The sequence below is a fragment of the Ambystoma mexicanum genome, chromosome 2p (assembly GCF_040938575.1).
Source record: "Ambystoma mexicanum isolate Mex_15411 chromosome 2p, UKY_AmexF1_1, whole genome shotgun sequence".
NCBI classification, from domain to species: domain Eukaryota; kingdom Metazoa; phylum Chordata; class Amphibia; order Caudata; family Ambystomatidae; genus Ambystoma; species Ambystoma mexicanum.
Window position 1 is genome coordinate 1,415,116,162 of NC_090923.1, and position 144,179 is coordinate 1,415,260,340.

Here is a 144,179-nt window from a genome sequence, read left to right on the forward strand (position 1 = left end):
CACCCAATGTATGCAGAGGGGTTGTGTGCATTGTGAGTGCCCATCCGCTGTCTCCGTTCTCTGTGTTACTCACAGCCAGGTGGAGTATGCATCACCCCCCTGCTTTCTGCCAGGTGGAGTATGCATCACCCCCCCCCCTTTCTGCCAGGTGGAGTATGCATCATCCCCCCCCCCTTTCTGCCAGGTGGAGTATGCATCATCCCCCCCCCTTTCTGCCAGGTGGAGTATGCATCACCCCCCCCCCTTTCTGCCAGGTGGAGTATGCATCATCCCCCCCCTTTCTGCCAGGTGGAGTATGCATCATCCCCCCCCCCTTTCTGCCAGGTGGAGTATGCATCGGTACGTCATTCACCTGCCCACTTCCATGACATTGGACTCACCGAGTAGCCAGGATCTTGGGCCTGCATGTCGCTCCATGTAGCGTGGTATTGTGGAGTTCCTCAGGACCATTGAATCATGGGTTGATCCGGGGAATCGGGCACAACAATGTGTGATGATCTTGTTGGAGTCACAGACCATTTGCACGTTGATTGAGTGGAACTGTTTCCGGTTGCGGTAAGGTACCTCCATGGCACGTGGAACCACCAATTCCACATGGGTGCAGTCGATGGCACCAATGCAACCGGGTATGCCGGCTAGTGCATGGAAACCCACTTTGGTGTTTGCAATCTCCTGGGCAGTCCGTGGTAATGAGATGTGGTCGTCTGTGTGCTTGAGGAGGGCATCGAGCACTTGGATGAGTGTTCGTGAGAATAATGTGTGTGAAATGCCATGCAGGTGCCCCACTGTGTGCTGGTAGGTGCCTGTGGCCAGGAAGTGGAGTACAGACACTACCTTCAGTAGGGGGGGGGGGATGGCGGTTGGACTTTCTATCATGCTGACGATGTCGTTGTGTGTCATGTCTACGATGGCGGTGATGGTGTCCCGGTCCAAACGGTACAGGGTGTGGATCTGCTCAGCAGTGAGGTTGAATGGATTGGCTCTGATGCGTGGGATTGGGGGCTGCCTGCGTGGTGGCACTGGCTGTGCTGGTGGGGCTTGCTGGGCCTGCCTTGCCCTCCTTCTCCTCCTGCGTCTCCTCTGTGCTGCTTGTTGTTGTTGTTGTTGTAGCACATGCATTGCTATCAGGTCCTCCAGCCCCAACATTGCTAGTCGTATTGGCATCATTGTGGAGTGTGACTGGGTGTGGGTAGGGGTGGGGTGTGCTCTTTTTGTGCTTCCCTGAGTCTGTATTGCCTTCACCTGTGCTGTTTCTGTGCACCTGTGGCAGCTGCATTCACTTAACATGGCCCTTTACGGTTGGTTCGCGATGGCGTTATTTGCACCATGGCGGTAAGGTACTTAACGGGCTGGGTGATGGCGTTAGGTGCATGTCCGCTTGGGTCGGCATTTGCGTACCTTTCCGCCATGGCGTTAAGTACGGTGTGGCCGGTCGCGTGCGCGCACCCTTGGCGCAGTTAGCGCCAGCGTTAACTACGATGCCGCTAATGGCATCGTAGTTAACGGTCACGGGTCATGATCGGACCTGGCGGAAAACGATGGCGGTAACCATTTACCGCCATCGTTTTTCACTTAGCGCCAGGGTCGTAATGAGGCCCAATGACAGTACCTTATCAGAGGGGAAGGCTAAATGTCCCTAACAACGAGGTAAACACCTGGGTCTATATCCACTGGTACCAACCTCCTCCAACACCTCAACCTATTAAACAATACACAATTCTCACTTTGCCACATGCCCTGGAGACTGTTCCTACCATTAGCGGTGCACATAACTAGACCCCATTGAAAACACAAGATGGGCGCCCATGAAGCTGCATAGGAAATGCCACCCGTCTCCATCACATGCGCCACTACTCTCATTAGACAACACAGCGGAGATCCTGTTGATTGAAGATAAAGGCATAAAGCGTGAGCTATGCGGGGGAGGGTACCTTAGATAAATTCCTTGAACATATGTTCACCTCTATGACTGATACACTACTTTTGCGCATGCATGAAAGGAGGAACTGAAGGCTAAATACCCCTGTATTCCAGAGGAGCCTATATGTAGCCCCATTATGAGATACTTAAAGATGGCAGGTACCAGATTCAAGCCTATCACCTCACTGTATGGGTTGGCCATGTCCCCCCTAAACATTGACAACACATTACCCAAAACAGGGTGGGAACTGGCGCTAAGTAGCACAGCTGAAGAGGAGAATTGGGACAAGATATGTTGGCAAACATGGTTAATGTTCATCTTAATGTTAAAGGTATTTATACCGTGCACCGTCACCAATGGAATTGGTCCTTAGGCGGATCTGCAAACAAGAAGGCGGGTTGGGTTAGTCGGTGAAGAGGGAGTAGGAGAATGAGAGAAGTGGTGTGCTGTTGGCAGCTTCAGTTCGGTTTTCACTGTACGCTAAGCTTTGGTGTGAGTATCTGACCGATGCGAGACCATGTGTGCTGTTGGTGCGGTTTATGTGTTGTTTGCTTGTTGTTGCGGTGTGGTGAAGTGCGTGCGGTTTGCTGAGCGAGAAAATGGTTGTGTGGATTTTCAGGTGAGTTAGGTATGCAGAAATGTGAGCATTGGGTTAGTGGGTTAATCTCTCTTAACTACAAACACTGAGCACTACAATATCGCGTTCTACACCAAACACATACACTTCTGAAGGTAAAGAAATTCGATCCTGCAGCATCTGTGGCCTGCCCCAAATACAAGCAACTCGAGGCCGACTTGATGCATATGGCATGGTCCTGCTCCTGGAGTGTACCATTATGGACTGATGTTGCTAGTATGAATGCGGCCATCACTTCTACAGAGGCCACAGAATGGCCTTCAACATGTCTCCTAGGTCTCCCTCCACCTCAGCTGATGCTAATCGGGAAATGAATTGTGCTCGCGCTGCTCCTGGCCACGTAAATGCATAGCTCACTCCATCAGCTAACGGTTACCATTGGAACCTTATACCTTGCAGTTATCATCTCGGCGGTTGGGCGAACATTGTCGCTGTTTATTGTCAGAAACGGCAGAGGTGTGCAGTCATCACTCGCTGAGTAGAGTTGATCGCAGTTGTATTTTACTATATGTGCGAGACATGCGTGCAAAGGGGCACTGTCATTCTGCAGCTGGGTGGCATATCTTTTTGCTTTAGTGACGGCACGTTGAATATATATATATATATATATATATATATATATATATATATATATATATATATATATATATATATATTTTAAAGAAGACAAATCCATAAATCACGAAACCTATGTAATGGTCTTTACCTGGATCATAATGTCTAAATTAACAATCTCACTTGGGTGAAATGCTTGTAAATTGCGTCAATGCGAAAAGTCTAGAAAAAAAACAGGCTGTAGCCACTATGTTGTGTTCATATTTGTGCCTGGGATACAGAAGAGTAGTCTTTGGCAGCAGGCCTAAAAAGTGCCTGTGTTTGCCTGAGGGGGATCTCTATTTCAAAACAGTCTTGTTTGCTCCAATGATTTTGATCCCAAGGGATTCCAAAGGTTAATGTGTAACTTATCTAAAAAAGACACAGTTAAAAAGACAGTCATCCAGATTTGCAGCCATTGTATATGGGCAGCAAAGATGGAGAAACTGTTCCTAGCCCTCTGGCTAGCCATGCTAGCGGTCACAAGCGGAGAAGGTGGCCCATTTGGACTCTCGGAGCTGCAGAAGAAAACCGTGGACTCCATTGTGAATGACTTCAACAGCAACCCTAAACAGCAGCATGCCCACAAAATGGCGTCTGTACGCAGCAAGGAAGAACACGTATGTACGATTCGAGGGGACGTTGAGAGGGGACTAACGAGGGGAGGGGTTGCAGCAGGTACTGGAGGGCTTGTGCCTGTGGGGAATTAATTTGGTCAGGCACTTGTTTGAGAATAATGCCAAAGAGTTCAGAAGTGTGTGAAGAAAAAACACCACCATGTAATTAAGCAAACTTGGTCCCAGACATGTTAGCCATCCAGGAACAGAATTGCTGTTTACAGTGAGGCTCTCTGGCCTACTGGGAAATTAACAGAATACCAGGCAGGTGGGTGCCTCTATAGAGCCCGTAGGTCTTTACAAATTAGTGAGATGTAAAGGACGCTAGAGAGCTAGCATGACACCCCTGAGAGAAAGAGAGTGAAAGCAGGTGTGTGTGTGTGAGAGAGAGAGAAACCTGAGGAGAAAAGACAGGAACAGGAAAGAGGAAGGTGGATATTTTGTGATTGTCGATTCCAAATGTTAGGAAAATGATCATTTCCAAAGCAGACTGCCCTGTTAAAAAATCAGGAGGTTTCCTCAATAACCCAGTACCTGCAATTACAGCTTAATAGCCCCTCCTGGAAATCCTTTTTTCTTTATCTGTGCCTGCCTTTATACCTGATTTCAAGTGTTGCTCAGAGAGGCATGCATTAGATGGTGATTTACCCCACTCATTACAGTCTTCAAGGGCTGAATTGTTCATTGTGTTAAGTAGGGTAGGGGTCAGTGGAACTAAAAAGTAGAGGAAGACAGAATACAAAAGGGGGGAAAACGCAGCCCACCCTTTTAGAGTGTTCTCAGAAAGCCAGGAGGTGATGGGATAGTGTCAGTCATAGTAGGTGCAGTCCAGTTGAAACTCGGTGTGTTAGGCCGGTGGTCCCTTTGCAAGATCAGTGGTGGCACAAACATCCACATACAGGGCTTGGACCTCCAGAAGGTCAAAAGCCGGGATGCACAACCAGACATGCATTAGGACTTTGATTCTTGGAGTCCAGTTTCGTAAGTCTGCGTCAAATGCCATATTGGCAGGGACGTCATTTAGGGGTCGCCAGGGGTCGTAAATGCGACCCCTGAGGTCTCCCTTGCTACCCCTAAAAAAAAAGTTACACATTTTTTTTTACATTTTTTGTGGAAGCTCCTGGGCTGTGACCAGCCCCATGTGGCTCTTTGCTTCTGAAGTGGATGGCTTTCTTGTTCTGGTATCTTAAAAAAAGAAAAAAAAAGAACAGGGGTTGCACAAGTCTAACACTTTCCGCAGTGACCCTAAATAAGAAAGAATAGGAATACCAAATAATGTGTCTTTCTGGAATTCTATACAATAATTGCCAGACTCATTAAAGGTTTATTTCAAGCACACTTCAGGGGGTGAGTCATTGATTTAGTCTGTTCTTAAACACCTCAACTCAGCCTTTCATCCTTCTGAGGTCGATAAATGAGTACCAACACAGGTTGGGTAATATTGTATGTATATTTTTTCTATATAAAGCGTTTAAGCTTAAGTGCTATAATCACACATCATTATCATTTGGACATGGACGTCTGCTTGCATTCACAATCATTTGGTAATATGGGCCTATACACACTGATTTTAACGACACATATGGCGATCCATTCTTGTAAGAAATGTATATCACATTATAGTGATATCGTAACCATATTTTTCATAGTGTACTTAGGAATAATGCTATGTGATGCCACTTCCTGTTTTATCAAGGGGTGAAAGGTCATGTTCCATCACTTCCCGCGATTACACTTCGGAGTGAGGTCAAATGACATCACTTCCTGTGATGTCATCAGAGGTCATGGGTCGTGTTATGTCACTTCCACTACCCCAGGCATTTTGGTGAAATGACGTCCCTGCATATTGGGATTGTGGTACATTACAGTCATGACAGAAGGGTAGGCTTTGACTTGAGACTGAGGACCTGAAAAGTGTCTGGGAAGGTTAGGCCCGGGGTATTTTTTGGGCATGATGGGGATGGGTTGGAGTGAGTCTAGCAATGAGTCATTGCCTTAGAGAAGTTGGTGGGGCTGGTGAATTGTCAGTTGGATGCCCGTGAACGGCACTGACAATTTTCTGGAGCAAAGGGCTTGCATTTGAGCTAATTTGCATACCCAAAATAGCTTGCTGATGTGGCTCTGTACTGGAGGTGAACTTCCAGTGATTGTTACTGGGTGGCGCTGTGGCATGTGTGATTTTTCTTTTCAAGCCTTTTTAAACCCACCATAACTTTGCTGGTGTTTGATATATTTATATATGGTCCATTTCTGATAAGATCCATAAAACTACATACAACACAACTTAAATACAATGATCAAATATATAAATATATATTCACTGAAAAAACTTTGTTAAAGGGATGCTTTGGTTAAGTTGCACTAATAGAAACCTATGACATCTATTTAAAAAACATTGTTAAAGGGACATTATTGTTGCAAGGTAAAATCGAAAAATCCAAGAAATTTGTTGGTTATGGTAAGCTATGAAACCGTAACTCGTGCCACCGCCGTGCACTGCTAAGACTAACACCCAGGAGATCAAAGATGACATCACAAATGGCATAATCAATTACATCACAAATGGCATAATCAATGACATCAATGATGGCATCACATATCCGGCCGGTTGTTTTTGTTCAGTGACAGTAAGAATTTTAAGCAGAGGTCTTGATCTAGTCTAGGCATACTGCATTGAAAACGTTCTACACATACTCTAAAAGTGCTTTATATGTAGACCTTAACTTTATAAAACACAGACAGATTTGCAAACGCATGCTTTCAGGTCCTTGCTGATGTTCCTCATGCAGGTTTGCTGCATATCCGTCCAGCAGTTTGGGCTGTAGCTGCAAGCAAAATATTTTTCCATTCGTGTCTATCTGGATTTTAAAAGTGTCGGTACCCCCCTAAAACCTTCCCTGCTTTTATGAAACTTCACTAAACTTTGCAAAATAAGTTTTGTGCAAATTTGTAGGAGGGCGCCAAAGTTATAAGCCCCCCAAAACGGCTCTTCCTATGGGAAGTGCAACTTAACCATAACTACAGGGTCGCTACCACAGACCATGTAATATACACATATCTATTGTGAGGGTGCAGAGGTAGGGCTTGGACACGATGGTGGCATTTTTTGGGCAGAAACCCTTATTATATGAAAAAGAGTTGGAAAAATGCCTCTGTGTCCGTAAAACTAAGAGGGGGTTTCCATGCCTCCAATAAAACTAAGGACATTGTCAGAATGTCCAAGTTATCAAATCTGTCCCCATCGTGCCTCAAAATGCCTACTTCTGTCCCTAACACTAACAAGTTAACCCAAGTGTGCAAGGATGATATCCTCCTAAGAAAAGTGTTCTTTGTAGATCAGAACAACAGAAATGTTCCCAGACTCTCTGGTAATCCCAATGGGCAAAAATTAAGAAATGTTCAAAACTGTAGAACTCCATTGTTAGGATCGAAATCCTTTCCTCTTGATTCCTTTTTAGAATATGTCTCTCCTTTTGGGGCCTAACGGGCCTGTACTTGCTTAAACAAATGTCAATAGGCAGTTCACAAGAACACACTCTTTATGCTTCTCCTATTTATCCTGCCAACTTGGCACACTCCTGTTGCCAAGCGTAGGATTTGATTTAGTATATTTTCTTTTGTTTGCAAAGGTAGCGGGCGCCCCTCTCTCGACAGAACAAGGCCTGATAACCTGTTCAGTGGTTGTTAACCACATGAGAGTTCGCAGCCACTGCTTTTACTCACTGTGCCTTTCACAGATGGGAAATATCCATTTGCACATCAGTCTTTGTCCTGCCAAGGGGCAGTCCAGCACCGAAATGCAATGGCAATTCCAACCTGAACGGAAGTGCCACCAGCAACCCCATACACGTGTTTCACCCTTGTTGGGGATCATCAGTGAGGTGAAGCTGATGCCTCTCTAAGCACAGTGAGAGGGAGACCACGTCTGGTTGCCCCCAGGAAACCTAGGGTTACCAATCCCAGGTTCCTTGAAATTTAGTTTGCAAAGGTAGCGGGCGCCCCTCTCTCGACAGAACAAGGCCTGATAACCTGTTCAGTGGTTATTAACCACTTGAGAGATCGCAGCCACTGCTTTTACTCACTGTGCCTTTCACAGATGGGAAATATCCATTTGCACATCAGTCTTTGTCCTGCCAAGGGGCAGTCCAGCACCGAAATGCAATGTCAATTCCAACCTGAACGAGAGTACCACCAGCAACCCCATACACGTGTTTCACCCTTGTTGGGGATCATCAGTGAGGTGAAGCTGATGCCTCTCTAAGCACAGTGAGAGGGAGACCACGTCTGGTTGCCCCCAGGAAACCTAGGGTTACAAATCCCAGGTTCCTTGAAATTTAGTTTGCAAAGGTAGCGGGCGCCCCTCTCTCGACAGAACAAGGCCTGATAACCTGTTCAGTGGTTATTAACCACTTGAGAGTTCGCAGCCACTGCTTTTACTCACTGTGCCTTTCACAGATGGGAAATATCCATTTGCACATCAGTCTTTGTCCTGCCAAGGGGCAGTCCAGCACCGAAATGCAATGGCAATTCCAACCTGAACGAGAGTACCACCAGCAACCCCATACACGTGTTTCACCCTTGTTGGGGATCATCAGTGAGGTGAAGCTGATGCCTCTCTAAGCACAGTGAGAGGGAGACCACGTCTGGTTGCCCCCAGGAAACCTAGGGTTACCAATCCCAGGTTCCTTGAAATTTAGTTTGCAAAGGTAGCGGGCGCCCCTCTCTCGACAGAACAAGGCCTGATAACCTGTTCAGTGGTTATTAACCACTTGAGAGATCGCAGCCACTGCTTTTACTCACTGTGCCTTTCACAGATGGGAAATATCCATTTGCACATCAGTCTTTGTCCTGCCAAGGGGCAGTCCAGCACCGAAATGCAATGTCAATTCCAACCTGAACGAGAGTACCACCAGCAACCCCATACACGTGTTTCACCCTTGTTGGGGATCATCAGTGAGGTGAAGCTGATGCCTCTCTAAGCACAGTGAGAGGGAGACCACGTCTGGTTGCCCCCAGGAAACCTAGGGTTACCAATCCCAGGTTCCTTGAAATTTAGTTTGCAAAGGTAGCGGGCGCCCCTCTCTCGACAGAACAAGGCCTGATAACCTGTTCAGTGGTTATTAACCACTTGAGAGATCGCAGCCACTGCTTTTACTCACTGTGCCTTTCACAGATGGGAAATATCCATTTGCACATCAGTCTTTGTCCTGCCAAGGGGCAGTCCAGCACCGAAATGCAATGGCAATTCCAACCTGAACGAGAGTACCACCAGCAACCCCATACACATGTTTCACCCTTGTTGGGGATCATCAGTGAGGCGAAGCTGATGCCTCTCTAAGCACAGTGAGAGGGAGACCATGTCTGGTTGCCCCCAGGAAACCTAGGGTTACCAATCCCAGGTTCCTTGAAATTTAGTTTGTAAAGGTAGCGGGCGCCCCTCTCTCGACAGAACAAGGCCTGATAACCTGTTCAGTGGTTATTAACCACTTGAGAGTTCGCAGCCACTGCTTTTACTCACTGTGCCTTTCACAGATGGGAAATATCCATTTGCACATCAGTCTTTGTCCTGCCAAGGGGCAGTCCAGCACCGAAATGCAATGGCAATTCCAACCTGAACGAGAGTACCACCAGCAACCCCATACACGTGTTTCACCCTTGTTGGGGATCATCAGTGAGGTGAAGCTGATGTCTCTCTAAGCACAGTGAGAGGGAGACCACGTCTGGTTGCCCCCAGGAAACCTAGGGTTACAAATCCCAGGTTCCTTGAAATTTAGTTTGCAAAGGTAGCGGGCGCCCCTCTCTCGACAGAACAAGGCCTGATAACCTGTTCAGTGGTTATTAACCACTTGAGAGTTCGCAGCCACTGCTTTTACTCACTGTGCCTTTCACAGATGGGAAATATCCATTTGCACATCAGTCTTTGTCCTGCCAAGGGGCAGTCCAGCACCGAAATGCAATGGCAATTCCAACCTGAACGAGAGTACCACCAGCAACCCCATACACGTGTTTCACCCTTGTTGGGGATCATCAGTGAGGTGAAGCTGATGCCTCTCTAAGCACAGTGAGAGGGAGACCACGTCTGGTTGCCCCCAGGAAACCTAGGGTTACCAATCCCAGGTTCCTTGAAATTTAGTTTGCAAAGGTAGCGGGCGCCCCTCTCTCGACAGAACAAGGCCTGATAACCTGTTCAGTGGTTATTAACCACTTGAGAGATCGCAGCCACTGCTTTTACTCACTGTGCCTTTCACAGATGGGAAATATCCATTTGCACATCAGTCTTTGTCCTGCCAAGGGGCAGTCCAGCACCGAAATGCAATGTCAATTCCAACCTGAACGAGAGTACCACCAGCAACCCCATACACGTGTTTCACCCTTGTTGGGGATCATCAGTGAGGTGAAGCTGATGCCTCTCTAAGCACAGTGAGAGGGAGACCACGTCTGGTTGCCCCCAGGAAACCTAGGGTTACCAATCCCAGGTTCCTTGAAATTTAGTTTGCAAAGGTAGCGGGCGCCCCTCTCTCGACAGAACAAGGCCTGATAACCTGTTCAGTGGTTATTAACCACATGAGAGTTCGCAGCCACTGCTTTTACTCACTGTGCCTTTCACAGATGGGAAATATCCATTTGCACATCAGTCTTTGTCCTGCCAAGGGGCAGTCCAGCACCGAAATGCAATGGCAATTCCAACCTGAACGAGAGTACCACCAGCAACCCCATACACATGTTTCACCCTTGTTGGGGATCATCAGTGAGGCGAAGCTGATGCCTCTCTAAGCACAGTGAGAGGGAGACCATGTCTGGTTGCCCCCAGGAAACCTAGGGTTACCAATCCCAGGTTCCTTGAAATTTAGTTTGTAAAGGTAGCGGGCGCCCCTCTCTCGACAGAACAAGGCCTGATAACCTGTTCAGTGGTTATTAACCACTTGAGAGTTCGCAGCCACTGCTTTTACTCACTGTGCCTTTCACAGATGGGAAATATCCATTTGCACATCAGTCTTTGTCCTGCCAAGGGGCAGTCCAGCACCGAAATGCAATGGCAATTCCAACCTGAACGAGAGTACCACCAGCAACCCCATACACGTGTTTCACCCTTGTTGGGGATCATCAGTGAGGTGAAGCTGATGCCTCTCTAAGCACAGTGAGAGGGAGACCACGTCTGGTTGCCCCCAGGAAACCTAGGGTTACAAATCCCAGGTTCCTTGAAATTTAGTTTGCAAAGGTAGCGGGCGCCCCTCTCTCGACAGAACAAGGCCTGATAACCTGTTCAGTGGTTATTAACCACTTGAGAGTTCGCAGCCACTGCTTTTACTCACTGTGCCTTTCACAGATGGGAAATATCCATTTGCACATCAGTCTTTGTCCTGCCAAGGGGCAGTCCAGCACCGAAATGCAATGGCAATTCCAACCTGAACGAGAGTACCACCAGCAACCCCATACACTTGTTTCACCCTTGTTGGGGATCATCAGTGAGGTGAAGCTGATGCCTCTCTAAGCACAGTGAGAGGGCGATCACGTCTGGTTGCCCCCAGGAAACCTAGGGTTACCAATCCCAGTTTCCTTGAAGTTTAGTTTGCAAAGGTAGCGGGCGCCCCTCTCTCGACAGAACAAGGCCTGATAACCTGTTCAGTGGTTATTAACCACTTGAGAGTTCGCAGCCACTGCTTTTACTCACTGTGCCTTTCACAGATGGGAAATATCCATTTGCACATCAGTCTTTGTCCTGCCAAGGGGCAGTCCAGCACCGAAATGCAATGGCAATTCCAACCTGAACGAGAGTACCACCAGCAACCCCATACACGTGTTTCACCCTTGTTGGGGATCATCAGTGAGGTGAAGCTGATGTCTCTCTAAGCACAGTGAGAGGGAGACCACGTCTGGTTGCCCCCAGGAAACGTAGGGTTACCAATCCCAGGTTCCTTGAAATTTAGTTTGCAAAGGTAGCGGGCGCCCCTCTCTCGACAGAACAAGGCCTGATAACCTGTTCAGTGGTTATTAACCACTTGAGAGTTCGCAGCCACTGCTTTTACTCACTGTGCCTTTCACAGATGGGAAATATCCATTTGCACATCAGTCTTTGTCCTGCCAAGGGGCAGTCCAGCACCGAAATGCAATGGCAATTCCAACCTGAACGAGAGTACCACCAGCAACCCCATACACGTGTTTCACCCTTGTTGGGGATCATCAGTGAGGTGAAGCTGATGCCTCTCTAAGCACAGTGAGAGGGAGACCACGTCTGGTTGCCCCCAGGAAACCTAGGGTTACCAATCCCAGGTTCCTTGAAATTTAGTTTGCAAAGGTAGCGGGCGCCCCTCTCTCGACAGAACAAGGCCTGATAACCTGTTCAGTGGTTATTAACCACTTTAAAGTTCGCAGCCACTGCTTTTACTCACTGTGCCTTTCACAGATGGGAAATATCCATTTGCACATCAGTCTTTGTCCTGCCAAGGGGCAGTCCAGCACCGAAATGCAATGGCAATTCCAACCTGAACGAGAGTACCACCAGCAACCCCATACACGTGTTTCACCCTTGTTGGGGATCATCAGTGAGGTGAAGTTGATGCCTCTCTAAGCACAGTGAGAGGGAGACCACGTCTGGTTGCCCCCAGGAAACCTAGGGTTACCAATCCCAGGTTCCTTGAAATTTAGTTTGCAAAGGTAGCGGGCGCCCCTCTCTCGACAGAACAAGGCCTGATAACCTGTTCAGTGGTTATTAACCACTTGAGAGTTCGCAGCCACTGCTTTTACTCACTGTGCCTTCCATAGATGGGAAATATCCATTTGCACATCAGTCTTTGTCCTGCCAAGGGGCAGTCCAGCACCGAAATGCAATGGCAATTCCAACCTGAACGAGAGTACCACCAGCAACCCCATACTCGTGTTTCACCCTTGTTGGGGATCATCAGTGAGGTGAAGCTGATGCCTCTCTAAGCACAGTGAGAGGGAGACCACGTCTGGTTGCCCCCAGGAAACCTAGGGTTACCAATCCCAGGTTCCTTGAAATTTAGTTTGCAAAGGTAGCGGGCGCCCCTCTCTCGACAGAACAAGGCCTGATAACCTGTTCAGTGGTTATTAACCACTTGAGAGTTCGCAGCCACTGCTTTTACTCACTGTGCCTTTCACAGATGGGAAATATCCATTTGCACATCAGTCTTTGTCCTGCCAAGGGGCAGTCCAGCACTGAAATGCAATGGCAATTCCAACCTGAACGAGAGTACCATCAGCAACCCCATACACGTGTTTCACCCTTGTTGGGGATCATCAGTGAGGTGAAGCTGATGCCTCTCTAAGCACAGTGAGAGGGAGACCACGTCTGGTTGCCCCCAGGAAACCTAGGGTTACCAATCCCAGGTTCCTTGAAATTTAGTTTGCAAAGGTAGCGGGCGCCCCTCTCTCGACAGAACAAGGCCTGATAACCTGTTCAGTGCTTATTAACCACTTGAGAGTTCGCAGCCACTGCTTTTACTCACTGTGCCTTTCACAGATGGGAAATATCCATTTGCACATCAGTCTTTGTCCTGCCAAGGGGCAGTCCAGCACCGAAATGCAATGGCAATTCCAACCTGAACGAGAGTACCACCAGCAACCCCATACACGTGTTTCACCCTTGTTGGGGATCATCAGTGAGGTGAAGATGATGCCTCTCTAAGCACAGTGAGAGAGAGACCACGTCTGGTTGCCCCCAGGAAACCTAAGGTTACCAATCCCAGGTTCCTTGAAATTTAGTTTGCAAAGGTAGCGGGCGCCCCTCTCTCGACAGAACAAGGCCTGATAACCTGTTCAGTGGTTATTAACCACTTGAGAGTTCACAGCCACTGCTTTTACTCACTGTGCCTTTCACAGATGGGAAATAACCATTTGCACATCAGTCTTTGTCCTGCCAAGGGGCAGTCCAGCACCGAAATGCAATGGCAATTCCAACCTGAACGAGAGTACCACCAGCAACCCCATACACGTGTTTCACCCTTGTTGGGGATCATCAGTGAGGTGAAGCTGATGCCTCTCTAAGCACAGTGAGAGGGAGACCACGTCTGGTTGCCCCCAGGAAACGTAGGGTTACCAATCCCAGGTTCCTTGAAATTTAGTTTGCAAAGGTAGCGGGCGCCCCTCTCTCGACAGAACAAGGCCTGATAACCTGTTCAGTGGTTATTAACCACTTGAGAGTTCGCAGCCACTGCTTTTACTCACTGTGCCTTTCACAGATGGGAAATATCCATTTGCACATCAGTCTTTGTCCTGCCAAGGGGCAGTCCAGCACCGAAATGCAATGGCAATTCCAACCTGAACGAGAGTACCACCAGCAACCCCATACACGTGTTTCACCCTTGTTGGGGATCATCAGTGAGGTGAAGCTGATGCCTCTCTAAGCACAGTGAGAGGGAGACCACGTCTGGTTGCCCCCAGGAAACCTAGGGTTACCAATCCCAGGTTCCTTGAAATTTAGTTTGCAAAGGTAGCGGGCGCCCCTCTCTCGACAGAACAAGGCCTGATAACCTGTTCAGTGGTTATTAACCACTTGAAAGTTCGCAGCCACTGCTTTTACTCACTGTGCCTTTCACAGATGGGAAATATCCATTTGCACATCAGTCTTTGTCCTGCCAAGGGGCAGTCCAGCACCGAAATGCAATGGCAATTCCAACCTGAACGAGAGTACCACCAGCAACCCCATACACGTGTTTCACCCTTGTTGGGGATCATCAGTGAGGTGAAGTTGATGCCTCTCTAAGCACAGTGAGAGGGAGACCACGTCTGGTTGCCCCCAGGAAACCTAGGGTTACCAATCCCAGGTTCCTTGAAATTTAGTTTGCAAAGGTAGCGGGCGCCCCTCTCTCGACAGAACAAGGCCTGATAACCTGTTCAGTGGTTATTAACCACTTGAGAGTTCGCAGCCACTGCTTTTACTCACTGTGCCTTCCACAGATGGGAAATATCCATTTGCACATCAGTCTTTGTCCTGCCAAGGGGCAGTCCAGCACCGAAATGCAATGGCAATTCCAACCTGAACGAGAGTACCACCAGCAACCCCATACACGTGTTTCACCCTTGTTGGGGATCATCAGTGAGGTGAAGCTGATGCCTCTCTAAGCACAGTGAGAGGGAGACCACGTCTGGTTGCCCCCAGGAAACCTAGGGTTACCAATCCCAGGTTCCTTGAAATTTAGTTTGCAAAGGTAGCGGGCGCCCCTCTCTCGACAGAACAAGGCCTGATAACCTGTTCAGTGGTTATTAACCACTTGAGAGTTCGCAGCCACTGCTTTTACTCACTGTGCCTTTCACAGATGGGAAATATCCATTTGCACATCAGTCTTTGTCCTGCCAAGGGGCAGTCCAGCACTGAAATGCAATGGCAATTCCAACCTGAACGAGAGTACCACCAGCAACCCCATACAAGTGTTTCACCCTTGTTGGGGATCATCAGTGAGGTGAAGCTGATGCCTCTCTAAGCACAGTGAGAGAGAGACCACGTCTGGTTGCCCCCAGGAAACCTAGGGTTACCAATCCCAGGTTCCTTGAAATTTAGTTTGCAAAGGTAGCGGGCGCCCCTCTCTCGACAGAACAAGGCCTGATAACCTGTTCAGTGGTTATTAACCACTTGAGAGTTCGCAGCCACTGCTTTTACTCACTGTGCCTTTCACAGATGGGAAATATCCATTTGCACATCAGTCTTTGTCCTGCCAAGGGGCAGTCCAGCACCGAAATGCAATGGCAATTCCAACCTGAACGAGAGTACCACCAGCAACCCCATACACGTGTTTCACCCTTGTTGGGGATCATCAGTGAGGTGAAGCTGATGCCTCTCTAAGCACAGTGAGAGGGAGACCACGTCTGGTTGCCCCCAGGAAACCTAGGGTTACCAATCCCAGGTTCCTTGAAATTTAGTTTGCAAAGGTAGCGGGCGCCCCTCTCTCGACAGAACAAGGCCTGATAACCTGTTCAGTGGTTATTAATCACTTGAGAGTTCGCAGCCACTGCTTTTACTCACTGTGCCTTTCACAGATGGGAAATATCCATTTGCACATCAGTCTTTGTCCTGCCAAGGGGCAGTCCAGCACCGAAATGCAATGGCAATTCCAACCTGAACGAGAGTACCATCAGCAACCCCATACACGTGTTTCACCCTTGTTGGGGATCATCAGTGAGGTGAAGCTGATGCCTCTCTAAGCACAGTGAGAGGGAGACCACGTCTGGTTGCCCCCAGGAAACCTAGGGTTACCAATCCCAGGTTCCTTGAAATTTAGTTTGCAAAGGTAGCGGGCGCCCCTCTCTCGACAGAACAAGGCCTGATAACCTGTTCAGTGGTTATTAACCACTTGAGAGTTCGCAGCCACTGCTTTTACTCACTGTGCCTTTCACAGATGGGAAATATCCATTTGCACATCAGTCTTTGTCCTGCCAAGGGGCAGTCCAGCACCGAAATGCAATGGCAATTCCAACCTGAACGAGAGTACCACCAGCAACTCCATACACGTGTTTCACCCTTGTTGGGGATCATCAGTGAGGTGAAGCTGATGCCTCTCTAAGCACAGTGAGAGGGAGACCACGTCTGGTTGCCCCCAGGAAACCTAGGGTTACCAATCCCAGGTTCCTTGACATTTAGTTTGCAAAGGTAGCGGGCGCCCCTCTCTCGACAGAACAAGGCCTGATAACCTGTTCAGTGGTTATTAACCACTTGAGAGTTCGCAGCCACTGCTTTTACTCACTGTGCCTTTCACAGATGGGAAATATCCATTTGCACATCAGTCTTTGTCCTGCCAAGGGGCAGTCCAGCACCGAAATGCAATGGCAATTCCAACCTGAACTAGAGTACCACCAGCAACCACATACACGTGTTTCACCCTTGTTGGGGATCATCAGTGAGATGAAGCTGATGCCTCTCTAAGCACAGTGAGAGGGAGACCATGTCTGGCTGCCCCCAGGAAACCTAAGGTTACCAATCCCAGGTTCCTTGAAATTTAGTTTGCAAAGGTAGCGGGCACCCCTCTCTCGACAGAACAAGGCCTGATAACCTGTTCAGTGGTTATTAACCACTTGAGAGTTCGCAGCCACTGCTTTTACTCACTGTGCCTTTCACAGATGGGAAATATCCATTTGCACATCAGTCTTTGTCCTGCCAAGGGGCAGTCCAGCACCGAAATGCAATGGCAATTCCAACCTGAACGAGAGTACCACCAGCAACTCCATACACGTGTTTCACCCTTGTTGGGGATCATCAGTGAGGTGAAGCTGATGCCTCTCTAAGCACAGTGAGAGGGAGACCACGTCTGGTTGCCCCCAGGAAACCTAGGGTTACCAATCCCAGGTTCCTTGAAATTTAGTTTGCAAAGGTAGCGGGCGCCCCTCTCTCGACAGAACAAGGCCTGATATCCTGTTCAGTGGTTATTAACCACTTGAGAGTTCGCAGCCACTGCTTTTACTCACTGTGCCTTTCACAGATGGGAAATATCCATTTGCACATCAGGCCTTGTTTTTTTGCAGAGTACGATTATGTAATCACATATCGACCGGAGTTAAAAATGGCAAAGCAGATGCCCTTTCTCGCATGGGCACTGAGGAAATGGCACATGTACCTCCTAACCCCGTGGCCATTATCCATGGTGACAGAATCCTAGGCATCACCACCACCATGACCCAGGACGAGTTCTTATACGAAGTCCGGCAAGTGCTAACTCAAGAGCAACTACAAGAATGGGGTTCCAGAGGTGAACACTATTGTGTTAAAGACCAACTACCTTACTACAGGGACCGGCTGCTCGTGCCAGTGAAGGAACTGCAAGAACAAGTCATCTCAGAGTATCATGACTCTCTCATAGAAGGGCACCCGGGAATTGCAAAGACCTTGGCTAAAGTGAAGAGGAGTTACTGGTGGCCAACGTGGCGCAAAGATGTAATCGAATTCACCACTTCTTGAGGCATCTGTGCCCAGAACAAGTCCTCCAAGCAAAGGCCCTCAGAGCTCCAGCTACCTTTGGACGTTCCACTGGCCCCGTGGCACACGCTGTCCCTAGACTTTGTTACTGATCTCCCTTCTTGTCAAGGTTACGACACCATCCTGATAGTCGTGGACTTATTCTCCAAAATGGCTCACTTCTTTCCATTCAAGGGTCTGCCTAACGCCTCCGGCCTCGCCCGGATCTTCCTCGAGCACGTAGTGCGCCTGCACGGATTCCCTTCGGTCCTAATATCGGATCGAGGGACTCAGTTTGTGTCCAACTTCTGGAGAAAATGCTGCTCTATAGCCCAGATAGACATCCGACTGTCCACTAGCCACCACCCCCAAACAGACGGTCAAACGGAGAGAACGAATCAGACCCTCGAGCAGTACTTACGCTGCATGCTCCACCAGGCGGAAGGGGATTGGAAGGATCTCTTATGGATCGCCGAATACGCCTACAATAACTCACTGCACAGCAGCACTGGACAAACACCGTTCTCTACGGTTTACGGAAGATATCCGCGCACTTCCGAGCTAGACATCCCGACGACTCTAGAAATGCCAGCTGTCACAACCCTCCACAAAACGATCTCAGAGGCTTTCAAAAGAGCTCAAGAACATCTGCAACTAGCCAAGGCGCACCAGCAAAAATACATGGACCAGCATCGCACCAAGGCCCCGGACTACCAAGTAGGTGATCGGGTGTGGCTAGCCTCGAAACACATACCTATAAAAATGGAAGCAGACATTTCGCCCAAGGTTTCTGGGACCATACCCTGTGGAATCCATTATTAATTCAGCTGCTGTAAGGCTGTCATTACCAGCCCACATGAGAATACACCTTGCGTATCACGCGTCTCTTCTAAAGCCGGTGAAGCCGGGAACTCGTTTTACTACTCCACCGGGGCCCGTAATCATTCATGGAGAACCTGAGTATGAAGTAAAGGACATCCTGGCCTCTAAATAAGTGAGGACAAAACTTTACTATTTGGTGGGCTGGAAGAGCTATGGTCCACAGGACAGAACATGGGAGCCAAGTGAGTACATCGATGCCCTGCGCCTGCTTCAACATTTTCATCGAGAGGACCCTGACAACCCAGGACCGGACAGGAGGGTCTACGTGAGAGGGGCCTTGGGGGGGAGTGCTGTCATGACCTTGATCCCAGACTATAGGACTCGGGCGCCATGGACCCCGCCTCAGTACTTTAACAAGGCTGGAAAGGCCCACTTCAGCCTGTTGCGGGTGCCTTGGACGCAATCCTTGCGCCGTTGGCATCAGGCACACTTGGGAAGCATGGGTTCCGATGGACAATGGGTGAACATGGCTGCCCCCACAAGGATTGTCGGGGAACTGCAACAAGCAGTCTAGCTTCAGGGTGGGGTCTGCCCCAAAGGCACCTGGGATACCTGATGGGTATTTAAACCACGCCCGATCCGAGGCACGCGCTTCGCGTTATTCTGCTTTTGCAGCGTGACGTTCACCGGGTCCTGCTCAGCATCCTGGCCTACTCGGGCAAGAAACTTTAAAGAACATCGCTATCCTTACCTGTTCAGCTCCAGCTCCTTCATCCTGTCGGAGCCTTCGGGAACGTTTCCATCGTTCTCCTGCTACATCTCTAGGACAATAGAGGCAAGAATCAGAAGCTACTTACCAGCTCTCCTGTAAGGCCTCCACCACGCTGAACATCATCCTCAGCGTTTGGTCCCTATACATCGCTGCTTCCAGGAATTCTCCGCGACCTGTGAAGAACAACAGCACAGGTCAGTCGACTTGCAAGGACGCTTTCAGCGCCGCATCTAGCGCATCCTTACCTTCTCAAACTCAGCAGTCAGCCTCGGCTCTCTCCATCAGCCTCTGCAAGACAAGAGAAGAAGGTAATTGGAGCATTCATCGATATAGACACTACTCAAAACAAACACTAAAAGACTTACCTGAAAGGTGGAGTCGCAGCCGGTCTGGACTCCAGGCTATCGCCAGTGAAGTAACTCGGCGGATCAAGCTAACAACGACGCACCACTGCCCAGCACGGCAGGACAGAGAGCTCAATATTCCGAAAATCAAGGTGAGCGAAGTCCCAAGGGGAAACCGCAAGGGGAACGCAGTTGGTGGGTCTCTCGAGGGAAGGAGAAGTCGCTAAAATCCACCTCCTTTCTTCTAGAACTGATTCCTGGCAGAACGAAACACGGGGAAGGTGCAGTGAACCCAGAAGTGTCCCAGACCAGTCGAGTGGCGCCCCTGTGGATCCCAGGTGATCGTTACACTAACTCTACAAAAATATTTAGGTCTAAGGAAGGTGGAGCTGTACGCAGTTTTCATAGATTTGAAAACTGATTTTGTTGATATCCCGAGAGGGTTGCTCTGGCAAGCTCTAATGCATAATAGCATTCCGGCCCACTTATTGGAACTTGCTCGACTTCTATACTCCGAGAATGAAGCAGTGATTCTCTGGGGTCTCTCTGCAGAAGTTACTGACCCTTTTAAGGCGGCAAGGTGAGTCAGACGGGGATGCGTTTTAGCCCCCCTGTTATTTAGTGTTTATATTAATGACATTGTTAGCGAGGTGCTAAAGTGCGGTCAAGATCCCCACGATTAGGTCATGACAAGTTCCCCACTTTGCTCTATGCAGACTACTGCATCCTGTTTTCAACGTCCCCGATGGGCCTTAAAACCACCCTGAACAGCTTTGTTAAAAATGTAATTAATTAAATCTTTAAATTAATGTAAGCAAAACTAAGGTTATGGTCTTCAGGCCCAGATCTACCAAGCATTGTGAGCTTAGTATTTGAATCGATGGCCACAAGCTAGAGCAAGTACCATGGTATGATTATCTAGGAATTTGATTTGCAGACACCTACTGGTGGTCTTCACAACGCACCAAGGCTTATGCGATCTTACAAAAGAACATAGGGGCAGTAAAGAAATATTTTTTCCAGCACGGGCTGCGGAGAGAGCGGTGACCTTCCTGGCGCTGGAAATTGACAAGCTTCAATCTGAGTCATCTGCTTTATACAGCGCTGATTTACAGGGGGATATTAACATCAAGAGTTTGGTAGTCACAGAAAACACAACGCCTCCTACTGCTCCCTGCTAGTTCCCCCAGCTCACCAATGCATATGGGGCGTGATCTTAAACCCACTGACGATGAGGGAAGTCTGAGGCCTGTGGTTTATTAGGTATGGATTTGGAGTACTCCCGTCCTCCATAAATACTGTGTGGCCTTGATACACATTATGTCACTAGTGGGGTCGAGCCATAGGGGTGTACTTGTATTAACCCATGCCGCCATAAGAAAACACAACTTTGACCAAACGTGTGGGTCGGCGGCGGGAAGAAAAGAGGGTGACCGGATGGGCCCAGCCCCTTAAATACTGCCCCACCGGATGCCAGGTAGATTGACCCCACCCCTCCTTCTAGCCAACGAGCCCTGCCCTACAGTCCTTCCCAGCAGCCCACAGATACCGGTACTGGACCCGCGCCATGGCGCCTCTCCTGGAGGGCCATGGTGGCACCTTCATTCCCTGGTTTAGTCTCGTAAAGAACTGGCTTTTACTATTAGACCTTCAACATCACTGGGAAGCCCCAGAGCTCCTCAATTGGGAATCCAAAGTAAAATTGAAAGAGGCCGCACTTCTGTTCTCGAGAAGGGAGATGGTAAACGCATGTGCAGCCTTAACCCTTGGTTGCCAGCACTTGCTCTCAGAACCAGATTTTGCCTTTGAATTATATTTAGACCGTATCACACCAGCATATGCACACACACTTTTTGTTGAATTTAGCTTAAACTGCTTGCAAGTGGGCACATTTACTAAGTCATGGAAGGGCGCAAGGAGTGGCCCAGATGAGGAATCAAGTGTGCACTTCATGTTACTATACAAACGCTTAAAACCTTTACGACTTAAGTATCTTAAGCCTCTTTTTGTTGCCGACGCTATCTACTCTACAGCCTAGGCAATACACCTCTGTAAAGATACTGGCAGTATTGGTATGGTATTTTATGTGGCAAAATACATACACCGCGCCTGGTTGAGAAGAGGTTTTTTAATTAAGGCTCTCGTAAATAATTAGTGACAGACCGACTGATAGTGTGACAATGGCATTTTAACCCCTTTTATGCAGATGACTCTTTTTGTGTGTGATGGGAGGAGGGGAAGGATGGCATGATGCCAGGCATTCCCTTCTGAGGTGACTGGAGGGGCTACAGGCCACAAGAGGGAGGTGGGGAAGGGTAGCTGGAGGCTAGGCATGTGTTTCCATGTTGTGTGTTGGGGAGGGTGTGGGAAGTAAACATGGAGGGCGGTATGACGGCAGGTACTTTTCTACCTATATGGGATGGAGAGGCAGAATTTGCTATTATACGTAACCCCCCCCCCCCCTTTTCCTCCTATCTCCACCCTCGGTACACCTGGTTCATTCAAACAGAGCATGGACTGGCAAGGGGGCACAGCCAGGGCATTCAAAACAGAAAATGAAATTACAAATGGGGTTCTGAGCTTTGCTCTCATTCCCTATCAGATGTCACCCAGAACCCTTTGGTGGAATATATACCTGTAGTTCATAGCTACCCATCTATCATCCTATATATGATACATAAATAGGATAAAAAAGCTGAGGTTTGTCCTTTCAGTGAGAAATAAAAATTAACACGCTTTGAAGTTTAGTAGAATGAAGTAATTGCCCCAACCAACAGCCGCGATCTCGCAATCTTCACTGTGTAGCACACTTTGCCAACCAGTTAAATATATTGATAGCTAAAGTTACCCAGTATAGTTAATGCATACCCATGATAAGTGCCACTTGTAGTGGATTAAATATACTGTACCATCTACATTTCATTTTCTACACCAACATTTCGAGGCATCAAACATATGCCAATGATTATAAACTTGCAGCCTTTCCTCCCAACTGCCAATTGCTACCTAAACCTTTTCAAATTCTCTCTCTTCCAAGACCTTCCAAAGTAAAGGACCTGGATAGGTATATGCTCTAATATATATATATATATATATATATATATATATATATATATATATATATATATATATATATATATATATATATATATATATATATATATTACATGGCCTGCGGTAGCGGCCATCTAGTTATGGTTAAGTTGCTAAACCCATAGGAAGAGCACTTTTTGGGCGGCTTATACCTCGCTCCCCCGGACGAATCATCACCAAACTTTGCAAAAAAAGTATATGGCCCACTCTGAATTGTTTGGCAAAGTTTGGTGAGGTTTGATCAAGGGCGTGCAAAGTTATAGGGGGGGGGTCCCAAAATGTATTTTTTTAACATAGACCCAATGGGAAAAAACTTTGCTCACGCCTACAGCCCAAACCGCTGGATGGATTTTCACCAAATGTGTGGCAGGAGCGGTGGCTTGGTCCCGAAAGCGTGCTTTTGTTAATTTGGTGTAAATCCGTCCAGTAGTTTTTTTTTAAACGACCAAAATGTAAGTAAAAAAAATGTGTGATATCTATGTCTGCTCCGCGGACACACTTCCCTGTTCGCTCTGCAGACAGGACACCGATTGGCTAATCGGCTTGCATCATGTCCGCGGACACGCAACGTGTTCTCTGATTGGCTGGGATGAGGCGTGAGGTGTGTCAGGTTTTTTGAAACGCCCGCCACCTTGGATTCGCGGACATCAGTCGGTGTCCGCGGACATCGCAGTAAAAACATATTAAAAAACACAACATTGCACTTGTCAAACTTATCAAATAATCCCTGGGGAGGTGAGGGGTGATGAGGATGGGATGGAATATGTCTCCAAGAAGCAAAGAAACAGGTGTTTTTTTCCGCGAAAGTCTGCGAACAGTTCGGATGTTCGCGAACAGTCCTGAGAAGTTCGGGGTCATTTCAGATTTTTGGGGGCAGTTTTTGGATGGCATATAACTTTGGCACCACTCAATGAAACGGCATGAAATTTTGCAATTATATTTCCGTCCTGATTCCGAATGTATTTGCAAAGTTTGGTGGGATTCTGTCAAGAGGGGGCAAAATTATAGGGGGATTCTCAAAATAATGTAAAGGCTTATAAATTAGGTGCCATTTGACAAATGTACACTTCATTTGGCAAACTGCTAATAGAACTAGATATTAATGTTTTGCAAAGTTTGGTGGGATTTTGTCAAGGGGGCAAAATTAGAGGGGGTCCCAAAATATTGTGATGTCATCAATCATATTTGTGATGTCATCTTTGATGTCATGGGTGTTATTCTTAGCAGTGCACGGTGGTGGCGCGAATTATGGTTGCTTAGCTTACCATAACTGGCGAATTTCAGGCGGTTTTCTGTTTTACTTGTAACCATAATGTCCCTTAAATAACGTTTTTTCATTGAATATATAATATATAATATATATACAGTCCCGTTGAAGCTCTGCATGTCAGGCCAGTCCCTTTACAAGATCGGGGGAGTAATTGATCTTCAAAGATCACATCTACTTTTTGTTTGCAAAATATCAGCCAAATCCGTCCTGCAAGTCAAAAGTTATTCGCAATTCAATTTGCAGTTTTCCTATGGAACTAGATACACACCTTAACTATATTGCAGCGCACTATATATTCAGTGAAAAGGTTTTGTTGGAATTCAGCGTATGTGGGAAGTTATGACCATCTTCACTCAGTGAGCCCCCACAGATATTCCCCATGATGTAATTGTGTATGTCACTGTGATTCCCTTTTGTTATATTATGTATGCGCTCATGGGCTTTGCAACGGGGGATGCCGTCATCACTTCCCACATTCAGTGAATTTCAAGGGGTTTGTTATACTATAGTTTCTTCACAGTCTTAATGACAAACGTTTTTATTGGCAAATGTCATCCAAATTCGTCCAGCCAGTCAAAATTTATAAGCAATAGACATTTGGGAAAGCCTATGTAGACAGGCTTCACCTTAACTATACGGCAGCTACCACTGCCTTAAAATAAATATATAGAGTGACGAATCTGAGTATGTCGTCCCTTCCGCCCAAGGGGAGACCTTTCCCATGGGGCCAGGGTGGTGCCTCCACAGTACAATAGTTCCCCTTGGGGTGGTGCACCGAGAGAGGATCACATGGGGGAGGAACCCCCTTATGCGATTAGGGACGACCATGTTCAGAGAACGCGGTACTCCCCCGCGTTAGAACATCTAAACACTTCTTGAATGTTAAATTCTCCCCTCCCTTCTTTTGATAGGGCCAATATCTGTTATTGTCAAGTTAGTCAAACTAATATATTTGACGAGATTCCAACCTCAGAGAATGCCAAATATATTACATCTGATTCTATGTCATGTACTGAGAAGAAGAAGATGACCAGGAGACTGAGGATCAATATGGAGAAACAGAATGAGCACTCTAGCTTCTCAGCAACTGAGAAGAAGAAGATGATCAGGAATCCAAGGATCACGTTGGAGAAGCAGAGTAAGCGTATCTAGCTTCTCAACTAATGTGATTGGCCCAAAGCACTGTCATTTGCCAACACAGTTACTTAAGCACCCCATAGCTGAGATGCACAGGGCAAACTATCCTCCTAGGAAGAATCCGGCAAGGCGTATAGTGGCGGAAGGGACGAGAGCATACTGGAGGGAAGCCGAGAGTGGAGGTGGAGACCGCAAGCGAGGTCCACGAAGCAAGGACCGCTCGGGTTGCTGCCATGTGGAACCGCTGGGCATCCAGAGCACTGGCGAAGCGTCCAGGAGAGAGGACTCACCGCCGTGGAGGAACAGACATCAAGATAACTGCTGCCGACCACGACGAAGCCCTGAACGTGACTACAGCCTCCAGGGAAGCCGCAGCCGCTCAGGAAATGCTGGTACCTACCAGAGGGAGGCAAACGGGTACACGGGTTACCCGAATGGTGCAGGAGGTCTGAGGGGTCAAGAGGGTGAAGGCCAAAGCCGGAGTAAGAGGGTCTGGGACTCTGGGAATGAAGTGCAAGTCTAGGACATGCACCCATATGAGAAACTGAAACAAAGCCAATCTGAATATTATGAGTCTGGGACCCGCACTCAAAGAGAGATAGCACACGCTGGGACTATTGCTTGGCAGGAGAGTGAACCAAGCAACTGTGAATATTATGAGTCTGCTACTCGCACCCAAAGAGGGACAGTTTATGCGTGGACGAAGGCTTGGCAGGAGAGAATACCAAGCCAATTTTTTATATTGCAAGCCTGGGACCCGCACCCAAATGAGAAGTTCATGAAAGGATAACTGCTTGGCAGGAGAGTGAACCAAGCAGTTATATTGCGAGTTAGGGACCTGCACCCAAAAGAGGAACAGTCCATCAGAGGACATTTGCGTGGCAGGGAAGCAAACCAAGCCAATCTGAATATTGCAAGTCTGGGGCTCGCACCCAAAATAAGTGAAGAAAATATACTAGTTTGCAAAGGTAGCGGGCGCCCCTCTCTCGACAGAACAAGGCCTGATAACCTGTTCAGTGGTTGTTAACCACTTGAGAGTTCGCAGCCACTGCTTTTACTCACTGTGCCTTTCACAGATGGGAAATATCCATTTGCATATCAGTCTTTGTCCTGCCCAGGGGCAGTCCAGCACCGAAATGCAATGGCAATTCCAACCTGAACGAGAGTACCACCAGCAACACCATACACGTGTTTCACCCTTGTTGGGGATCATCAGTGAGGTGAAGCTGATGCCTCTCTAAGCACAGTGAGAGGGAGACCACGTCTGGTTGCCCCCAGGAGACCTAGGGTTACCAATCCCAGGTTCCTTGAAATTTAGTTTGCAAAGGTAGCGGGCGCCCCTCTCTCGACAGAACAAGGCCTGATAACCTGTTCAGTGGTTGTTAACCACTTGAGAGTTCGCAGCCACTGCTTTTACTCACTGTGCCTTTCACAGATGGGAAATATCCATTTGCACATCAGGCCTTGTTCTGTCGAGAGAGGGGAGCCCGCTACCTTTGCAAACTAAATTTCAAGGAACCTGGGATTGGTAACCCTAGGTCTCCTGGGGGCAACCAGACGTGGTCTCCCTCTCACTGTGCTTAGAGAGGCATCAGCTTCACCTCACTGATGATCCCCAACAAGGGTGAAACACGGTTATGGGGTTGCTGGTGGTACTCTCGTTCAGGTTGGAATTGCCATTGCATTTCGGTGCTGGACTGCCCCTGGGCAGGACAAAGACTGATATGCAAATGGATATTTCCCATCTGTGAAAGGCACAGTGAGTAAAAGCAGTGGCTGCGAACTCTCAAGTGGTTAACAGCCACTGAACAGGTTATCAGGCCTTGTTCTGTCGAGAGAGGGGCGCCCGCTACCTTTGCAAACTAAATTTCAAGGAACCTGGGATTGGTAACCCTAGGTCTCCTGGGGGCAACCAGACGTGGTCTCGCTCTCACTGTGCTTAGAGAGGCATTAGCTTCACCTCACTGATGATCCCCAACAAGGGTGAAACACGTGTATGGGGTTGCTGGTGGTACTCTCGTTCAGGTTGGAATTGCCATTGCATTTCGGTGCTGGACTGCCCCTGGGCAGGACAAAGACTGATATGCAAATGGATATTTCCCATCTGTGAAAGGCACAGTGAGTAAAAGCAGTGGCTGTGAACTCTCAAGTGGTTAACAACCATTGAACAGGTTATCAGGCCTTGTTCTGTCGAGAGAGGGGCGCCCGCTACCTTTGCAAACTAAATTTCAAGGAACTTGGGATTGGTAACTCTAGGTCTCCTGGGGGCAACCAGACGTGGTCTCCCTCTCACTGTGCTTAGAGAGGCATCAGCTTCACCTCACTGATGATCCCCAACAAGGGTGAAACACGTGTATGGGGTTGCTGGTGGTACTCTCGTTCAGGTTGGAATTACCATTGCATTTCGGTGCTGGACTGCCCCTGGGCAGGACAAAGACTGATATGCAAATGGATATTTCCCATCTGTGAAAGGCACAGTGAGTAAAAGCAGTGGCTGCGAACTCTCAAGTGGTTAACAACCACTGAACAGGTTATCAGGCCTTGTTCTGTCGAGAGAGGGGCGCCCGCTACCTTTGCAAACTAAATTTCAAGGAACCTGGGATTGGTAACCCTAGGTCTCCTGGGGGCAACCAGACGTGGTCTCCCTCTCACTGTGCTTAGAGAGGCATCAGCTTCACCTCACTGATGATCCCCAACAAGGGTGAAACACATGCATGGGGTTGCTGGTGGTACTCTCGTTCAGGTTGGAATTGCCATTGCATTTCGGTGCTGGACTGCCCCTGGGCAGGACAAAGACTGATATGCAAATGGATATTTCCCATCTGTGAAAGGCACAGTGAGTAAAAGCAGTGGCTGCGAACTCTCAAGTGGTTAACAACCACTGAACAGGTTATCAGGCCTTGTTCTGTCGAGAGAGGGGCGCCCGCTACCTTTGCAAACTAAATTTCAAGGAACCTGGGATTGGTAACCCTAGGTCTCCTGGGGGCAACCAGACGTGGTCTCCCTCTCACTGTGCTTAGAGAGGCATCAGCTTCACCTCACTGATGATCCCCAACAAGGGTGAAACACGTGTATGGGGTTGCTGGTGGTACTCTCGTTCAGGTTGGAATTGCCATTGCATTTCGGTGCTGGACTGCCCCTGGGCAGGACAAAGACTGATATGCAAATGGATATTTCCCATCTGTGAAAGGCACAGTGAGTAAAAGCAGTGGCTGCAAACTCTCAAGTGGTTAACAACCACTGAACAGGTTATCAGGCCTTGTTCTGTCGAGAGAGGGGCGCCCGCTACCTTTGCAAACTAAATTTCAAGGAACCTGGGATTGGTAACCCTAGGTCTCCTGGGGGCAACCAGACGTGGTCTCCCTCTCACTGTGCTTAGAGAGGCATCAGCTTCACCTCACTGATGATCCCCAACAAGGGTGAAACACGTGTATGGGGTTGCTGGTGGTACTCTCGTTCAGGTTGGAATTGCCATTGCATTTCGGTGCTGGACTGCCCCTGGGCAGGACAAAGACTGATATGCAAATGGATATTTCCCATCTGTGAAAGGCACAGTGAGTAAAAGCAGTGGCTGCGAACTCTCAAGTGGTTAACAACCACTGAACAGGTTATCAGGCCTTGTTCTGTCGAGAGAGGGGCGCCCGCTACCTTTGCAAACTAGTATATTTTCTTCACTTATTTTGGGTGCGAGCCCCAGACTTGCAATATTCAGATTGGCTTGGTTTGCTTCCCTGCCAAGCAAATGTCCTCTGATGGACTGTTCCTCTTTTGGGTGCAGGTCCCTAACTCGCAATATAACTGCTTGGTTCACTCTCCTGCCAAGCAGTTATCCTTTCATGAACTTCTCATTTGGGTGCGGGTCCCAGGCTTGCAATATAAAAAATTGGCTTGGTATTCTCTCCTGCCAAGCCTTCGTCCACGCATAAACTGTCCCTCTTTGGGTGCGAGTAGCAGACTCATAATATTCACAGTTGCTTGGTTCACTCTCCTGCCAAGCAATAGTCCCAGCGTGTGCTATCTCTCTTTGAGTGTGGGTCCCAGACTCATAATATTCAGATTGGCTTTGTTTCAGTTTCTCATATGGTTGCATGTCCTAGACTTGCACTTCATTCCCAGAGTCCCAGACCCTCTTACTCCGGCTTTGGCCTTCACCCTCTTGACCCCTCAGACCTCCTGCACCATTCGGGTAACCCGTGTACCCGTTTGCCTCCCTCTGGTAGGTACCAGCATTTCCTGAGCGGCTGCGGCTTCCCTGGAGGCTGTAGTCACGTTCAGGGCTTCGTCGTGGTCGGCAGCAGTTATCTTGATGTCTGTTCCTCCACGGCGGTGAGTCCTCTCTCCTGGACGCTTCGCCAGTGCTCTGGATGCCCAGCGGTTCCACATGGCAGCAACCCGAGCGGTCCTTGCTTCGTGGACCTCGCTTGCGGTCTCCACCTCCACTCTCGGCTTCCCTCAGTATGCTCTTGTCCCTTCCGCCACTATACGCCTTGCCGGATTCATCCTAGGAGGATAGTTTGCCCTGTGCATCTCAGCTATGGGGTGCTTAAGTAACTGTGTTGGCAAATGACAGTGCTTTGGGCCAATCACATTAGTTGAGAAGCTAGATACGCTTACTCTGCTTCTCCAACGTGATCCTTGGATTCCTGATAATCTTCTTCTTCTCAGTTGCTGAGAAGCTAGAGTGCTCATTCTGTTTCTCCATATTGATCCTCAGTCTCCTGGTCATCTTCTTCTTCTCAGTACATGACATAGAATCAGATGTAATATATTTGGCATTCTCTGAGGTTGGAATCTCGTCAAATATATTAGTTTGACTAAATTGACAATAACAGATATTGGCCCTATCAAAAGAAGGGAGGGGAGAATTGAACATTCAAGAAGTGTTTAGATGTTCTAACGCGGGGGAGTACCGCGTTCTCTGAACATGGTCGTCCCTAATCGCATAAGGGGGTTCCTCCCCCATGTGATCCTCTCTCGGTGCACCACCCCAAGGGGAACTATTGTACTGTGGAGGCACCACCCTGGCCCCATGGGAAAGGTCTCCCCTTGGGCGGAAGGGACGACATACTCAGATTCGTCACTCTATATATTTATTTTAAGGCAGTGGTAGCTGCCGTATAGTTAAGGTGAAGCCTGTCTACATAGACTTTCCCAAATGTCTATTGCTTATAAATTTTGACTGGCTGGACGGATTTGGATGACATTTGCCAATAAAAACGTTTGTCATTAAGACTGTGAAGAAACTATAGTATAACAAACCCCTTGAAATTCACTGAATGTGGGAAGTGATGACGGCATCCCCCGTTGCAAAGCCCATGAGCGCATACATAATATAACAAAAGGGAATCACAGTGACATACACAATTACATCATGGGGAATATCTGTGGGGGCTCACTGAGTGAAGATGGTCATAACTTCCCACATACGCTGAATTCCAACAAAACCTTTTCACTGAATATATCGTGCGGTCGCTGCAATATAGTTAAGGTGTGTATCTAGTTCCATAGGAAAACTGCAAATTGAATTGCGAATAACTTTTGACTTGCAGGACGGATTTGGCTGATATTTTGCAAACAAAAAGTAGATGTGATCTTTGAAGATCAATTACTCCCCCGATCTTGTAAAGGGACTGGCCTGACATACCGAGCTCCAACGGGACTGTATATATATTATATATTATATATTCAATGAAAAAACGTTATTTAAGGGACATTATGGTTACAAGTAAAACAGAAAACCGCCTGAAATTCGCCAGTTATGGTAAGCTAAGCAACCATAATTCGCGCCACCACCGTGCACTGCTAAGAATAACACCCATGACATCAAAGATGACATCACAAATATGATTGATGACATCACAATATTTTGGGACCCCCTCTAATTTTGCCCCCTTGACAAAATCCCACCAAACTTCACAAAACATTAATATCTAGTTCTATTAGCAGTTTGCCAAATGAAGTGTACATTTGTCAAATGGCACCTAATTTATAAGCCTTTACATTATTTTGAGAATCCCCCTATAATTTTGCCCCCTCTTGACAGAATCCCACCAAACTTTGCAAATACATTCGGAATCAGGACGGAAATATAATTGCAAAATTTCATGCCGTTTCATTGAGTGGTGCCAAAGTTATATGCCATCCAAAAACTGCCCCCAAAAATCTGAAATGACCCCGAACTTCTCAGGACTGTTCGCGAACATCCGAACTGTTCGCAGACTTTCGCGGAAAAAAACACCCGTTTCTTTGCTTCTTGGAGACATATTCCATCCCATCCTCATCACCCCTCACCTCCCCAGGGATTATTTGATAAGTTTGACAAGTGCAATGTTGTGTTTTTTAATATGTTTTTACCGCGATGTCCCCGGACACCGGCTGATGTCCGCGAATCCAAGATGGCGGGCGTTTCTAAAAACCTGACACACCTCACGCCTCATCCCAGCCAATCAGAGAACACGTTGCGTGTCCGTGGACATGATGCAAGCCGATTAGCCAATCGGTGTCCTGTCTGCAGAGCGAACAGGGAAGTGTGTCCGCGGAGCAGACATAGATATCACACATTTTTTTTACTTACATTTTGGTCGTTTAAAAAAAAACTACTGGACGGATTTACACCAAATTAACAAAAGCACGCTTTCGGGACCAAGCCACCGCTCCTGCCACACATTTGGTGAAAATCCATCCAGCGGTTTGGGCTGTAGGCATGAGCAAAGTTTTTTCCCATTAGGTCTATGTTAAAAAAATACATTTTGGGACCCCCCCCTATAACTTTGCACGCCCTTGATCAAACCTCACCAATCTTTGCCAAACAATTCAGAGTGGGCCATATACTTTTTTTGCAAAGTTTGGTGATGATTCGTCCGGGGGAGCGAGGTATAAGCCGCCCAAAAAGTGCTCTTCCTATGGGTTTAGCAACTTAACCATAACTAGATGGTCGCTACTGCAGGCCATGTAATATATATATATATATATATATATATATATATATATATATATATATATATATATATATATATATATATATATATATATGAGAGCATATACCTATCCAGGTCCTTTACTTTGGAAGGTCTTGGAAGAGAGAGAATTTGAAAAGGTTTAGGTAGCAATTGGCAGTTGGGAGGAAAGGCTGCAAGTTTATAATCATTGGCATATGTTTGATGCCTCGAAATGTTGGTGTAGAAAATGAAATGTAGATGGTACAGTATATTTAATCCACTACAAGTGGCACTTATCATGGGTATACATTAACTATACTGGGTAACTTTAGCTATCAATATATTTAACTGGTTGGCAAAGTGTGCTACACAGTGAAGATTGCGAGATCGCGGCTGTTGGTTGGGACAATTACTTCATTCTACTAAACTTCAAAGCGTGTTAATTTTTATTTCTCACTGAAAGGACAAACCTCAGCTTTTTTATCCTATTTATGTATCATATATAGGATGATAGATGGGTAGCTATGAACTACAGGTATATATTCCACCAAAGGGTTCTGGGTGACATCTGATAGGGAATGAGAGCAAAGCTCAGAACCCCATTTGTAATTTCATTTTCTGTTTTGAATGCCCTGGCTGTGCCCCCTTGCCAGTCCATGCTCTGTTTGAATGAACCAGGTGTACCGAGGGTGGAGATAGGAGGAAAGGGGGGGGGGGTTACGTATAATAGCAAATTCTGCCTCTCCATCCCATATAGGTAGAAAAGTACCTGCCGTCATACCGCCCTCCATGTTTACTTCCCACACCCTCCCCAACACACAACATGGAAACACATACCTAGCCTCCAGCCACCCTTCCCCTCCTCCCTCTTGTGGCCTGTAGCCCCTCCAGTCACCTCAGAAGGGAATGCCTGGCATCATGCCATCCTTCCCCTCCTCCCATCACACACAAAAAGAGTCATCTGCATAAAAGGGGTTAAAATGCCATTGTCACACTATCAGTCGGTCTGTCACTAATTATTTACGAGAGCCTTAATTAAAAAACCTCTTCTCAACCAGGCGCGGTGTATGTATTTTGCCACATAAAATACCATACCAATACTGCCAGTATCTTTACAGAGGTGTATTGCCTAGGCTGTAGAGTAGATAGCGTCGGCAACAAAAAGAGGCTTAAGATACTTAAGTCGTAAAGGTTTTAAGCGTTTGTATAGTAACATGAAGTGCACACTTGATTCCTCCTCTGGGCCACTCCTTGCGCCCTTCCATGACTTAGTAAATGTGCCCACTTGCAAGCAGTTTAAGCTAAATTCAACAAAAAGTGTGTGTGCATATGCTGGTGTGATACGGTCTAAATATAATTCAAAGGCAAAATCTGGTTCTGAGAGCAAGTGCTGGCAACCAAGGGTTAAGGCTGCACATGCGTTTACCATCTCCCTTCTCGAGAACAGAAGTGCGGCCTCTTTCAATTTTACTTTGGATTCCCAATTGAGGAGCTCTGGGGCTTCCCAGTGATGTTGAAGGTCTAATAGTAAAAGCCAGTTCTTTACGAGACTAAACCAGGGAATGAAGGTGCCACCATGGCCCTCCAGGAGAGGCGCCATGGCGCGGGTCCAGTACGGGTATCTGTGGGCTGCTGGGAAGGACTGTAGGGCAGGGCTCGTTGGCTAGAAGGAGGGGTGGGGTCAATCTACCTGGCATCCGGTGGGGCAGTATTTAAGGGGCTGGGCCCATCCGGTCACCCTCTTTTCTTCCCGCTGCCGACCCACACGTTTGGTCAAAGTTGTGTTTTCTTATGGCGGCATGGGTTAATACAAGTACACCCCTATGGCTCGACCCCACTAGTGACATAATGTGTATCAAGGCCACACAGTATTTATGGAGGACGGGAGTACTCCAAATCCATACCTAATAAACCACAGGCATCAGACTTCCCTCATCGTCATTGGGTTTAAGATCACACCCCATATGCATTGGTGAGCTGGGGGAACTAGCAGGGAGCAGTAGGAGGCGTTGTGTTTTCTGTGACTACCAAACTCTTGATGTTAATATCCCCCTGTAAATCAGCGCTGTATAAAGCAGATGACTCAGATTGAAGCTTGTCAATTTCCAGCGCCAGGAAGGTCACCGCTCTCCCCGCAGCCCGTGCTGGAAAAAATATTTCTTTACTGCCCCTATGTTCTTTTGTAAGATCGCATAAGCCTTGGTGCGTTGTGAAGACCACCAGTAGGTGTCTGCAAATCAAATTCCTAGATAATCATACCATGGTACTTGCTCTAGCTTGTGGCCATCGATTCAAATACTAAGCTCACAATGCTTGGTAGATCTGGGCCTGAAGACCATAACCTTAGTTTTGCTTACATTAATTTAAAGATTTAATTAATTACATTTTTAACAAAGCTGTTCAGGGTGGTTTTAAGGCCCATCGGGGACGTTGAAAACAGGATGCAGTAGTCTGCATAGAGCAAAGTGGGGAACTTGTCATGACCTAATCGTGGGGATCTTGACCGCACTTTAGCACCTCGCTAACAATGTCATAAATATAAACACTAAATAACAGGGGGGCTAAAACGCATCCCCGTCTGACTCACCTTGCCTCCTTAAAAGGGTCAGTAACTTCTGCAGAGAGACCCCAGAGAATCACTGCTTCATTCTCGGAGTATAGAAGTCGAGCAAGTTCCAATAAGTGGGCCGGAATGCTATTATGCATTAGAGCTTGCCAGAGCAACCCTCTCGGGACATCAACAAAATCAGTTTTCAAATCTATGAAAACTGCGTACAGCTCCACCTTCCTTAGACCTAAATATTTTTGTAGAGTTAGTGTAACGATCACCTGGGATCCACAGGGGCGCCACTCGACTGGTCTGGGACACTTCTGGGTTCACTGCACCTTCCCCGTGTTTCGTTCTGGCAGGAATCAGTTCTAGAAGATAGGAGGTGGATTTTAGCGACTTCTCCTTCCCTCGAGAGACCCACCAACTGCGTTCCCCTTGCGATTTCCCCTTGGGACTTCGCTCATCTTGATTTTCGGAATATTGAGCTCTCTGTCCTGCCGTGCTGGGCAGGGGTGCGTCGTTGTTGGCTTGATCCGCCGAGTTACTTCACTGGCGATAGCCTGGAGTCCAGACCGGCTGCGACTCCACCTTTCAGGTAAGTCTTTTAGTGTTTGTTTTGAGTAGTGTCTATATCGATGAATGCTCCAATTACCTTCTTCTCTTGTCTTGCAGAGGCTGATGGAGAGAGCCGAGGTGACGGCTGAGTTCGAGAAGTTAAGGATGCGCTAGATGCAGTGCTGAAAGCGACCTTGCAAGTCAGCTGACCTGTGCTGTTGTTCTTCACAGGTCGCGGAGAATTCCTGGAAGCGGCGATGTATAGGGACCAAACGCTTAGGATGATGTTCGGAGTGGCGTAGGCCTTGCAGGAGAGCTGGTAAGTAGCTTCTGATTCTTGCCTCTATTGTCCTAGAGATGTAGCAGGAGAACGATGGAAAAGTTCCCGAAGGCTCTGACTGGATGGAGGGGCTGGAGCTGAACAGGTAAGGATAGGAATGTTCTTTAAAATTTCTCGCCCGAGTAGGCCAGGTTGCTGAGCAGGACCCTGTGAACGTCACGCTGCAAAAGCAGAATAACGCAAAGCGCGTGCCTCGGGTCGGGTGTGGTTTAAATACCCGGCAGGTATCCCAGGTGCCTTTGGGGCAGACCCCGCCCTGAAGCTAGACTGCTTGTTGCAGTTCCCCGACAATCCTTGTGGGGACAGCCATGTTCACCCATTGTCCATTGGAACCCATGCTTCCCAAGTGAGCCTGATGCCAACGGCGCCAGGATTGCGTCCAAGGCACCCGCAACAGGCTGAAGTGGGCCTTTCCAGCCTTGTTAAAGTACTGAGGCGGGGGCCATGGCGCCCAAGTCCCCTAGTCTGGGGTCAAGGTCGTGACAGTTAGGAAAAAGAGAAAGCACCGATCTAGTGTGCTTTTACCAGACTGAAAGACAGCTTGTAGGTGGCTAATCAAATCCCCAGGATCTACACAATCTTGGAGCTGATTAAGCAGTGTCTTTGCAAAAAGCTTCCCTGCCCTGTCAAGAAGCGAGATGGGGCGGTAGCTGGCAGGATTTTCACTCTCCCCACCCCCTTTTTATACACAGGGACAATCTCAGCCTGCCGCTAGGAGGGCAGAACAGTGCTAGAGGCTATCAAAGCATTGAACAGGATTGTTAAAACTGGACCCCAGATCGAGAGATCACTTTTATATAGATCTATCGGGATCATATCGGGAACCAGGACTATTCAATGAATCTACAGTTTTCTCATTTGTATTTTACAGTCAGAAACAAAAGCAACTGAAAGCAGGCTTTTTCATAGAGATATCTCAATATGTTGCCCGGTATTCACAGGATATCCTTGGGCACTGTTCAAAGTCTAGCACAAAACAAACAACAAGATTGACTACCCCTCTCTTTATCCCAATTTTGTAGGACAGGACAATGCACGTTGCACCGCTATTCATTCTTCTAGCGGACAGTCAAAAAAGCTCCACAAGACTGATGCTAGGTTTATAAAAAAATCCATCAATTTATTAATACAGAGAGAAAAATCTAAAAACACTAGGAATAAAACACATAATAAAACAAAAGATAATTAATGTAACAGCAGAAGGTAAATCAGTGACTAACACTCATAGAGCAAATCAATATGTCAAAAGATAACCAGAAACAATCATGAAAACATTTGCATTGGACAATGTTCTCAGCAAAATGACAAAATACAGGTATTGCTGTCTGCATTTTTAGGTTATAGCACTTGTCTGTCTAACACCTAAAGTGAGTCACACAATGTCTTCTGGAAGACACTTCATAGGGTTTTCCACATGGATACATGAAGCATGATCTTAGCGTTTCATAAAGAGTTGGCATATGTTTCCGCCTACAAAGTCCATACTGCACTATCCCTAGTGCCGTAGGTTAGAAATGTTACAGAGGCCTTCTTCAGAACGAACAAATTGCTTCTATTCCAAAAATCAATAACAACCCGAACGGTCTTGTGGTTGTTTCCACACTACAAAAAAATATATAAAAAGACTAATATCAGAAAAACATTTCAAATCTAAAAAAAGGTTAGTTGTCTTGTGGAGGCAATTGGCAGGGCAAAAAGACTAAATAATTCCCAATTTGTGCACTGACCTGTAAAACAAACACTCTGGGACTTGAGCTTTTGATGGCCGACCCTTTTATTGGTGTCTGCTCTTCTCAGGGTCCTTAGAGTCTACCTACAATCGAGGCAGATTTGATTTAACTTTTGTTATTATATGATGCATTATTTGCCTAACAAGTGGTCTATTAAATAGCTCTAGCTCACCTGCAGTGTTTGTCAACAAAAACACTGCATGCCATTGTTCATAGTGCTATAAAGGTTACTTGCTAATTGCGGCTAAACTCATACAATTCTGTGCTCTAATGGTCTGACATGTCATGGTATGGCATACCAGGACATAAATCATGATATATAATAATACTTTACTACGCAATCCTGAATCATGACATAATAAGATTTGGGATATCAGGTCACATCATAAATATATAATGACATGGATCATCAGGAATATGTTGTGACATAGCATATCATGACAGCAGATATGACATGGCATATTATGACATGACATGTATCAGGACATAGATAACAACATATATCATGACATGACATATCATGATATTATGGAATAATTATGACATGACATAACCTGACATGACATATCATGAAATGAACTATCGTTTCATAATATAGCATGACTTGGCTTGTAGTCATGTAGTGTCACGCCCCCTTCTGTCACGCCCCCTCCAGGTAGTCATCCTGCTCCCATGCATATTTCATACCCCGATCGCCAACACCCTAGGCGGGATACACGTAGTATACACCATTCACGCCGAAAGACATATGCGGTCCACTCTCACAAGCAAATCCCTTGGCAGCTATGGCCACGCTGGCGGTTGCCGTGGCAATTCCGGAGTCACGTGGCACGGGTCTTCCCACGTATGTCCGCCGTGCTGACGCAGTACCGTTTGCACGCCGTGTCTCCATGACAACCGCATAAATGAACATACTGCCAAGCATTCATTGCTTCTCAGCTGCGTTACTTCCTGGCGAGTGGAGTTTCTCTGTTGTTTCGTATCACGTGGATTTTGGAACTTTGCTTGCAAATTCTGGACTGCATTTGTCTCAACCCTTGACTACGGTGCTTTGGGTATTATACACGTGGATCAGTCTGACCTCTGCCTTCTTTCACGGACTGATTGTGTGTTCTCCTTTGGCGGCGGTACTTCAATTCTTGCTCACACGGAAGACACTGACACCCGGCATTCATCACGGACTGTCATTGCTTTTCCCCTCGGTCACGTTATACCCTGGACTATCAGCATCATGTGCAGTCTGTTAACCACACAGACTTCTGGATTCTTGAACTTCGTTTTTTCCTTATCAGATATTATCCATCATTGCCCACAGCATCAAGACCAAGAGGTGACACCCTGAGAGTGTCTCAGGGGGCCTGCTCTATCTGGCTCCTCCGACACCAGCACTCTTACACCCCGGGCAATAGACCACACCACACAGAGAGAACAGGACACATCCACTCCCTCAGGTATACACGCTCCCAAAGACCCACGGGAAGGTGCCTTTTCCCTCTTCTGTATTGTTGCATATTCCGGTTGGTTTTTCTGTCTAACCCCTAGTGCATTACCTGTTTTCCTTGGCAGCCACGTGGAGTCCTGGTGTTCCTGTTCCAGTTACCTGTGGCCCCAATAACTGGGCAGCGAGTTAATTACTACCTCTCTGACTGGTACTTCGGAACGGCGGCAGTGATAGTCAGCGCGGATCTCACGTCTTGAAATGTGGTGATATGTCATATAATGATGTGTTAGGATATGTCTCAGTGTATAGCTGACAGTTTCGATTTTGCCCTGGCGCAGGACAAGCTTGCACAATGCTTGTTCAAATAGTGGTAGGGATGACTCCGCCCTTCATCCCTGTGACGTCAATATATCCAGTAACTTTAAATTGGGTAATAATGCATTGTATTATAACAGTGCTTAGAAGTCAGAGAAATCTAGCATGAAGCTCTATATAAAATCCTGAAATTATTATTTACATGTGCAAACTAGAAGCAGAATGAGATTATCAGAAGTTTACAATTGGGACTATTTTTATGGCAAGTGTGGTAAATCAGGGTCAGGAGGCGGGCAAGAGGTCATAGCAAAAACATATGTTTTATTAAACAAAGAACAGATGGCCTATTTTTTCCCTATCTGTAAAGTATATTATGGCTTTATATAAAAAGAAAACAAATAAATGGTGCTCGTTGCTAAGTCTTATCAACCTAACAAAGTCCTCCGCCCCAAAGCCTAATCTAACCTACGTTCTGACCCTACCACTAATAAAAAGGACCAACATGAAGTTGACCAGAACAGGCAGGCCACCAGATAAGGTGCGTACTAGGCCTTTTTACGCATGAAAATATTGTAAATACGACAGCTTTATTATTTTCCTATGTGCGTTTACACACAGGTTTAGAGCAGAGGGCAGGACAAAGGCAAAGTACATTGTAGAAACCAGAATGCTTCTTTTGATTTGTATCTACATGGATGGAATTGCAAGCCATAGATAAACGCCTCTGAAACAGAATGTATTTCACTGAAGCCTTTCAAAAAATAAAACTGCACACTGTGATAAAAGGAATGGGTTCTTTCCATTCAGCTTCTGCTGTGTTCATGCTCATGGAGCCAACAGAAGCACTGTGCATATTTATTTTCCTAGCATTTTAGGATTGTATAATTAATAAGATGGAAAACTAAGTTGCAATTAAGAATTCATCTTTTTTAACAAATTATGCTTTTTTCCAGTGTAAGCAAACCAGTATTGCACAATTGTATTTTTCAGAGTTCCTGTGCTGTCTGCATAATCATGCGGAGACAGATCATGTTTACACTTATAATTTAATGTAAACTCTGATTATGACAACTGTGTGTAAAATTGAGTATGCACGGCCGAGTTTACATTTGTTCAACCGTGCAGTCAATGGGGCACATTACTATAAAGTGTCAGTGGCAGCAGAGACTTTGCTCAAGGGCGAGTGGTTGTCATTACACCAATCACAGGTGTTCTAGCCTCTCAAATCTCCAAGGCTACAATTAAAACATCCAAAACCTGACTCTCCAGGAAGTGCAAGCGCCGTTCAAAAACAAACAAATGAAAGTTACATTTGTAATTGAAAAAGAAACTCAGCAAAACATGTCCCTGTGATAACCAGATAGGTATTTAACTTTATGTAGCGCTTCATACATGGTTCGTCCAACATCTAGGCACTGTGATTATTATACCTCAGTCGATACTCAGTTTACCGACCTCTGAAGGATATTAGCCAATAAGATAGATCAGCTGGTTGAGAAACCATTGCTGCGATCTGTGCGTGATCTGTAGGCTGCATGTTTCGAATCCAGGCAAGGCCAACTCAGCCTTTCATCCTTTCGAGGTCGATAAAGGAGTAACGACTTAGGTTTGGTCATAATTGTGATAAATATGTTCTATGTACAGTGCTTTTCCAAAAGCGCTATACAAAAAAAAATTCACCATGAGATTAGGTATCGAATTTAGCATGGAGTTCTTCCCTCTCTGCACTGTTGTATGATAACATTGGCATACCATTAGATATGAATAGCTCCAGGAAATTAGGATTTTCATTAAACATCAAAAGACAATTCTGCTATCGAACCTCAAAACACACAATACAATTAATGTTTGCCTTACTATGTAATTGGCTAGGTTTTTGTTTTTCAACCTTTAAATATATACAGGAGAGATCAAATGGCCAGGCCTTAGAGAAATAATAAAAGGTGTATTCTATCACAATGCGGAAAGCTGCCGCATAGTAATGATTTCCATAACATTTTTGCACACATCGGCTGGATGTCACATACATTTTACTCTCTTGCAACGGAGAAAAGCCATTTTTACTCTCTTGAAATCACATTTAATCTCAAAGTTTAAAAATGGGGAGTAAAATACCCCCACCTCAAATTCTTATCTTGGGCACTGAGAACAGGTCTCTAAACGGTTTCCTTCTCAATTCCTGAAATGGTGTCTGGCTTATGACCCCATGCTAATTTCTCTCTGGAGGTTTCCAGGCCCTGTGCCTGGTTGGATCATTTAGAGTTCCAACAAGAATGTCTTTTACGTCTTCCTCGTTTTCTTGTATAACAGTGTTTGATTTAGCAATCAAATTGTGATTCCTCCACCTGGAGTATGGCTTCTCTCACTCGTCCTTGGGGTCATGTGTCTCTCGCTCCACCTTATTGTATTGCTTCTTTCACCCATTTTCAGGGTTTTGTTTCTTCCGCCCTCTCTTGGGGTCTGTCACTTTCACCCTGCCATGGATTATTGGGTCCCTTATCCCATCTTGGCTTCAATTGGCTTTAACCCCACCTAGGGTTCTCTAGTCTTTCACCCCACCATGGGGTTTCTTCACCTGATCTTGGGTCTTTGCATCTTTTACTGCACCTTAGGATCCTTTTGCTTTCACCCCATCTAGGGCTCTCAAATCTCTTACCCCGCTGTTGTTTTTTTAAATCTGATCTTGGGTCTGTGTATCTCTTACCCTGGCATCTTACCCCAGCTTGGGGTCTTTTGGCTTTTCCCCTGCCTACTGCTCTTTGGTCTCTCACCTTGCTGTGCAGTTTTTCCAGGTCTCTCAGCCCTTCTGCCTGCTCCTGGGAACAGCTTTGCACTTCACACCTTCTTTGTCGTGGTGGCGCAGGAGGCGATCTTATTGGCTATCGTGCAACCACGGTTCACATCTTCCTGGTTTCCCTGCATTGGTTTGTCATGTCACTCTCCTCTTCGGCCGGATGCTTGTTGGTCATCAGTACCATGGACTGTGGGTCCGGTCAACCACTTCTGGCTTGCTTGGGCAGTGTTTTTCCACATTCCCGGTCAAGCCGGCTAGCTTCAGATTGTTTTGGAGAGAGCAGCATTCTGCATGCTCGTTGGTGCATCCGTGCGAGATGCCATCTGTTTCGAGCTGCTGCCTGACACTCCTCTTGCGGCTCACTCTGCAGGACTTCCTCTTCTCTTTCCTTCACCTTGCGTGTTGCTCCTGCGGCTCCTTCATGTTTCAAGGTGAAATGTGATTGGATGATCCTTTGATTCTGGGTTTCACTTTGTCACAATATATTAGGTGGTCACGCTCAACTTAGGAGGTTCCTTTCCCCCAAGCAAGGTGGCGCACACCCAATGCGCTATTTTAGATTCACTTTGCTGAGGCCTCCAACCCATCTCGTACCCACCCCAAGAAATACCCTGTGTCACTAATGGACTAGGAACCCAGCCGGTGTATACTAAGAATATATATTTGTTTATTTATTTAAGGTTTGACAAAAAAGACTAGCAGCAAATATCAGCCACCAATCATGTGCCAACAACCAATATCAAAACTCCAAATGACTTTCTGTTATTACAATACAGGTAAAAGTTTAAAACATGCATTCACAATTTACAAAAGATTTATTTCGAAATTAACCAATATAAAACATTCACAATACAATGAAAAATAATTTTGCAACACCTATTTATAGGACAGGCTGTGCTTTTGGGATTCTGGTTTGGGAGGCAATGGAATCAATGGTAAATTTAGTTTTTTAGGCTTTCATGTGAACGGGACTCGTTTTTCAACACACATTTAAATGAGAAGCACTGCTTGATAATTCTGGGTTGGGATGCAAGGGAATAGATGGGAAATTTCATTTTGCACCCTCTACATTCACTTGAAAGGTAGCGTTTAGGATTACTTATTTTGGGATGATGGACACCCCCCTTTGGGACAGGAGTCGGGAGTTTCAGAAGGACAGTCACCCAAGTCTTGATGGTCTATACCAGTTCTAACACACTGGGCATGAACTTTGTTAGTTATTAATTCTAACAACACTCATCCCATGATTTTCTATATGGGAATTAATGGATTTAGCTTGAATTAAATGCACTAAGGATCTACACACCTTCCCCCCTCCCCACACTTTAATGGAAAGGATTAAGGTGGGCTTTTCCAACACAATGCAATTTAAATGGATAGGGTGATTTTCTATAGTGGAATCAATTTTAATTGGATTTAATACAATGTGCCAAGCGCCTACCCAATTTCAGCCCCCCTCCCCACTAATGCAAAGGGATAAGACAGGTAGCTCCCCAAACAATTGATGACTTTTGGATTGGTGTACTTACATGGGAGGCATTGGTCAGGGAAAACAGCAGGGCTCCTCTGAGGACAGTGCAGGTCTGGTCAAGGGCTTTCAGTCAATGATTTTCTCCTGCACCCAGACTCCTTCTGCTCCTCTGATGGGGTCCCAGCTAGCTTCTAGATTTCACTGTCACTGTCTCCAATGCAAGGATTGAGGCTTCTCTTCTCGTTGTTCCTCGCAAGATTCTGTCAGCAGGCTATCTCCCGGAAAAAAGTGAAAAAGCCCTGTTCTGATGCAGACATGCCCTTTTATAGGGCTGATGAAACTCTGACATTGTCATAATTCCCACGGTAAGGATTGGCTAGCACTCTCCCTTCACCTCCCACCAAGATGCCCACTAGCTGCTGATAGGACCAGAAGTTGGGAGATATGTACGATGTAGGCTGAGGGAGGAGAAAGATTTGTCATCTCAAAATGACAATTGGGTTTAACCTTTCTGTTTTCTGAAAATTTCACAGTATGACAACTACGCGAATATTTCAGATAACTACATAAATCTATCTTCCATGAAAATACATCAGTTCATATTCGTCTTACTCGTGACTGGATACTAACCCGCCCCATTTTAACATATCGAGGACTAAAACAGGGATGCATCTTGGCAGCTACATTGTTTAACTTATTCATCCTTGATATGGGTGAAAAGTTTCAGAATGTTAACTCTGATGCTCCTAAATTAGACCAAGAACAGATACCATGGATTCTTTATGCAGACGATCTTGTTCTATTATCAAAAACCCCTGCAGGTTTGCAACGTTTGATTAATGGATTATCAGAGTATACTGCAGAAAATGCTATGACTGTAAACTTAACGAAAACTCAAATTATGATGTGCCAAAATCGTAAAATGACAAAACACTTCCAATATAAGTGGAACATAAAAAAGGAGTCGATTCTTCTAACCTCAACATATAAATACCTGGGCATTATGATCACCCAGGGCAACAATGATAAGGTGTTTAAAAAAGAACTTGAATTGAAATTGCAAACCCTAATTTCCCAATCTAAGGCCATTTTATATGAATTTGGAAAGTTTACATGCAATCATATAATATCATTTTATTCCATGAAAGTAAAACCCATTATCTCGTATGGCTCTGAAGCTGCATCGATGCTGCCCCGTCTAGTGTGGGATCGATTAGAAGGAAAATATTGGCGCTCAATTTTTAATTTGCCTACCTGTGTCCCCATTGCAATGATTCGTTTTGAATTAGGTCTGCTATCGCTATACAGTACTATTGCATGGAAATTGATAGCCTTGTTGAGAAAATGTATTTTGTCATTACAATGTCTAGACATATCCGGTATCTTGGGTAAATATTTATTGTACTCAGATCATCAATACCCAAAATGCTGGCTAAACACAGCTATAAATATTCTTTCAGATGCGGACATTTCCGTAGATATTCTAATTCATAATCCAACGCAGGCTAAAACTAAATTATATCGGCAAGACTGGATATATACCTTGGAAAAATGTTCCCATTCTAAAGATTGGAACACTGCCCAGTTTGGCCATAAAAAATTTAGAGTTGCGGAACCATACATTTTAAAATACCCATCTCCAAAATTCAGAGATGACTATATTCGTTTTCGTCTAAATTTGTGGCACACAAGGGATATTTTATTTAGGCGAAAACTAATTGACGCCAGCGAGAACATCTGCCGTTTTTGTATGGATCCTGCAAACGTAGAAACGCTGAAACATGTTATTGTCTACTGTCCTGCATTATATGTCATACGTTGTAAATACTATTTTAATTGCTTTGCAACGCAAGCTGTAACTAATATGGAAGAATTATGGCTATTGATTTTTGGTACAAAGAGAATGTCAATCAGATTAGCAACAACGGCCTTTTTAAATGAAGTATATCCAAGGTGATTGTGAATGCTGTCATGAGATAATGGTGATAGAAGGGAAAGAAAGAAAGGGGAAAAAAAAAAAAAAAAACAAATGCTGCTGCTACAAAAATGTTTTATATATTGGGTGTCAGGTGCAAAATTTAAAAATGTGTTATATATTGATGAATTGAATTGTAATATGTTTTTGATATGGTTTTATCCATTTTTTATAATTGTTGAAAGGTTGTTTTATACAGCCAAACAATAAAATAAAAAAAAAAAAAATAAAAAATCTATATATTTTTGGATTCTACATTTTATGGCGAGTCTGAAAATACTAATTTTATTTCGGCACGCCCTTCCTGGGCAGAGCTGTCATTTTTTGTGGTTTTCTAATGTGTAAAAATAGTTACAACTCTGATACTACATATTTCTAGCATTAATTTCACTGTCTATTAGTCTATCAATATTTCCAATTCCTCAGGTTTATGAAAATGCCAGAATCATAATTTTGATCATAACTTAATTTATGTATATCACACAACTTTAGTTCTTGCATGGCCCCAACTGGCTTTTTATCCCCGTTAAAATGAACCCACGGTGGGCTTAATAGGACACACAATGCTCTTTTTATTTAGGCAAATGTGTTCAATGTTTAATCAATTGCACTGCATGTTACGAAAGGAAGTTTCACTTCTTCTCAAAGTTTCCATTTCTCCTTAAGCATGTGACCAGACACCTGCTCGGGCCAATGTTTATTCTACAGTCTTCTGTTGAGCTTCAAATGGTCTTTGCTCAGAGCTAATGCACATTTTATGTGAAACCTGACCTTAAAGGTCATTTCTGTTGGTCATGTTATCTGTAACTCCCATAATTTCAATCTACTTCTTTGTATATCTTAGCATTTAAATTGACAACTAGGCCTGTTTCCCTGGTGGGCCCAGCCCCAAAGGACTTGGGGTCAAAGTTTCAGCTCAGAGAAAAAAACAATTTGCAGTTCACAATTCTGAAAGGCTAGCATATTGCATTTATCCACTGTGTACATGTAATTTTCAATACTGCCCCAGGGCCTGTTGTTCACAATATGATCATTCTTTATATACTTTATAAACAGAAACAAGTTGACTCTTGATATTCGCCACAAATATGCCAGTTACATAAGAAACCAGTTTTAATTTATGCAAAAACAAAATAGGCCTTTCCTTATAAATGTTGTTATTTTTATGTGCTGAAATCGAGTCTCTTTATTCCTGAAACGCAGTCTGTCATTTGACTTTACTTTCCCAATGTAAGGCATCATTCATCCTTTTTAGCTTCCAGATGCACAGTATTTCAAATGTATTTATTCTTTCCATGTGCACTGTTATAGATTTGAATCCGGCAAAGTGGGCATTTACACTAAATCAGCATCTGAAGTGCCCCATGTCTTTTGGAACGCATTTGACGCAGTTAACAATATTCCAGTTCTAAGTTGCACTTTCTTCTGTTGAGTGCCTGTACATTGTAACAAAATGGAGGAAGGCCCATTCTCGCTTTTTCACTAGGCCACATGTTGAAATCACTGTTTTGTACTGGCTTTTATATTTCAATGGAACTCCACACTAAGCCAGCTTCACTCTCACAATGGATCCTAGCATGGCCTCTCCATCTCTGTTGCTCTAGGGCTGTCTTTTTACCCCACATCGTAATGAGCGCCTGATAAAAGGGTTAGAAACCACATCCACCATACAAAGCCAACAAACACAGGGGGGCTTTTATCATGAGGATGCATATAATACCTTTCTGGGGATTCCTTGTCCACCAAGGTAGAGTCACCCCCAGTTGGATATTACTTGGCCTATCCCATAGGGTGTGTTAAGCTTAGTGGGCTCACCTCCCTAGTCCCAAAGGGGGTGACTCTGCCTTGAGGAGAAGGGACAAATTCCCTGGATTCGCCCCACAAGACAGAATTAAAGGAGTTGCACCAGTATAAGGGCTGGATGCTGACATATTCCGAACAAATCCTCTACTGCTTTGCTGGTACCATTTCTTTTGTGGGGCAGTTCCATGCACTCACTATATTTTTCATGACATACCTTTTTCTGGTATAATTTTAATTACATTATGCGTTTATTGTGTTTGTTGAAGGCTGATTTTGGCCCTGGAGCACTGTATAGTTTTTACATGCCGCGACTTAGGTCTGCAAACTCAGTAAACAATGGCAGTAGGTTAGCACAAATTGCTGTAATTGGCACATGTCTTGAATCTTCTACACCAGTCACGTTGTGCCTTGTTTCTTCAGATACCTATGTGAGTGGAATGAGATGCAAAGCCTGTCATTGGCAATTCCAATTCATTACAGAGGGAGAACTTTCATGCTAATGGAGTCATGGATCCTCTATTGCTTCAGATGGATGAAGGTGGAGTGTTTTCCCAGGGGTTTATTTTAATGTTCCTACTGGTGAAAATCGTGCAGGTGTGCAGTAATTTTTTCGAAAACATAATGTCGAAAAAAAATATCAAAAAAAAAAATTAATTCTTTTTTTTAAAAATTATATATTTATTTTGGGGTCCGGGAATAAAAAAAAGGGGTAAAATAAAAAAAAATAGAAAAAAAGAGGGGTTGAGGGGGAACCCCCCCATTTCGATAAAAAATGACTGAACCAATCGTGCCATTGCAACAGAGGAAATTCTGGTCATGTGCTGGGGTTACAATTAGCAATGTGGGTTCCCTTAGCCCCATTTGCTCTGTCTTGGTGCTATTGCAGAGATGGCAGTTATGCTGACTCTTCCAGCAATGTAAATCTAGTTCCAGCCCTATTTAGCCATTTCAATGGCACCTCAACCAGTGCAAATCCATACACTTTGCCCAATGGGTCGCTCCCCTGCTCATACGAAAAGTAATTGGTGAGCTAAAAAGAAGTTCCCATGCAGACGTCCTGTCAGATGGCCCATCCAGGGCATTATTTTTGACTGAAGTATATGTTCTGCTATGTTATATTATGTTATGTATCTGGCATTTATTGAGTACAACTGTCCCCAGTAGAGTGGCCTCCTTGTGCTATAAAAACAAGTTGAAGCATCACACTATCGATAATGATTAAGATAAAAAAATCCAAATAGCGTTGGAAAGTTCGCTGATCTTCAATTTTTCCTAGATCGACAGAGTTTTGCTGCCAACACCGAATACATTCTGCCTCCTGATCTTTGCTTCATGAACCGAGGAATGCAAAGTTGTTGCGTAGTGGCAGAACAGAGGGCATTGTTGGGGTTGTGACTTTTAAATTAATTTGTAATGAACATAGGTCCTGATTCATAATAAACCTTATGCACTATTCAAAGAGTCTTAAACTCTATCCTGGATTTTTCAGATAGCCAATGCAGTGATGTCAGCACTGGTGTGATGTGTTCTCTCCAGCCACATCTAGTTAAAAGGTGAGCCGCAGCATTCTGGAGTCTCTGTAGGCGTTATATCAGATATTTGGGGAGACCTGCATACACACTGTTGGCTTGTGGCTTGGTCATCATGAGAAAGGACAAGGCAATCACAGCCTGGAAAAGGCAGAACTGGAAAAATGCATTTGAGCATTCATAAGTAGAAGACCTTTTTTGCACAGTTGTTTTGGACAGACATCTAGTGGCTTGATGGCACACAGGGATCCTACCATCTGATTTCCATTTAGTGGGATTCACTTTCAATAAATTAAGGTTGATCCAGTGATCAATGGCTCTAATGCACATGGGAACATTTTGAGCTGGATTTTAAGATGCTATGTTCAGCTGGGAGATAAGCTGGGAGTTTTTGGTGTAATTGTATACCTGAACCCAAAAGAAATGAATTAGCTACACCAGTTGGGTACGGTGTATATTAAATAGCGGTTTGGGCAGTCATGAGCCTTGCAGCACACTGCATGTGCAATATGCTTGCTTTTGTCACAAATGGTGCGAGGCAGATGCTTTGTTGCCAGCATGCTAGAAGAAGATTTTATCCTTTTCATGGCTGTCCCTGTAACACCAATGTGTGGTGCGCCATGACTGGCATTGCCGAAGACCATTGTTAATTTTAAGAAACCAATTTTGCTTTAAAGCCTATGAAATGTGCCCGAGATTAAGATAAAAACATATATTTCATAGAGTAAAGTGGAGTAACACTACTCAGAAGTTATCCCAAATTATCTACTTGCTCTTACATCCAAGTAAGAATAGCGAAAGCTCTACCTTCATCCGTCTGAAGCAATAAACAATCCATGACTCCATTAGCATGAAAGTGCTTCCTCAGTATTGAATTGGAATTGCCCATGACAGGCTTTGCATCTCATTCCACTCACATAGGCATCTGCAGTAACAAGGCACAAAGTGACTGCTGAAGAGGATTCAGGACTTGTGCCAATTACAGCAATTTGTGCCAACCTACTGCCATTTTTTACTGAGTTTGCAGACCTATGTCGCAGCATGTAAAAACCCTACACTGCTCCAGGACCTATATCAACCTTCAACAAACACAGTTAATGCATAATGTAAATTAAATCATACCAGAAAAAGGTATGTCATGAAAAATATAGCGGGTGGATGGAACTGCCCCATAGCAGAAATGGTGCCAGAAAAGCAGTAGACGATTTGTTGGTAGTATGTCATTATCCAGAAAAAGGACATTATGAAAATGAAAAAAATATTTCATGATTTAAAAAATGGATTTACAAATTCCGATTTCAAAATTGCCCCAAAACATACAACATTGGCAGGGGAAAGGGTTATTTAGAGTGGGTGTGAGGTTGCAGCCCAAAAGAGGAATGAGCGGGACTGCCACCAAATACCCAAGGGGTGCAAAATAATAATGCAACCTTGTTAAAAAGAAATGTTAACAAGCTGACTTTGGAGTAATGCCATAGGGTAAAAGAAGTGCCAAGCAGCTTAGGATACATCTGGAGACCAGGCAGGGTCTGCATATACAATGCAGTCAGGTAAGGGACAGGCTTGAACAGATTTATATGCCTTGCAATTCTAAATAGCTATATCTTAGGTTTTGGGAAGGTGTCATTGAAAATAAGACAAGCATCTGCTTTTTCTGGTGGCAATCCATATCAATTAAATGGAAAACCGTCTAGAATGACAGACTTATGACTCCCCTTTTTTTAAGGTAAGAGTGGTAGGAAGTAGAGAGTTGCACCGACTGAGAAACACAGAACCTCAGGAGCAGGACATAATGCACTCTTGGATGGACATCATAGTGATATCACTCAGTGGATTAATATATCTGCTCTAGAAATCTCTGGTAACAGGTCTGATACAGTCTTGCATGGGGTTGGGGAGAATACATGATGTACATTTAATATGGGTACTAGTAACACCTTTTACAGCAATACTAAATCATAAAATCTGTGGTAGCAAGGACTACCTCAAAACAAGTTATTAATATTGTGACACACCTGCACAACCATAAGTATCCGACAGTCAACGATAGCCTCTGCACCACCTATTACTTCAGTACAAACCAGGAACTGAGAGATTTGGATGTGCATTGACTATCGTACTTTGAAAAGTTGTATACATTAGTAACAACTGTGTAGCAGTATTGTGTTCCTTGAAGCAAGTCTGTGGCGGCAAACACTTTGTATTCTCATTCCAGACTGATTGTGTCTGAACACTTCATTCCTGTCCCCTGCAGGTGATGTCTGAAGGGAAGACCGTCACTCTTGAATTCATACTCCGGCCAACCATCTGCAAGAAGGAAAAATTTCAGCCGGAGAAGTGCCCCTACCGAATTGGGGTGGGTATCTGTCCCATTTGGCACCAGAGTGGGAATTACAGGGAGGGCAATGCCCTGCAGCTACCTCACTAGTCTTTTTCTAGTCTGCTTGTGCCTTACACTGCTGGCAGGGTGTTTGCCCTATCATGGAGTACACATATTCAGAAATGTATATGCTTTACATAGAGTGGACATAACATCAGGGATGTTAAGAGCACCTTATAAAACATTAATCCGACTGATAAAATGATGGGGTGTTACAGGGCCTTATGGTACAATGTGCTTACATATGGGGGATTCAGTTATTATCCACTGTTCCGATTTGTACAAGGACCAAGGAAGTGTATGTATAACGTTTGTTGAGCTGCTTTAAATAATTAGGTTTATGATAAGCGAAGATCGAATGCAGGGAGATTGAAGAATATAGATCTGGGAGTGGGGAACATCGATGCAGCATGCTAAATAATGCAACTGGCATCTAAACAGTGCTTTACCTGCTGCCAAAGCTGCCTGCCAAAAGTGATGTTTCTTTTGTTTGGAAAATCACAATGCAATGGTAATTGGTTGTCCTTCTGGGGGAGTGTTTGTGCGTGCCAATCTCCTCCTTTTCGATAGACGCTTCCTGCATCTTATCAACTTCCTTTCTTCTCCTGTAACTCCTATCTACCCCTCTCTGGCTCCTCTGCTGCCTCCTTCCATTCGCCACCTCTTTGGCACCCTCCACTGTTTCTCTTGCTGCTCTGTCTTCTCCTCCTTCCGCCACCTCTCCGGCACTCTCTTCTTCCTCTCTGACTACCCTTCCACATTTTCCTTCCTCCTCTGCCCATTCTTGGGCCCCTCTTATACTTCCGCAGGGTGTTTCTCTTGCTTGTACCCCTCAACCAAATTCTTTCAAAGGTGGCAATCAGTTCCACATCGCTACTCTTAACTCTCGCTCTGCGGAAGAGCTTGATTTGGATTTACTCGGTCTCACCAAGACTTTGTTTCACGGCCAGCTCTATCACAAGTTTTGGCACTCTCCTCCCTGATGGCTAAAAGATCCACTTCAAACCCAGAAACAACCATCCTGGCAAGGGAGTATCCCTGATCTTCCTGGAATGGATCCCGGCTTCTGTCATTCCTATGTTGGCCTACTGGCTACTGGTCTACAACAGGCTCTCTATTTCTTCTGGCCTCTCTCTCACTGTGGCCACCATCTACAGGCCGCGTGGCCAGGGTGCCCTCTTCCTCTCTGAGTGGGCTGACCTCTCCTCCTCCCTCCTTGCCTCTACCTCTCAACTTCTCCTCCTCGGAGACATTAAGATCCGCTTGGATGCTACTAGCCCCTCCATGGGGCTCTTTCGTGACCTCTGCGGCTCTCTCTCTCTCTCTCTCTCTCTCTCTCTCTCTCTCTCTCTCTCTCACTATTCTACCCTCTGGCTCGACTAACTCTGCACGGCCCACCCTGGATGTTCTGATCACCTCAGACCTCCCCAATCTAACCCTCTCACCACTCCTCTCTCCTGGACTGACCCCTTTCTTTTCTCCTCTCACCTGTTGCTCTCTGCCCCTCAGACTAAACCGTCCCTAGCACTGCTACCCATCTTCTCAATCATCGGGCCCACGAAACGTATGTCAGTGGAGGCTTTCGCCGCTACTTTCTCTCCTCCTCCTACACCTTTGGCTGACTCACACTCTGGCACAGCCCTCTCCAACTTTTATCTCTCTATCTCTAACACTCTTGATGTCCTTGCCCCTGTCATGAGAATCCGTTCAAAGCCCAGATCCAAGTGCAACTCTTGGTAAGATTGTGACCTCGCCAACCTTAAGTGCAAGTAAAGGGTGGCAGAGAGGAAGTAGAGGGCATTAAGCACATGCTCTGGCAAACTGGCCTGCCGCCTGCTCCAAAGGCAATACAGACTTTCTGTCCTCTCTAGGAAGAAAGCCTACATCCAAGCCTGCGTCTTGGTGGCCTCTAACAACTCGGACGAACTTTTGAAAATCTGCAAGGAGCTGGCCATCCAGCTGCAGTTTCTAAGTCAACTATTCCCTTTCAGGCCCTTTGCACGGCCTTGGCATCTCATTTCACCACTAAAACACAGGACATCCTGTCCATTCTTTCTTCCTCTACCTCCTCTTCCTCTCCCTTTACCATTTCAGAACCCTCTCCGGCCACTTCTTCTCTTCCTTTTTCTTCCTTCCCCCTGTTCAGTCCCGATAATGTTTCTAGATAAGTCCGATATATGAAAGTCTCATCAAAGCAGTTGCTCCCTTTCTTCTCCAGAACCATTAAGGACCACATTGACACCCTTCTCCAGCTTTGGCCAATTTCTGCAATCACTCTTTTGCCACTGCAACTACCCTCTCTCCCCTTAAGCACTATCTTGTGCACCCCCTTCTTAAGAAGCCTTGTACCAATCCTTCCTCTCTGGCAAACTATCGCCCGATCTCCATCACCCCTTTCCTGGGCAAACTGCTAGAAAAAGCTTGCCATCTCCCAGCTTAATCTTCATACAGAATCTGTTAGTTATCTCCATGACCACTAGTTTGGCTTCATAGCAGCCAGAAAGCATGGAAAATGCTCTCGTGCACCCCGTGAAGGCTTGCTCTCCAATCTTGACTCTAACCTTCCTTCCGTCCTCATTCTCCTTGATCTATCCTCTGCTTTCGACACGGTCAACTGCGCCATCCTGCTCAATTGTCTCGGAGATAACCTGGGTATCTCTAGTCAGGCCATTGCCTGGTTGACCTCCTTTCTCACTGATTGAGTCTCCCAGGTCCAACTTGGCTCTTTCCTCTCTTCTATTTCTCTCTCGACTTGTGGTGTTCCTCAGGGGTCTAAGCTCTCTCTCTGGCTATTTAATCACTACCTGGCACCTCTGGCCCACTGCATCTCTATCTTCTACTCTAACTTTCAGTGTTATGCTGATGACACCCCGCTCTCCTTCAGGCTCCCCTCAGCCTCTACTGCTCCTTCTCTCATACCTGACTATCTGTCAGCAATTCAGGAATGGTGTACCTCCAACAATCTCTGCCTTAATGCCAGTAAGAATGAGATCCTCCTCATTGGGACACCTGCTCCTTCCTTCCCTCTCTCACTCTGGCCGCCCACCCTGGGCCTTCTACGTGCTCCTTCTAATGAGGCTAAGAACCTTTGGCACATCTTCAAATCCACCGTCTCCTTCTCCCCTCATATCTCTGACGTCTCTAAGAAGTCACACTATCAGCTGCACCTCCTCAGAGGTATTCTTCCTTTTCCCACTTTCCCCCAGAAGCTCACTGTCTCCAGAGCTCTGGTACTCTCTAGGCTGGATTACTGCAAGAGCCTCTTTCTAAATCGACCTACCTCTACTCTTTGTCCTTTACAACTAATCCAGAATTGGATTGCAAGTTATGTCCTTGGCCTCAAGCCCCAGGATTGTATCTCTCCAGCCCTGAAATCTCTCCACTGGCTCCCTGTGACTTCGAGGATCAAGTTTGAGACCCTCTGCATTGTCCACAAGGCTTTCTGGGGCCGGAGACCACACTACATCCAACTTCAGCTTCCTAAGCGTCTTCCTTGTCGAGCCCTCTGCTCCTCCACCTCCAACTTTCTGAGGGTCAAACGCTTCTCCATGCAGAGAGTGGGGGGTAGATCTCTGTCCTCGGCTGGGGCCTCCCTTTGGAACAGTCTCCCTGCCTCTCTCAAACTTGCGCAGCACCACCTAAGGTTCCGGAAGGAACTCAAGACCTTCCTTTTCGCTTCCGCTTTCCCTCTCCCTCTCCCTCTCCCTTGCTGATTCCCCTGTTTGCTGTGCATACTGGTTACCTGGCCACCCACTGAACTTGCGGGACCAGGATCCTGAATGCCTGGTTGCCTTTGTAGTGCCTCCAAGCCTCCCAACCACTGAAGGGACTGTCTCTGCAACCCTACAGTCCCCTGACCCTCTGCACTTATCAGCCACTTCCTGGCTGCACTTACAAGTTACTTTGCACTCTCCTCTCCTCTGGCACTTCTCCCCTTCTTCCCGCCCACACATGCACGATCTAAATGACACAAGGCCTAGTAAGATCATTGTTTTGTCCTTCTTCTGTCCTCCCTTCCTTGTCTTGTCGCGCCTAGAAACACTTGTGTACAGGCGCGTTATAAGTGACTTATCATAATGGGAGACTACAGCAATGTACACAATATCAATACCAAGTAATGTAATGTGTTTAAAGTCTGAGGTCTGTTTTCACTATCAGTGGGTTCAGCAAACTCTGCAGGGATATCTCTGCGACATGCAGATCGCAGGTTTGAATCCCAACTCAGCTGACTCTACCTTTCACTTGCCTGTGGTCAATGAAATACGTAGCACTGAGTTATGTAATAATAACAATTCTTTTTCATGTGACGAGATACATTTCAATTTGTTGGGAACTACATTCATGGTAATTGTTCCTTTTTTTTATATATGTAAACTGACTATGGCCGTCATTTTCCTCCCAGTGCTAAATGACCCGGAACAGAATAACTGGTGGAGATACAAACGCACTCAGTTAATTACATTTGAGCTCCTTTGTAATGTAAAAGTCATGTGTTAAGACTTTTACTCATTGAATTTTCATTATTTTTTATTGTGGAGAGCAGGTGTGGATTATACCTTACAATTCTGCCTCCCCCTTCCTATCCACCACACAAATTTGCCTGAATTTACGCCAGCATGACATCTTCATGCTGGAGTGAATGCTATTGATTCCTATGGATTCGCCTGCTTTTACACTAACAAAAAGCAGGCAGATTTGATTGGAATCCAATGCAAACACACTGCCTGTCGTACATAAATGACAGGCAGGTTTTACACAATTTACACTGCAGAGTCATTAGCAGAAGGAGCCCCCTTTTGTCTCTTATTAAATGTTGACAGGTGGACACGCCCCCGTTTCTAGGTTTACTCCCGCCTCCTTTTGATGTGCTTTGATACAAATTTAATAAAATGTGATGTAGAAATTATATCAACAATGTTTGATATCGATTTTATATCAAATGTATATTTTTATAGGAATTGTTTTCTAATTTATATTAGTTTTGATATAAGTGAGTATACATTTTATATAAAATCTATATAACGATGGGAGCAACGCTCAACGATTTTGCTAGATCGAGTACCGAGAGCGAAGTGAGCTCTGAAGATGGGGACTGTGAATCTAGGGTTTTGCAGAGTGACGCGCTCCTGACGTCACAGAGGGGTTCCGCCCTGCGGTGATAGGAAGCGGATACACATTATATATCAAATTGATAAGCTTCCCAACGTTTTTGACAGCAATTTGATTGAAACCCAATAATTTGTATATAAACGTTATAGAAATGGGAAAATGATATCAAGCAACTTTGATATATTTTATATATAATATAAAATGTATATTAACAAAGTGAAATAAAATGTATATAAAAATCAATATCAATATAACATGTCATCTTTTTGGATACAAAAATGTATATAAAAATAATATTAAAAAAATAATATTTGCATATAGAAATAAATATAAAAGTAATATTAAAAATCATTTTTTCATATAGACATTTACACATTAATATTTTTAATATACAATTTTCCTTTACATTTTTTATATAAACTTCCCAAACATTTTTATATCAAACATTTTTTATATCAATTTTGATATAAAAATGTATACCAATCTGATATGAACTGGCTTTGATACAGAGTGTAAATAATGAAAAGCAGTTTAATAAGTAAAGTGTGCTTCCCAGAGCCTGTACAAATGTGAAACTATTGTTTCTAAGGGGTTTACAGCATCTCATGCGTGGCATACATGTGTTCCTCTGCGACACACCAAAGAGCTGTGAATCAACATTGGAGGTGTTTTATATCTACGACAAGGCCTGGGGAATCCTAGGATATAGCTGACACACAGAGTGGCATTCTATCCACATAAGCAGAAAGCACAGATGGGCTTTATATTTAGCTCACCAGAATACAGGGTTTTTGTGCCAGCTGTATAAACAAACCACCCATGGAAATACACATGAACAATGTTTACCAACTAAAAACCAATTCTTGCTGAGTATGCAGGAAATAGAAGCATGAGAAGTCCTTGGTCTACCTGTGTGACTGGTTGCAAATTACTCTGGCATGTTTCACATTCCAAACGAGTGAGATGTCTGAGCTATGCTTAGTGTTAATTCAGTGCAAAGCCCCAACTTGTCTTATTCACAGAACCACTGCCCACAGAATTAATTGTAACCCTTACTCTGTAAATCTCTAGTCACAGTGTAGGATGTAGTTCAAAATTTATTTTTAGACACCTGACACATTTGGTTTTGTATGATACCGTTGTAAAGCGATTAAATGAGTAGATAAAAGCTGTGGCTGTGCGGCAGCATCATCAGGCTTAAAATGTGATAATTCTGTGGGGCTGCTACCAGAGGGTGTTAAGAGAAGTAGCTGTTTTGGTAAATGCACACCCCTGCATATGTATATTGACAGACAGTGCCCACCCTGAATTTCGGAGCGATTTTTATGAACACAATATTGAAAATAAAGCATAAATAAACTCTGTGAAAAATTCTAAAATAGCTGCTATAGGGTGTGCCATTCCTTTCAGCAACAGAATGATACCCACAAGCATGCACACGCTGTAACTAATTTTGGCAATGGGTGCTGTACAAATCATCACTATGTTTAGTAAATAAAACATATGCTTTACCATGGCACATGGCATCGGTCGACCTGTCGCCTTATAGTCAGTGCTAAAAGAGTTGTATACTTTAACACTATAGGTTAGTGTTCATTTTGTTTTTTGCACAACACTCCCCCTAGGTTTAGAAAAGTGTGCCACCATTACCATTCCTACCTGTACTTATTCGACCAGCTCAAGGTTTTGCAGCTGAGATTTAAAGGTTGTGATATATTTTATCGTGTTTGCTTTCTATGGCTGGAGAGTTTTAGAATAAAAAACCCTGCCTCTCATTGTGGACAGGCCCAACACCCTTAGCTCAGATATCCTATGAGTTATACATATACGCTGTAAATTTATAATTACTATGTGTTATTTCATTTACCCCACGCCGCCTGTCCCAAATGTGTCACAATGCCGTGAAAAATGTATAGGAGGATGTGTATGCATGCACAATTATCTCTCAGCAGCAGTCTGCACAAAATGCACCCAATTTTACCTGTACATACTTGTAAAAGTTTAGAGTTCTCAACTTAGTTTGCAGCCTAGCGAGATGAATGAGGCCTTAAAATTACCAGAAGTGCAGAAGGAACATGCCATGTGTTGGCTGCTGGTACCACACATTTTGTACAACATCTGACAACCCAAACGATTGTGAAGAAAATCTGAATAAAAATGGTTGTTTTAAATGTTAATAAATATGTTTTGTTTATAACTCCTAGTTTGCATCTTTATGCTCAGCTCTTCTTGGGTCGACCATGCCCAGGCATGAAGTTGTTGGAAATATATTAAGACAAATGGTTGGCATGAGCTTGTAGCATCATCTGTGAAAATAAAAAAGCAAGCATCTGGAACAGCAACAGAGTTTTACTCTGCGTCTTAACTTACAATTGAAAACATAGAAACTGTTTCTTTAGGGGGTATCGGATTGCTGGTCCCCACCACACCCTAGCGATGCACCTCTGAATGTTATAACTTTTTAAAAATCAACCAGCGATGGGTGTTATTATATATAATAAAAAGGAACACATAATAAAGAGTCAGCCCATTTTGTGATTTTGAACAAAATATTTTATTTATATAAAAGGACATATTTAACACAGAAAGGAAAAGAGTTTGTGCATAATCAGGTCAATGCAGAGAGCAACATTGTTAATGCAACGAAGAATAAACATGTAGATTCAAACCAGCTCTCACTCAGCTAGGACGGGTACATCACCTGTGTGACCTAGAAGATTTAAAATGGAGACGGCAGGAGCGCTGTGAAATAGTGAGGGGGTTGAAACCTACAGGACTATGCTTCACACTTAAAAACTGTTGTGGCATCCGACACACCCCAGCAATGCCGGTTGGTGTTCAATACCACTATCTATAGCTTTCCTTGATTGAGCTCTGGCTGCTGCACTGTCCCAAATGTGTAACCCCCTCTGACAACAGAGAAAATCTGTGGCGGTTCCTTGGGTCTGCATCCATAAACCGAGACATCCCAGCGACACCGATCACCGAGCTCCATTGGGAAATAGAAAAAAAACTGCCCCATCCATTCACCCATGTTAAAGTGGCTCCATAGGTCGTTCTTAAACTGGGGGCGGACCCCCATCATCCTTTAGGTCTTGCTGATCCCAGAAACAGATGGGACATGTTGCGTTAGATGACTCATTCATCATAAATCCAACGACTGTCATTTGTTGGTTGGCACAATCCACATCCAGAGACTCTGCTGGCTATGCCAACCATCTGTTGGTGTACACGATGTCACTAAAAAATACAAAAAGAAATATAGATTCAGTATAAAGCATTTTTTACACAATGAGCATCAGCGCCTTACAATATTCACCAACAATATTACAACTGTAGCACCGCACATTGTGTTGCAATGTCAGCGTCAACATATTAAAGCCAATGTAACAACCAAGTAAAGGGCCCCTAAGAAATAGACATTTCAATCACTTTATATAAAATAATTTCTGCTGCACCACTTCATCAAAGGTGTCATCTTTGGCAAAACTGGGAGTGCCACAGTGCCTGATCTACCAAAATTGGACCTTCGCATTGTCAAAATTGTGCAAAACATTGCAAAAGTTGGAACTGCAATTTAAAAGTCCTGGCCACAATTGTGTTTTAAAGCAGGGCTTGCAGTTTTCACATGTAAGGATGGGGCACAACACTCTGCACTTCCCTTGCAGACAGAGATTAAACACATTTTGTTTTGTGCCACATTTGCGCGCAGAATAAATTCAAATGTAGCGCCTTACTTGGAAGTACTAAACGATTCTACCACAATCTAAAACATGCACTGCCAAAGACGATCAATACATAACAGACCCCCAAACATATCAAATAAGATGTAGCATCCAGACACCTGCAACCCTTAAAAACTCTGTCATGCCGACAGTTTGTACAAAACCAATCTCGGCTATACCATTTGCGTTACATGTCTGATCTTTGTCAAAACTCAAATACAAGCATCACATCGCATGCATTTAAAATATTTCATCATCTTTATCGGCTATATGAAGCTAAAACACTGCATTGTCTGCGTGCAAATATGCTGCATCACAAAAAGACAAGTGCCCCAAAAGTGCAGTCAGGGTTTATTAAATGTTTAATTTAATGTTTGAAACGGCTACATGGGTGACTGGGTCCAAGTTTTAATATTGAAGTGTCTGATTGATTGTGTGAGTGTCTGATTGATTGTATGATTGTCTGATTGATTGTGTGAGTGTCTGATTGATTATATGAGTGATTGATTGTGTGAGTGTCTGATGGATTGTGTGAGTGTCTGATTGATTGTGTGAGTGTCAGATTGTGTTGCTGTGCTATAAACACTAAACACTTACAAAACCCTTTACACATTTTGAACTTCTTCCAAAGTTTGTAGTCAAAACCTCAAAAACAACACACACACAGAAATAGAATTTGGTGCTACCGACATCCATGCGCTATCCTAACCGACATGCATAACCACAGAGCATTCTAATTAAACTATACATTTTCAAACACATCATTAAAAGCACACAGCTGTTTAGTTAAACATGCACAGACTGTCTCAGAAAGGGCATGTCTCATGGCAGAGTCAGAAAGGTTAACAAAATATACAAACAATACATTCAAGTATTGAAATAACCCCACACTCACCTTTTTGCTGTTGTTGAAATAAAACTCTGAATAAACAGCAGGCCCAGCTTCCATCAAAAGGCTCTGCAGGGGTTCCCCAATGTCCACAGACCCACGATAAAATCCATCCGACAAGCACAGTACCCTGCAGAGTTCCAAGCAAGTGCCCCAGGTCAATTAGCCGGTATCCACAGGGGTGCATCAGGCTGGCGCTCCGACACTTGGTCGACAGTCCCCCATGTTGGATCCAAAAAGGTCCTTTTAAAGGGGTGAAATCTCAATGTTGTTTCATTATCGATAATGCACAGATTTATGTATTTCTGTTTAGTTTGCAGAAATGGGTTCCCTAACAAAACACAGCATTCTATTTCATGCATACCGTTTCCTATGCATTATAGCAACATCTAAAAATAACCTCCCCACTGCAGATGTTTCCTGTGACCAATGTCATTTTTCTTAACAACAGAAGCACAGCATTCTATTTCCTTCATACTCTGCAAGACTTAGCGAGAGTCACCGTAGCTTTTAAATGGTTAGCTTCTTGTGTCCTTATAACAACATCTAAAATTAAGTTCAGCCTGCAGCTGCTTCCTATGCCAGCCTTCAGTCATAAGTTAGAAATAGAATTGCTAACTACCATTGGTTTTAGTTGGTAAACATTGTTAATGTGTATTTACACAGGTGGTTTGTTTATACAGCTGGCACAAACACCCTGTTTTCCGGCAAGCTAAATATAAAGCCCATCTGTGCTTTCTGCTTATGTGGATAGAATGCTGCTCTGTGTGTCAGCACATTCCTAGGATTCCCCAGGCCTTGTTGTAGATATAAAACCCCTACAGTGTTGATTCACAGTTCTTTGCGTGCCACAGAGGGACACATGCATGCCACGCATGAGATGTTGTAAACCCCTTAGAAACAATAGTTTGACCTTTGTGTGGGCTCTGGGAAGCACACTTCACTTATAAAGTAAACTGTTTTTCATTATTTACACTCTGCATCAAAGCCAGTTCAAATAGGATTGATGTACATTTTTATATCTAAACTGATATAAAACAATTTTGATATCAAAATGTTCGGGGAAGTTTATATAAAAAAGTTAAATGAATATTGTTTATACAAAACTATACATTTTTATATATATTTCTATATGAAAAATAAGATGTTAGATATTTTTTATATACATTTTGATATCCAAAAATAAGGTTTTTTATATTGATGTTTAGATAAATGTATATATAAAAAAATATTGTTTTATTTGTATATACATTGTTATATCAAAAAGATATCAAAATAGTTTGATATCATTTTCCGGTACCTATAAAGTTTATATAAAAATGATTGCGGTTCAATACAACTGCTATCAAAACTTTGGGGGGCTTATCAATTTCATATAAAATGTATATCCACTTCCTATCACACCGGAGTGGAATTCCTCTGTGACATCAGAATGTGTCACTCTGCAAAACCCTAGATTCACAGTCCCCGTCTTCAGAGCTCACTTAGTCGAGCACTACTCCCATCTTTATATAGATTTTATATAAAATGTATATTCACTTACATCAAAACTAATATAAATTAGAAAACACTTCCTATAAAAATATACATTTGATATATAATCGATATCAAACATTTTTGATATCTTCTTTATATCAAATTTATATTAACTTTATATCAAAGCACATCAAAAGGGAGCTGGTCTAAGACCGGAAACATGGGGCGTGTCCACCTGTCAAAATTTAACATGAGACAAAAGGGGGCTCCTTTTACTACTAGAGTGCAAAAGGGTTGCCTAAAGGAAGTATCCCACTATATAACACTCCCATTTTGCATTCTGTTGTGCAATTGTTGAAAATTACACGGAGGGAACCTGTTTACACCAAAATGTAAATATAACAGTTCTTCTTTGAATCATTTATGTTGACTTCAAAAAAGAGCTCTGTTGCAGGCCATACTGATCAGATTTCCTGTGTGTAAGAAATACACTGGTGTCTCTGCTTGTATCTTATTTTGATCTAGGCAGAGTGGCATGAATTCCTACAGATTCCAATTAATTTTTGAAACTATAAATAATTTGGTGGAATCAGTAGGGATTTGTTGTATTGCCAGATGCCATGGACATGCATGCTGGGAGGCATTAGGATCAGTTTTACTGGTGGTTATGTAAAAGAATACATGAAGTCGGGAGGGACATCTATATTCCCTGGCCTTTTCGACACCCACACAAGAAGACAATCAACAATCCATGGAGAGAGTCCCAGACTTGTATTGTTAGCAGCTGCATCCTTTCTCTGCAATTAACATGCAATTTAAAATTAGCCTTTATTTGTACATCCAATCCAAAGACATTAACAAACATTGCCTTTTATTTCCCTAACCTCTTTTTAAGCTGAACTGTGAGACTCCTCCTGAATGGGCAGGTTCCGATGAACTGCCAATCCAAAAGGAGTGAGCATTAAACATAGAGGAGGCAATTTTCCAAAATAACGAAATTGCCAGGAGGTGACCACTTAGGTTTGAATTTATATTCAAACAAGTCCCTGTTAGGCAATTTTTGTAATTGACCCTCTGGCCTACTCGACGGCCGTTCCCCACGCTCGCTTCTTTTCTCCAGCTGAGCGTGGAGAGCGGTCGCCGGTGGCCTGAGGGGAACAGCAGGCCTGAAAAGCCCTGCCTGGGCCTCCGTGAGTGTTTTGTTTTTGTTTTTTTAAAAAAAGAAAAGTTGAATTGTTCCTCGCGCTCCTAGCGCGGTGTTTGGCCTGCTCCTGCTCCCCCCTCCCACTTCCTGGTCTTCCTCTCCCTCCCCGCCTCCCTGCCCGCCCCCCCCTCTGATTGGCTGTGTGCCTGCCTCCCCTCTGGCCTACTCGACGGCCGTTCCCCACGCTCGCTTCTTTTCTCCAGCTGAGCGTGGAGAGCGGTCGCCGGTGGCCTGAGGGGAACAGCAGGCCTGAGAAGCCCTGCCTGGGCCTCCGTGAGTGTTTTGTTTTTGTTTTTTTAAAAAAAAAAGAAAAGTTGAATTGTTCCTCGCGCTCCTAGCGCGGTGTTTGGCCTGCTCCTGCTCCCCCCTCCCACTTCCTGGTCTTCCTCTCCCTCCCCGCCTCCCTGCCCGCCCCCCCCTCTGATTGGCTGTGTGCCTGCCGCCCCTCTGGCCTACTCGACGGCCGTTCCCCACGCTCGCTTCTTTTCTCCAGCTGAGCGTGGAGAGCGGTCGCCGGTGGCCTGAGGGGAACAGCAGGCCTGAGAAGCCCTGCCTGGGCCTCCGTGAGTGTTTTGTTTTTGTTTTTTAAAAAAAAGAAAAGTTGAATTGTTCCTCGCGCTCCTAGCGCGGTGTTTGGCCTGCTCCTGCTCCCCCCTCCCACTTCCTGGTCTTCCTCTCCCTCCCCGCCTCCCTGCCCGCCCCCCCCCCCCTCTGATTGGCTGTGTGCCTGCCTCCCCTCTGGCCTACTCGAAGGCCGTTCCCCACGCTCGCTTCTTTTCTCCAGCTGAGCGTGGAGAGCGGTCGCCGGTGGCCTGAGGGGAACAGCAGGCCTGAGAAGCCCTGCCTGGGCCTCCGTGAGTGTTTTGTTTTTGTTTTTTAAAAAAAAAGAAAAGTTGAATTGTTCCTCGCGCTCCTAGCGCGGTGTTTGGCCTGCTCCTGCTCCCCCCTCCCACTTCCTGGTCTTCCTCTCCCTCCCCGCCTCCCTGCCCGCCCACCCCCCCCCCTCCTCTCCCTCTGCCTATAACCTCCCCCCTCCTGGGCAGCCCTCGCGGCTAAGGGCCCCAGGCCAAGGGCGACTCCTACAGTGCGGCTCCCTGTGTGTCTGCAGGTGTCCGCAGGGGACGCCAGGCGCCAGTTCCACCTGTTCTCCGTTCCCCGGCCCACCCCTCCTACTCCTGGTTACATCCGCAAGGGGCCTGCCACACTGTATTCACAGTTGAGGTATACTAGGGTGCTTTTTCTCCCCTCGCAGGATTCTCAAACTTAGGTGGCCCGGTACCTAATACGCATTACTGTTTGTTTGCTCTAATTGTGGTAACTTGTGCTTGCCGCTCACTTCCTGTCTGCGTGCTCTCGTTTCATCTGTCTCCCCCCCTCCCTCCCTCCTACTCCATGGTGCTCTCCGTCTCGCCTATCTTCTCTAACTGCTTCTCCATTGACTATCCTGCTCTCCTCACTAAATCTGGTAGGAAAAAGTTTAAAAAAGGACATCCTGGTCTCCAACCCAGGCCTCCCTATCGCTGACACCTACACTAATGCCTGCTCTAAGGAAACTCTCACTGACATCCTCTTTTTCGTGCCTTCGCCTGACCTATGGACCCTTCATATGGTCTCTGTGCTCTCTCCTTTCTCCTCCTCTCCCATTAATGGTGGCACCCGTTGGGATGTCCTCTTGGCCCCCTTACGCTCCTCTAAGGCCATCATTAATGTCTACGCTAATGGGACCGTCTTGGTCCAAGGCCCTCAGGCCAACCTTCACCTCTTCGATAGACACTTCCCACACCTCATCAACTTCCTCTCCTCTCCTGCTGTCCCCCCTCCTCTATCCTTGGCTACCTTGCCTCCACCCTCCCTCCCTGCCCCCTCTCGTGCTCCTTCTTCACCTCCTTCTTTAATACCTCCGCAGGGCGTACCTCTGATCTGTACCCCTCCCCGGAAGTTCTTCAAGGATGGCAGCCTTCTCCACATTGCCACACTAAACACTCGCTCTGCCATCAAGCACTCCTCCAATATCTGTCACCTTCTTGAGGAACTGGACCTCGACGTCCTTTGTCTCACTGAGACATGGTTCACAGCCAGCTCTGCCACCTGCTTTGACACACTCCTACCTGACGGTTACAAGATCCTCTCCATGCCCAGGCCCAACCGTGCAGGGGGGGGTGTTGCCCTTATCTTCCCTGAGTGGATTCCTGCCACTGTCACTCCTACGCAGACCTACTCCTCTTTTGAATGTCTTGTCTGCCGACTCTCTCTCTCTCCTAGCCATTCCCTTACCGTGGCTACTATCTATCGGCCACCTGGTCAAATCTCCTCCTTCCTCTCTGAGTGCGCTGACCTCTCCTCCGCACTCCTGTCCTCAACCACTCAACTCCTCTTTCTTGGCGACTTTAACATCCACCTTGATGCCTCCAGTCCCCCCACTGGTCTCTTTCGTGACCTCTGCGACTCTCTCTCACTCTCTATTCTCCCATCTGGGCCTACTCACTCTGCTGGGCACACTCTTGATGCTCTGATCTCTTCTGACCTTCCCCTCTCCGTCCCTCTCTCCACTCCTCTCTCCTGGAGTGATCACTTTCTCCTATCCTCCCACCTCACCCTGCCTACCCCACAGGCAAAGCCACCCTCTTCACTGCCACCCACCTTCTCGGTCATCCGACCCATGAAGCGTGTGTCAGTTGAGGCTTTCGCTGCTACCTTTTCGCCCCCCCTGCCCCTTCGGCTGACTCCCACCCTGACACAGCCCTCTCCATGCTCCACTCTGCTATATCTGTTACTCTTGATATCCTTGCCCCCGTCATGAGAATCCGCCTGAAGCCCAAAGCCAAATGTAACTCCTGGTATGACTCGGATCTCGCCACCCTAAAACGCAAGTGCAGGGTTGCAGAGAGGAAATAGCGTGCTTCATGTTCATCCTCTGACAAACTGGCCTGGCGCCTGCTCCAAAGGCAGTACCGGCTCTCCGTTCTCACCAAGAAGAGAGCCCTTATCCAAGCCCGCATCTCTGCGGCATCAAACAACTCCGCCGAACTCTTTAAAATCTGCAAGGAGCTGGCCAACCCTGTTGCAGTCTCTACCTCTCCTGTCCCCTCCCAGGCCCTCTGCACTGCACTGGCCTCTCACTTCATCTCTAAAACTCAGGACATCCTGTCCTCGCTCTCCTCCTTTCACCTCCCTCCCTCCCTACCCGGCCCTTCCTCTGGCCCTTCTGCGGTCACCCCTCCTCCCTCTTTCTCTGCCTTTCCACCTTTCTCTGCTGACGAGGTTTCCAGACAAGTCCGATCAATGAAAGTCTCGTCTAAACAGGTTCACCCCTGTTCCTCCAAAACTATCAAGGACCACATCGACTCCCTGGCTCCTGCCCTGGCTGACTTCTGCAACCACTCCTTCGCCTCTGGAGCCTTCCCTTCCCCCCTCAAGCACTCCCTTGTACACCCTCTTCTCAAGAAACCCTCCTCCGACCCCTCCTGCCCGGCTAACTATCGCCCTATCTCCATCACTCCCTTCCTGGGCAAGCTCCTGGAGAAACTGGCCATCTCCCAGCTTAACCTCCATGCTGAATCTGTTGGTAGTCTTCACGACCATCAATCTGGCTTCAGAGCTGCCAGAAGCACGGAAACTGCTCTCTTGAACATCCGTGAAGACCTGCTCTTGAACCTCGATTCCAACACTCCTTGTGTTCTCATTCTGCTCGATCTCTCCTCTGCCTTTGACACTGTCAACCATGCCATCCTGCTCAACCGTCTCCGGGAAAACCTGGGTATCACTGGTCAGGCTCTGGCGTGGCTGACCTCTTTCCTTTCAAATCGACCCTCCCAGGTCCAACTGGGGTCCTTCCTCTCCGACATCTTTTTCTCCACCTGTGGTGTCCCCCAGGGATCTAATCTCTCTCCCTGGCTGTTCAGCCAGTATCTGGCACTCCTTGCCCACCGCATCGCCGCTCTCTGCCCTAATTTCCAGTGCTATGCGGACGATACCCAGCTCATTTTCAGGCTACCCTCAGCCTCCCCCTCTCCTTCCCTCATCTCTGACTGTCTGCTATCCAAGAATGGTGTGCCGCCAATGACCTCTGCCTTAATGCCAGTAAGACTGAGATTCTACTCATCGGTACTCCCACTCCCTCCTTCCCTGCAGCTCTCTGGCCTGCCTCCCTTGGCCCCCTCCCTGCTCCTACCTGCAAGGCAAAAAACCTTGGGGTCATCTTCGACTCCACACTCTCCTTCTCTCCTCATATTTCTGACGTCGCCAAGAGGTCACACTACCAGCTGCACCTCCTCAGAGGTATTCTTCCCTTCCTCTCCTTCCCCCAGAAGCTCACTGTCTCCCGAGCCCTGGTTCTCTCGAAGCTGGACTACTGTAACAGCCTCTATCTTAACCTGCCTGCCTCCACTCTCCGCCCTCTGCAACTCATCCAGAACAGAACTGCGAGACTTGTCCTTGGCCTCAAGCCCAGGGACCGTATCTCTCCAGGACTGAAATCTCTACACTGGCTCCCAGTGGCTGCGAGGATAAAGTTCAAAACCCTCTGCATTGTCCACAAGGCCTTCTGGGGCCTGGGTCCTAAATACCTTCAACTCTCTCTTCCCAAATATCTTCCTTCCCGAGCCCTTCGCTCATCCGCCTCCAATTCCCTCATGGTTAGTCGCTTCTCGAAGCAACGAGCTGGGGGTAGATCTCTCTCCACGGCAGGGGCCTCCCTCTGGAACAGCCTTCCTGCCTCCCTGAAACTTGAGGAGAACCATCTCCGGTTCCGGAAGCACCTCAAAACCTTCCTCTTTGCTTCTGCTTTCTCTCTCCCTCTCCCCTGCTGAACAGCTAATTAATTCTTCACTGAAACTGCACTGATCCTGCAACTGGACCACTCTAAACGGCCTCGGTCCTGGGCCCAGCCACTCTCCACTTGCACTGATGCCCTGGAACCCCTTTGCACTGCGGGACTGTCTCTGTATCCCTACAGCCCCCCCCCCCCGCTTCCCCAGCACTTGCTCTGCACTTACCTCGCACTTGCCACCAGCTGGCCCTATTTATTTACTTATTACTTTACGCCACTTACCTTGTACTGCACTTCCCCCCCTCCCCTTCCCCTTGCACTTTTCCGCCTCCCCACCCCTGCACTTGCGCGATCTGAATGACACCTGGCCTAGTAGGATCGTTGTCTGTCTCCCCTTGTCCCTCCCCTCCCTGCCTCGTCGCGCCTTGAAACACCTGTGTATAGGCGTGTTACAAATATCATATCATATCATATCTGCACTGCAGAAGCACCCCCCTTTTGAACTCTACAGAGCAAAAGGGGTAATCCCCACCTTCCATTTACGCATTGGCAGGCAGTGTATACAATGGATTCCTATGGCTCTTAGCTGGAGGTAAATCCTCCAGTCTACCAGCCAACTTATTGTTGGCCAGTCCGGAAAAGAGCTGGTACACGTTTTTACCAGCACTTTATTTCCAGACTGGCCAATTTATAATGAGGCCCAATGTCAATTGTTTTTTGAAGATGGGGGTAAAATGGACGTGCTAACATAACTCCTGTTCTGCTGACCCCCCTCTGCCTTCAAAAAACAGCAAAATGCCCTGGAGCATGAATGGAGGTGTTAAGCCTGTGTGACAAGGGGGGGCCTGTCCCAAGGAATCACGCCGAGTCTTAACAAAAGGTCCAAAGGTGTTTATTACAGTGCAAATGCTCAGAATGGCTTGGGATCTCAAGTTCATTGGGCTTTCCAGGTCCTTTGGGGTTGGCGCTAGGGCGGGCTGTATCCTCTCTCAGCTTCCTTGGGCCTGGGTCCCACCTCACAACCCCAGACATCCCTGCCGGGCTGTTAGTAGCTCAACGATTGGTAAACCTTATCTGTATTTCACTTCTCTACACATCAGGTGTTTACCCTAAGATGTTGGCAACCTAACTCCCTAGGGAACTTCTTGCTTTCCCTCCTCTATCCTCGCTTAGTAGTCTCAGGAAATGGGGAATGGTGCCTTCATTTGCTCAACATCACTCTCACTGCTTTCAGGCCTTCTCACTCCTGACCCTTCTAGTCCCTTACGCTGTTCTCCTCCCACCATGTCACTGCCCCTCCAAACTCTCACTCTGACTTTCTACCTCCACCCTTCGATCTTACTTCCTTTCTCACTCCTATTACCACTTGTATCCGTAACTGTTCTATACCTTCGTCCCTCCTTTTCCCTCCTTTCTCTTACTCTACTCCACCACCTCCTGTTGTGCCTACCGTTCTACCTCTCCTACTCTCCTTACTCTGCTACTACCATCACCTCTCTACTACCACTGTCCTCCACAAGGGATATGGTGCCCTGCTCGCCCCTCACCCCTCTACTTCTGACTACCCCTCTACCAATTCTGTCCTTCCGTTACTACTTCCGCCACTTTCTATCTTTATTCCCAACTACTTCTACTAACTCTGCCACTACCTCTGCTCCACTCCACTACTCCTACTCTTACTCTCCTACTCCCACTCATCTCTCTCTCACACAAACACTCCACAGACCACCTCTCACCAATAGTTTCTGCTATGCTTTCTGCTTTCGCCTCCTGTGTTCTCTTGAAGGTCCTTCTCCACCGCCTGTCCTCACTCAACTAACCCACACCACGCAAGTCACATGCACCTTCTTAAATAACCTACCCCGTCCCAAGATTGGATACTCACCCTGTCCGATCACTTACCTGGCTCATGGTGGGGTGTCAGAGGGAGTGCTTATGGAGGCTTCAAAAAAGGCTTATAAGCCTCACCCCCTTTTCTGGAAACATCTCTGGCAAGGAAAGTGAAAGACTTTCTGAGGAATTGAGTCCCTGTTTTATAAGGTCTTCGGATGAGCCTTTCAATCTTAATGTCTCTGGTGGGAGTTTCATAAATAAGACCTCCTTTTTTGAAAGGCATGTATAATCCTGGAGACACTGCTGCACCCCTTTCTTGCATCTCCAGTGTTAAGATCCTGGTTGTCTGCTGCGACAAAGTGCGAACCGCTGCTGTATGGTGGCTTACCTCTACTGCCTCCTGGTGTGGCTTTCCTCTGTCAGTGTTCGCCATCATCATCATCATAGATAAGGTGGGAGGGGGGCCTGTACACACTCGCGTGAGCACCAGGTTATGTTTGGGGTGGACTCCCTCCCTTCCCTGACACAGCCTGTAAGCAGGCCTTGTCACATACCTCCACCCTTTCTTGTAGGCTGTCTTCCCCGGTTACTCTCCCTGGGGTCTACCTGACTGAGGGTATCGGGAGAGGAAGTCTACATTTGCTTGTTTACTGCCGGCCCTATGTTCTACTCCTAAAGAATAGGGTTGGAGGGTTAGGAACCATCTGAGGATGCAAGCATTAGTGTCTTCGTTTCTCAACATCCATACCAATGGAGCATGGTCAGTAACAAGTTTGAATTGCCGCCCCACTAGATAATATGGTAGACTTTAGACCGGCCATTTGATTACAAGGCACTCTAGCTCTATAATGGGATAATTCTTTTCACAGGGAAATCATTTCCTGCTGATAAACATGACAGGTTGCTCTTTCCCTTCCTTCATGAAGTTGGGAGAACTCTTCTCCCAGCCCTACAGTGGAAGCATCTGTTTGTGATATGAATTCCAGATCAAGATTTGGCATCACAAGGACAGAGTCTTTGCAAAGGGCTTTGTTCAGTGTATTCCAAGGGTTTAGAGCAGCTTGATCCCAGCAGACAAGATTGGTTTAGTTCCTGGCTAATTTATCCATCAGGGATGATGCCCTTTCAGAACAATTTGCAATACATCTTCGGTAGTACCCTACAAGTCCCAGAAAGGCCCAAATATCCTGCTTAGTGATAGGCTGAGGTGCACGCTGGATGTCTTCTTTTTTGGCTCTTGGGGGGGAAGGACCTGCCCATTCCCCAATTGGAAGCCTAAATATTTCACTGAGGAGTGAGCCAAATGGCATTTGGAGGGGTTAGTGGTAAGGTGGTCTTGCGGAGCTGCTCACACAACTCCCTCAAGTGTTTCAGATGGTCAGACCATGAATTGCTGTAAATGGCAATGTCATCAACGTAGGCCCCTGCGAACTCTAGGCACAGAGCTAACATCCGATCCATCAACCGCTGGAACGTTGCTGGGGCACCATGTAACCCAAAGGGGAGGACTGTAAATTGAAAGAGGCTTTTTGGGGTGTTTTTTGGCTCATAATTCTCGACCAATGGAACTTGCCAATAATCTTTAGTCAGGTCCAGGGTGGAGATATATTTGGCCTGGCCCAAGGTTTCCAAAAGCTCTTCAATTCGAGGTATTGGGTAGGCGTCAAATTTGGATATCTCGTTCAGTTTGCGGAAGTCAATACAGAAGTGCTATATTTGGTCGGGTTTTGGAACCATCACTATTGGAAAGGACCATTCTCTGTGAGACCGTTCAATTACTCCCAGGTTTAGCATCTTCTTTAGCTCTACGCGAGCCATCGTTTTCCTTGCCTTCGGTAGACTGTATTGTTTCAGGCAAATGACGTGACCTGGGGGCGTCTCTATGTGGTGAACCACGCCTCCAACTCTACCCGGTTTAGTAGAGAACACATCTGGATACTCGTTCAACATTTGGGTCAACTGCTGGTGCACCGAGATGGTGAGTCCTGTGCGTATCTCCATGCCATGGACTTGTATAGGAAGAGGATTTTCTCTATTATGCTTCCATACTTTTAATTTGTTGACATGGTACAGTTGGCTGAGTCTTTGGCGATCCGCTTGTTTAACCTTGTATATAAGTTTGGATACAACCTCAGTGACTACATACGGTCTGTGCCACCATGCCAGTAACTTATTGTGTGTTGTGGGCAGGAGCTCCATGACCGTATCACAGGCTGGAAGGTACGAAGTCTGTCCCCTTGTTATAAGCCTTCTCTTGGCGAGCCTGAACTTCCTGCAGATTTGTTCATAATAATTCCTTCACTTTTTCCATATATTGGTGGGTGTTTTAAACCATGGAATGATCGATGGTCTGTCCGTTGCATGATTCTTCCAATTCCGCCCTCATGATGTCTAGCGCATCTCTTGGGTTATGGCCATAAGGGTCTTAATTTTCATCAACGCTTTCATTTCAGCCATCAATGTCAACATGAAACTCGTTCCCTGGCCCGTAAGATTTCAGTGGGGAATCCCACCCGGGATGGCTTTACTGGTGTTACTTCACAAAGGGAATGCCTCAGGATACCTTGTGGCATAATCCCGGATTACCAAAATATATTTATTCCTAGCTTTTGAGGTTTCCAGAGGTCCAGCGATATCCATCCCAATTCGGAATAAAGGTACCTCAATGATGGGGAGTGTTTTTTTTTTTAAAACTTTGGTTTTATTAACATTTTCTTAAACAAACTTTGGGGCACCAAACATATTCGCATGAAAACAAGTGACAGGCCTGAAGGCCTCCGCCCCCCCCTCCCCACCACTCCAATACAATCCTACCCCCCTAACAAAAAATCCCCCTCATCGGGGCTTTGAGATGCAAGCTTTCTTAGACTGGAGCTTGGAAGCGAGCATGAGCGTTGACTTCTAGTTTGGCTGTTTTCCGTCTGCCGATTCCCGGGCCATGGGCGCCCAAACCATTCCCAATTCCACGTTACGGATCAATGGACATCCCATCCCCAGGTCTGTTGCACCCCGTACCAGTTCGCTTGAAAGGAGGCCGAGACATTGTTCACCATTGCCGTCAGTTTGTCCATCAAGAACATATTTTTGACCTTCTGTAGCCATTCCCCCTTGGAAGGAGTTTCTGGGCTCTTCCACTTTTGGGCGAGGGCAACCCTTCCCGCTCGTAGCATTGTTTCCCACATTCTAGGGTACCTCAATGTGTCTGTGTCCTCTGGGGGGAGGCCCAGCAGCATAGTCAGAGGGTTCAGGGGGAGCACTTCCTCAGAGATTTCAGCGATCCAGCCCCTTACCTCCTCCCAATATGCCTGTACCTTCGGGCAGTGCCACCACATGTGTGCCCTCGAACCAACCTGGTCGCAGCCCCTTGGGCACGCTGGGGATACACCTGGGAACATTTTTGACAACTTTGCAGGGTCTCTGTGCCATCCCTGGAGGATTTTAAAATTATGTTCCATATCCGCGGTAAATAAGTTCCAGTGGAAGGCTATTTTAAATATTCTGGACCAGGCGTCCTCCGAGATCTCTTCCCCTGCCAACTCGTTCCAAAAAGAGCGAAAACGCCTCCTCTCCCCCAAATTGACAGTGTTCAAAATTTTATACATCCCTGAAACCACCCCCTTCCTGGAAGACGTTGTATCAAGAAACTTCTCAAAGGGGGTCAGTTGTCTCTTCAAGTCTTGGCCCCAGGCCTGGTCACATAGGATGCCCTTCAAGCGGAGATATTCAAAGATGGATAGTGACCCCTGACCAAGAGCATCCCTCAATTCCTCGTATGTTAGGAATTCTCCCTCTCTGAATATCTGCCCTGCCCATTCCATCCCCGAGTCGGACCAGGACTGTGCACAGCGGAACCCCCTACTGCCCATCTTGAGGGGTTGGCCCCATAGAGAGGACATCGGGGACGGCCATGACGTTAAGTGTGCTGTCTGGGGGCCCTCCCGCCAGATCACCCAGAGACCGCCTAATGTCGGGTGGGACTTCAATCTGTTCGGGATAAATTTTCGCGGGGCCCATAGAAGGTCCCGAACCTTTAGTGGATGGGTATCCATGTCCTCCAGATAGGACCAGTATGTGCCCAGCCCCTCTTTCATATGCTCCAGGAGGACCCGCAACTGGGCGGCACGATAGTAAAGTTGGAAATCTGGCAGCCCAAACCCTCCCTCCTCCCTAGGTAAAGTCAGGACAGTTTTTGCGGTTCTCGGTGTCCTACCCTGCCATATAAACTCACGGACCGCGTTTTGGAGGACCCTGAAGGTTTGGTCAGGGACGACCGCGGGAAGAGAGGTAAAGAGATACAACAACCGTGGAAGAATGTTCATCTTGACTGCCGTCATGCGGCCGTACCAGGACAGAATCATGGAGCCCCATCTCCTCAGGTCCGCCGTGATCCCCACCATCACAGGGTCGTAATTAATAGGGGCAAGATTGGAAAGGTCCCTGGGGAGGAGAACACCTAGGTATCGGATAGCGGTTTTCCCCATTGTTATCCCCTCCAACCTATCCAGGGAGTCCAGACCCGGGTCTAGTGTTCTCATGGGGAGGAGGACCGATTTGGATGCGTTCATTTTGAGCCCCGAGAAGCGCCAAATGTGGCCATCAGAGACAAGAGGGGGGGAAGCGAGAGCCGCGGGTCCACCAGGTAGGCCAGGATATCATCTGCGAACAGGGAAAGCTTAAATTCCACCTCCCCTCTCTTGATCCCCTTGATATCTCTGATCTCTGACTGCGATGGCCAGGGGTTCCATTGCAAGAACATAAATTAGGGGAGAAAGCGGACATCCCTGCCTGGTTCCCCGCGAGAGGGAGAACGGGTCCGATAGCCTGCCGTTCACCTGAACCCTAGCCTTCGGGGCCCTGTATAGTGCCGCCACCCAGTCCCGGATCTGTGGCCCAAAGCCCATTCTCTGCAGGGTGAGTGCCATGAATCTCCATTCGACCCTGTCGAACGCCTTTTCAGAGTCCAAGGATAGGACGCTCACGTCAAGATCAGCCCTCTGGGCATGGTGGAACAAATCTATAGTTTTTCGAATGTTGTCTGAGCCCTGACGACCTCCTATGAAACCCACTTGGTCTCCGTGGACTAGTTTCGGCAGGACCCCCTCTATCCGCCTCCCAATCACCTTAGCCAGGATCTTCACGTCAGTATTCAACAAAGAAATCGGGCGGTAGGAGGCACACTCTGAGGGGTCCCTACCATCCTTGGGGAGCACCACTATGATCGCCTCCATCATGGAGTCCGGGAGAGACCCTCCGTCCAGCACTGCCTTGAACACCTTTACCAGATACGGAGCCAGGGTAGAACGGAACCTTTTCATTCTTGCTCATTATCTCTTCAAATGGACGTGACTCGCGGATTGGTATGTGATTTTTGTAATAACCCTTAAACAATGGCTGTTGTATGTACATATACTGTTAACAATGTAATAAGTCATGCTATACTATTCGTTTTTTGCTATAATACCGCCCTGAGGAAGGATTAAATCCGAAATGCATTGGCACCAGAGTATTATGGGCAATTTGAGATGCAAACTCATTGTGTGATTTCCAAAAACAAATTTTGGCGGCAAATATTACAGGAATGTGAATTAAACAATTCCTACTAAAGATATTTCTTTGAACTTCATTACTTTTATATCGTAAACTGGATACCTAATTTATAACATATTAAACATTAGCAACCTATTTGGGGCTAACTGAGATGCGCCTTTCCTAACAAAGTGGATTCACTTTGTTTCTTGGAGGTTTTTGTTCGATTAGGTCCTAGTGCTACAGGACCGTTTTTGGATTGGCAGCTCCAGGCGAGAACATTACAATAAACTTACTGTATAGTAAATTTATGATTTTCTTAATATAAGCAACTACTATAATACGTGGTGCCCTCCTTACCCTCTTTTTCTTGGATTTCTCACTATGCCCAGTAAAAATTCCATGCCAGAAGCATGAAATGTAACCAGACTGACTGCAGCAATGCAGTCCAGTACAGCTGCGTAACACTTAACTTTACAATTAAGAAGGTGAGCAGGCCTCTGATTTGGGAGCGCAGGGAGAGGGCTCAATTTTTCGCTCAACTAACCACCACATCTGTTCCTTCAGCATTTACACATATTCACTTGTGCAACCATACACATTCACAGTATACGTTTCTTGGGCTGCAGCCCTGCCACAGCAGCAGCCGAGTCCTCCTCCGACTCATCAGCATTGCCGCACTGCTGCAGGAGCAGCTCAACTTCATAAGACACCGCGGATGCCCGTCGTTCACCTGAGGACACGAGGATGCAATTGCTGAAAATTTGCAACACTGCAGCATTCCGGCAAGCTCCCCCTGCGCCTTATTAGCCATGGCACCCACCGATCCTTCCAAACGCCACAAGGAACCGCCGCACCACAGCTGATCACAAAATGGCCGCCGCCATATACGAGCGACATTTGTTTATACTGGTTGCTTAGCAACCAGCTCACTCGCACAACCATAGGTGGAGAGGCAAGCCAGAGGAGGAAGCCGGCCCACCTCGCCTAAGGCCCACACAGTCGAAGGCCCCTTCCTGTCTGCCCCCAAGCCTCACTCTCTTCTTGGGCTCTAGCCCTGCCACAGCAGCAGCCGAGTGCTCCTCCGACTCGTCAGCATTGCTGCAGTGCTGCAGGAGCAGCTCAACTTCATATGACACCGCGGATGCCCGTCGTTCGCCTGAGGACACAAGAATGCAATTGCTGAAAAATTGCACCACTGCAGCATTCCGGCAAGCGCCCCTTGCGCCTTATTAGCCACGGCACCCAACGATCCTGCCCAGCGCCACGAGGAACCGCCACACCGCAGCTGATCACAAAATGACAGCCGCCATACACAAACGCCATGTGTTTATACTGGTTGCGTAGCAACCAGTTCACTCGCGCAACCATAGGTGGAAAGGCAAGCCGGAGGCGGAAGCCGGAGGCGGAAGCCGGCCCACCTCGACTAAGGCCCACTGTCAGAACTCTGTAGGATTCCTGGTGGGAGTTCTGTTCCAGCAGTTGAACCCGTCGTAGCCGACGAGTTCTTTCTGCCAATGCACCCTCAGAGATGTAAAAACAATCGCCTGAGGAGTTAATTGACCCAAAGATGCATGGACGTCACAGGATACCGCTGACCTGTAAAGGAAGACCAAGATTAGTACCAACGTTAGCACATGAATAACTAACCATAAGAATCATAGGATAAATACCTTGGTTAGTAAGCAAGACTCTAATACAAGGTCAATGTTCCTGAGCTGATTTTAGACGTATCCTAAGAAACGGATAATGGTAGATGGATTGAGTAACCAAGAAAACAAGAGTATGTCACAATGAGAAAAACAAAGCACAGTTCTTACCATATGACCAAGAAAGGGAATGGAGATGATGTTGGAGGAAAGGACCTACCCTCAGCACACAGTGGAAGTTCAGCACACAGTGGAAGTACCGATGAGTTGATGAAAAGTACCCAGTAGAAATTGTCCGAGTTCCCGTGAAGCAATGATCCACCTAACACCCGTCGGAACGAGTACGCCTAACAATGTTCCAGGATGAGTCTCAGTTCAGCGAAGCAATGATCCATCTGACACCCGCCGGAATGAGGACGCCTAGAAATGTTCCCAGGAAAAATCTGAGTTCCAGTATCCACCTGACACCCGCCGGAACGAGGACGCCTAACCGTTCCTGAAAGGAGTCCGGACACCAGCGAATTATAGGCAGCAGGTAAGTTCGTGTGGATACAACATGCGTGGTGCAAGTAGAGTGGTTCAGGAGACCAGCGGAAGCGGAACCGGCAAGTATATGTGTATGACCGAAGCAAGAGCCAATGCTCGTGAGTAGAATGGTCGGGAGTTCCAGGACGGTTACCTTGCGGGCAGCAGAAGTACAGTTCAGCAAGAGTAGTGGGTCGTATTCAGTCCGAAGTCGGCAACTGGTAATCTGGAAGAACAGGTAGGGGCAAGGCAAGAGAGTTCCGTAGAGCGTAGCCTGGTCAGTGATTCAAGAGAGTAGTTCAAACAAGGTAGCAAAGGGCCATAGAACACAAATTCAGAAGCAGGGAACAAACAGAAAGGGGGAGCATAAGTAGGAGACATAATCACGTGATATGGTGGACAAGGCTTAACGTGTGAATACACGTGACTGCATGAACGTGGAAGGAGCGCATCTCCAAGGCAACCTCCAACGCTGTTTATGTGCTACACGGCGGCTCTTTGTAAAGGCAAAAGCTTTTGGCGTAGCACAAGATGGTTGCAAAACAGATCGGACAACATGGGTAGGAGACTTAGTCCAGAACCGAGTCAGATTCTTACGTGGTTCTCGGGAAGTGGACTGGGTAACAGACCATTTCCTGACAGCATCCTCCCCACAATGATGACCCTCCAGTCTCAGAAGCAAGAAACTGGGACATGAGACATGGGGCATGGATGTTGGAAGCGGGCTCCCAGGTACGATCGGCCGGACCGTAACCCTTCCAGTCCACCAGAAAAAGCTGTGTACCCCTGGAGAACTTGGAGTCCAAAATAGCATTGACTTCATACTCCTCTGAACCCTGAACCATGATAGGGGAAGGACGAACAGGCAATCTAGTAGAACTCAAACAGGGCTTTAGCAATGCCACGTGAAAAGCCGGATGTATTTTCCATGATTTCGGTAACACCAGTCTGACCGCCACGGGATTAATTATGGCTTGTACCCGGAATGGTCCCAAAAAACGAGGCAACAGAGATTTACGTCCTGGAATGCAGAGGTTTTTTGTGGACAACCACACCTTAGACCCAATGGTATACTTAGGACCCTCCCGGCGGTGATGATCAGCATAGGTTTTAGATTTTTCTTGGGCCTCACTCAAATGGATACCGACTGCTTTATGTACGGCAGTTAGATCCCAAAGACAAGCTTGAACAGCCGGGTTAGAGTTATCCGGGACCAACTCTGCAGGAATAGTCTGTGGATGTTGACCGTACAGAGCATGAAATGGTGTGGTATCAACAGATGTGTAAAAAGAATTGTTATATGCGAATTCAGCATGGACAAGAACAGAGTACCAGGTTTCTTGATATTGGAGTATCAGACAGCGTAGATATTGTTCTAGTGTGGCGTTAAGACGTTCTGTCTGATCGTCGGTCTGGGGATGGTAGGCACTAGAATAACGGTCTTCTATTCCAATCGAGGAAGTAAGATGTTTCTAAAAACGTGAGGTGAACTGTGTCCCTCGATCTGAGACTATCACATCGGGGAGACCAAATAGACAGAAGACATTGTGCAGGAACAATTCGGCAAGGGCAGGAGCGGTAGGCATTCCTTTGCACGGGATAAACAAACCTACCTTCGTAAAGTAGTCAATAACCACCCATATTGTGTCATAACCCATGACGGGAGGGAGCTCCACAATAAAATCCATAGAAATCATGGACCATGGACGTTCAGGAATCGGCTGGGGATGTAGCAACCCCATTGGTGTTGTTGTATTACCTTTACACTGTGCACATACAGAACAAGAGGAGATGTAGGCAGATACATCCTGTTGCATGGAGGGCCACCAGCACCAACGTTGTAACAACTCCAAAGTTTTACGTTGGCCTGGGTGAGCAGCCACTAATGAATCATGATACCATTGCAAAGCCAAGTGTCTCGCAACGGCATCCGCTATATAGATGTGGCCTTGATAATATGGCAGTTGTTTGATTACCTCCATGTTGTATTCTTGGGTCTCCTTAGGACCCTTAGCCACCCACTCCTGTATTAAGGAATTCAGTGTTGGTTGCAAGGTGCAAGAGCAAACTACTTGGTTTTCAAGTAGCAAGGTACCATCCCATGATCGGGAAGGTGAACTGTGAACACAGGAAAGAGCATCGGCTTTAGAGTTCAACTGCCCAGGATGGTAAGTTAACATGTAATTGTACATGGAGAAAAATTTGTGCCACCTGGCATGGCGGGCTGTGGTGCATTTCAATGACTGTAATGCTAGTAGGTTACGATGATCGGTGTACACCTGTACGGGAGAAACAGTACCCAGGAGATGATGTCTCCAAACTATGAACGAGTCCCTAACTGCTAACAATTTGTGTTCAGTGACTGTGTAGTTCTGCTTGTACTGTGTTAGTTTCAGGGAATGATAAGCCACTGGATATAACAACCCAGTGTCATTACAAACTTGAGAGAGAACTGCCCCAACCGCCACTTCCAAAGCATCAGCCTTCACATGAAACAGAAGCTCAGGATCCGGATGTTGGAGAACAGGTGCAGTTGTAAAGGCCACTTTCAAAGCCTCAAATGCTAGTTGAGCCTATGGAGTCCGTAAGAACTGTCGTTTGCTGCTGGTCAATGCGACGGTTTCGGAAAATGACTGAATAAACCACTGGTAAAAATGTGCGAAACCAAGGAATGACTGCAATGATTTGAGAGAGGTAGGTGTAGGCCACTCCAACAGGGCCTTCACCTTAAGAGTACTCATCTTGATTCCCTGATTGGTGATGTCGTAACCCAGAAATTCTACTTCCTGAACATGAAATAAACATTTGTCCAGTTTGGCATACAAACAATGTTCTCTTAATCGTTGTAGAACTGAGGAAACATGCTTGACGTGTTCTGGATATGACGGGGAATAAATCAGGATATCATCCAGGTAAACCACAACATACCTATCAAGCATGTCACTCAAGACGTGATTTATGAACTTCTGGAAGGTGGCTGGAGCAGTCCAAAGGGCATGACCAAATACTCAAATAGCCCGTATTTTGTTCTAAAGGCTATTTTCCACTCATCCCCTTCCTTCATTCTTACAAGATTATAGGCCCCTTTAAGATCCAGTTTGGTGAAGTATTCTGAAGTACCCAGTTGGTCTAGCAAGACTGAAATGAGAGGATTTGGGTACTGTTTTCTTATGGTCACGGCATTGAGTCCTCTATATTCAATACATGGACGCAGGTCCCCCTCTTTCTTTGGTACAAAAAAAAGGGGCGATGCCACTGGAGAATGGGATGGACGTATAAACCCATTTTTTAAGGCTTTGTCCAGATATTCTTTCAGAACCACATTCTCTTTCTGCGTCAGGGAATACACCCGCCCGGATGGAATCCTGGCACCTTCCACAAGATTGATGGGACAATCGTAGGGGCGATGGGGTGGCAACTTCTCCACCTCCACTTTATCAAAAACGTCCTGAAACTTGCTGTATTCCTTGGGCAGCATAACAGAGGTAACCCCCCCTACTAGTGCTACTGCATCTAATAGCGGGGAGCAAGGACTGGCCACTGCAACAAAACAGTGACTATTACAATGACTAGAGGTGAACCTGACTACACCGGTTTGCCAGTCCACCAATGGGTTATGCAACACCAACCATGGTAATCCTAAAATGAACTTGAATTGTGGTGGCGCAATTACATCAAAATGTATCTCCTCTGTGTGTCCCGAAGTGAGGGTTATGACAAGGGTGACGGTGCATTCCGTGACCAAACCCGACACCAATGTGGTACCATCCACTGCGCTGACAAGCTCGGGATGATCTTTGCGGGTGACCGGTATATTCCAATCGAGTACGTTTTGGGCATCAATATAGTTCCCGGTAGCTCTGGAATCTAAGACAGCCTGCACTGCCCAGGAATCCCCAGACGGAACAGCCAGTTGGGCATGGACAACATAAGGCACCGACAAGCAGGAACCCTGATGACTTTTGCTCGACAAAGGGGTTCCCTCTATTGCCGGGCTCTGGCATTTCCCTGTTTCTTGGATTTCTTCGTACATTCTCGCATGAAATGCTCAGCAGAACCGCAATAGAAACATACATTGTTTTTTCTGCGTACTTCTCTTTCCTCCGAACACAAAGTACCCCTAACGGCCCCGATCTGCATAGGATCCCCTTCCATAGCGGATGGAGCAGTAATTGTAGGTGGAGCGAGAAAAAGCCCTCTTTTCTCCCCCTTCCTTTCTGACCTCCGAGCGTGAAACTGCAGAACAAGGTCCAATAGTTCGGGAAACGTGGAGGCCAGCCTGTCTCTGCAACCAACTGATTAAAGCAGGAAAGATAAGAAAGTAAATGAGTGTCCTTTTTTCTGCAAGGACAAGAGTTCCAGATCATTAGCTTGGGTTTTATATCTGGCATTGGATACACGTGACATTTCCGTGATTAAAGCGTCACAATCATGAAGTAACGGACTCTCTTGTTCCAATAACGGATTGGCCCAAACTGCTGCCGTACCACCTAAATAAGACAGAACAAAGGCTGATTTGGTGGTAGAATCAGGAAATGAGGAGGGTCGGCACAGGAAATGTAATTTACACTGATTAATGAAGGTACGGTATTGTTTAGGGTCACCATGGAAGCGTTCCGGTGGAGCAAGAGAAAATTGAGCCGCCATGAATACAGGGCTCCCTTCCTGGTTCTGGGAAGGGCCACTCGGGGCAGCCATCACGGGTGCAGCAATACCCGAGGTGCTTGCTCCCGAGGGTTGGATACTGGCACGGAATTCTTGTAAATTCCGCTGAGTGGCTTCGTGAGCGGCTGTCATATCAGCCCTTAGATCTGCCACTATCTGGGCCAGAGTGGTGAACGGGTCTGTGGAAACGCCCATCGAGGAAGAGGCTTCTGAATATGTCAGAACTCTGTAGGATTCCTGGTGGGAGTTCTGTTCCAGCAGTTGAATCCGTTGTGTAGCCGACAAGTTCTTTCTGCCAATGTACCCCTCAGGGATGTAAAAACAATCGCCTGAGACTGAGGAGTTAATTGACCCAAAGATGGATGGACGTCATAGGATACCCCTGACCTGTAAAGGAAGATCAAGATTAATACCAACGTTAGCACATGAATAACTAACCATAAGAATCATAGGATAAATACCTTGATTAGTAAGCAAGACTCTAATACAAGGTCAATGTTCCTGAGCTGATTTTAGATGTATCCTAAGAAACGAATAATGGTAGATGGATTGAGTAACCAAGAAAATAAGAGTATGTCACAATGAGAAAAACAAAGCACAGTTCTTACCATATGACCAAGAAAGGGAATGGAGATGATGTTGGAGGGAAGGACCTACCCTCAGCACACAGTGGAAGTACCGATGAGTTGATGAAAAGTACCCAGTAGAAATTGTCCGAGTTCCCGTGAAGCAATGATCCACCTGACACCCGTCGGAATGAGGACGCCTATCAATGTTCCAGGATGAGTATCAAGTTCAGCGAAGCAATGATCCACCTGACACCTGCCGGAACGAGGACGCCTAGAAATGTTCCCAGGAAAAATCCAAGTTCCAGTATCCACCTGACACCCACCGTAACAAGGACGCCTAACGGTTCCTGAAAGGAGTCCGGACACCAGAAAATTACAGGCAGCAGGTAAGTTCGTGTGGATGCAACGTGCGTGGTGCAAGTAGAGTGGTTCAGGAGACCAGCGGAAGCGGAACTTGCAAGTATATGTATATGACCGAAGCAAGAGCCAACGCTTGTGAGTAGAATGGTCGGGAGTTCTGGGTCGGTTACCTTGCGGGCAGCAGAAGTACAGTTCGGCAAGAGTAGCGGGTCGTATTCAGTCCGAAGTCTGCAACTGATGATCTGGAAGAACAGGTAGGGGCAAGGCAAGAGAGTTCCGTAGAGCGTAGCCGGGTCAGTGATTCAAGAGAGTAGTTCAAACAAGGTAGCAAAGAGCCGTAGAACACAAATTCAGAAGCAGGGAACAAACAGAAAGGCGGAGCATAAGTAGGAGACATAATCACGTGATACGGTGGACAAGGCTTAATGTGTAAATACACTTGACTGCATGAACGTGGAAGGAGTGCGCCTCCAAGGCAACCTCCAATGCCGTTTATGTGCTACACGGCGGCTCTTTGTAAAGGCAAAAGCTTTTGGCATAGCACAAGATGGTTGCAAAACAGATTGGACAACATGGGTAGGAGACTTAGTCCGGAACCAAGTTAGATTCTTGCGTGGTTCTCGGGCAGTGGACGGGGTGCCAGACCGTTTCCTGACACCCACACAGTCGAAGGCCCCTTCCTGTCTGCCCCTGTCCACACCGGCAGCACGGCGCAGGACACTACCCCTATCTCATCGGACCACACACGTCCATATGAACACACGACCTGCAACCACTATTCAGTCCCATAACCAAGTGTTACCCTGATTGACCGGAGTAAATGCAATCCAAGAGCACAGTGGAAACGGACCCGCCGCAAGTAAGCCTCCTTCCTTTAACATGCATTAACAGGATTGTCTGCCATGCACGTCCTATGACCAAACAACGGCAACCACACCCACAACCCGTATCACCCACTGTTGCCTCAGTAAACTGTGCACATACATAACACTCTGAAATGTATCTCTGATGGTTAGCTTGTACTTTAACCTGACGCCATACTTGATTAGTGTGTTGCATTCTATGCCCAGCCTACCGCCATAATTGATTAGCGTGTTGCATTCTATGCTTAGCCTAGCCTACAGCCATACTTGATTAGCGTGTTACATTCTATGCCTAGCCTACAGCCATACTTGATTAGCGTGTTGCATTCTATGCCCAGCCTATCGCCATACTTGATTAGCGTGTTGCATTCTATGCCCAGCCTACCGCCATACTTGATTAGCGTGTTGCATTCTATGCCCAGCCTACCCCCATAATTGATTAGCATGTTGCATTCTATGCCTAGCCTACAGCCATACTTGATTAGCGTGCTGCATTCTATGCCCAGCCTACCACCATAATTGATTAGCGTGTTGCATTCTATGCCTAGCCTAGTCTACAGCCATACTTGATTACCGTATTGCATTCTATGCCTAGCCTAGCCTACAGCCATACTTGATTAGCGTTTTGCATTCTATGCCTACCCTAGCCTACAGCCATACTTAATTAGAGTGTTGCATTCTATGCCCAGCCTACCGCCATACTTGATTAGCATGTTGCATTCTATGCCTAGCCTACAGCCATACTTGATTATTGTGTTGCATTCTATGCCTAGCCTAGCCTACAGCCATACTTGATTAGCGTTTTGCATTCTATGCCTAGCCTAGCCTACAGCCATACTTGATTAGCGTTTTGCATTCTATGCCTAGCCTAGCCTACAGCCATACTTGATTAGAGTGTTGCATTCTATGCCTAGCCTACCTCCATAATTGATTAGCGTGTTGCATTCTATGCCTAGCCTAGCCTACAGCCATACTTGATTAGCGTGTTGCATTCTATGCCCAGCCTACCACCATGAGTGATTAGCGTGTTGCATTCTATGCCCAGCTTACTGCCATAATTGATTAGCACGTTGCATTCTATGCCTAGCCTACAGCCATACTTAATTAGCGTGTTGCATTCTATGCCTAGCCTAGCCTACAGCCATACTTGATTAGCATGTTGCTTCCTATGCTAGCATCTAGCCCAGTGGCTCAATCCACCTAACCTTGCCTCCTTATGACCCAAACTAGATAATCAATAAATAATAATACATTACCCTACCACGATGATAGTCAGCCCAAATAAGTAAGTTGACCTACTAGACAGTAACTCCTGATCCAGCACTATTGGAAAACCTTGTATTATCCGCATTATCATTACTCTCCAGTTGAGCGAGTCATAGACAAAGTACAAATTAATATGACCTGAGTCAGTGGTTTAACACTACTACCTACCTACTCGCCTAAGTCCGCAATGCTAATTCTTCTGAGTACTATAATGTTCCGCATAATGCTCTACTCCGTACCCTGCACAAGAGGTCACTTCATTAAGATCAACAAAGGCCTTGCCAGGCTAGGCTGTCAACGCCATCACCCAGTTCCATGCCCAACCCAATTTCTCCCTTCCCTACCCCCCATTCCTCGCCATTACCATACACAACAAAATTGAGAGGATTACTGCCACCACCATAGCTGATATTACCCCCCCAGGATCCCCCACCACCTCACCTCACCCCCCTTACAAAAACTCGATCCTCCTCAGGTATATACAGACTCAACAGACTTAGAGCCAGAACCAGATCCAACCACCAAATGCCCAGCCTCATTACAACTACAATCTCACCCACATTAACAGCAACCACACCAAATAACGGCCAAATTATAACTCCCCCTGAAAAACACAACAAAGCAATCAAAAACATACAAAAACCTCCTCAGTCATCCAACCTCAACACCACATCACCCTCTGACCCCACTCCTAAAATCAAAGGCGCACTTATCAATGCGCGATCACTATGAGTGCACACCACTGAAATCCATGATCTCATCCTAGAGCATCAACTAGATATGATAGTAATTACAGAAACCTGGCTAGACCCGGCCGCAGGCCCACTACTAACAATTGCCTTCTCACAAGGATACAGCATCCTCAGAACAGATAGGAAAACCCTCCAAGGAGGTGGAGTGGCCATAATAGCTAGAACGTCACTACAACTTGCAACCTGCCTGGTAGAACAATCAGAGGGTTACGAACTATTACTAGTCAAATACACATCTAACCCAAAAACTACCACAAACTTCCTAGTTGTCTACAGATCACCTAACAAAAACACCCATACCAACCTAGACATCCCACTACTGCTTATGCCCATCATTAAGCCAAAAACCAAATGTATTGTTTTAGGAGACATTAACCTGGGGTTCAGAGACCCCTCAGACACTGATGCCTCTGCCTTCCACTTCGCCATGACAGACATGAGCTTCATCCAAATGATTAATGCACCTACCCATTCCAAAGGCAGAACACTGAATTGGATCCTCACCCTGAACTCTCAAATCACCATTGATTCCATCCTCCCAGTAGTATGGTCAGACCACTTTGTCATCAGCTTCACCCTGGAATATAGCAACACCGACCTCACCAGCCCTAAGCCGCTCGACACCTTTGAAACTAGAAACATCAAAAAGCTCTCAGCAGATAACCGATCTCCACCTCTGAGATCAGCACTAGCCAACATCACACCTAACACTAACAATCCTGATTATTTAGCAGAATGTTACCAACAAAGCCTTACCCAAACCATCGACGCTCTCGCCCCGGTCACCACCAAAACAAGAAAACCCGACAAACGGTCTAGCTTCTGGTTTGATGAAGAATTAGTCTCCCTAGGCCGAACGAAAAAATCGCTTGAACACCTAGATAGGAAAACAAATAGTCCAGAATCAGAAAAGGCCTTCAAAACTGCTAACAAAAAATACAAATCAGCAATAATTGAGCATAAAGCGGACGCCTTCAACCAGCGCATAGCTAATGCCAACTCTGACAGTAAAGAGCTATTCACTATCCACAGAGAACTTGAAAACCCCGGCCAAGTCACAGCACCACATAACATGAGCAAAGCCTGATGTACCACAATCCAAGACGCGTTAGCCTCTAAAATAAAAGTCCTACAAAAGAAAATTGACAGCAAAAAATCTCTCCTTGCCGGTAAAACATCTCCTTCCCTGGACACCATCCCTACTAATGCCCCGTCATGTACTCCTTTTCAATTCACCCCAGTCTCTAACAAAGAAGTACTAGATACTATAAACAAACTAAAAGCCTCAAACTGCAAAGAAGATAAATTCCCGTCCCACCTAGTCAAATTATATGCCCGACCCTCTTACCCATCATCACTGAATTTGTCAACGCCTCCTTCAGCTCCAATATAGTCCCATCCAGCATCAAAAAAGCATGGGTAACACCCTTACTAAAAAAAACAACCTTGGGCCCCACAATCCCCACCAACTACCGACCCATAACCACTGTCCCTTTTCTACTGAAAATCATCGATAAAATAGCTTACTCTAAGATCCATATCCACTTAGAACACAATAATCTATTGGGGGGCCGACAGTCAGGATTCCGGCCTAACCACAGTACAGAAACAGCATTACTGGGTCTGAAGATCCAATTGGATGCCTCAAGAGAAGCAGGTAAACTTTGCCTACTCATGCTACTAGATCTATCAGCGGCCTTTGATTTGGACGACCACGACAAACTTTGTGGCACCTTAGCCAATAACTTCAACATGTCAAACAATGCCACAAATTGGATCTAATCCTTTCTTGCAGATAGGACCTCAAGAGAGGCCATATGCAAAGAAGCAGCCGATCCCATACCAGTCCCGTTAGGCGTACCACAAGGCTCCTGTCTATCCCCCACACTGTACAATGCCTACACCAAGCTACTTTTTGCAGCACTGGACGCAATGGGGGTCATCTACACCAACTTCGCAGATGACACGCAGATCCTGATCCCTCTAACAGGGATTCATGAGCAGGACACACTCCTCATAAATAAAATCTACTCACTAATCCAAAACTGGATGGCTAACAATAGCCTTTGTCTCAATGATGACAAAACAGAGTTACTTATACTGGGCTCTGCATCTAATATCGCCTCCCTACAGCATGATTATGCATCTTTCATCAATGATGGCACCACAATCCCGGTACTCAAACAGTGAAGACACTCGGCAAATACCTAGACGCCACTTTAACCATGACCAAACAAATCAACTCACTAGCCTCTTCCACCTCCTACACAGTCAAACTCATCTCACTCAGCTGCAAATTCCTCTCCGCCAGAAACTGTGCAACATTAGCTAGAGCACTCATACTCTCGAAGCTTGACTATTGTAACGATCTCTACCTAGGCACATCTAACACTAATCTAGCCAAAATCCAATTTATGCAGAACAAAGCCCTTCGAGCTGCACTAGGCATAAACAAAATCGGACCACATCTCGAATATCAGAAGATCCAACCACTGGCTCCCCATTCAAGCAAGAATATTGTTCAAAATCCTCAGCATCACACATAAATGTATCACCAACAAAGCACCAAAATATCTCCTTAACACAGTCAAGAAGAAACATCACACCAGACTCCTCAGATCGAATAACAACGATAATCTTGACATCCCATGATACAAAAGAGAAAAAGCAGTCGGTATTTGTTTCAACGTACTCGCCCCCAGGTACTGGAATACCCTTCCCACTAATAGCAAGATGGAAAGGTCCTACCCATCATTTAAAAAGTCGCTAAAAACCTGGCTTTTAGATCAATTCTGACATGAATACAGAACCTAACCCACATGCCATTGTATATTACCGCTAGAAAAATATTACTGTATTATCTCTGTTATTACCTTACTATATTCTAAGATTGTATTTGCCATTGTCTGTAACTATGCCGTGATACCTGCAGACATGGCCCAGAATCCGCTCTGCCAGAAAAGTGATGGGTGGAAGGTTTTGAATCAATCAGAACCACAGCCATTGCTCTGGGCAACCCTCCACACAACTGTTTTTAGCCCGCCTGCGCCATTGTAAAAGGGGTCCAGGCATATGCAAATCACTCAGGTACTGCCACCAACGAGAGCAACCCTGCCCAAACTGCTAGGCCACTTCCTGTCTGGATGGAAACACAAGCAACCCCAGACCGGTTTCGGCCTTGTTGGTAATCCGCTCTGCTGCCATCAGCAGGGCAGGATCCTACAATGGTTCTCCAGATCCTGGGCAACATGAACAGAAACCAGGAAGCAAGGAGAGCTTCCTGTATTCTTACACATGCGCACAGGAGCTGGAGCGCCCCTAGAGTACGCCCCAGCAGTTCTAAATGTGTGGGGAGGTGCAGAACGCCTGCTACGCATATTTAGAGCTGTGGTACCCCAGCTTGTCTCTGCAATGGGCCATGTAAGGCTGGGAAAGCAAAACACCCAAGGACTTAATTGACCATTGGATGTGTGCTATGGGGTACGAACTGTCAAAGGGAAACCCCATTTCCCTGTGGCAGTTCAAGCCAGCCCAGGAGTGCCCCCTCAGCTGCTTGTTGCAGCTGAGGGAGTTCTTAGCGTTTTCATTGGACTGGCTTGGCTGCTCGTCCAAAACTGGTGGGTCGACAACCCATCGGCCATTATGGATGAGCCGCCCCTGTTCCCTCAAAATGCACGATCAAAGAATTCTTCTGCGAGCCTTTTTTGTTCAAATCTTACATTCAGATTCTTTCACTGTACTAATGTTAAATACACATTGAACATTGAAATGTACATGAATGCTCAAGGGCCCATAAAGTGCGAGGATACTTTCCAAAAGAAATGCTAGCAGTAAGACAATGATTTGCCACAGAGGGTCGAGGCCACAGTGATGAGGATGGCCAAGCATGTCTAAGTGAGGGTCGATGGCAATGGGATCTAACAAAGGGTCACAAGAGACAGGGATTGCCCCTCTTTCACCAAAGGAAATCCTCATGCAAATGTTCAGGTTCCAAAGATCAATGCAAATCGAAATATGTGGCAACAAATGTTCAAAGTTCAAAAGTGTTCCCTGGGTTCAAACACATGCATCTTGCATCAAGTCTCTGGAGGAAGATGTCTTCTCTCCTCCTCTTGCACTCATAAGGTGGGTGGTTTTCCCCTTGGGCTCTTCTATTGTAAGCAAATAGTCCTCTGTCGCAGTTCTATGGCCCTCTGGCAAACAGGTGTTTGTGTGGCCTTCCAGACCTTTGCCTTATCGAGCTCTTTCCCTGCCTTTGTTTCAGAGTCTCGCTCGCTGGGAGGTCTTGCTGGCCCTGATGGGGTGAGATGGAGAAGCAGAACCCTACTCTTAACTACCCTCTTCTTCCCCCTGTATTCTTTCCTAGGGGTATGATTCTTCCATTCCTTTTGTTAGTTTCTCCTTCCTGCCCCTGGTGTAGCATTGCTGTCTCAAGCCTCTTCCCACTAATATGGTTTTTCCTGGGCCAACGTGGTCCTCAGGAACCTCACTGTCCTGATCTCTAGGTCCCTCTCCTTTTCCCTACGGGTATGATGCTGTCCCCCTCTCATATGTTCTGCTTTGTTCTCCCTCTTTCAAGCAACCATCTCTTTTCCCCCTAGCTGGTTCAGGTCTTTCTTCTGTTCTCTCCGCTCATTCTCTTCCCAGGTGGTACCTATTGTTTCCCTCACCAAGCTGGTGCCCTTTTCACTTTGCTCCCAGGCAATCTCTCTACCTTCTCAGGATCCTCCAAAGCTCTCTGTTGTTCCATATCCTCCTCTACTGCGCAATTGGTACCCCTCCTCCCCCGCACCAATCTGGTACCCTTCTCCTGCTTCACTGTTTGAATACTTCCCACATGATACCCCCTTTGTGTCCTTTGTTTCCACCCCAAAGCTGGTACCACCCCTTTCATTGGCTTTCTCTCTACAAAATCCCATTCCACTGAGCTTTCCCATGCTTTTCCTTTCTTACCATCAGGGCTTTCTCCTTGCGGTGCTTGTCCGTGGGAGGATAGCTCTGGGGCAAGGTCCTTGCCTTGGAAGCAAGACGACACGGAGAAACACAGGTTCGATCCCCGGGTCCTCTGGGTATTAAGAGTGTTATAAATAACCTAACATATCACTCTCCACCGACCCTGTTGGTGGCACCAGTTGGATAGGCTAGTTGATTTTTTATGTGTTGTCCGCTACTCCTTTGGGGTGGGTTTCAAGGGGACAGGTCAGATAGGTGTTCAGGGGGCTGGCCCAACGCTACATAAAAGCCATCCGCCATTTTGGATTTTCTATTGGCCTCTGCTATTATGTGTATTCTGATCCACCTCCCCTGGGACTGCCCGTTAATCCCTGTGCTCCCTGGTAATTCCGGCATGTTTTATCTTTCATGTGTAAACCCTCCTATATGCCTGGGGAAGTGTCTCTTATATTTGTTTCCTTTATTAAGAGATTTGAAGGTAAAGATAGAACCATTGCATCTCCCGCCACGTTGCTCAGACAGAGAGCACAATGCTTTATCCAATTCTCTGGTTCTTCTGTTTGTGTTCTCTACCTCGGCAGAGGGAAACGTTATATTTTGTATCCAGGTGTGCTTTTAAATGGGCTTCTTTCAGCTGAGCTGTCAATACTTGTATATTGCATTTTCCTGTAGGGAAAACTGGATACAATATCATATATAATATAAGTGGGATGCTCAAATAAAAAAGAGGTCAATCAAGCTCGCAAGGCACACAGGAGTTGTAAAGAATTTTACTTGAGATGGGGGGCAGAGACATTGCGCCCGCTGCAGAAATGTACCATGCTAAAGCCATTGCAGCTGGTACTTAGCGGGCAGAAACATGGGGTTTTGCAAAGATTACTGATCAGGTGAATAGTGAAAATGCACCCCAGAAATCTTTGCTTGCCCTACCATGCACTTACCCAAGTGAACACTTATAAACAGAGTTTGATTTGAAAGGTGTTGGCTTTGAAATGAAGAAGCCATATTGCATTGGTTAAGAATATGGCAGACCAATACTTTGGTCATGTACCGTAGAGCACTAGAAGAGGTATTGGCTATTGTAGGGGAAAACAAAGTTCCCTGATCCACATATATTAAAGAGTTGGCATGTGGCATAAACCTAGTGGAACTATGGCAACACTCTGATCAGTATCCTTTGTTCTCATGAGAAACATTCATTTCTGCTTTTGAAGAAAGGTATTTTTCATGCATTTTTCCACCTAGGCTTATTGGTAGTCTAATGTTTCATTATTTAATGTGGGAGCAGTCATTATCCTTCATTATTTGAAATATATAGAACCTTGGTTAGTTCAATTAAAGTTCTTGAAAATTAGATTAGGAATTTTACTAATAGCATTTACATCTAAATGGAGGAAACTGATAGTGATTGTTGCACGTATTGTGAACCCTTAAAAGAAGATATTATATATTTTATTACTTTCTGCCCTGCCTACAAAGCTCCTAGAAAATGTTGGTATTACCGTTATTTAGGAATTGTGATATAAAGACTGTGGGAACTGCAATACAATTTGGTTATCAAACTAAAAAGTAGCCAAAGGTACCTGAGGAAGCCGCGCATAAATTGAAAGGGCGGAGAATTCGGTCAAGAGGAGCTCAAAGTATGTAAATGGATGAGCTTTAGAAGAATTCATGATGACAACTTATAGAAGTGAAGTTTACAATCATATTTTGTGTTCATTATAAAAATCTAAACATCTATATATGTTTGTGTGTGTATGTTGGAGGCTGCAGAAGTTTTATTTGATTTGTAGTATATTTATTATTCAATATTCTCTAAAGCATGTATTGCGTCTGTACAATTTTGATATACAGAGTTGGAAAGTGTGATTTTTCTACTTCTATTGAAATAGCAATGATTTTGGACATGCAAAACTTTCACGGAACTTCGTTATCTTGCCGTGAATGTTCTAATTGGTCCAGGTCAGATACATGCCATATTTAATTTTCAAGAATAGAAACAAAAAGTACAGAAGAAAAGGTTTTTTTTTCTTTCTCCCATGCAAAGTAAGTACAATGCGACCTTTGACTATACTGCTGCTTCTGTTGCAGTCTAATATTGTAGACATCATTTTAATGTCAGAATAACCCTGTGTGCACCCCGAGGCCTACGGGCGTGTGGCGCATTATACAAATGCAAATAAATAATGATCTAGTTCTGACATCATGAGAGATACAGTGTCACTGCACTCCACAGTCAGAGTTAACCTTACCAAACTTTGTTCGTAACCCTGCATTTTACCCAAGGATCCCTCTTGCTCCTCGCCCAAGGTACATCGCCTCCAATCACCCCTCTGTTCCAATGGCCCAACCCAGCTGACAACCCAACCTGCCATCAGCTTCATACTGAGGCCCAACCCTGTTACAAAAGCCACTGCTGCCCATGGCTCATCTACACTCCAAGGCCCATCCCCGCTCTGAGGCCCATAGCCACCCCCAACCCAATGGCCTCCCTGAGGCCGCTTTGCTGCCTCATGGTCCGTCTGTGACCTGAGTCCATTTCCACCCCAAGGCCCAACCTTGTACCACACTAAGGCCAGGGCAAGGACACTAGGGGAAGCTAGTTTATATAAACCTTGCAAAGAAATACATTCCCACTACATTGCTGTTTTGGATAATCACAATTAATTTACTTTTTGTTTGGTATTATAACAGATGACATACTCCCAAAAGATACATAATAAGGATATTTGAAGTTCTGTGCCTGCATTATGCACTATGGCCTGCAGCCTTGTGCTTTATATTGGAACAAACTCCTCTCTGGCTTTTGATATTCTTACATTGAGCAGTTGAGGGGTCCAATATTCTATATTTAATCAGAGGGTTCATCATGGACTGTTCGCAGATTTTAAAATGTTGCACCCCCTGAATCAGTCAGTACTTACTGGATCTTAAATGCATTGACTTTGGTTCCACCACATGCAAGGTGGCTTGTCTCGGCCCAGAAAATGCCCCACTGGGCACATGTGGCGAGTGGAGGCATGCCGCGATGGTGAGCAATGTATTGTGGTTACAAGTGTCGGACAGATGTGCCTAATGTTTACAGTGATTTGCTCTTTGTCCTTCCTGTTCCAGCGGTGGCAGGTGTGTGTCGCTTGCTTTAAATATGATGATGATGTGAACCCCCAAACCCTGGACAAGTTTTGGGACTGCATACCTTTACGAAGCCATACCACGGTGAGTTGCATTTTGTTTATCCTGCTAATGAGTGACAGTCCGGACCACCCCAAAAATATGAAAACATTACATATTTTTATTTCATCCATCACAAGGCATTACAGATAGTCCAGTCTCTAGAGGAGGGAAGGGTGAAGGAAGATATGTCTTGCGCTTTGCCCCAACATCAGGGTCTGCAACCTGTTCGTCATCAGATGTTGTGGACTACAACTCCCATGATCCCCCACCATTGACCATACTGGCTAGGGTTGCTGAGAGCTTTAGTCCAAAACATCAAGAGAGTCAAAGGTTGCAGATCTCTGCCCTAACAAATTAGGCCAGAATGTTATTCCGTGTTAGCAGAAGAGTAGCTTTCCAGCACCTGCTATTAACTGTATATCGAACTACTGACGCATACTAAATATGCCTTTACATTTTGCTAGAATTGGTAGTTGGCGCCCTTGAGTTTTCAAAAATGAAATGTTAGGAAAACAATAACAGTCAATTGGTCAAATAGTAATATTGCGATCAGTGGCTATATATTTTATTTATTTATTTATTAATTGTGACCTGGTAACAATATTTAAATCTTTCTGAAAATATAATTTCTTTTTTCTTTACAAATTCATTGTTTTGATAATACGTTTAACAAAATGATCAATACATAAGCAAATGTAGTCCATCCTTTCATATAACTTCTTTATCAAAAATAACAACATTCCTAAGATCATGAAGTCACAATTGACACAAATAAAGTACCTTGCCTAACCACGTGTTTAGTTTGAGAACAAATGAGTCTTCCGCCCTAAAATCAACTAGAAACAACAAGGCAACAAAACTTTGAAAAGTACCAAGCAATCATCACTGGGTCAGCGTAAAACTGAGAATCTCCAAAGAAAACCTCGAACACCTGTGATAGTCCAGGTGAAGCCAGTACCAATTTATCTCAAACAAACAGTTTTGTTTTTTTTATAGGCATTGGATGGGCATTTCCAAGGCACTGGGCCTCATTACGAGTTTGGCGTTACCGGCACGGCTGCCGCCAAACTCGTGAAAATACCGGCACCCGGCAGTGGGGAATTTCCGGGGTATTTAGACCTTGCCGGACCCGGTAATTCCTCCATTGCCGGGTGCCGGTATTCCGACCTTGCCGGACCCGGTAATTCCTCCATTGCCGGGTGCCGGTAAGTGTCAGTCCCCATTCCCATTGAGAAAGGCACACGCGAGCACAACTCATAGTACGGCGGTCCGGGAACTACGGTACTGGCATGCTTACCGGTACCGTAGTTCCCGGTCCGCCATACTCGTAATGACCACCACTGTCTTAATGGTACTACCTGGCCATAAGATGCCCACGGCTGGCAAAAGGTGCGATAACTTAGAGGTATAATGGCAGTGCCCAGCGAATGCCTAACTAATATCTATAAACAAGCCAAAAGTGTTGGCTTGTTTTAACAGGACTTCAGTGCAAGGACCAGATAAACCAAATGGATGAAGGCCCATTTGGTTAAGACATTTTTATTACATCAGTAGTTAATTTACAGCTGCAATTAAGGCATTAACCCTTAGCAGACTGCTTAGAAATAACACAGGCAGACCAAAGTTGTATGTTACTCTGCGAGATCCCAGGGGCGAGGGTGTTTTGTGAGGGGAGGGGCAGGTAGTGGGTGGGAAAAGCCATAGGGATTACCATGATTATAGACAGTCACTGGGTGGGTGAATAACCAAACTACACCAATGAGCTGTGTGCTCTCCCTGCCCAGCCCCCACATGTTGGGGCTGATTCATGGAATTTGTGCGCCGAAAAACGGGGATTTGTGCGCCATTCTGCCCGCAAATCCCCATGTGTTAAACAGGGATTTGCAGGCAGAATGGCGCACAAATCCCCGTTTTTCGGCGCACAAATTCCATGAATCAGCCCCGTTATGTCTCTCTTAGCTATAGTTTCGGTTTAGAAACGAAAATGAAAATATTTGTGTAAAGGTTTGACTTCCAAGTGGAGAAGCTATGCGCAACATATGGGTGGGGGTTCTGCCCAAGTACTTTTCCGGTGCATTTGGAATGTCATTGGGCGACATTTCTGGAGCAGGCGGAGTTCAGGAGCATTAGAAGTGTAGGTGGATGGAAAATACAAAGTCCTTGGGAGTTTTTCAAGTTTCTGAAAGAGGTGTGTAGGCCATCATACAATAGTGAGTTGAGCCATGCCTTATGCATTATGTCGGTTTTCTACCAAACATGAGGGCAGTGAAGCTTGCTAGTACTGTCAGCAGAAGCATTATCATTGTCATTGTTTTTGCTTTCCACAGGAGAGAAAAAAACAACAGCAACAAAAGTGTGAGGATGTGAAGACGGAGCAGGAGCCCATGATTGGGGTGTTTTCTTTCCTCAAGTCAGGACCGGATTAGGATCAATTATAAAGAATATCAGCCTTCAAATCAAGAGCAACCTCGACCATGTGCCAGAATGACTGCAACAAGACAATGTGAAACACAAAATGGCTGCCTGCAAGGCAGGACCTACCTAGAATCCCAGCTCTCAAAGCAGAAGCTCTCGTTTGAAAGCATCAGTAACCTAGACACGAGGCTTGAATGCTTACCTCAGAATTCTCTGATTCAAACTATAAGTAACAAATTAAATATTCACTCAATGTCTGATTAACATAGAACGTCTGCTCTTAAAGCATGCGCTCAATAGATCATTTGCACTGAAATAACAACAGCAGTTTCTCATGCATGATTATTGATTGATCGCGTTCTAACATGCAGGGTAATTTCAACTATACCATGTATGTAATTTTCAAGCATCATTATTGATTATTGATGAACCAATGTAAAGTATATCCTGTATCAACTCATAATTCAGATGGAGTAGTATCTATGTATGCATGTTCATTTGTTCAGAAATTTGTCTTTGGGTAAACCATGTTCTTTACCCTTTTTGTAATTTGTGTTATTGTATCATATTATGGTCTATAATACCATTTCCTTTATTTTTTGTTTAATAATATTTATTGAAATTAGATTAAAAGATAACAATACAACAATGCAAAGATCAAATCAGATTCAAGGTGATTTTAGCCTAAAATCAGCAACTAACAGTGGGTAATGATAAGAACTGATATAAATGAATTATTATAAACTCACTTGAAACAGAATAAAGGCATAAATCATATTCAATGAGGTTTGCATTGTTAGAACTGCAGATTATTAACAAAAAAAAAGAAAGACTGACAAGGGGGGACGACAGACAAGGGAGACAAACGGAGGATCAGAGGATGGGAACGGGAGAAGGGGAGGGGGAAATTAAGTACAAATAAAGATTTCTTAATGTTTTAGGAAATAAAACAATTGAAATTAATGAAAATGGCAGATACAATTAAAATAGGAGACACATTTTTATGTGCCATGTGATGTGACATTGAAATAGTTCAAATAGTGGATAAAAAATGACCATTTTGTATTATGCCTTTGAATAGAATTTTGTGAATTAGCCATGTTCCAGATTTTGTATATTACAAATATTGTTCCACCAACCTCTAATACACAATGCATGTGAGTGTTTCCAATTTGCCGGTATACGTTTTAAAGCAATAGTTATGAATAGATCATATAGTTTCTCTGAAACAAACTCATTTCGGCCTTCGAAAGCGAGGCTGCCTAAGACAATATTTAAAAAAGATAATGGAACATTGATAAAAAATATACGTTTAAGGAATTTCCCAAAATTTTGCCAGAACGCAAAAACAAAAGGACAGATAAAAAACATATGTTCATAGGAATCCGGGGCATAATCACAGGTCCAACAACTGTTGCTTAACCGTTTTTAGATTTGGAAAGTTTGACAGGGGTAATAAATGCCCCATGAATGAAAAAAAGAAAGTGCTGTGTGATGTTGGCTGCTGTTGAGATATTTCTGATTTTGGAGAATATCAAAGACCAAATACAATCATCGAGTGTTACTCCAAAGTCCGTTTCCCATCATAAAAGCACTGGTTGAACAACAGATTTCGTATTAAGGGCATTATAGAATTTTGATTCCTTGAGGTCGGATCAGGTGGTTAGTTGCCACAGCCTAAGAACATCTGGAGATAGGATGTTATTAGAAAAATGTTGATGAGCATCTAAACAGGAGTTGATAAGCTTATTGTAAAAATTAAGTTCAATATTAGGCATAGAATATGAGTGTCTCAACTGCTGAAAAGGAAGAATATCAGGGTCATTAATGATTTGTTGTATAAATCTAATGCCTTTTTTAACCAAGATTTCTGGTTCAATATTCTATTATTAATGACAATGTTTTTGTTATGCCAAAGCAGGGGGGATAGGTTATTATTAGGCTTTTTATTGTGTGGAAAAAGAAAGACCTTGCGGGTAGCCACAGAGGCTTTAATAGGGTCAGACAGAACCATGGAGGTGTGATTAAAGAGATAAATGAGATCCGCTGGATCATAAGGATAAACCACGTTTTTCTCCAGTTTAAGCCAGGAGGGAATATCTGATAAATGAGGGGAATTAAACCAACAACAGGATTGTTTAAGGAGGAAAGCAGAGTGATATCGTTTGAAATCTGGAAACTTGACCCGCCCCCACCGCCCCAAATCATAACGAGCTATTCATTTAGCTATGGCTATTCATTTACATTTGCCAGAGCCCCAGAGGAAATCAAGTTAGAGTAAATTGGTTTGAAAAAAGAGAGAGGCAGAGGAACAGGGAGGAGCTGAAGGTAATAAAGGATAAAAGGGAGAGCATCATTTTAATAGCATCAAGCCTACCCCATCATGAAAGATAAAGGGGAGACCATTTGGAAGTGAGATATTTAAATTTGTCTAACAAAACACGCTTGTTAAGTTTAATAGTATTATGAATCGTGGACGTAAAACTAATACCGAGATATGTAATGGATTAATTACACCATTTTAAACCGTAGGGCTCCAATTCATGTTTAAGACAGAAGGAGTTAAGGGGTAACAATTCAGACTTTTCTTTATTAAGTTTATAACCAAAAACTGCACTGAATCGATGAAGGGAAAATAGTAGGTGAGTAATATGGAGTTTGGAATTTTAATGAAAATAAGGACTTCATCATCATATGCTGCAATTTTAAAATGCGATGAACCAGCTGGGATTCCTGGAATATTTCTGTTAGATCTAATAGATTCTAATAGAGGTTCTAATCATAAAATGTAAAGAATAGGGGAAAAGGGACAGCACTGTCGTGTGCCTCTTAAGAGAGGAAAGAAGGAGGAAGTTTGACCATTGATAAAAATTGATGATATAGGGCATGAGTAGAGAAGTTTGACTAACGAGATACATTTTTCGCTGCAGCCGTGCCATTGAAGGGAGTGGAACATGAAGTCCCAGCTAACATGATCAAAAGCCTTTTGAGCATCGAGAGCAATTGCAGCGTATCCTTGTCTATCTTTTTTGTCTTTGGAAACAATATAGAGGGCATCTAAAAATGTCTGGCATTCGAGGAGATGTTATGACCTTTAACGTATCCGACTTAATCCGATTTAATGAAGGATGGAAGGGAGGATTCCATTTTAGTAGCAAGAATTTTGGCAAATATTTTACTTTCTACGTTGATGAGGGAAATAGGACGATAGTTATTAGGGCATGTTAGGTCTTTGTCTGGCTTAGGGAATGATATAATCAAGGCTTCAGAAAATGAGCCAGAAGAGGATTTTTGTGAGACAAAGTATGAGAATAATGACTTGAGTTTCGGTGCATTGGAATGTGCCAGGGAGTTGAAAAATTCCACTGAAAAACCATCAGGACCTGGAGCCTTGTTTCTACCTAGCCCCTTTATAGCGTGGTTGATATCTAGTAGTGTAATGTCTCTATGTATCAGGCATGTCTGACTGTGTGGACGTACCAACTGGGGTATCCGTTATATCTTCCACCCCACTCGAGCCCTGAGAGTCTTCGAGCTCCCCTTCCTCCTCACCTGATGATGATGAGAAATCCAACTTCCTTCCGCGGGATCGACGTGTAGAAGTTCCCTTTTTCTTGTGTAGATAGGGCCGGCCTCGGAAGGAAGCCACCATGACTCTGTGAAAGAATCAACGGTGACCTTCCCCCGCGACAGACAAGCGAGAAAAGGGGAAAAGCCTTGCGGCACAAAAACCCCTTCAGAGTGCAGGAATCCGATGTGTAGGAACAAATGCCGAGGGAATCCAAACTGAGTAGGTAGAAGACTGGCAAGACTCGGGCAGGTAAGCAAAACAGAGCCAAAATAGAATGCAGGGAAATACGGGAACCGGAGGGGGCAAGGAGAGAAAGAACCAGAGAGGGAAACAATGGGAGTACGGAAGAGCAAGTGGAAGTGGAGAGGAGGGAACGGAGCCACCACTAGAAACCGGTGGCAATGGGGAGGAGAGACTAGGAGAGAGCGAGGCAAGCGGGAGGACAAGAGGACAGAGGCGGATCACCGCCAAGTGAGCTGAACAGGAGCGCAAGCAACAAAGCAGAATCCGAAAGTTGCAACGCGCCGAGCCGCCGAGCGTAAGCTGGTAAATACACTCGGCGGCGGCCATGATGGAAATGACTAGACCGCTAGCGAAGTTTGGGAGCACAATGTGGCGGCACGGTCTGACGGCCGCCATGTTTCCACCTCTTCCACAAACGCCAGGAGCCCGCGGTTGTGACAGTATGCCCCCTTCCAAGGCGGTCTCCTCCCGGCTTACTGGGATGTAATCTGTGAAACTTACGCAACAAACGGGAAGCATGTACATGAGTCCGGGGTTCCCAGGTATCCTCAGATGAAGGATAACCCTTCCAATGTATCAGATACTCAAGGCGACCTCTGTGATACCGTGAATCCCGGAGGTGGGAGACTTCATATTCATCCGAGGTAGGAGCCGGCAACGTGTGTAATCTGGGGGTATTCTGCTTTCTGCCACCAGGTATAAAAGGACGCAATTGAGAGGAATGAAAGGTCGGATGAATACGACTAAGATTCTTTGGCAATCTGAGGCGATAAGCAACTTGATTGATCTTGGACAGGACTTCGAAGGGACCAATGAATCGAGGAGATAACTTGGAGGGGCGTACCCAGCGGGGCAAAAACTTGGTAGACAGCATGACCTTGGAACCTCTGTCCCAAGCAGGTACAGGTCTCCGATGTTTATCGGCTTGTAGTTTGTTCCGAATGTTGGCCCTTAGAAGACTTTGGTTGGCAATTTTATGGGCTTCCTTTAATTCCGCCAGGGAGGTTTCTATAGAAGGTATGAGAGTCTCAGTCCAGAAGATGGGTAATATGGATTGAGGATGGTAACCATAAGTACAAAAGAAAGGGCTAATAGCAAGTGCGCTGTGTACAGAATTGTTATGGGTGAACTCAGCAGTGGGTAGAAGGGAAACCCAGTTATCTTGAAGTTGATTGATGAAACACCGCAAATACTGCTCGAGGGTCCCATTTAACCTTTCTGTCTGTCCAGAATTTTGAGGTGTATTGGTTCCCATGGTCCGACACAATCTTTTTGGGGAGACCATGCAACCTGAAAATATCTTTCAAGAAGACTTCAGCCATGACAGAGGCCAAGGGTATCCTGGGTAGGGGGGAGAAATGAGCCAGTTTTGAGAAAGTATCCACCGTCACCATGATACAGGTACAGCCCTGGGAAACCGGTAGGTCCACAATGAAGTCTGTGGATATGTGTTTCCAAGGACCAGGAGGGATAGAATCTTGTTGAAGCAGGCCTTAGGGTCTTCGTGTAGAATGCTTATTTTGCATACAGGCAAGACAGGTCTGGATGTAAGCCTGAGTATCGGCTCTCATGTTAGGCCAGTAAAAGGACCTCTGGAGCAGTTCTAAAGTTCCTTGTAAGCCTCAGTGGCCTGCAACTTTCGAGTCGTGACACCACTGGAGAGCCTGTAATCTGAGGTCTTGTGACGGAAGGATAAGTCTCCCTTTAGTGAAGTACAGGCCATCTCTCTGATCCACCGGAACCCTCCCTACAAGTAAGGGAGATTTTTCTGGGGAAAAAGATTTTTGTCTCACCTCTTCCAAGAAAGATGACACCACAGATATGATCCGGGTATGGGGAAACATGAGCTCTTTCCTACATCTCAGAGAGGTTTCGTCCTTTCGAGATAAAGCGTCAGCAACCTGATTTTGGGTACCGGGTATGTATGTGATGAGAAAATGGAACTGGGCAAAGAAATGTGCCCATCGGGCTTGCCTGGTGTTATAGCATTCTTGTTGACGTAGAATCTGTAGGTTTTTGTGATCAGTACGTATCAGGAACGGGTGTAGGCTTCCTTGGAGCAGATGTCTCCATTCCAGACAAGCCATTTTCATAGCTAAGAGTTCTCTTTCTATGACTGAGTAGTTCTGCTGGCTCGGGTTAAGAGTCTTGGAGAAGTAGGCAATGGGATGTTCTCGGCCTTGGTTGGATTGCAGGAGAACGGCGCCTACCGCACCAGCGGAGGCGTCAGTCTCTAGAACAAAAGGTAGCTGTTGGTACGGCTGTCTGAGAATAGGGGCAGAACAGAACCCGTTTTTTAGACAGGTGAAGCTCTCCTCCGCTTCCTCGGACCAGCGAAAGGGTACGGAGGACTTCTTCAATAAGGAGGTGATAGGTAAAGTAAGTCTGGAGAATTCGGGAATAAACTTCCGGTAGAAGTTTGCCAGACCAAGGAACCTCTGAACCTCCTTGACAGACGAAGGGGAAGGCCAGGCTAGTATGGCTTCGACCTTTTTGGGGTCCATGGTGATTCCCTTGCTGGATAAGATAAACCCCAGATAGGATACAGAGGGTTGGGCGAAAGCACACTTTTCTGGCTTGACTAACAAATGATGTTGCTGCAGCCTGTGTAGTACTTCCTTCACATGCAGAGTATGCTCTTCGGTTTGACGGGAGTAAACCAGAATATCGTCTAAGTAGACAATGGTGTTTTGGCCCAACAAATCAGAAAATATGCGGTCCATGAATCTTTGAAAGATCGAGGGAGCATTCACCAGTCCGAACGGCATAACCTGATATTCGAACAACACGTAGGCCGTGCGGAAAGCCGTCTTCCATTCGTCGCCGGTCCTGATTTGGAGTAAATGGTAGGCATTGCTTAGGTCAAGTTTGGAAAAAATGACGGAGCCCTGAACAGCCTCCAGGATCTCAGAGATTATAGGCATGGGATACCGGTCCTTGATGGTAAGTTGGTTAAGGCCTCTGTAATCGATACAGGGCCTTAAAGGCATGGTCTAGTAAACATTTTTATTGTCCCTACGGGTCGGCCATGTTTCTTTAAGCCTAAGTGGCTCGATTTTAGAAAACTTTCCTATGGACCTTACCCGAGTTTTCGTCCATTAAACGCACGCGAAAACAAGCACCAGGGAGCCGCCATTTTCTGATAATCCTATCTTTTCCCCGATCGCCCTGGCTGCCCTGCTTTTGCGGCACTAAATCAATTCCCCCGCCCCTGAGCCTGACATTATCAAAACATTCATATTCCCCGCCTCTCCCCGTGACGTTACTGTGCTGCGTAGGCAAACGCGCCCAGTCGTCTTCTACGCGACTCCACACAGAACCCGGAAACCAACACAGATCAACTCACAACACAGCGCGCCACAATTCGGAATATGAAACTGTACTTTAAAATGAAACAGCAACACGGTACATTTGGTAAAGTACATTTATTTGACATTAAATGTTTAGAGAATATTCAGCAATTGACATATGAACTCCGGAAGCCATTTATTTTCTTTTATCTGTATCCGCAATAACTGTTCCGTTTCATCTTGAGTCACGCGCTGTTCCTTTATGTTTCTTTCGTAAAAAGAATCACTTTGGAAGCAGGGTGAACCGCAAGGCTGTTCCATCAACTAGGCACTAGCCCAGCCAAAAGGTTGATATGTTGCTTCTAGCCACTAGTACAGCGTAGGGGCATGTGGGCCCTTGGCGATCGTCCCATAATATGGTGATCGTGCTCCAGTTGTTGACACGAAGCTGCAGGTGTCTGCTGAAGAATCCATCCGCCGGTGTCTCAAACAGATGGCAGTGGCAGAAAGGGATCAAATACCTGTTATGGAAACAAAAAAATGATAATTAGTCTCGCTAGCCGAACTTCATTAATAAGTAACGAGATAAATCGAGGCCAACACACAATGATAAACGACAGTCTACATGCGTGAGGAATGATATGATATATGATATGGCATGTGTAACGCGCCTATACTCAAGTGTTTCTAGGCGTGATGAGGCAGGTGGGGAACAAGGGCAGACAGACAACGATCCTACTAGGCCAGGTGTCTTTCTGATCGCGCATGGGGAAGGGCTGTACATGGTTAGTTGAATACAAATTAAATAATAGGGCCAGCTGGTGGCAAGTGCAAGGTAAATGCCGGGAGAAGGGGCTGAAGGATACAGAGACAGTCCCGTAGTGCAGGTAGGCAGTGCAGGGAAAAGTGGCTGGGCCAAGGACCGAGATCGGTGAGACCAGTGGACCTGCATGCCCATGTGCCCACTACGAATAGTTTTACTTGCTTTTCCTAGCTCTTCATTTATTCATGAGTCCATTCATTAAAACTTCATTCCGGTATAAAAGCGTGTAAAGATTTACTTACATTATATTTGAAATTTCCATTGTGTCTCTTCGTAATGCAGTCTGTAAAACGGACCGTGCTCTTGACAACGATTTTTCGTATACTGACCTAAAATGAAACTCGGTCTAGTTTCTGAATTTTCTGCCTTATCGTCTCTTACGTTATTGGGCACTCCCTTCAAATGTAGTTCTTTCGGCATGGTCCCTGTCTCAAGGTCAAAAAACAATAGACCCTTATACTTCCAGTGCAACTTGTGGGCCTCATCTGGGCGCTGTCCTTCGCATTCTTTATTTGCAACATCACGTAGTATAGGCATCTGTGAGAACTTGAAGTTTAGAATCTGTCTATGTAGTGCGCCTCAATGTGCAAATGCGAACTGGCTTCTCTCCCAAATGCCACGGCCCACTTGGCGGGCGCGTTGTAAGTGCCCCAATTTTGTCCCCGTTGTCTGCGAGCTTTGCAGCCCAAATTGAGACATTTAATTTTTGGCAGAAGGTCAGGGAAAGTATAAAGTACCACAGGAGTTGAGTTAAAAGTGAGATTTATTGTTTGTTTGTTTGTTTTATTATTTGCAATACGCAAGCCTCCCCTCCGTTAACAGTGCACAGCATTTACATTTACATGAGATGAGACATGATAAAAATATATACATACACATATGTGAGGTGAATAGAGAGAATTCAAAGATGACACCCAGCATGTTCGCCACCCATGATGGTGAAGGTAGGGGTTAGGTTTACAGGTACACTGTACAATAACATTTATTTACAAAAAGACAATCGTATTGCAATTATTTAAACCGGGATTTGTACTTCACAATCAGCTGTGCTTCGGGTGGGCATGGCACAGTCGCAATGTTCGGTGGCAATGGATCACTGCTCTGCACAGAAACGTCCAAAATTCCATATCTGTGCTTCTCTAACACAGCAACAATAAGGCCTTTCACAAAGTCAAACTGCATTTCATCATAGACTGGTTTGATCACCCATTGCTTACTTCGTTTTGAAAAAACCTTAGTGTCGCGAGGCATCCTTACTTTACCCCTAGTCCTAGATTGTTCACGTCCGACATTGCTGTTATGGGCCAAGACCGCTAGTAGAGTGCGATGTTTCATGCCCCGAAAGCTAAAATGCAAGCGCTTTGGCCTGTACTTTAGGCACATATTGTGGAACACCTCCAAATCTCCTGTGTGACAGAATTCTGTCAGTCCTCTCAAATCTCTTGATAGAGTTTTGTCGAAAACAACCTTCTCAATGGCTTTGTGTGTCGGTGAAGATGGAATCAACCACTTCTTCTTCCATGCCTCCTCTGGGGACAAAGGGCCATGTTCACATTGGTGGAAATGTTCATTTGCTGTCCAGCGGTGAACGTTGGTACAGTGGTGCATCAGTGACCGCCATTTTTCAAGTAGTATTTCCACTGACCCCTCACAAGTTTTTGAGCTCCACCAAAGATGGTTGGTGATAGAATGTGACCACTGCAAAATACTTTCAAAACCTTTTTTTTTCCCTGCAGCCAAGATTTTCTTATTGATTGATTTAGCAAGATGCCATACGTCAAATTGATGTTTAATATGTGGGAACTGCTCTCTCATTGTCTTGGCAATTGAAACGTGTCTATCTGTGGCTATGAGGTCGATGTGCATTCCCCTTGATTGTAGATATTCCACTGATTTTATAAAACCTAGTTTCTCCATGGCCACTGAGGGTGTACATTGTGTTACCTGCACGACCACCGAACTCACAATTTTCTTACTATCCATGTCCTGAAAGTGGTAGGTGCAGTACTTGGCAGAAAATCCAGGGCTGTCGCACTGTCCATCTCCGGCTAGCCTGAAACCTTTGCCTTCGAATGTACTTGCTAGAGACAATTGTTCAATTTTCCAAGCATCACTAATGGCCGGAAACAGATAATCACGTTGGTATGTGTAGTACAGCGCTTTAGAAATGAAATGGAGTCCCACAAACTGAAAGAAAGCCTCTAACTTTCTAAAACTGGAGCCACTAAAAAGTGATGCAGCTGCACACAGTAGATTGCCTGCTGGCAGTTTCCCCAGCATCGGTTGTGCAGACCATGAGAACCTATGATTTAATCTACAGGCGGCATTTATTTTGACGTTACTGCCTTTTATTTGACGAGTCACATTAATCAATGGCTTCCCACATACTTTCCATCTAATGGAATGCACACATTTCAGCATACTTATAATTTCCATCAAACAACTGTCGAATACAATGTATTTGCTCGGTTTATAGTCATAATGTCGAAAAAAAAATGTCGACAGACAAAAATGTCGAAAAAAAAATGTCGAAAATAATAATGTCGACATCCTATACTTATAATGTAAAAAGTAATTTTTTCGAAAAAAAAATGTCGACATTTTTTTTTTTGACATTATGACTATAAACCCTTAAAACTATCAACACCTCACCCAACACCCCCCTGCCACCCCCCCCCACACCCCCAACCACCCTTTCACCCCTCATACTCAACACATACCAATTATTTATTTATTTATTTATTTATTTATTCAATAAATAAATAACCTAAAAAAGGATCATTTACTATGGGGGGGTCCCCCCAACCCCCCCTCACCCAACACCCCCCTGCCACCCCCCTACATCCCCCCAACCACCCTTTCACCCCTCATACTCAAAACATACCAATTATTTATTTATTTATTTATTCAATAATTAAATAAATAAAAATTGTATTTACTATGGGGGGTCCCCCCCCAACCCCCCCTCTCCCAACACCCCCCTGCCACCCCCCCCACACCCCCACAACCACCCCTCATACTCAACACATCATATATATATTTATTTATTTATTCATACACTAAATTAAATTTCGAAAAAATATCGAAAAATGTCGACATTTTTGTTTGTCGACATTATTGTTTGTCGACATTTATTGATGTCGACATTATGACTGCACACCTATTTGCTCTCTTTCATTAGACTATCATCCTGCGTCAACGTTGTTTCGGCCTTTGACGTTGTGGAGATTTCAACACATTGGAAAGTAATACCGCTGATATCAAGTTCTGATGCGTCTATGGATGCTGCGGCTGGTTCATTCTCTGTCATTTCAACATCTATTACTTCAACATTGATGGGAGAACACAACAATGTCGACTGGTTTTTTGGTGGCAAATTTTTGGCGGGTGTAGATTGTGTAAATTGATCTGCAACTACTTCAGAGCTATCTTCAATACATTCAATACATCAATTCAATACAACATCTTCTTGTGGTGGTGCGGTCGCACTGTAGCTATGGTCCAATGCAACTTTGCTGTAGTCTCCAAACACAATTAATTCATGTTCTGGCCATTGGACATGAGCATCTCGAGCCTGAACACGCCTCGCCTCAATTAATAGTTCCTCCATAGTGTACACGGTCTGGCAAGCCACATCTCTCATTCGCTTCACTGTCTGTGTGTGTATAGTTCTGACACCCACGGGTAACTGGAGGAGAGATTGGAAAAGGGATGTTCAGTTTAAACACAAGATGGAGTGTAGTAGAATTGACTGGAAAAAAAACATAAAATAGTCCCCAGCACAAACATTTTTTAAAGTTATGAACTGTTTGTAACTAACCTTTTTTTGTTTTTTTTTCTTTGCAACTTTTTTGACTCGTGGAGTCAAAACCGTCAGTATCCATACCTCTGGCTCTGCATGGACTGCCATGAATGGTTGTATTGGAGAGGAGGCATCCGCATCTCCCTGAAACACAGTACTTGCATTAGTATGCTTTTCAATATTGGAAACACAACACACACTTGGGGTCGAAGGCACAGGTACATATAAAGAGATAACCACAAATGATGCATTGTCCAAAAGAATCAAGGAAAATCCAAATATGATCACATTTCATCGACTTATTTCAATGATTCCTTTACATATGCATCATCTAAATGAGATGTTGTGATTGTGGTGGAAGCTCTGTCGTCTCCCTGAAACACAGTACTTGGATTAGTATGGTTTTCAATATTGGAAACATAACACACACTTTGGGTTGGAAGCACAGGTACATATAAAGATATAACCGCGAAAGATGCATTGTCCAAAAGAATCAAGGAAAATCTAAATATGATCACATTTCATCGACTTATTTCAACGATTCCTTTACATCTGCATCATCTAAATGAGATGTTGTGATTGTGGTGGAAGCTTCGTCGTCTCCCTGAAACACAGTACTTGCGTTAATAGGGAAGAAAGCATAGCAAATGGAATCACGTTATATGATCACGCATGATGGAGCTGTCATTATCCATACCTCGGGCTGCTGAAGAATATCTATGGATGTTGCAAATGTAGTGCGCACTTCCGAAAGCTGTTGCGCCGATTTGTATACTTGAATGTCAGGCTCTGCATCAAGTGCAGGGGTTGACGCTCCATCAACTGCCTGAAACATAGTACTTGCATTAGTGAGGATTATAATTGTGAAAACATAACACACACCTGGGGTCGACAGCACAGGTACATATCAACGGCTAACCACGAATGAAACATTGTGTAGAACAATGAAACAACAAGAATTCCAGCTCTGATGATGATTCTCGATGGAGCTGTCAGTATCCATACCTCCTGATGTTGAAAAACATCTAGAAATGTTGTAGATGTGGCGGACGCTTCAGCATCTCCCTGAAAGACAGTACTTGCATTAGTATGGATAACACTAATTATAACTGAAAACAAACACCAGTGGACGATAACTAAGGTGTATATCAATTGGAAAGCAGTAACCAAACATTCGGTAAAATAATTACACGATAGAATAAAACTATTACTTGACATGCATAAAACAAGTATGTAGCGGATTAGCCTAGTAAGATTACCTGATACACGCTAGAAGTGGTTGATAACTGCGACCACGTCAAGGATGTAGAATGTTCTTGCTTCAGATTCAAGGGATAGTCAAGAAGTTGTAAAGGTCAATTAATGATTGATAATGAAATGCCAATATTACAAATAGCCATGTAAGCCGACAGAATACTTGAAAAATGCTCAATACAGCACAGTTCCCTGTCCCCATATCAATATACATTGCGTTTGTGGGTTGTGAAATCGAAAAAGAATATATTGATAAATTCATTATTCAAAAAACTATACACTCATATCAATATCGAAATTATTACAAGGGATAGAACACCTACAATATCAATTAATCCATTCGGCTACCTACACACTACCGCAAGGCCTAAAGCTAAATCCGGACACTTGACTCACCGGTGGCGGAATGTGGACGAATAGAGTGGGAATAGCGTTTTCGCGCAATTTCCGTGTCGTTCGACGTTTATTCTTCTTTGTTACCCAAGAAGTTGTGTACATGTCCAAGGAAAAGTGCCGGCTGAAGATGCGGTATCGATCACCCCTCTTGTCCTCTAAGACTTGTTGGACTCTACTTTCCAGCTCATCCAGTGGATATCCGCAATGTCTGACCCATTCTCTTATTCGATCAACAGTTTTCGGGAATACATGCATTGTAGTTCCTTCAGATTTCGCATGGGTCTTCGAAGGGCAACCGCTAATCGAACAGGCAGGCATTGTTGATAAATCTGAAAAGTAAATATCGACATTATTATACAAGCTTCAAGAGTAAAGATTTGATACAAAAGTAAATGAATCATACAATGATCAATGCAAGGTTTGTTTTGGTCGCAGGAACTATACCAGTTCATTATGTGCTTCTTAGTATTTGCATAAGTTGCAGAAATGTATAATTGATGTGACTGAAATCTGAACATGTGACTCGTCCCTTGGATGTTCTGTCTTGCACGAGAAGGAAACATGCTTACATTATAGACTGGACCCCCGAAGGATGCAATTCAATGACAATAGACACAGATGAAAATAAATAGATCTATTGATAGCATAGCAATGGAAACTCAAGTCAATACCAATGAGACCAATGAACATAGCACTATTGTGTACTCTACTCTAGGTGTGAACCGCCTTTGATAGAGGGGGGTGGGATGGATGGCCCTGGGGCGTGCAGATAAGGCACAGGAAGACTGCTGAATGGAGACACACTTATGTGGATAGCAGGGGGGCGGCCTGCTTCAAGGGGAGGCCTGGCTGGAGACACGGGGTCTGAGGAGGCCATGTGACCGATGGCCTCTTGGCGTGGGACACCTTTTGAAGTGTACATGCAGTTTGGCACCTTGGCCTTTCGCGCCCCTGACAGCCCCCCATGCCAGCGCTCATCCCCGGGTGTGAACCGCCTTTGATAGAGGGGGGTGGGATGGATGGCCCTGGGGCGTGCAGATAAGGCACAGGAAGACTGCTGAATGGAGACACACTTATGTGGATAGCAGGGGGGCGGCCTGCTTCAAGGGGAGGCCTGGCTGGAGACACGGGGTCTGAGGAGGCCATGTGACCGATGGCCCCTTGGCGTGGGACACCTTTTGAAGTGTACATGCAGTTTGGCACCTTGGCCTTTTGCGCCCCTGACAGCCCCCCATGCCAGCGCTCATCCCTGGGTGTGAACCTCCTTTGATAGAGGGGGGTGGGATGGATGGCCCTTGGGCGTGCAGATAAGGTACAGGAAGACTGCTGAATGGAGACACACTTATGTGGATAGCAGGGGGGCGGCCTGCTTCAAGGGGAGGCCTGGCTGGAGACACGGGGTCTGAGGAGGCCATGTGACCGATGGCCCCTTGGCGTGGGACACCTTTTGAAGTGTACATGCAGTTTGGCACCTTGGCCTTTCGCGCCCCTGACAGCCCCCCATGCCAGCGCTCATCCCTGGGTGTGAACCGCCTTTGATAGAGGGGGGTGGGATGGATGGCCCTCGGGCGTGCAGATAAGGCACAGGAAGACTGCTGAATGGAGACACACTTATGTGGATAGCAGGGGGGCGGCCTGCCTCAAGGGGAGGCCTGGCTGGAGACACGGGGTCTGAGGAGGCCATGTGACCGATGGCCCCTTGGCGTGGGACACCTTTTGAAGTGTACATGCAGTTTGGCACCTTGGCCTTTCGACCCCCTGACAGCCCCCCATGCCAGCGCTCATCCCCGGGTGTGAACCGCCTTTGATAGAGGGGGTGGGATGGATGGCCCTGGGGCGTGCAGATAAGGCACAGGAAGACTGCTGAATGGAGACACACTTATGTGGATAGCAGGGGGGCGGCCTGCTTCAAGGGGAGGCCTGGCTGGAGACACGGGGTCTGAGGAGGGCATGTGACCGATGGCCCCTTGGCGTGGGACACCTTTTGAAGTGTACATGCAGTTTGGCACCTTGGCCTTTCGCGCCCCTGACAGCCCCCCATGCCAGCGCTCATCCCTGGGTGTGAACCGCCTTTGATAGAGGGGGGTGGGATGGATGGCCCTGGGGCGTGCAGATAAGGCACAGGAAGACTGCTGAATGGAGACACACTTATGTGGATAGCAGGGGGGCGGCCTGCCTCAAGGGGAGGCCTGGCTGGAGACACGGGGTCTGAGGAGGCCATGTGACCGATGGCCCCTTGGCGTGGGACACCTTTTGAAGTGTACATGCAGTTTGGCACCTTGGCCTTTCGACCCCCTGACAGCCCCCCATGCCAGCGCTCATCCCCGGGTGTGAACCGCCTTTGATAGAGGGGGTGGGATGGATGGCCCTGGGGCGTGCAGATAAGGCACAGGAAGACTGCTGAATGGAGACACACTTATGTGGATAGCAGGGGGGCGGCCTGCTTCAAGGGGAGGCCTGGCTGGAGACACGGGGTCTGAGGAGGCCATGTGACCGATGGCCCCTTGGCGTGGGACACCTTTTGAAGTGTACATGCAGTTTGGCACCTTGGCCTTGCGCGCCCCTGACAGCCCCCCATGCCAGCGCTCATCCCCGGGTGTGAACCGCCTTTGATAGAGGGGGGTGGGATGGATGGCCCTGGGGCGTGCAGATAAGGCACAGGAAGACTGCTGAATGGAGACACATTTATGTGGATAGCAGGGGGGCGGCCTGCTTCAAGGGGAGGCCTGGCTGGAGACACGGGGTCTGAGGAGGCCATGTGACCGATGGCCCCTTGGCGTGGGACACCTTTTGAAGTGTACATGTAGTTTGGCACCTTGGCCTTTCGCGCCCCTGACAGCCCCCCATGCCAGCGCGCATCCACCGGCGTGAACCGCCTTTATATCAATATACAGTATATCGCCTTTATATCAATGATAGTATATCGTTGCTTATCAATAACAAATGCCACATACCGGAGATTCTTGTGAGCACAGACCCACACTTCAACCGGTGTATTATAGTGGTCAAGACTGTATAATCCAATGGTAAATGTTAGTATAGATATATGTGTGACTTTTATAAAGACATAACCTACTGAAAGACTTTGAACAAGTGTGTTTTAGTGCATGCATTATCGAGAATATGTTATGTTAGCTTAGATAGATAGTGACCACCCTGCTTCACAGCAACCAGACCTTCACCCATTCGGAGCACAGATGTCTGACGTCCATCCTTGAATGGAGAGACACTTGATTCATTTAAAAAATCGAGACAACCGTTGTTAAAATATATGTGGTGTTTTATTTTGTATCTTATTTTCATGACACAAAAATACAAGACTTTAAAGATTATACAGGTCAGGTTGCAGCACAGCGAGAGAAAATCCCCTGTACTGACCGCTGTCACTCGGGAACGTTTCTCTAATGGCACGAACGGCACAGGCGGGTATCACTCTTCGAACGCGGTGTCCAAGCCTCCCGTGAAGCCACCATGTAAAGGAACGATAGACCACCAGCCTGTACCACCTGTGAAAAGGAATGAAACAAACTGTTTTTAAATTACCAAGATAAGTTTAATAAACGTTTGTTGTCAATGACAATTCTTGTAATTAATGGCATTTTACACGGACAAATGCTATCTAGACAATGCACACTATTCAACGACTTACATGCGTTACAATGATATGTAGATGTAATTTTGGATATAGTAGAAGACCATGAAATAGGAGTGGCATGACAAGCAGAGTATACTTACTCGTTACTCGGATTACGAGGACGAACAGTTGCTCGAAGTTCGTGCATAAGCACCATCATTATTCTCAACACGGCCCGTGTGAGGCAGGCTGCCCTGAAGTCTGGCAGCTCGGTGATGCATTGCGGTCGTGGCTCGCCTTCCGAAATGTAGGCCAGGAATCCCGAGTTTTCTCGGCAGCAGCAGTTCTCGTCCTCAGTTGGCATTAGCTCGCACCGATTGCATGTGCACCAGGTGGAGACGCCGTCCATTCGACTAGGCCCAGGCTCTTCATCTGTTGATTCGTCCTGCCAACTGCCGTCCGAATCCCCATCGTTTTCGCGTGCTTCCCTTTCCAATAGTTCCTCCTCGGTATACTCGGGCTCGTACATGTAGGGCATTATTGTAGCCATTGTGTGTTAAACAAACTAAAATAATTTATAGCAGTGGTACTGGTATCTGTTCACACGGGCTACAAGCGGCGAAGGTAGCTGACCAGAGCACTCAAACGAGTCACAGAATACTCAAAGTAACACAGAGAGAGGAATGGAATCGAAAATCGGCTGCTGTGTGTTGTGAAACGGTCTGTTTATACTTATTGAGGAGAGAGGCGTCCTGCCATTTCCATGGCGACACGTCATTAGCTGAAGCGCAGCGAATGTTGACACGAGACGTGATTTGGCGTTGGGAAATGGGCGGTACGAGTCTGCTGATGACAGGCGCAGGGGCGGGGGAATTGATTTAGTGCCGCAAAAGCAGGTCAGCCAGGGCGATCGGGGAAAAGATAGGATTATCAGAAAATGGCGGCTCTCTGGTGCTTGTTTTCGCGTGCGTTTAATGGACGAAAACTCGGGTAAGGTCCATAGGAAAGTTTTCTAAAATCGAGCCACTTAGGCTTAAAAAAACATGGCCGACCCGTAGGGACAATAAACATTTTTACTAGACCATGCCTTTAATTCCTTGGAGTCCCTCTTTGGAATGAAGAATAGAGATGCTCCTGCTGGTGATCTGGATGGTCGGATCAATCCATTGGCCAGGTTGTCGTCCAAGTAGCGTCTAAGTACTTCCTTTTCAGACAGAGAAAGTGGATACATCCTGCAAAACGGAACCAGGGCTTGAGGGACTAGGTCTATCCTACAGTCCTCCGGTCGATGAGGAGAAAGTTCCATGGGTTGTTGTTCTTGGAAAACCGTGGCGTATTCCTGAAAGCAGCCTGGAATGCAATGGATCGTGCTCCTCTCAGGGGCACACGCCGTCTTGACACTTTCGAACAATGGTCCAGGAAGGCACTTCTCCTGGCAGTAAGTAGAACGAAAACTCAGAAGATTCATAGTCCAATCAATGGTTGGGTTGTGTTGTCGGAGCCAGCCAATACCCAAAATAACTGGAAAATGAGCTGCGCGGATGATGTCGAAGCTCAGTACCTCCGAATGTTGTTGAATGGAAACCCGTACCTCCTCTGTGGTATGGGTGATAAGTCCGGAGCACAGAGGGGTACCGTCTACACCCTCTACCTTCGGGTCTTCCTACTTGGCAACCATACGAAGGCCTACCTTGTCGGCCCATAAGGTGTCCAGGAAGTTCCCAGCAGCTCCACAATCCAGCAGGGCCAGTGTTTCCATTTCCTTTCCTCTGAACTGAAGTTGGACGGATACCACCATCAACCGTTGATCTTCCAAGGGTTTGGCTGAGGTAACAGAAAGAGTGACGTAGGAACTAGGGAAAGCCCCTCGGTAGTCCGTCCTGCCAACTACCGAGGGCGTTCGTTTCCCGGACGTCTGGGGAGTACATCCGGACAGTCTCTCAATAGGTGTGAGGCAGATCCGCAGTACAGACAAAGGCTGCTCTCCCGTCTCCTCTTTTTTTCTTCTGCTGTCAAGGGGGCTCTGGTTGTTCCTATTTGCATGGGCTCTTCCCGGGGTGATGGACGAGAGACAGGTGAGGAGGTCGGAGGATGAGGCTCTAGGAAAGAACTAGAACTGCGGGTCTTTCATCTTTCATTCTTCCGTTCGGTCAACCGGAAATCGATCCTTACAACCGCCTTGATGAGATCCGAGAAAGAGTTGGGCGAGGGATTCTGGCAAGCTCGTCCTTCAGCTTTTCACACAAACCCATCCTAAAGATGGAGTATTGGGCCTCTTCTTGCCAGCCGGCTTCTGCAGCCAATCTCTTGAAGGAGGATATGTAAGAGAGCAGGTCAGACCTACCCTGACGTACGTCCAAGAGGTCTTCACTAGCTAGATGAGCACTTTCAGTACGAAGGAATGTCTGCTTGAGTAAATCCTTAAATGCAACAAATTTCTGTAGCACTGGGTCGGACTGGGACACCAAAGGAGTAGCCCACGCTAGAGCATTTCCGGTCATGTGTGTGATCATGAACCCCACTTTGGCGTGATCGGTGGAGAAGGCGTTCTGTCTGAAAGCGAAGTGGATATTGCAAGCCTCCAGGAATTCTTTTACTCTTTTCTCTGATCCGTCGAACTTGCCTGACACCAAAGGTAGAGGGGGTAGATCAGTGGCCTGCTGTTCTCTGGCGGTAACTCTCGGTTGGAGGGCGGTATTGGCAGTTTTAAGGGCTTGTACTTCCAAGTTTAAGTTTTGTACTGCCGCTAACAGTTCTTGAAGCTGTTGGGGAGTTGCCATGTCTGTATTCGGGCGTTGCAAGCTATCAGGGATGTCTGACTGTGTGGATGTACCAACTGGGGTATCCGTAATATCTTCCACCCCACTCGAGCCCTGAGAGTCTTCGAGCTCCCCTTCCTCCTCACCTGATGATGATGAGAAATCCAACTTCCTTCCGCGGGATCGACGTGTAGAGGTTCCCTTTTTCTTGTGTAGATAGGGCCGGCCTCGGAAGGAAGCCACCGTGACTCTGTGAAAGAATCAACGGTGACCTTCCCCCGCGACAGACAAGCGAGACAAGGGGAAAAGCCTTGCGGCACAAAAACCCCTTAAGAGTGCAGGAATCCGATGCGTAGGAACAAATGCAGAGGGAATCCAAACCGAGTAGGTAGAAGACTGGCAAGACTCGGGCAGGTAAGCAAAACAGAGCCAAAATAGAATGCAGGGAAATACGGGAACCGGAGGGGGCAAGGAGAGAAAGAACTAGAGAGGGAAACAATGGGAGTACGGAAGAGCAAGAGGAAGTGGAGAGAAGGGAACGGAGCCACCACTAGAAACCGGTGGCAATGGGGAGGAGAGACTAGGAGAGAGCGAGGCAAGCGGGAGGACAAGAGGACAGCGGCGGATCACCGCCAAGTGAGCTGAACAGGAGCGCAAGCAACAAAGGAGAATCCGAAAGTTGCAACGCGGCGAGCCGCCTAGCGTAAGCTGGTAAATACACTCAGCGGCGGCCATGATAGAAATGACTAGACCGCTAGCGACGTTTGGGAGCACAACGTGGCGGCACTGTCTGACGGCCGCCATGTTTCCACCTCTTCCACAAACGCCAGGAGCCCGCGGTTGTGACACTATGTGAGAGAGGTTTTTTTGTGGATAGGACGATCTATTAATTTTATTAAGAAAAGACTGAATTTCCATGGTATGAATAGGGGTGTCCGGATTGTATAGGTTTTCATAAAATGTTTTTAAGCAGTTCAGGATATCCTTAGGGTGATTAAGTATTGCACCAGAGGCGTCTTTAATGTGGGACATGTAGCATCTTTCCTTCCTGGTTTTCAAATTTGAGGCTGGTTACTTACCGGCCTTGTTAGAAGTTTGATATATTTTAGATTTATATTTGAGTATGGTACCAGCTGCTAGATTGGTACGCTCATTATTAATTTGGCACTGCAGGACTATAACCAGGTGGAGATTGGTGGTATTGGGATTATTGTAGTATAGTTTCTCCACAGAAGCTAAATGAGAATATAGCTCATCAAGGTGTTTTTTACGCAGTCTCTTCATCATACCGGAATATGCCATAATGTGACATCTAAGTGCAGCTTTGCAAGCATTCCAATTATTCACAACTGAAGTGTCTTCATCATGGTTCTTATCATAAAACTCTTGCAGGAAGGACTGGACAGATAGAATGAACTGTTGATCTTGCAATAAGTGGTTATTAAATTTCCAACGTGAGGAGGGTTTACTGATGTCATCAAAGATGAAGGTAGTTCTAACAGGGGCATGATCTGAAATGATAATATTGGAAACGGTTGAATCTATAATAGTGCCAGTGAGTGTTTTGGAGGTGAGGATATAGTCAAGATTAGAGACCCTATTGTGTGGAAGAGAATTGAAGGTGTAGTCAAGTTGTGTGGGATGCGAAAACCTCCAGGAGTCGATTAGACCCGTTTCAGAAAGACATCCCAAAAAAGACTTATGAGTTTTTGAGGATATGTGTACAGCACTGGATTTCCTATCCAAAAACGGGTCAAGGACTTGATTGACACCCCCACACATAATTAAGTTAGGGAAATTATTGATGAGAATATTTTTTTTTATAGCTGTCCAAAACTGAGGGTCAGGCTTGATAGGACCATATACATTCAGGATCGAAACAAAAGTAGAATCAATCTGGAGCTTTACCCAGACCCAACGCCCCCCAGTATCAGCGTCACTACTTGTCATTCTAAAAGATAACTTTTTGCTAAGCAGTAAAGCTGCTCCATTCTTCTTTACAACTGCTGGGCTAGCAACAACCTCCTTAACCCACAGAGATTTCAATTTCATAGCTTCTTTCAAGGATAAATGGGTTTCTTGTAGGCATGCCACAGATGATTTAAGTTTTTTCAAATGACTTAGAACTTTACATCTTTTGATGGGGTTGTTACAGCCCTTAATGTTCCAAGAAACACCATTAAGAGACATTTATATAAATGTAAAATGTTAGCATTTTAGCATAATACCCACATATAGGGAAAACGATGAACCCACAGAGGCCACATTTCGGGAAAGTAATCCAATTAAAAAAACTCAAAGTGCAATTGCAATTCTCAAATTCAAGAGTGAGATACAAACGGGGAACACACGAGGAATACAGGGAGGGGGAAGGAGGCCTGATAAAAAACACATCAAGCTGAAGCAACCAGAAACTAGAGGGCCATAAGAACATATAAAGAACATTCTTCAGCTCATGAAAAAAGAGAAAGACAGTCAAGAAAAGAATTAGACCTGGAAATATGCGAAAAGGAGAATGAAGGAAAAATGATACGGGAACCATTGACACAGCCTGACTATCAGAAACAAAAAGATAGTACACGGCAGAAGAAGGGTGCCACACCCGCTATCATCTCACAAAAGTTAGAAAAAGGAATTATAATAACGGCATTATGAGAAGAATGAGATTAACTGGTAAAGGGAAAAAAAAAGATAGAAAAAACCAGAACAAGGAACACAAGCAAAATCAGGATTCAACTGAGGTAGATATAGTCACCAGAGTGGATGTGTCCATATTTTTGGTATGTATGAAAGCTTTTAAGTCATTTGGGTCGTCAACCATAGCAGAACTACCATTATGGGTGACCTTGAATGAACAGGGATGATATAAGCCATAACGAATGTTGAGCTGTTTCAACGCTGGGCATAGTGAGAGAAATTCTTTCCTGCATAGAGCAATACTTTGGCCACATCTTGTGAGAGGAAAAGCTTACAGCCATGCCATGTTAGAGATTTTTTTTCCTTGACAGAGGACATGATGATTTGAAGCTGAGTGTATTCAAGTAAATTAAATATGAGTGTTCTGGAAGCAAGATGAGAAGAAGTGGAAACTCTCGGTTCCGACACGATGAGCTTGTTGAATGTTGAGTGGAGTCTCCAGAGGAAGATGAAGAATGGTGGGTAGTAGCTTTTGTAGGAAGGCTATGGGATCAGAGCCTTCGCAACCCTCTGGTAGAACAGAAACATGACAATTATTGTGTCTATTCCTGTTTTCCAAGTCCTCGTTGTGCTTCTGGATGTCTTTAACTGATTTTTCTAACCAGGCTACCCTTGGAGATGTGTCTTCCACAAGTCCGACCCTTTTCTCCACCTCTTCCATTCAACCCTCAAATACCTTCCATCTGTCGTCAAGTTGCTGAAGCTTTTCGTTTGTGGTTTCTATGAAAGTTTGTAGAGCTCTGATTTCAGAAAGAATGGCTTCAATAGCAGGATCCGATAGAGTATGGGGTGGTGGAGAGTCGCTTTTGGGTCTCTTCATTGTGGTGGATGGAGTAATAGAATCTTTAATTGTTGTTGTATTTTTTTGGATATGCACTGCAGATAGAGGGTTGAAAGATGAGCACAGCAAGATGTCAATGTACCATGTAATGGTGTAGCAATCTGCCAGAAACTTGATATTAAAGATAGAAGGCACAAAAGATATCCAGCATGAACAGGATACACCACGTGTAATGGCTGTTAAATATCTTCCAACTGCCCAAATCCTTTTTGCCTCTATTGGTGAATAGCACAATTTATTAGTTCAGTTAGCAGTTAATTCAAAGGGGAGACCACTACTATAACTTTCAAGATAAAACAACGCTTTGTGCTGTGAAGAGGGCAAAGCAAATACTTGATTGATAACAATTAATCGAAGATGAAACAGGCAACCTTTGTGGCACAATTTGTATTGTAGAATGTTGGCAGAAAGTTTATGCCAACATTCTACAATACAACTTTCACAGAGGGGCTATTGGGCACACTTCTAAATTCAGTTTAGCACAGCGAGGCTACTGGGCACACTTCTAAGTGCAACTTTCAAGGAGAGGCTATTGGGCACACTTCTAAATTCAACGTTCACAGGGAGGCTATAGGGGACACTTCTAAATTTAGCTTTCACAGAGAGGTTATTGGGCACACTTCTAACTTCAACTTTCACAGCGAGGCTATTGTGTACACTTCTAAATTCAACTTTCACATAGAGGCTATTGTGCACTTCTAAATTCAGTTTAACACAGAGAGGCTATTGGGCACACTTCTAATTCAACTTTCACAAAGAGGCTATTGGGCAGGCTTCCAAATTCAGTTTAACACAGAGAGGCTATTGGGCACACTTCTAATTCAACTTTCACAAAGAGGATATTGGGCACACTTCTAAATTCAGTTTAACACAGCGAGGCCATTGGGCACACTTCTAAATTCAGTTTAACACAGAGAGGCTATTGGGAACACTTCTAATTCAACTTTCACAAAGAGGCTATTGGGCACACTTCTAAATTCAGTTTAACACAGAGAGGCTATTGGGCACACTTCTAAATTCAACTTTCACAGAGAGGCTATTGGGCACACTTCTAAATGCAACTTTCACAGAGAGGCAATTGGGAACACTTCTAAATGCAACTTTCACAGAGAGGCTATTGGGCACACTTCTAAATTCAGCTTTCACAGAGAGGCTATTGGGCACACTTCTAAATTCAACTTTCACAGAGAGGCTATTGGGCACAATTCTAAATGCAACTTTCAGAAAGAGGCTATTGGGCACACTTCTGAATACAACTTTCACGGAGAGGCAATTGGGCACACTTCTAAATTCAACTTTTTTAAAAAGAGGCTATTGGGCACACTTCTAAATTAAACTTTCACAGAGAGGCTATTAGGCACACTTCTAAATTCAACTTTTTAAAAAGAGGCTATTGGGCACGCTTCTAAATTCAGTTTAACACAGGGAGGTTATTGGGGACACTTCTAAATTCAACTTTCACGGAGAGGCTATTGGGCTTCTGAATACAACTTTCACAGAGAGGTTATTGGGCACACTTCTAAATACAACTTTCACGGAGAGGCTATTGGGCACACTTCTAAATTCAACTTTCACAGAGAGGCTATTGGGCACACTTCTAAGTGCAACTATCACAGAGAGGCTATTGGGCACACTTCTAAATTCAACTTTTTTAAAAAGAGGCTATTGGGCACACTTCTAAATTCAGTTTAACACAGGGAGGCTATTGGGGACACTTCTAAATTCCACTTTCCCAGAGAGGCTAGTGGGGACACCTCTAAATACATCTTTCACAGAGAGGCTATTGGGCACACTTCTAACTTTAACTTTTTTTAAAAGAGGCTATTGGGCACACTTCTAAATTCAGTTTAGCACAGAGATGCTATTGGGGACACTTCTAAATTCAACTTTCACAGAGAGGCTATTGGGCACACTTCTAAATTCAACTTTCACAGAGAGGCTATTGGGTACACTTCTAAAATCAACTTTCACAGAGAGGCTATTGTGCACACTTCTAAATTCAACTTTCACAGAGAGGCTATTGGGCACACCTCTAAATTCAGCTTTCACAGAGAGGCTATTGGGCACACTTCTAAATTCAACTTTCACAGAGAGGCTATTGGGCACACTTCTAAATGCAACTTTCAGAAAGAGGCTATTGGTCACACTTCTAAATTCAACTTTCACAGAGAGGCTATTGGGCACACCTCTGAATACAACTTTCACGGAGAGGTTATTGGGCACACTTCTAAATACAACTTTCACGGAGAGGCAATTGGGCACACTTCTAAATTCAACTTTCACAGAGAGGCTATTGGGCACACTTCTAAATTCAATGTTCACAGGGAGGCTATAGGGGACACTTCTAACTTCAACTTTCACAGCGAGGCTATTGTGTACACTTCTAAATACATCTTTCACAGAGAGGCTATTGGGCACACTTCTAAAATCAACTTTCACAAAGAGGCTATTGGGCACACTTCTAAATTCAGTTTAGCACAGAGAGGCTACTGGGCACACTTCTAAGTGCAACTTTCAAGGAGAGGCTATTGTGTACACTTCTAAATTCAACTTTCACAGAGAGGCTATTGGGCACACTTCTAAATTCAGTTTAACACAGAGAGGCTATTGGGCACACTTCTAATTCAACTTTCACAAAGAGGCTATTGGGCAGGCTTCTAAATTCAGTTTAGTACAGCGAGGCTACTGGGCACACTTCTAAGTGCAACTTTCAAGGAGAGGCTATTGGGCACACTTCTAAATTCAACGTTCACAGGGAGGCTATAGGGGACACTTCTAACTTCAACTTTCACAGCGAGGCTATTGTGTACACTTCTAAATTCAACTTTCACAGAGAGGCTATTGGGCACACTTCAAAATTCAGTTTAACACAGAGAGGCTATTGGGCACACTTCTAATTCAACTTTCACAGAGAGGCTATTGGGCACACTTCTAAATTCAACTTTTTTAAAAGAGGCTATTGGGCACACTTTTAAATTCAGTTTAACACAGGGATGCTATTGGGGACACTTCTAAATTCAACTTTCACAGAGAGGCTATTGGGCACACTTCTAAATACATCTTTCACAGAGAGGCTATTGGGCACACTTCTAAAATCAACTTTCACAAAGAGGCTATTTGGCACACTTCTAAATTCAGTTTAGCACAGAGATGCTAATGGGGACACTTCTAAATTCAACTTTCACAGAGAGGCTATTGGGTACACTTCTAAAATCAACTTTCACAATGAGGCTATTGGGCACACTTATAAATTCAACTTTCACAGAGAGGCTATTGGGGACACTTCTAAATTCAACTTTCACAGAGAGGCTATTGGGTACACTTCTAAATTCAACTTTCACAAAGAGGCTATTGGCCACACTTCTAAATACATCTTTCACAGAGAGGCTTTTGGCACACTTCTAAAATCAACTTTCACAAAGAGGCTATTGGGCACACTTCTAAAATCAACTTTCACAAAGAGGCTACTGGGCACACTTCTAAATTCAGTTTAGCACAGAGATGCTATTGGCGACACTTCTAAATTCAACTTTCACAGAGAGGCTATTGGCTACACTTCTAAATTCAACTTTCACAAAGAGGCTATTGGGCACACTTCTAAATTCAGTTTAGCACAGAGATGCTATTGGGGATACTTCTAAATTCAACGTTCATAGGTATAGGCCAGAGATTCTAAATGCAATTATGCAACAGAAATAACAAGTTTACAATGGTGATGTTTTCTTAGATGAGTGGTAGGGTAGTATGGCGTGAAGTAATTACTTCTGGCCCTGCCCTTTCCACACTTACTTATTGTTGGCTTCTTGCTTCTCCTGCTGATACCTGCGGATACGATCTGGAGCCGTCTCAGTGGGAGCTGTCCTTTGCCTCGGGTCCTTAGACGATGGGCTGCCGGGCAGAGGGCTGCCCTGCGAGGACTGGCAATGAGTACAGATCTTCTTGTCGGGACCAATCAGGGGTGGGGGTGGGCTGGGAGGCGGGAGGGTGAGGGAAGACCAGGAAGGGGAGACTGGGCAGCGTGGGGGGGACACAGGGCCTGGGGGTACTTTTTAAACAAAAAAACAACAGAAAGGGGGTCGCATGAGGATGGCACACTCACCTGCTCCTTAGATGGCAAATGGGAGAGGGGCTACGAGCGGTCACTACACCACACTCACGGAAGCAAACAGCCAATCAGGGGTGGGGGCGGGCTGGGAGGCGGGAGGGTGTGGGAAGACCCGGAAGTGTATGCTGGCCAGCGTGGGGGGACACGGGGCCTGGGGGCACTTTTTAAACAAAAAACAACAGAAAGGGGGTCGCGTGAAGATGGCACACTCACCTGCTCCTTAGATGGCAAATGGGAGCAGGTGCTACGAGCGGGTCACTAGACCAACGCTCATGGAAGCAAACAGCCAATCAGGAGTGGGGGCGGGCTGGGAGGTGGGTGGGCGAGGGAAGACCAGGAAGGGGAGGCTGGGCAGCGTGGGGGGACACAGGGCCTGGGGGCACTTTTTAAACAAAAAACAACAGAAAGGGGGTCGCGTGAGGATGGCACACTCACCTGCTCCTTAGATGGCAAATGGGGAGCAATGTGTGTTTTTAGTTAGATATGTATAAAATCAAATTAAAAATCTACATCTGTTTAGTATTTTGAGTATATTTTCGTGACTTCTCTAGCAGGCTATTAAATGTATCAAATGATTAGAATATGTACAACACATTGAGTTGTTTGCAACGTGGCTATATTTGTTGTTATTACATTATATTTTGACCCAAACCCCGTTTGCCCTCAGAGGGTCTCCCCTATTCGTTGTAGTACTGACATAACAACTAGCCTAGAAGTTCTGCTTTCAGTCTGTGGTTTCACAGCCTCACTGCCTTCAAACTATCCTGTCGGCTCCTATCTCAGACCATCTGTGATCTAGAGCCTCAGACGTCAAAGCATACACATCAGAATGATAGGCCAGAATATCAGAGGTAAACATAAAACTTTAAAGACTACAAGTGATTAGATTGGTTTAATATGCTGTGGCATGACGTTTGCTACTGATTTTATTTTTAATCGGCTACTCTATAAATAACCATTGCCTAATAACTGTGGCGAACCAGAAAAAGGAGTCGGACTCAAGGAGGACATTCCAAGATTGTTTATTAAACGAAAAAGGGAAAATGCCTAACTATTCCTAGTGCTAAGAGGGATTTCCCTGCCTACAAAACTAAGTTCTGGGTGTTTGCCTATTGTCAAAATAAAAAGTCGTCCACAGTCCAAAAACCTAACGCTATCTTGCCCTACCAATGTGGAAAAACAACATGTTTCCGTTAATATCCCTAGGGATATTATTTTCAGTTCTGAGTAAAGTGTTCAATGTCAGTTCAACAAAGACGATTCCCTCTTTAACTTCCTTAGGAAAAGTTGCAACTCTTGTAGGATTCTCTCTCTTCCTTCCTCGTCTCTTGATTTCCGCCACCGTCTTTGAAAGGGACGTGTCGTTCCTCTTTGACTGTTGAGTCTATCTAGCTTTACCTGAAGCCAAAGAGGTTGTAGCAATGTCACTATTTGTTGGATTCAAGACAGAAGTAACATCAGCCTTTTCAATGCCCTTTCAATGCCCATATATGCAGAGGGTGTATTCTAGACAGGGGTTCCTTATAGGAGTGGGAGTCCTAGTCCCCTAGAGGGGAGTCACTCCCAGTGAGGTCACACTTTCCCAGACTACTAGGGGGGGTCTTGCTTAACGGTCTCATCTCCCTAGCCTCAAAGGGGGTGGCTCCCCCTTGGAGGGAAGGGACGAATAGCCCAGGTTCGTTACACAGCCTTGTCAAAAGTTACAGAAGGTAAACATTATATGTGTGTAGGAACGTTTGAATGTATGAGATTTCTAAAGTGCAAACCCAGCTGTAAAGCAGCAGGGTGTTGTACATAAGGGACACACCCAGAAGCTTACAAATAATTGTGCAGGGGAAGCAGAGGAGCTGGGGTGCATAGGGGAGCAGACACCAAGTTGTCTTTACATATTAGAAATAATTCAATCTCATGTTTTCATCATTGTTTCTCTCGGCTGCTAACACAATAGTTGTCCACTATTATAAATATGTAATCATATCAAAGAGTATAGGAGGACCCCCACACATGAAGATGGTGTGGGTCAATGACTCAATATTATTCCTAGCATCAAGAGGAGTCTAATATTAGGCACAAGTGCCCCCATTTCCAGGATCAAAAACAGAAACAACAAAGTGCTTTTGCTAAAAAAGTAACTTGGACTTTAAAAAAATAATTTACTGCAAGGGGTTCTCAAACGTGTTTAATCAGCAAGTATGTCAGTACACCCACTTGTAACATACATGCCAGCATAACCCATTCCAATGGGGAGATTTTAGTACACTACTCTTTTTCCTTTGCATTCTAGTAATTGTAATCCTGGATTTTCCCCATTGAAAATCCCATGTCTAACAGCCACAGAATGCAAATAAAAAACAGGTCCTGGCTACCATCTCCAGAGTTGAATGGATCATGCTGGCATATATGGGTGTGCATGCCTGCGTTGTATCTATTAATGCACACATTTCCACCAAAATGGTGGCACAAATTTAAAACCAATTGGAAAATATAGGGATACATGAATACACATGTCAGAATTGATGAAGGAGAGTAAAATAAGGTGTGTGAATGAATGATTATGAAGAGAGATGAATGAGTAAGTGTATGGTGCAGTAAGGATGAATGGAAGATTTTGAAGATGGATGACTGAAAGAAAGTTGAAGAGCGTTTGATAGTGGGAGGATGTATGGAAGGATGAATGCAAAATTGCCCTATGGATGAATGGATTGTTGAATAAGCATGCAGGGATGGATAAATGAGTGCTTGGGCAGATGAATCAGAATGCGAGAGTGGGATGAATGAGTGAGTAGGAGGATGGATGGATAAGCAAATGAGTTTGACATTGGCTAACTACTAGAGAAAGAGCATTGCCCGAGAATACAGGATGGATGAAAATAGATCAGTGGGAGGGAATAGGGAACAAAGGGAGAAGAGAACAGTGGGGTTAGAGAACTCACAGGTGATGAAAGCGTTTTTCAATGGGATTGAGTCATTGTAAAAGTCTTTTGTAAATCCGGCCCACAGGGAGAGCTAGGAAGGCAGTGAGGGAAAAAGAGAGTGTGCATAGTCATGCCAATATTCACTGTTTATCACTGGCATTTAATCCACCTCATGAAATCTTCAAAGGTGAGCAAGAATCTGATTAGGCGTGAAGGCCAACTGTTATGAATTGCCACCGCGTTCCCCGTCTCTAAGCATCTCCAGTTTGGCAACGCTGGAGGTTACCATGGAGACGTGGCTTTTTCGTTGCCCATATTTCGGGTAGTCACATGACACGGAGATACGTGCGCTACGCGTAAGGTAATGCCTCCTCCTTTAAATACGATTGCCAAAGGTTTAACGCTGCTTCTAATTAGCGTTTGTCATACCATTACTTTGATCCAGATTTCTTCCACTTTTTGAACTCGGAACGTTTCTCGACCTGTCTATCGGATTACCCTTGGATATCAAGTTGGACTGTGGCTAGCCGGCCCGTCTGCTTGCCGCACTTGCAGCGGCTCCTCGGCAGTAGTCCCGGCTGCTTGCCGAGCCCCCACGCTGCCTTCGTTCTTTCAAGCCAGCCATCCTGCCAGCGCGCTGCACCTTGCAGCGGCTTCCTCAGCAGCGATTCCACCTACCTGCTGAGCCCCCATGCTGCCTTTGTTCCTTAAGGTAAGCCTGCCTACCTACCCGCCTCTCCGGCTGTCAAGTTTCTGTGCTGCTCAACAAACTCATACCGAAGCCCGTTATAGACGGATTCAAACACTCCTGTGTTTGGAAGTACAGAGGACATAAAGGTTCGATTCTACTTTCGCTCTGCTGCGCACTACACAGCCTGCAACATCAACCTTTTTGTAAGCCCCTGTTTATGGGGAGATGTTATGAACTCATGCACTACCTACCTTGACCAATACCAGAACTACCCGGGGAACTATCGTGTGAACAACTGTGTTTGGGACACTTTTCACCAGCAACTGTGCACTTTCTAAATGCTCTCCTGTAGTGCACCATCCCGGACCTAGGTTGCGACCCTCGTTCTGTTCAGGCTAGTCTTCCTATACTAACCTTCCTGTTAGTTATTTTTTCCTACCGTTGATTAGTACATTCCTTCCTGAAAACACCTATTGGGTAAGCCTGGGGTCATTGGTGTTTGTTTTCCTGGGAATCAATAGGTTATCATTCTTACCTATCCTTTCTTTGTTTCCAGTATTCTTGGTCCCAGTCTAACCACCCGTAGTTGCCATAGGGCCCTATCAAACCCTTCCTTCAGGTACTGTTGTTTGGTCTGATCTTGAATTAATGCAGTGATGTCCAAAGTCAGTGACGTATAATTGTGCTTTTGTTTATTTCTTACAGCCTGGCGGTGTGGCTTTCCCCGCTCTTATGGGTAATTGATTCCTCTGACTGTTTTTGTTATACAGCAAAGGGGTATGTTGCCTTAAAGAGGTCCTCGAGTTGAGGAGGTCTGGTTCTGGATCGTACCATTGTACACTCCAGCTTAGACTGAATACTTACCAGAGCTGCTCCCTCTTCGGTTTTTTCCCAAGGTTGAGCAACGCCCCGACCAGTCCAGCAACTGGTGAGTAACACCAACAGTGTTTTGTGCTGGGTGGGGTGAAATGAGCTAGCTGAAGGAGATGGGAACTTGCCATATGATGGTATGTTAATGCCTCTGTACTCATCTATGCATCTCTGGTCACTCTCCCATGGTGCCGCCTGTGCCCCCCACTCACCTCCCAGATGCCACTGTCCCCAAAGCCTCTGCCTGTGTATTTCATCCTTTCGCCACACTGCTGTCGCCCGCCCATCAGATTCAGAGTTCCCACAACCCCCAGCGGTACCTCAAATCTGAAAGAGCTTTGCTGCCCCTCTACGTCAGTCGAACCACAACTGTGATAGACACTGAAAGAGAACACACGCTGACCCTGTGAAACCAACTCTACTGGTGGCAAGATAACACGGATCAAGAAGCAACCCAAACCGTGACTTCAATTTCAACCAGAGAAGTTGGAGTAATGAGGCTCAGCCTAGGTATACAGCAACGCCACTGACAGATGAAAACTGTCAGCAGGCTAAAGCATGAGTGTGCAGTCACAGATGTGCGGAGTGCAGTTGGCAATATGGCGGCCATTTTACAGTGTGCCAAGAGTCGTTGGAGCTTTAATGCTGGCATACTGGAAAGTTAGAATCTTAACTGCAGAGTAGAAAAAAAAATATTAACAATACTTCTGCACACAATGAGCTTACTTTACTAAATAGGACACAAGATGGTGCTTGGGGTGCTCGGAAAATGTTTCTGTGGTGGCTGCTGGACTATAGACCTACATATTGAGCATCACGGTGCCGCCCCCTACAAGGTCTTCTGTGAGCCTATCAGCAGAGCATGGGAGACATTGCAATTGGTATGCAGTGATGTTATTGAATAGATAACAAAGAATGCAATTTTGGACGAACCCACAACTACGGGAAAAAAATTACGAATTATAGAAGAGTAATTAAATGTGGTTAGGAATGGGAAAGATGATTTAAGGGGTGGAGGAAAATAATTTTTTTTTTAAAAAGGGGCTGGGGAAGCCCTGCCCCAGGCCCCACCTTCAAAAGAAACAAATAAAAAAGGTTTCTTGATGTTTTGGGTTCTTTAAAAATTAATTCTTTATTTATTTATTCGATAAAATCACATGTAAACATTGCAATTATCCTAGATGGTGCGTTGGTCTCTTTTTTTCATTTAATTTCCCTATGTGTTAATAAAGGGTGTGTGCATGTCGAGGGGCTCGGTGATGGTGTGTCACATCCCTCCTGTGATTTTAAATTTAGGGTTGCCAGAAATTGAAACCCACTTATAGCCCACAAAACAGCCTGAAAAACAGCCCAAATCTAGCCGAACAACAGTCATTATGATCTGCCTCAATGTTGCAGGTATAACAATTTTTCCTGGACAGAACAAAAGTGATATAACTGTACACCTTGAAACATGACACTTCATGTCATGTACATTTCATACATTAAATAAGTCCTTTTTATGAACCCAAAGTGATTATACAGCATATGATGTTTCCATTTTGTTTCTCCTCAGCCCATCCTCTTTTAAAATTGTGTGATGCATCCAGTTTTTGGGAGAGGAAACATCATTCCCAGAAACAAGATGAGAGGTTCTTAGACCACAATTATAGATGTTGCAGCCTTGTTATACTTGCATCCAAATCCTGGGGTCGTCTGAATTAGTATATATGTTTCATGGTTACAACTAGTTTAATTTTAGGATGTGTTGTGATAGATTAAATAAGCAGTGATAAAAACATACAATGCTTTTGTCATAGGCATATTCGTCAGCAATAAAGAACTGGATTTGTTCTTATGTTTCCAATATGCTCTTCGATTTATGTAAATTAGCCAGGAACCTTCGTTTGTGCTATTTGTCATGGTCCCCTTTCTCCTAGGGGTGCTTCAAAAGAGTACAGTAGGCACGCTATGCAACTTAGAATGATAACCTACCAGAAAATAGTGCTTTGCTCAATAAGACAAGTGTAACATTCTTTTTATAGTTATAATACACAATGGAAGTTATCATTAGAAATGAACATTGTAAAATGTAAAAAAATAACCAATTTACAATATTAGTCCACTTAAATAAATTCTAGTTTTAATAGCTTATTTTGCTGAGAATACGCGTACTTTTATCTTGCAAGATGCCCCCCCTTTTCTTGAAAAGGGTAATACTCTGATTAAAACCAATTAACTGTTTCTACTGTAAGCACCACTACAGCGTTCAATTGAGCACTGCTGCTGGACCTACACAGTTGTTACATTATGCACAACACTAATAATGAATACAAATAGAAAATGACAAACCCAGCTGTAGAGCTGTCAGTCTAGTCTTCTGGTCCCTTGCAAGGTCTGTCAGAAACTCAGCACCCCCTGCAGCGACAATCTGCATCCCTGCCAGGTCTCCTGATAGAAACAAGTTTCCATCAGCGGCATGGCCACATTCCGGCAGTAAACATGAGATGACAATGAAAGTCTCCAAATAACAGGCCCATCTCCAACTATGCCCATGTTGCTAAGGCTATTATCTACTTTTAACCATACAAAAGCACAGCACCACATCCCCCTGTCAAGATATCTTTGTTTTTCATCTGCTCATCCTGCTGCGGACAAATATTTGAAAATGCACACCTGACAATGAAACTCTCATCCACAGAGACAGAGGGCCGCATTACAAGTGTGGCGGTCCGGAAATAAGGGTGCCGGTCGCACCGTAGCGGCATCCTTTCCGGACCGCCACACCGTAGCGGCATCCTTTCCGGACCGCCACACTACAACTCTGCGGCGGGTGCACTTGCGCCTGACAGGTCTGATCTGCCGGGCGCAACGGCACCCGCCTGCAGAGCAGGGGTGTTGCTAGGTCTGGAAAAGACCTGGGGCTACACTAATGTCGGAACTGGGGGCTAGCTAACCTTTTGGTTGTAGCACCCGAGATTCTATCCGGGGCTACACAAAAAGACGCTTAGCACCCCCGTAGCAACGCCTCTGCTGCAAAGTTTTAACAGAAAGAACCAGCACCGTTAGCAACGGTGCCAGTGCTTCCGTCTGCCCACTCCAATGGGAATGGGGACTAACATTTTCCGGCGCCTGACCTTCCCGATCCGTCGGGACTTGTAATGTCCCATTGGTACCGGGATATCAGGCGCTGGATATGTGATGCGAGTCCGGCGGTTACCGGCGGGTTACCGCCAAACTCGTAATAAGGCCCAAAGAGTGAATGAAAGAGAGTAAGAGAGAGAGAGAGAGAGAGAGAGAGAGAGAGAGAGAGAGAGAGAGAGGGGCAGAAAGTGGCGTATGATACGGCCAGTAGGCCTAGTTATAGTTATGAATAAAGGATTAAAAGTCCCAGAATGCAAAGCAACAGCAGAGCTTAGTGAGCCATTTCGTATGACATGCAGAGATATGAGAACTCTGCTGGCACAATCATTTAAGGCTAGAAATGCGCATGTGTATGTAACATTATTCCAATTTTGTGAAACAGAGCACACTCGACCTTAGTCAGTATTTTGTATTCATATATAACTGAATTCCCCAAATTACCAATGGGGGTCCTGGGAGTCCCTCTGCCAGACATTAGTCCTGGTTACAAGAAACTTACCCAGAGTCTTTAGCTCACTATCTTTCACAGAGTAGAAACTGAATTTCCCTCCACACACACTATTGTGATTGTCATTCCAATCAGAAGAGCTACCCCAGAAAAACAAACACTCCACACCCATTGATAAAATGGCACTGCCAACAGGTAATTGGTTACGATACGGTGCGTAGGCCGTAGGCAAAATAAAATAACTAATGATAGTATTTTTTTGACATTGTGCTGGATACCCTACTTGACAGCGCAGGTGTTAGTAGCCATTTTACTGATACAGAAATACTGCTTTTTCTCTTTTGATAGCTGAACCTGTGACCTGCATTGTGAAGACAGTTCTCCACAGCCAGCATCTGTTCATAACGTTGGCTGCAGGGAGGAGGTGCTGCAGAACGCGTCACAGGTACTTTAGTTTGGCCAATTACACTCATTTGTATTTCTCTGACCTGGACCAGATGTCCGGTTTTGCAGGGACGGTCCTGGTATTTAGTGCTCTGTTCCCCTTTCTCAAGATTATGCTCCCATTGCAAACTGCAGTGGTCCCGTTTTTTTGTAGTAGGTCTTCATAGCTGGCAGGCAGGAATACACGATCTCACACATAAGAAATGCACCATTTTACAACTTAAGATAGTGTTAGCTCGTGATACATTCATTGTAATATGAGTTTCTTTGAACTGTAACTCTCAGACCTCTTCCTTCTCCAAATGCTACCGAAGTGTAGTGCCTTGACAGCCACTTTCAAGAGTTAGTCCTACTTTTATGTTAGTGGCCCTGTCCCAGTGTTTTACTTTTTAAATCTGGTCACCCTAAGATAGTCGTCCCATACAATTCAATGAGGCAGCCCTAATTAAACCACCAGGAGATCAGCCCTGTAGGCTTTGATGCTGCAGCACAGCCTGCACAGTTTGGTGGGGAATCTGCCAACCCCACCCCTTTCCACTGAATCTCCAAAACAGTACAATTCCACAGCATTCCTTTGCACCCCCTCCACCCCCACCCGTGTATCAAGTGTATTCAGTGATATTTCCGCTACAAAGAGAAGCAAGCTGAAAAGATGCCTAAAGTAGCCTTATGAAAACAGGCAACACGCCAATGTATTCCCATACAAGAGATTTTCCATAGTGCAGTTGAGCAGGAACCAGCTCCATCTGGCAACCCTGTTTACAGCTTCTGCCGCCGCACTGAGGCAGCAGAGAAACTAGATGCAGGCTCTCTTTTTGGTTTTGGTGAGTTCTTGTGCCACATAATTGCTGAATCCATTGTTACAGTGGAGAGAGAGAGAGAGGGGGGAATGGGGACTCTGAACTGACACTATCTGGTTGGCATAGCAACCAGCAATGCCATGTAATGATATGACCAACTCACTAAAATCTCTTTGCCGAACTCCACCGCTGTGCTACCCAATCAAGAGCTCCCTAACAAAGTTTGCTCCAGTCAGCAGCTTTCTAAAAAAGCAAGTCCGCTGGGCTTTCCATTTCCCAGCTGCATAGTGATTTGACTTGTTGAACTATGTTGTGCTACTTATGAGGCGGCAGCAGGTAGTGGTACTTCAACATAGATTAAAAATCAATACTTGCCACTGGCAGAGGCGTTGCTAGGGGGTGGCTAAGGGGGCTATAGCCCCAAGTCTTTTGGTTGTAGCCCCGGATAGAAGCTCAGGTGCTACAAACAAAATGGTAGCTAGCCTCGAGTCCCGCCTGTCCCGACATTAGCTTAGCCCCTGATCTTTTCCAGACCAAGCAACACCCCTGCTTGCCAGAACAACAATAAATACAACTGGCAAGAAAGGAACTGTAGAAAAACGCAGAAGCAGCACCGTATATATTTTAGGAAGGCAGTACAATCTGCGTGCCACCGTCGCACATATTGGAATGTTTTTTAGATATATAAAACCTGTGCATCCCTCACATTAAGCTGAATCCCAGAAAATAAAATGGCGGAAAATGACGCAGCCACTGTGCAGCATTTTATCCAAAACCATAAAGCAAGAAAGATCCATCTTGTGAACACACGTGAGTCTTAATCCAACCTCATTGTATGCTGGTGGCTGACAGCGTGCTTACATGTGTGTTCTGATGGGTAGCTTGAGGTGGATTTTCCCTTCATGGTGGCCAGGGCTGCCATGCCCACCTGATGACGATTCACATGAGTGATCGGATATAGCATGCCTCCGCTGTGAGAATGTCACCTTGCCAGCAGCCTGCAGAGTGTGCCCGTGGCTGGTGAAGCAACTGAGGGGGCCAAGGAATGAGGTGCCGCCGATGTCTCCAGGAAATACTGGTGCTGACATGTCCACGCACCCATTGCTGTCCGAGCCTGTCCCTGGACAGTGATCAGGTCAGTGGGTGCTGAGCCTTTAGAAGACAAGGCAGTATGTCATATAATGTTAGATGCCTACTGGAGGCCTTGATAGTAAGCTGCAACCCCCATGTCAACCAGCATCATCCTGGGTTTCAAAATGGAGTGTGGCTTCCAGTGTGCAGTCTATTGCAGTCACTCTCCAGTCCAGGGGTGCACAACTGATTTTGACAGAGGGCCGGAAGTACCTTACATGATGGCTATAGTGGCCCGAAAAGTAAATGTGGGTGGGGCGGTAGGCGCGGTGGGGCATGGCGTGGCAGGAGGCTTTTTCAACCCCCAATTTGTATTAAACACTATGCCCCATGGCCCCCACCCCTCATGCAAACACTATGCCCCAAGACACCCACCCACCCCTCATGCAAACACTATGTCCCAAGATACCCACCCCTCATGCAAACACTATGCCCTAAGACACCCACCAGTTATGCAAACACTATGCCCCAAGACACCCACCCCTCAAGCAAACACTATGCCCCAAGACACCCACCCCTCAAGCAAACACTATGCCCCAAGACACCCACACCTCAAGCAAACACTATGCCCCAAGACACCCACCCCTCATGCAAACACTATGCCCTAAAACACCCACCAGTTATGCAAACACTATGCCCCAAAACACCCACCCCTCAAGCAAACACTATGCCCCAAGACACCCACACCTCAAGCAAACACTTTGCCCCAAGACACCCACCCCTCATGCAAACACTATGCTCCATGACACCCACCCCTCAAGCAAATACTACGCCTCATGGCCCCAACCCTCAATCAAACACTATGCCCCATGACACCCACCCCTCATGCAAAGACTATGCCCCATGACACCCTCCCCTCAAGCAAACACTATGCCCCAAGACACCCACCCCTCATGCAAACACTATGCCCCAAGACAACCACCCATCATGCAAACACTATACCCCATGGCCCCCACTCCCCAACCAAACACTATGCCCCATGGCCCCCACCCCTCAAGCAAACATGCCCCATGCCACCAAGCAGGCACCATGCATACATACTCATACAGACCCCAACCCCCACACCCCTGCTTACAAACTAACACGTATACACCATGCACTCATACAGACCTGAACCTCCACCCCCCAACTCAGCACACAAACCCACAAGCATACACCATGCACCCATACAGACCCGCTCCCCCCACCCCCAACTCAGCACACAAACTGACAAGCATACACCATGCACCCATACAGACCCGAACCCCCCACCCCCAACTCAGCACACACACTCACAAGCATACACCATGCACCCATACAGACCCGAACCCCCACCCCTAACTCAGCACACACAAACCCACAAGTATACACCATGCACCCATACAGACCCGAACCCCCCACCCCCAACTCAGCACACAAACCCACAAGCATACACCATGCACCCAAACAGACCCGAACCCCCACCCCCAACTCCGCACACAAACCCACAAGCATACACCATGACCCACCCAGACCCGCACCCCCCAACCCCAACTCAGCACACAACCCCACAAGCATACACCATGCACCCATACAGACCCGAATCCCCCACCCCCAATTCAGCACACAAACCCACAAGCATACACCATGCACCCATAAAGACCCGAACCCCCACCCCCAAATCAGCACACAAACCCACAAGCATACACCATGCACCCATACAGACCCGCACCCCCACGCCCAACTCAGCACACAAACCCACAAGCATACACCATGCACCCATAAAGACCCGAACCCCCAACTCAGCACACAAACCCACAAGCATACACCATGCACCCATACAGACCCGCACCCCCAACCCCAACTCAGCACACAACCCCACAAGCATACACCATGCACCCATACAGACCCCAACCCCCCACCCCCAACTCAGCACACAAACCCACAAGCATACACCAAGCACCCATACAGACCCGAACCCCCAACTCCAACTAAGCACACAAACCCACAAGTATACACCATGCACCCATACAGACCCGAACCCCCCACTCCCAACTCTGCACACAAACCCACAAGCATACACCATGCACCCATAAAGACCCGAACCCCCCACCCCCAACTCAGCACACTAACCCACAAGCATACACCATGCACCCATACAGACTCGCACCCCCGACCCCCAACTCAGCACACAAACCCACAAGCATACACCATGCACCCATACAGACCCGAACCCCCCAGCTCCAACTCAGCACACAAACCCACAAGCATACACCATGCACCCATACAGACCCGAACCCCCCACCCCCAACTCAGCACACAAACCCACAAGCATACACCATGCACCCATACAGACCCGAACCCCCCACCCCCAACTCAGCACACAAACACACAAGCATACACCATGCACCCATACAGACCCGAACCCCCCACCCCCAACTCAGCACACAAACCCACAAGCATACACCATGCACCCATACAGACCCGAACCCCCCACCTCCGACTCAGCACACAAACCCACAAGCATACACCCATACAAACCCGAACCCCCCACCCCCAACTCAGCACACAAACTCACAAGCATACACCATGCAACCATACAGACCCCACCCCCAACTCTCCATACAAACTCACAAGCATACACCAAGCACCCATACAGACCCGAACCCCCAACTCCAACTAAGCACACAAACCCACAAGTATACACCATGCACCCATACAGACCCGAACCCCCCACTCCCAACTCTGCACACAAACCCACAAGCATACACCATGCACCTATAAAGACCTGAACCCCCCACCCCCAACTCAGCACACTAACCCACAAGCATACACCATGCACCCATACAGACTCGCACCCCCGACCCCCAACTCAGCACACAAACCCACAAGCATACACCATGCACCCATAGAGACCCGAACCCCCCAGCTCCAACTCAGCACACAAACCCACAAGCATACACCATGCACCCATACAGACCCGAACCCCCCACCCCCAACTCAGCACACAAACCCACAAGCATACACCATGCACCCATACAGACCCGAACCCCCCACCCCCAACTCAGCACACAAACACACAAGCATACACCATGCACCCATACAGACCCGAACCCCCCACCCCCAACTCAGCACACAAACCCACAAGCATACACCATGCACCCATACAGACCCGAACCCCCCACATCCAACTCAGCACACAAACCCACAAGCATACACCCATACAAACCCGAACCCCCCACCCCCAACTCAGCACACAAACTCACAAGCATACACCATGCAATCATACAGACCCCACCCCCAACTCTCCATACAAACTCACAAGCATACACCATGCATCCATACAGACCTGAACCCCTCACCACCTAGCTCACCAAACAAATTCACAAGCATGCCCGCATACAGACCTGGACCCCCCACCCCCACATCTCAACATACACTGAACGTGCACACAACAACAACAAACATTAAGGCAGACCCGACCCCACCACCCCCTCCGCCCCCAGCATCTCAGCATACACTGCACTTGCACACAAACACATTCAGGCAGACCCGACACACACCCCACGCCCGCATCTCAACATACTGTTACATCTTCCACGTCCACGTCCTCTACCTTACGAACTCCTATGTTTCCCACAGACTCACGTTTCCACACACCCACATTGCGTAGCCCCCAAGGCTTACCTCTGGGCGCGCAGACAAGGCGACACCAGTGCACTTCTAATGTCAGGGGGGTCCATGGCGGACTTGGTGTCTATCGCCCTTCTCTCCGTTGGCAATGTAATTGGAGGTTCCCATTTGGCCGCAATCACCGTTGCCCATGTGGACCTGATCGTCACGTGAGGAGACCAAACGCAATCGGTATCACGTGACGACCCCCACGCCTCAACGTTCCTTGTTGAACATCACGTGACTTTCCCCAATGGTTTAAATGCATTCAGAAACACCGACACAGTGCTTCACAGCTGGTCTTTCTCTTGGACATTGCTACGCTTCGAATCTACCAGGAAACATTTGGTTACTCGACAACGGTTTTGCTTAACGGATTGTTCTCTCTACGCCCTGAACTTGCCTTGAACTCTATCGGAACTCTTGGTTACTCGACAACGGTCTGCTTAACGGATTGCTTTCTCTACGCCCTGAACTTGCTTTGAACACTATTGGAACTTTTTGGTTACTCGACAACGGTCTGCCTAACGGAGTGTTTTCTTAATCCTGAACTTGCCTTGATTAGCTCTGGAACTCTTGGTTTACTCGACCACTGCCTGATTAACGGATTTTCTCCACGAACCACGATTCTTTGGAACCTGGGCCTATGGCCCTTCACTAGGCGTTCACCTGATCAAGCACTTCAAATCCCAGTGCTTACCGTCATCAACCAGAGGTTGTGGAAACCCATCCTAACCTGAGTTCAGGTCCAATCACTCTCCTTCCTTTCCGGGTGGACCCACAGTACACATACAGTGCACATAGGTAAGAACGTTTAGTTCCTATTTCTAGATACCCTGTGAATTACATTTCGCCCTGTACTAATCCCTCCTTGCTTTACAGCGCTCAAAGGGTCCTTCCGGAAGTTCCTGACTCCAGCCTCGACGAACTACCACACCTGTGGCTCCAAGGATTGCACAGGCAGTATTCATATAATTGCCTGTGTGGTACTTGGGGACGGAGGTATTCATATCTGCACGACCGGCCACTTTGTAACAGACTGTGAAACCTTCCCGGTTCGTTCGGACTATGAATCCCTCCGCCGGGGACCCTGTGACCGCGTTAATGCAGGCCCTAGAGGCCCTTAGGACCGATATGGCCACTGCCACGACCGCCATTCACCAACGCCTTGATGCCCTCCAGAGTACACGTTTTCCCTTGCCCGGTGATGACGATGAACCTGGTCCTGCCTCTCCAGCCCAGCCTGCCCCGACTTCAGCCCCCGTTCCCGTTCCCACTCCATTGCTGCTCCCGTTGACCCCCCCTCTTGCTGCTCCAGAACGCTTCTAAGGTGAACCCCGGAAATATCGCACCTTCATAAATCAGTGTAAATTACACTTCTTATGCAAACCTCAGGCTTTCCCCGACTCTGTCACTAAGGCCGCCTTTCTTCTGTCTCATTTGTCCGGGGTAGCTGCCACTTGGGCAAATCCAAGCCTTATACGATTTCGATCTGCTGGTCACAGAAATGGCAAAGGTATTCGATACCCGTTACAAGACCCAGGCACGGGACCTGGAATTACTTGATCTCACACAGGGTAGGCAAACACTGATAGACTATATCACCCGTTTTAACCAATTGGCCGCAGAAACTTCTTGGCCAGAGGAAAAAAAAGCGATCGTTTTCTACCGGGGCTTGTCCAATGCCATGAAGGACGCTCTGTCGGTGGTTCCCGCTCTGCCTTCTGTTTTTTCGGATTTAGTTGATCTCACACTGCAGTTAGACGCCCGCAGATACGAGCGGAAGGCAGAAGCGACATTTACTAGTCACTCTTCCCCGGCCCCTCCATCTACCAGTCCCGAACCCATGCAAATAGGCGGGGTCTGCAGTCCAATAACACCGACTGAAAGGGAACGTCGGAGGACAGATAACGCTTGCTTTTATTGTGGACTCAACGGGCACTATGTGAAAGAATGCCCTCGACGTCCCAGAAACAAGAATCCGCTTTTTCAGAAGGCTCGCCCATGAGAGAGGGGGCACCGGCGAGCCCTTCATTGACCCCCACTGAACCCGCCTTTGGTCCAATCAGACCCATAGTAGTGCAGGCCTTATTAAAACCAACCAGGGAAATCACACACACTGTTTATCCTGTGATCGATTCACGGGCCACTGGCTGCTTCATGGACATCGCTTTAGCCCATAGTCTTAACCTACCGCTTATCAAAAAGGAGCATCCTGAGCCCGTACAAGTAGTCGATGGCACGTCCCTGACTTCTGGCCCGATTAGAGATCAGACTGCCCCTCTTGAGGTGGTAATACAAGGCACACATAAAGAAACTCTGTCATTCGATTTCATCACTACACCGCAGTTCGGTATCATTCTAGGTATCCCCTGGTTGAGGCAACATAACCCTTTGATCAATTGGGGAACAGGTCACGTATCGTTTGAGTCGGAGTTATGTCAACATTTTTGCCTGATAGAATCAGACTCCCTTGTTTCTCCTGCCACGATTCTTGGCGCCATGGCCTCCTCCCGACTCACTGATGACACAGCAGAGGTTACCACATTACATACCGTAGGGGCCATCTCGGTTAGCATCCCTGTTGAATACCAAGATTTCCACATGGTTTTCGATAAGGCATCCGCGAAGGGTTTACCCCCGCATAGGGCCTACGATTGTCCTATTGATCTCATTCCAGACGCCCCCATACCAAAGGGGAGGATCTACTCATTGTCACCTTCCGAGGAACAAGCCCTGAAGGATTACATACAGCAGGCTCTACGTTTAGGTCATATCCGTCCCTCTTGTTCCCCGGCTGCTAGCCCCATTTTCTTTGTGCCAAAGAAGGAAGGTGATCTACGCCCGTGCGTGGACTATAGACGGTTGAATGCCATCACCATCAAAAACAGGTATCCTATTCCACTCATTTCTACGCTGTTAGATAAGTTAACAGCCGCCTCTATCTTTACCAAGTTGGACCTGAGAGGGCCATACAATCTGATCCGTATGCGGCGGGGGGACGAGTGGAAAACGGCCTTTTGTTCTCGACAGGGGTTGTTTGAGTACACCGTGATGCCCTTTGGGCTCTGTAACGCTCCTGCCACATTCCAAAGCTTCATCAATGATGTATTATCTGACATTCTTGATGTATTCGTGGTGGTCTATTTAGATGATATCTTGATCTTCTCATCCTCTCTGGAAGACCATATCGGGCATGTAAGAGAAGTCCTCTCTCGCCTCAAAAGAAACGCTTTGTTCGCCAAACCTGAAAAGTGTTTGTTTCATTCTCAAGAAGTAGAGTTCCTGGGTTTTCACATTACACCCGGTGGGTTGACCATGAATCAGGCAAAAGTATGTGCAATCACGGAGTGGCCAACCCTCGTCAACCTCAAACAACTCCAATCGTTTCTCGGGTTTGCCAACTTTTACAGGCGATTCATCGCCGGCTTTTCTGCCATTGTTTCTCCCCTGACCGCCCTCACCAGCCCTCATGTCCCCTTTATCTGGACACCTGACCACCAAGAGGCCTTCGAGACACTCAAGTCTAGGTTTGTTTCTGCCCCTCTGCTACAACACCCTGATCCGGAGGTGCCGTTTGTTGTAGAGGCGAATGCCTCCTCTTTCGCGTTAGGCGCTATTCTTTCTCAACCTTGTTCTGCTACTGGGCTTTTGCATCCTATAGCTTATCATTCACGGAAATTCTCGACAGCCGAGTCCCATTATACCGTAACAGAAAAGGAACTGTTGGCCATTAAGGATGCGCTTCAAACCTGGCGTCACCATCTCATGGGGGCAAAGCATCAAACGGTGGTGTACACAGATCATAAAAACCTGCAGGATCTTGCCTCTCTGAAATGTGTGAACAGTAGGCAGGTGCGTTGGCATTTATTCTTCGCTGCATTCGATTTTGTGGTAAAGCATAGGCCAGCTCTCGCTCATGGTAAAGCGGATGCACTTTCACGTTCTCCTGGGGGAGTATCGCTTTCCACATTTCCAGACACATTATTGGGAAAGGGCCATGTCATCTGCCTATGTACACCGACCCCAACCATGCTTACCACGATTAAAGATTGGACCTGCCAACACCCGCACATACTCACTGAATGGGACATTACACTCCAGGAGCGACTGCCATTCATTCAAGGGAAATTATTCCTCCCCACTAGCGATGTACGCAATCAAGCGCTTGCCTGGTCTCATGATGCTGCCATCAACGGACATCCAGGGCAACAACGTACCTTGGAGTTATTACGACGCTGGTGTTGGTGGCCGTCAATGAGAAGGGATGTAGCGAACTATGTAAACACCTGTGCGATCTGTGCCCAATGTAAATCACGCAGGGGACGTCCTTTGGGTTTGCTCCAACCTCTACCCGTTCCCCCCAAACCATGGCACACGGTCTCTATGGACCTTATCACAGACTTACCCCGCAGACAGGGGTATGATACCATCTGGGTCATCGTTGATTCTTATACTAAAATGGCCCGTTTCATTCCCTGCACTGGCGTGCCATCAGCCCCGACCTTGGCCCGTTTGTTTTTTAGGTCTGTCTTTTGTCTTTTCGGCCTCCCACAAGTCATCATATCAGACCGTGGAACACAATTCACGTCCTGTTTTTGGCGTTCTCTGACCAAGCTCCTGGGTATTGATGCCCGCTTCTCCTCGGCCTATCCCCCGGAAAGCGATGGACAGACGGAAAGGGTGAATCAGGCTCTAGAACAATATTTGCGCTGCCTGACCCTTCAGTATCAAGATTCCTGGTTTGATCTGCTCCATCTCGCTGAATTTGCCTACAATAATGCATGGCACTCGGCCACCGGCTTTTCTCCTTTCTATTCCATGTATGGCCAACACCCACGCACCCTTCCACTTCCGGACTTTCCTTCTGCCACCCCTGCTGCTACTGCTTGTGCCCGCGATCTAACTAAGGTTCATGCCCAAACCATGATCCATCTCCGTGAGGCACAGACGGCTATGAAGAAGAAGGCGGACAGGAAACGAGCAGTAGCACCTGTGTATCATGTAGGGGACCGGGTTTGGTTGTCAACTCACCACTTACACATCCCGGGCTGTCGCAAGCTTCTGCCCCGCTGTGTCGGCCCCTACAGAATTGCTAAAGTCCTGAACCCTGTTGCCTTGCGCCTTGCTATTCCATCTGCTTGGCGTATACACCCGGTTTTTCATACTTCCCTCCTTAAACCATACCTTGCCCCTACCCGGGTTCATACTCCTCCTGCTCCTGTTTCAGTCTCCACACCCGATGTCTTTGAGGTCAGTGCCATTTTGGGTTCCCGTCTGCACAGAGGTCGGCTCCAATACCTCGTGGACTGGTTGGGTTATGGTCCGGAGGAGCGCTCTTGGGTTCCATCTCGGGACGTCCAGGCCCCGCTTCTTGTTGCGCGCTTCCATAAGGACCATCCCTCCTGGCCACGAGGTTGTGGGCCTTTGAGGGGGGACTCTGTTACATCTTCCACGTCCACGTCCTCTACCTTACAAACTCCTATGTTTCCCACAGACTCACGTTTCCACACACCCACATTGCGTAGCCCCCAAGGCTTACCTCTGGGCGCGCAGACAAGGCAACACCAGTGCACTCGTAATGTCAGGGGGGTCCATGGCAGACTTGGTGTCTATCGCCCTTCTCTCCGTTGGCAATGTAATTGGAGGTTCCAATTTGGCCGCAATCACCGTTGCCCATGTGGACCTGATCGTCACGTGAGGAGACCAAATGCAATCGGTATCACGTGACGACCCCCACGCCTCAACGTTCCTTGTTGAACATCACGTGACTTTCCCCAATGGTTTAAATGCATTCAGAAACACCGACACGGTGCTTCACAGCTGGTCTTTCTCTTGGACATTGCTACGCTTCGAATCTACCAGGAAACTTTTGGTTACTCGAAAACGGTTTTGCTTAACGGATTGCTCTCTCTACGCCCTGAACATGCCTTGAACTCTATCGGAACTCTTGGTTACTCGACAACGGTCTGCTTAACGGATTGCTTTCTCTACGCCCTGAACTTGCTTTGAACACTATTGGAACTTTTTGGTTACTCGACAACGGTCTGCCTAACGGAGTGTTTTCTTAATCCTGAACTTGCCTTGATTAGCTCTGGAACTCTTGGTTTACTCGACCA

The 144,179-nt window shown here is 46.1% G+C and overlaps 1 protein-coding gene across 1 annotated transcript; it reads left to right on the plus strand.

Annotated features, from left to right (window-relative positions):
* The first annotated feature begins 3,550 nt into the window (after positions 1-3,550).
* Positions 3,551-98,224, plus strand: LOC138566063 (retinoic acid receptor responder protein 2-like). The gene is made up of 4 exons (XM_069643097.1): positions 3,551-3,772; positions 50,807-50,908; positions 94,179-94,280; positions 96,566-98,224. Exons 1-4 carry the CDS (start codon positions 3,590-3,592, stop codon positions 96,662-96,664), a joined length of 486 nt encoding a protein of 161 aa, XP_069499198.1. The 5' UTR covers positions 3,551-3,589; the 3' UTR covers positions 96,665-98,224.
* Positions 98,225-144,179: the final 45,955 nt, after the last annotated feature.

Coding starts and splice junctions, on each gene's coding strand:
- LOC138566063 (XM_069643097.1), top strand. CDS start 3,590: ATGGAGAAACTGTTCCTAGCCCTCTGGCTAGCCATGCTAGCGGTCACA. Junction 3,773..50,806: donor TACGCAGCAAGGAAGAACAC/GTATGTACGATT, acceptor TGTCCCCTGCAG/GTGATGTCTGAAGGGAAGAC. Junction 50,909..94,178: donor AGTGCCCCTACCGAATTGGG/GTGGGTATCTGT, acceptor TTCCTGTTCCAG/CGGTGGCAGGTGTGTGTCGC.